The following is a 144,179-nucleotide window of genomic DNA, read 5'->3' as shown; positions in this document are numbered from 1 at the left end:
TGTAAGACCAGCGGGAAAAATAAAGGTGTATCTAGCTTACTGGCTTCTGTATATCTTGTTTCGTTTTCACTTTTAGTTTATTTTTATGTCACTTGAATATATACGGCCAACTCTTTCCCTGTACCTGTGTATTATGATGTTTTTGGGTCATCTACAGTCTGCCCTGTGGTGTGAGGGTTTCCTCGTCGGTCACTGGAGACCAATGGATGGCCTTTGGCTAACATTTTCATCCTGTTGGGGTTGATGTCTCTTTGACATAGTAATCAAGAGAACCAAGATTCTAGCGGAAATCAAAAGAATGTTATACAGGGACAAAGACCAGACATGTAAAACAGAAAAACACAAAAAATAACATAAAATAACTAAAATAATTCATACAAGGTTACAGAAGTAAATGAGCTAAAAACTGGGAGCACGTACCAGATGCATCGGTAGGGTAAGCGTCCTTTGATTTTCAAGAAACACCAACTGAATTGCTCATGAAAAGTCAAGTCCAGGAAGATTCAAGAAGAAAGGGAAACTATGACACGTTGAACAAATCAGTTTTAACCATATAAAGTCTCGTTATACTAGTGCGGCCGTTTCAAGTTTTAAGTGTTTTTTTATGTCCTGTATTAAAGATGTCTACTTTCTGTTTGTAGACTTTGCAATTCGATTAAAATACTAATTTGATTTTATTGTCGAAGGTCCATGTATTCACTTTATACGTTATTTTTTCGACATGGTTCTCTTTGAAAGAATGATGGCTTACTTTTAATAATTGACATGAAGCCGCAATTATCCCAGATTAAACCAGTTCTACATAAGCATTATTTCGTCATGAAATATCTTGCTAAGTAAAGTGTGAGTCAATTTATTTTCAAGATGCCATTTGAAGCCATTGAACAAATCTTACGCGCTGTTCCTTACGTTTTGAGCTTTTATTATAAAAAATTGTATTAGATCAATTTGCATACATTGTAGCCAACAAGAAAATGATAAGATACAAAAAGAACATACTGTTTTTATAATGACTGAAACTTAAAGAAGACTTGAAAGCTGTGTGAAGTAATAATTTAAGTATAGTTTTCTTGCTTAAACCTTTCAGGGAATAAACACATGGTTTATTATCTGGTGTAAATGGTTGCAAATTTTAGGACTTTTTGAAGAAAAATTTAAATACAGTTATCAGTCAATAAAAGTCTATATTAGTCATTATATTAGTCATTTGACTTTTTATCATTGATATTATATTCCATGTGCTTGAAATTCCTTTCGTAATATTTTAATGATTATAGAAGACGTCAGGGATACCCCGTTTTCCTCTTTGTATATTCGCTGTGAATTTATGATTATAAAAGAAATCGTATATGGTAGGCTTTTTAGGCAATTACATTTACTGTACATACCGTCAAGTAACACTTGTCTAATTGGATTATCGACTTTATACGCTAGCGCGCTTCATTGAAAATCTGCTACAGTCAACGCTTTTACATGCCGATGAAGCATAAAAAGATAAACATTCAATCATTTAATACAATTTGTTTCATAAAGAACCTGTTAGTTAAAATATAAACCCCCTCTTTTATAATGTACATGTTATCTATAACATATCCGGACAATGAATATCTTATATAATTAACATATCCACACAATACAAATAAGATCGCCGTTACAATTACCCCTGACAGTCAACATTGTCGTTTTTTCTCCCTGAGGGCTTATACCACTTGCATACTAATAAGGAGAAAACAATACGTCAAGATTTAAGTATATATGACTTGTTATATTCATTTAGCTCTCCACTATAGGGAACATCATAAAGGAAGAGGGAATCGACAATTTGTGCTGAGTCCTGGTTATATAAAAAAGAGTCATTACTTAGTCTGGACTAACATTGCACTACATCGCTTATCATTTCTGGAATAATGTGGAATTAAAAATCCAACACGATCGTTAATATATAAATATTTCCTTGAAAAAGAAAAAAAGCAACAGCATCATGCTATCGATTGGTTTGATTTTAGTTTCTCTTGTGAGTGTTTCTCATGGACAGTGGAGACAAGACATGTTTTCACAAGCCGAAAACAAACTTAGAAATATTGTACAAAATGGACAAATATTATTAGATTTTATTTATCAAGAGAGGCAAAAACATGGCGGAGGAAATATGACATCAGGATCCATGATGAGTCAAAATCTTGCATATTCTTCATTTATCAATGATGTTGAGGTGCGCCTTGCAGACATGGAGCAAGCTACAGGAGAACTGGTCAGAATAATGCGAACTTGCCCGGACGCACCCTTAGGTAAGTTCCCAATAAAACAAGGAATAGCAATATTGCATCGACTCAGATGACTTTGGTGTTCAACAGCAAATGAAAAAAAACCCCAAAAAACAAAACAAAACAAAACAAAACAAAACATAAAAAAGAAAACAAAAACAAAAACAAAACAAAAAACAAAAACAAAAAACATACATTGATATAACTGTGATTTACAATAGACCTATCAACCATAGCAATTATACTCTGAACACGTTTAATGCTTGTATGTTTACAACGGTATTCCATTAAAGGAAAATCACAACGTAATGAGAGGTACACATGTACTTTCAGACAATTATTCCAATATCAACAGTTCTTGTTTCCGACATTTACGTTCAGTGCATCATTTAGTTTCAGTAAAATTATGTTCACGACGTTTTTTCGTTGTATGCTGCATTGAGTGACTTGAAACTTCATGTTATACAAACAATTAATGGTGAACATATGACTTAAGAGAAATATAAGAATAAATGCGTTTTCATCTATAGACACATAATTTATCATATAATGGAACAACCAAACAATAAATGCTTCTTCATTGATCCTAGATAACAATCAATCATTCAACCCTTATAACATAGTAGTACCATTGGCTTGAAACGTTTGTAATGCCTTGTTACAAATGTCTGCTTTCTATTTTTTTTTCAAATCAATTTTCCTTTGGTGTATATTACTTATTTTTATTAACCGAGTTTATTAATTTTTCATAACATATTTCATTTTTATTTGTTCTTATTTATGCATTTTAGTATCATTTTATGTGCAAATACGAACAATGTCTATATTTTATTATTAATGACATAATTTAAGGATGTCACTCAATTTATGTCATATACAATAAATCAATACTCCGACAAACAGGATTTCTAATTTTTATTAAATGTGTGTCATAACAAAATAGCTGAATTTCTTTTTGTTTTCAATTATGTTGGATTTGTCTTCTATGATTAAATATCAAAACTTGAATTCGGATATTTATTCCGAGATGTGCCCATTAATACATTTCTGTGTTGATTAAAAAATAAACTTCACCATGTCGTTTCATTACGAATGCATGTCAGAATATTCTTAGAAATAATTTAATTATACGGACATATTAAAAACTGACATTAATTATACAGGACGACAAACAGGCTAGCATTAGCGCATTCTACAGCGTGAAATAAACGTAAGCATGTTCTGCACACATACAAAATACAAATAATAAGCATAGCATTTTAGCATTTATAGTAATATGTTTGTGTGTAACCTAAATAATTCTTTAACATGTAAAAACCTTAATTAAGATGTAGACATAAATCCGAAAGCACATTTTCTACCAATTCTTCACTTCATAAATAAATTGAAATATAGAGGTTCATTAAGCAATTAGACAGATTAAATTATTCACGAAACATAACATCGTGATGTGTTTCTTTAAACATGTACATGTATAATTACGAACATGTAGTGCCCACATGCCTCACAGTCATGCAATTACAAAGGCAGGTTGTTCTGATGTAAATAACGAGTCTTGTTTATCATTAATTTAAACATTATTTCCAAATGAAATGTCAAATATAAAACTTCAAGTCTCTAGTACATTGATGTTGGTAACACATGACAATTTGTTTTATAAATAGTCACCTCTAAACCGTAAGTCGTGACGAAATTAATTCAGTTAAAGTATGATCATGAAACATTGAAGAAGACTGTATATTATTATGAATTATTTCATTTGATACTATTATAGTAAGGCAATGAGTAAATAAGTACTTTGACTTTACTACTTTTGAAATCAGATTGTATTAATCCAATATATATAAAATAAGGAAGTAATACTAAAATGACAGTCATTGTAAGGAACTGGGACAAACATTAATTTGAAAATTCTATATTTGTGTGCGTTTCAATTGAAATTATAACTTATGTTCTAAAATAATGAGGGAAATCTCGTTTAATTCCCCGATTCTGATGGTACAAATTATCAAATTACACTGTCATAGTAGTAGGGTATTTCATACCGTGTTTCTCCCATTGCCTGATTCTTGCACAGTCTGACACTTACTGACATGATCATGCGGAAATCCTATACAAGCATTGATAAATGTCTTAGTTTAACACATGACACAGTTTTTCTAACAGATGTTCATTAGTACGTAAATGCTAATTTTTGTTTACTTACAAAAGAAAGCATGTGTTTTAGAACAACAGCTCATTGGTTTTTTGTAAATTTTGGGGCACGGGTTTTCCTGGCTTTAGACCATTATGGGCCATCCGATTTTATATAGGAGCCTATGGAAATATTCAGGATTTCAATGGGGTATTTGAAACAAAATATGGGCCCTTGCAAAAATTTCAATGCGCAGAAATCTCTTAATACTGTCATAAGGGAAAAGTAAACAGTTTATTTTGTGCCTTATCAAGGGGCCAAGCCAAATAAATGACCAGTTTAATTCTACCTGAACACATTTTCCCCTAAAATTGAAAAAAAGGCCCATCTCAGAATATTCCCTGTGGGGCGTTACACTTGTTCTTTTCAGGTTGGCATTTGCAACACATTTTATACTTTTTCTTCTCATGTCTTTGGGTTTTTAGTAGACAATGCCTCAAATAAAATTACCACAAATTATATTACAGTTCGAAATGGTAATTATTACCTTATGATCACACTAAATGGTAATTAAGATATACTTATCAGATTTTTATTGCTAAAAACAATTAGTCAATCACATAGAACAAACATTTGTGGTATTGTGTTTGTACGAGTTTTTTCTGTTATTAGTCATTGATACAACCATAAATTTATGAATTTCCCAATTCAACGCTGTAAACATGAATCGTTTTATAACCATGAGAAAATGATCAGAAAGGGTTAAACGGCTTTCCACCTGTGGTATGAGTGTTTCCTCGTCGTTGATTGAAAACCCATGGATGGCCTTTAGCTGACGTTTTTCATCCTGGTGGGGTTGTTGTCTCTTTTACATATTCACCATATCTATACTCGTTATATGTTAACTACAGTCTTCAAAAACCGGTAGGAGATTAAATATGTCAGTCAAAACCCCACTATAACCACCTACTTCAAATTTAGGAACAGTAACAGACAACATAATCTAGCCTTAGTTTGTCCTACGATAGTTACTGTTACGTGTTTGAGATTAAATTTATATAGAAAATCTAAGAAATGCAAGAAATTGATACTTTACAGAATTCTTTTTTTTTCTTTTTTCTTTGGTTAATTTATTTAACAGAAAAGACTATAGTTACGTAAAAATATAGCATGTAACAATAAAAAAAACTTTTGTACGGTCGGTTCTTCGCAGTGTCTGAATTTTATATAAATCGTTTCTTAAATTGCTGCTCTACCTTAACATCAGGCACAAGCTGATGATTAGTGATTCATGAATGTTTTAATCCCAAATACTAGTTATGTTTTGATTGGACGTTTTTCAGTACACTAGAGATACTAACACTTAAAATATGGTCACCTTCTACTAAAGAAAAAAGTACAAGGAACATTTCCCGCCAGAAATTTTACACTTTAATCAGTGAAAAGATATTGCACGATATATGCAAAATCAAGGAAACGAACATAGAAACATATGTAATAAATCTATTGGAATAGTTTCATTGATAATCGTGGGATGTGATGATAACCCATGCCTGGTTCTTAAAAACTCATTAGAGCAGGGATGTGAGGAGTACACGAATAAACAAAAGTTCGTGATTGGAATAATGAAACCATTCTCTACTATGCATGATAAAGTAAAACAAGAATTATACATTTATCAATCTAAATTAAGCAATTAATATTTTTCACAACAGTACACATACACAAATGTAATTTCTGAAATAGTGTAATTCTTTCGCACGAGTGGGCACTTTCTTATTGTTTTGGCAACTTAAATCCCGTGAGTATTTATCATGTCTAAAAAAAACTGAACAAACACATATCATGTATTCGAGTCTTACATTATTTAAAATAAGATTTCAAATTCTATCGCCAATAAACTTTTTTAGATCTTAGTCTCAATTATCTGGTTTGTAATTAAATGCAAAATTATAGATCATTATTGGATATCATAGTAAAATAATGTAATTTTATTTGCATCATTTAAGTGTCAGTCCCTGTAGAAATCAGACAGTAGGTGAAACATGGCATTAAAAAACCATCATTTTGACCATTTGCACCATCAGAATCAAGGAAAACAGAGACGATTTTCCATATCATACTGGACCACTGAGTTACAATTTCATAGAAATGCACTGAAATTGAGCATTTGAAAGACAGATAACTCTGTCAAAAACCTCATTTTTCTAACGTTCTATTAAGAAAGTTTTGAGTAAAGCCAGTGATGCAGAGATTAAATAGTATTATTTTCAAATTGAGAGAGTATCCTTGAGTGACATTCCATTGTCATATATGTGGGTTTATGACATGCACATTTCTGATTTTCCCCATTTTGTCTGATTCTTATTAACACTTACACATTAGTATCCATAAGAACAGAAAAGTGTAGTTAGACACAAAATCAACTATAATTTCGCTTAAACGAACAATTCTATGATAGCTTTTTGCCAAAAAGTTAGAATTGAAGACAAAAAGTTACTTATGTAATTACAGAGTTGTGTCCTGGTCCTGAATGATTTCTCATTAGTAATTATTATTTGTTATTGTTTTAAGATTGACGTCATAAGATAATGAATGATTATATCTCCACTGAAACATAATTTGTGCTCCTGTCCGTCTAACCGTCTCGGTGGTCTCAGGGTTCGTAGTGCTTTTTTCTGGAGTGGCGGGAGATTGTTGGGTCAATCAACAACCGAGTCAAACCAAAGACATTACATATGGAAATCACTGTCTTTCACGCTTAGCACGCGATACTTAAAGGATAGATTGACAAATGAATGTCTCGGAAGCAGAATAATGTGTCCGAGTGGGATGACATGATTACCTGCGGGCAACTGTGAGCTAACACAATTAAGATCTTGTTCAGTGTGTCAGACTAGTACAAAGCAGAGCTTGTTCGATTGGTCAATCGTTCTCGTCCTGAAATGCATAAAATATCTGCCACAGGACGTGAAGCAATAATCAATCAATCAATCATTCCTTGTCCTCCCGACCATTCTCTCGCACTGTTTTCGTAGTTTTCAATTCATTTGCATTGACAGAAACTTAGTTTACCTCATCGTTGGCTTAGCCGACAACAAATTCTCCTATGAAACTTTGGTTTGTATTTTGACCGTACACCTTAATTTAAGGTACGGGAATGTCACTAGGTGTCGTTGACATAAATATTTCTTGCTTTTACTGAGTACAACATTTTACATTATGCGTGGTTGAACTTGCCATCATAACTTTGTCGAAATCACGACTTTTATTTGAATTTAAGAGTAGTGGAATATTCTTTTATATAGTATGAACGCATTATTGTTCAGGGGGGTTTACAATATTCGTGAATTTCGTGTTCAAGCTAAACCACAGAATTTGATTCCCCCCCAAAAAGGATTATTTACTTTAAATTGTATACAAGATCATCAAAACCACTAATTCAAGAATCTACAAACTACAAACAACCTTTTTCCCTAACCACCAAAATTGATACCCACAAATATAAATATTTTCACGGTATTTTGTGATACATACTGTGTAATTTGTATAAGTAGTCGTCTTTATTATTAGTAAACTTAAACAGGGAAATTCAAATGTATTTTTTCTGACCAATGTCATCAGTGTGTAAAGGTAAAATCTTCTTAAAATAATATACCAAATGCTTAACGATAAAGAAAACGGCCTTTATTATACCTATGTATGTGTGTGTGTGTTGAATTACTTTTATTAAAAAAAGATTCCATGCGCCAATACCCTTAAACATAACATCGCTCTCAAGGTAATTAGTTATTTTTACATGTTTGTGTTGTTTTGGAGGACATACTAGGAACTTAAAATAGAACAACCCTTGACCAATCAAACTTTCATTAGGACTGTCATTAGTTCACCCATAGAAATTGAATATTCTTATCCATGCATTCCATTGACTTATTTGGGCTTGGTTTTAGATAAAACTTACCATGATACTTCGTTGAAATGGATGATTTAGCTCTAGTGTGAATAGTGTTAGATACGTGTCGTGGCAATTCAATAGTGTTTCTAGATTTTACTTGATTATACTCATTTGCAATATGCCTGGTGCCACTGGCGTGAGCAGAACATGCTTATCCTTTTTGGGGGTGTAACTCCAGCTTTGTTTTGGTTATATTCCTTATGATTTAATTTTTGTTTTCTTTATCTTTTGTTTTTATATGTATTTTTTTCTACTTTTTCCACTACATATTATATGTTGTTTGTCTCTGTTTCACGTGTTCACGTTTAGACCATGTTTTTGTATTTTTATGAATTGAATCATCCCCTGCTTACACTTCGATAGTTTTTGCCGAAAAAAAATCGAAACCCTAAAACACCTTAAACATTCCTAGTACTAAAAATTGTAGCTATATTACTGAAGCAGTTTGACATACTTTGAAAGAAATTATCGGTGCTGGTTTGACTTCTCGATAGTTTGGGTTATGAGTACTTCTTTTGTATACACTAGTGCACTTTAACTCTTGATCTTTAACTTTCCAAGTATTTTGTGAAAATGTTGTCGATGAGAGGTAACTGCTTGAATCACGTGTACAGAATTCGCAATTTTACGATTTTTATATATTTAGTAGTTTGTATTAGTAGCAATAACACGACATATACTATTTAATTCGTTATGCAAGTATAAAATGAACAATGTGTCATATACCTATTTAATGAATGAAAATTAACTAAGGGTAAAACGTAAAAGAAATTTTAGTTTTATTTTCATGTTAATTATACATTTCACGTTGTTAAATTAAATTCTTAGAACCGTGTGTCATGTGTTTAACCGCGATATTTAACCGTATAAAAATCTACAAATTTATTACTTTGACATTGTTGGAAATCATAAATAACCTATCATAAACAAGTAAATAATTTTAGATGACACAAATAATCTCATCATTGTCAGGTAATGGATATATCATTATTTCCTTATCAATTATAAATAAAATGCATCGTTGGTAAACTTCATACTACGACACTCCGTCACATTTGAATATAATATTACCATAAAAGATTAAAAGCCTTCTATATTTAAGGTTTAGTTCTCAAAGATCATTTTACCTACCTGAATAAATTCATGCATGTAATTGATTTTCATGGAAATGCATGTCACCATTGTCATTTTCATTAACTAATTTTATTTTTCTCAAAAGGAATGTACTGTCATTATTAAATAAATTGATCGATGACATACTTTATTTAGCAATTTTATTGCTAAGCCATTTCCAATAATCTAACACTATATATTTATTTTCTTTACCATTTATGTTTAAAACCGATTTAAAATGTAAAGGACAATAAGTAAATTTAAACACATCCCCAAACAATACTTAATAAAGCAGAATGTGAAATATATTTGCATTAGTTAGCATTATCGTAAAGTAAAAGAATAGACATCGGGATACGACAACAATGTAGCCTTGTAAATATGTTGCCCCAAATAATCAAGTCAATTAAAACATGCAAATAACTCCTTGAAAGTGTATGGTTGTATATTATTCTCCTGTTCAAAAAAATTCCAAATATTTAATTATTCACTAATATTGTGACCTTTGTATTTATCTTTCAGCTCCACCGTCACCAACAAATGTGATAGTAGAATCAACCACAACAGACAATGTTTCATCCATCGTTGTTAAGTGGGATCCACCATTTAATCCTCCAGAAAATATGCAATACAAAGTCTACTTCGTTCCTGTTGACATCAACGGAATGCAGACAGCAGGCGAAGTCGTCTTCAGAATATGTGACTCAACACAGACAATAGCCTCGATTACAGATCTATCGCCTCATTCGCGATATAGGATCCGCGTTGGCGCAGTCGCAGGATCAATTGCAGAAAGTACAAGCGTGCCACTGAATGTGAAAACACCAGATTTAAGTACGTACCCACCAAAATTGTTTTCATAGTATATAATTTCTTGGCGGATTAGCATTTATTGCGTAAAAGAGAATATATGTCTTGATAAATCTGTTTTAGAATATGGTTATTAAGAAATATTACTCAACTTGGCATTCTTTGAACCTTCATGTCTAGTTGTATTGTCATTAATTGCAACTATAACAAGAATTAAATGCTGCAAATATCAAGACTATGATATTTTGATTTAAATTAGTAAAATTTCTTCCTTCATTTGATTAAAATTAACAAAGGTATAGGGACATAACGCTATGAATATCAACTTTGTTGTTATAACATACAAGTTCTTCGTAACACAGTTTTTAAATATATTTATAAGGAAAAATAACAACACTTCGTTGCCTTAGTTCATAGTGATGATGTCATGATTGTGCCACAATTTTACGTCATTTATCAAAAACTGCTAAGATTGTAATTTTTTTTTCGGACATATTTACATCAAGAAAAGTATGTACACACCAAAGTGACAAAAAAGTACAAAATTTGACAGAATATCTGAATATAGCTAAACTTCAAGCAATTTTTCTGTCCTTTCAATGCAAGAATTATCAAAAGTCTTTTTTTTTTCTTATTTGTGATGCAGTCAAGTTTCTAAATTCACAAATAAATCATTCAACTCTTTATTTATTAATTTTCTGTAGAATTTTTGGCCAATAAGACTATCGCTCCTTCTCTTTACTATACAATCATTATATTGAAATGAAAAAAAGCATGCGAGAGAGTTTAGACCTATATTTTGACCTTTGAGTACTCCGAGTACGGTTTTACCTACTGACCATTGATTAGCCTAAAAATTCATATAAATTAGCCAAGCAAGATATTCGATAGTAAATCAATTTATGAGAAACCTTTTAGAATAATCATGATGACTTGTTTTTTTCCCTATCAATGTACTGATATTTGTGTGTATTATCACCATTAGCACTTACTGAGAATATTATTCGAATGTGAAAAATATCCTTAATGGAGTTTAACGAATGGTTAATTATGGACTGTTAATGTTTGTAAGCAATCATACAAATAACGACAAAAAAGTAGTTTTTAAAATTGGTTGGTGTGTTGTTTATTTTAACTATTTTTGATGTTTTCATTATTTTGATTACAGTTCCTTCTCGAGTGCAGAATGTTATGGTCAAGAGTTCTACACCAAATACCATCACACTAATGTGGAACCCACCATCAACCATGGGAGATCTCGTCTCATATGAGATTTACTATGAAGAAAATCCAATCAACAAGATGCACGTGACAGTTTCCCCGCCAGAGAACACGTTCACAATTAAGGACCTTTCTGAAGGAACTACCTATAAGTTTGAAGTTTCTGCAAAATCTGACAATGGTGAAGGGATAAGAAGTTTACCAATTGAAGGCGCTACTCAGAGATTCAGTAAATATTCTTCATACTCTTTTAAAAGATATTGTGTATTCATTGTAACATAGGTGCACATTATTAAATAATACTTTTTAAATATTTTGTTTTAGTAAAAAAAATATCGAATGCACGAATGACTTTTTAAAGCGAGAAAGTTTTCCTGAGACTTCTTATGGATGATTAATCTAAATATTCACTTTTTGCAAGATTTGATGAAAACAAATTAATAGATTTTGCTATCTGAAGTTATGAAAAAAGTATAGTTATCAAAAACGATCCAGACATAAAGTTTTATTGGTGGTCATTTGGAATATCGTGTTCAAGTGGATAATATTGTTTATTAAAAAGCTTAAATTGATAATAAAAAAAAAAAAAAAGGTCGAATTCTCTTCAAAGTATTTTTCCCTTTCAGTACCACGTGCCCCACAAAGTTTCACTGGAGTTGCACTTAATAAGACAGCAGTGAAAGTTACATGGACCCCACCACCCCCACAACCAGGGGATGGAATCATCCGTGGTTACCTTATCAACTACACTGACGTAAGATACACAGATGTGTCAGAACACAGAGTTGGTGCCGATGTATTTGAAACTGTCATTACCAAACTGACTCCAGCCCAAGTATACTACTTCAGAGCATTTGCATTCACCAAAAAATCTGTTGGCAGAGGAGGCCCAGTTATTGCCCTCGAAACCCTGGCTGATGGTAAATCAAGTTCAAATATACAAATAAAGTGTTTATTTATTATATATATATATATATATAGGTCTGAAAAATTCCCAACGCGGGACTCGAACTCGTACCGTTGTGACATCTATGGCAACACCGCCTGCACTAAGTCCAGCGCCCTAGACCACTCGGCCAGCTAGGCTATATAAAAAATATAGCTTTCGCTGGCCGGTCATTCCTCCTCGTAGGATTAATCTAGGGCCGTAACTTAGCACACGATGTATGGTAGTACGGGACAGTTCATTTTAGATGTTATTATGTAGGATAAAGGATCAAATTAATGATGCATGTCACAACATATCAATATTATATTTGATCCGATGGAGCAGTGTAGCGAATAGAGTCGTACCATTCTGAGACGTTTGTATAATGTTGATTTGTTGTGACATCAATCCCATGTAAGCATTTAAGTTACTTGGACTGATTTGATTCTGTTTTGAATGAATGCTTGATAGGCTTTGTTGAAATTGAATATGATACAATCGTATCTCTGATTTCCTTAGTTTTACCTCCTTAAAATAAACATCAGGTATAACATTTCGACTTACAGAAATACTAGCACAGAGACAGTATACCTCCCGCAAAGAAAGTGTTTGGTAATATAGAAAATTCACCCTCTTGACTGTCCACATCTTTCGTAATTCCAATTCCTCCGAAACCGCTCATGAGATTCTGATTAAATTTCATAGGAATAGAAGGGATCATATGTACGTTCAGATATGACTTTCTTATTTATGACGAGGGTATTTTCTTGTTGAGTATCCAACGGTAAGCAAAACAAAAATTGATACAATAATTGAGGTAAAGCTTTATATTAACATAAATATTCCTTTGTTCATATCAGCAATTTTGTAGTAATAGTATTATGAACTTTAAAAATAACAAAACAATGAATTCATTTTAAACGTTGAAAATCAAAACTGCTAAGATATTTTTTAATGATCAATCAGCCTACTTGAAATCTACTTAACTTCTTTTATTTTAGCACCATCTGAACCAAGACAGTTGCAGATCATGATCATCAGAGAGGAACCACCAAAAATAGGACTTACGTGGTTACCTCCTCTTCACACTTATGGAAACCTGCTCAACTACACTCTGATATGGGGTGTTCAAAATGGCGCCAACAGGACTGAATACATTAGTCCAACTCGTTTGGAATGGACGTCAGACTTCTTAGGTAAGCACAATTTAAGTATCTGAAATCGATGAACTTCTATATCATTGAGTACATAATATATTCCGTTGAATTTTCCACATAACTTGCTGCACATTAAATAGTATATTGTCTTAATTCTTTTCGAATAATGCATTTGTTTACATTTTTGATATCAAAATTTCTGATAATTTTTTCATCAATCCTAGTCTGTATAACGGCCGTATTTTTTATTGAGATCATTAGAACTATTTGTGTCAAAAGCAAAAATCATATTTTTGTTAAAAACATTTCTCAGTGATCACGGTCCCAATATACTCTTATGTTATGAACTTCCTTTCTCCAAAAGCGTAAATTAACAATTGATTCTTATATTACAGATGATGACACTACTCATGTGTTCCGATTGGCTGCAGTTAACAAGGTGGGACTTGGCGATGCAGCAATTACCACTTACAGAACGCCGAAGAAGGGTATACGTTTTGATTATTCATTAACAACAATATATTATGTCTTTCCTGGTTGATTGTTCATTAAAATAATTTTGTCTAGTACGTAAACTTATACATTTGTATCAAAATATCTTTGAAGACTTTTAAACATTAACTGCAACTGCTTTTTGCCGCAACTTTAAAAGGTCAAAATTTAAACAAAAAAACTTTATGTGTTTTCTCAGAAGTATGAAAATAAAGTATTATCAATAAGAAAATGAGTTCAAGTGAAATATGTCGAGAGATGTTAATTGCTGATGCTGTGAAGCTGTAAAGTCACCTCAATTGTATAAAACTGACCTTTAACCTGATGTTTTGTAGTACCTATCATACCACCAAATGTCAAGGTCAAGAGAGTTACCTTTGAAAACAATGGAACCACAATATTGAATGTCACTTGGGACAACCCAGTAGTTGCTGTCGATGGTTTCAGAATTCTGTACAGGAAATTCCAACTTGTGTATAGTGGAAGATGGGAACTTGTTGAAGTGTTTGAATCAAACAAAAAATTTGTCCGAATCAATCTTGTAGAACCTGACTATCCATACATTGTTGTTGTTCGAGGAATACCGAAAGGACAAATATTCAACCAATACAATATGGGCGGAGGTCAGCACATGAGTCGTCCGAACAGTCATATTGCACAGTCGTTTGGTGGTGCATCCCCGCCTATTTAGTCATGTAATGTAACTGTAATAGTGACTACGTTGTTAAATAGATATTACTGGATAAAAGAGGAGAAGTTTTTTTTAAGAAAACAATCATTTTTACAAACATGATTTTTTTTTTTACTTTCTACAACATTTAAGAACAGGCTAAGTTGTGTGAACAACTTACGATAAATGAAGTAAATGTGCATTGAAGTAACATGTAACATTTAATACGAAAAAGTAAACGAAAAGTCATTAGTGTTGACTTTAAAACATAGATCTTGACTGTGATCTAGCAAGAACCAATTGAATATGATGTAAATTATGTTTTAACGGTATATTCTGCATATAAAACATAAAGTTATGCCTTCTAGACTTGGAAAACTATATGTTCTTTTTTGTTTTAAACTAAATTTGAATAAATAAAGCGTTCTTTACAAATTAAAGTCTTGAACTACTTTTAAATAAATTACACCATACGTACATGGATGCGACACTTTTCATGATTTTAACTTATTGTTTTGCATTAAATCTAGAGTTTTTATGTTCTTTATGTATATCCATGTTTTCATGTTTTAATAAATAGTGATCTTTATGATTTGTCAGTTATGTACTTTTCCGTCTAAGAATCAGGCAAAATGTGTATAAGGTGTGGCACATGACAGAAAAAAAAACATTGAGATTTTATTGCATTAATCAAGTATTTATGCCCGATAACCTCCAGAAATAATCATCAAAATGTTTGTAAAATTTGCCTTTTAAAGATATTGATAGGTCAAATTTAGATGCAATGCACTATGGAAAAATGGCCGAAAAATGTTCCCGCACTTTTTATATAAGCAGTCAAAAAATATCTACGTCACAGATACTTCAGGATAAATTTTAATGACTTTCCAGTTGTTTTCTAGATGTATTGAATATAATTGAGGGAAAAAACACCAAATTGAGAAATATGATATGCCACCCATTGCCTGATTTTTACACAGAATGGTACTTAAAAACAGAAACGTGAGAACGACCTGTCTTCATCTACCACCCAAAACGTATAAAATATATAATACAATTATATAGCACCACAAACTATATAACAAGGACTACCACTATAAGGAAATAATGCATCGGTGATCAACACACTTGAAAAGTAAACCAGAAAGCCTTTAATACCATATTTAGGTAAACATCAGTTGGCTTTAAATACTTCGTGCAAAAACACATAAAAACCAAAATCACCATACAAGAAAAAAAAAGGAACGTATCCAAAAAATAAAATAACAAAAGAAAAAAACAAACAAGAGCAAAAACAAAAAAAGGCAAAAAAAAAAAAAAAAGAAAAAAAAAAGCGATAAATACAAACACACACAAAGCCAACGAAATATTACCATTGAATTTAAACTTACTGGTTTGTCATTAAAGAGACAAGAACATCCATATCTTCAGCTGTGCAAGTTATCCTTATCTCACCCATAAAGAGTTCCTGAACGATCATATCGTACTAATATCGAACATGTGTTTAAAAGTTCTAAAAAAAAAAACAACAAACAAACAAACAAACAGCCATTTTTTTCATGTAATATTGGGAAATCTCAGACAACCTTGGGTAAGATATATTAGTTCTACATCTCGACAGAGCCTCGTTAAAAAGCGCTTGAATCTTACCCTCAGGTTACTGAGATTTTCCTATCTTGCACTCGTACATATGTTAGATTCTTGATATCTGTTTTCTTTTTCTGGAAGCGTTGTCATTTTCTACATTTACATACAGTGACCTATCTATTATAACAGGACAAATTGTGAACCAAATATCTACTACGTGTTGCCCGCAACATCATAACACAGGGTGAATTCAGAAACATAAAAATCCTAGTGCATGGCCAACATGTTAAACAGGAAGCAGATAAGACATGTACACATAAAACACTAATACAATAAAGTCACTTAATAAATGATGATAAATAAACAAAACTGCACACACAACTGAAACATCCCTGAAAAGAAAAAAATACAGGGATGAAAAAAGTTTTATATATGCTCAATTAAAAGCGTTGCAATTTATCTTTCATTAGAAGGGTATTTCTTTATGAATATCAGAGGGGAGGTATCGTATGCATGTGAAAAACCACAGAATATAATTTGTCTTTTATTATGTCAAACTAAAATACTGTACCAAGCCACATAATACATATATGTATATATATTAAGATACAGCAGTCCTTTTTCAACTAAAATCTTAAGTGTAAAATTAGTCTTAAATGATGATTACATTACATTACATTACATTACATAACTTACACACTAATTTCATATGTTTTTGTGACATCGACAAGTTATCTGTATATTGAAAGAGCTATAGTTACATTATACCTAAAAATAAAATTATGTAGACTGAAAAAGCATCGTTTCTTCCGTTGGCTTTTTTTCTGCCTCTGTCATCGTCCGTGTATGGATTTGCTTTCGAAATTGATATCTGGATGTTGTATGTATCTATATTTCCTCAAATAACTGTAATAAAAATAGTTGGTTTTGACAATGTTTCAAGCCTTATTTTATTTTAAACAGGCTGTCGTTTTCATTGAACGAAATGTTAATTTTTGTAGTTGTACTAATCAAATGTTGTACTGTTTTATTTTTAAAAATAAAGCTGAGAACAAATAAAATTTACCACAGAAAACAAATGGTTCTGTTTGTCATCAGTTTTAATTACATTTTCGCAGTAAAAGATACCTGCAAATATTCACATTTGACGGAATCCTAAATATAAAAACTCCATCCATAGCAGGCGTTGAAAAGCTGGTGCCATTAATGAAAGGAAAGTTGACAATACGACGAGAAGACATCTCATTTTTCGTAAAGTTTAGTAATGGATTTGTCCTTTTATCGACCTCTATGAGTAGGTAAAGACATGATGCTTACTTCATATTTACAAGTTCTTTTGATGTGGATGAGTTTTAAGGATAAAACTTATGCTCATTATTTTTTATCAAATCGGCTATAAAATCAGCCTAAGCATTTATGCTCCATTGAAATTCCGATCGTCAGTTGAAAAACATGCCCACCACACTGCCAATCACTTCATTTTGAGCAGCGACATACATTGTCTCCCTCTAACTATGAAATACTCAGTATCACTTGACGGTGTCTTATAACATTGTGTAGAGACTTCACTTTATCACGTAATCACAGCAATCTTGCAATTTTTTAAACAATTTACAGAACTTACTGCACTGCATGATAACTGCTTTGAGTCCTATTTGATCATACTGTGAAAGTTCTTTAATTCGTGGATACCAATTTTAGATCAGGGAAGAAACATAAGTTCGTGGATTCTTCAATTCGTGGTTTTGAAATTTTCAGTACACTCATCAATGGGAATCTACTATTCGTTGGGAACCAAACTGCGTGGTTTGTCCTACCCACAAAAACCACGAAAATTGGTACCCCAAGAACAATGGTACTTTCACAGTATGTCATTTCGCTAGCTTTGCAACTATAAGGTATGAGCTTTATATTTTTATATATTTTTTGTCATTTTTATTGTTCTTGTTAGAACGTGTGTTTTCACATGGATTTGAAACTGTCTTTTACTGGCACGAAGGAATTTTTGCTTATATTTAAGAAATTGCATATTCGTCTGTTAGTGTTTAATTTAAAGTTTGTTTTCATTTTTGAAAAGATTGAAAATTCTTATTCTGACTGCAACTATGGTTTGATCTTTCAGTTGATTTCATAATCAAACTGTACATCTGTTATGTAAACTTTTATTTGTCATATGCTATATCTGCTTTCGAAAATGTCAACCACAAAAATAATGTTGTAAACTGACGAAAGATATTATCAGAATGTTTGTCCTCAGAAAGTCCTCATGCGATTAAGAAAATATGGAATACTTGAGGTGTGAAATGCGTAGATGTCCATAGAAGGGATCATGAAAAATTAACAATATTGCAAACTACAAAAGAATTAAAACTGGGATAACAAAAAGGCATAAAATGACTTAAGCCAGGAAAACAATTTAATGAAATAACAATTTGACAAAATAATTGATTAATCGTTTGTCTTATAGAAATATAATTTTCCATTTCCAAAATAAACTGCACGCGGCAAAATTGGGGTAAACCAACGTGAATACAATTTTTCGGGCTTGTTTCGATTCTTTTCATGTCCACAATGCTGTTTTTAGTAACTAATGACGAAATTTGATATACTTCACGTTAACACCCAATGGTTCAAAACACAGATATGAGAATTTGTATTAATTATTCGAGAAATTTATCGAAGAAAATGGCGTGCCAACTTTTCCTAGTGATCAACAAAATATTACTTTATTAATGGATATATCAAATAAATATATTGTGATACAGTTTAGTATAGATATAAGGCAATGCTATTTATTTTACTTGTTCATGTTGTTTTGAAATCCCTATTGGACCCGTTTACAAAATAAAATATACACGCGAATAATATATTCGTGTAATGCTCACTATGATAACATATTATTATCGCAGTCTATAGCGAACCGTCAGGAAATTGTTTATTATGAAATAGGAATTATTATGTGATGCTTTGTTTTGTTGAAAGAATATTTTTTGGACGCTTACCCTACCGGTGCACCTGGTCCATGCTTCTAGTTTTTAGTGGAGTCCGAGTTGCTCATTTGCTTTTGTTACTTTGTATGTATGATTTTAGTTACCGTATGTTCTTTGTTGTGTATGTCTGTTTTCCATGTCGGGTCTTTGTCCCTGGATTACATTCTTTTGATTACCTCTATAACCTTGGTTCCCTTGATTACTCTTTAAGCGATACGACGAATGTAGTAATACAAGCCACATTTCATTAATGCTTACATTGTGAGTAAAAATGGAATAAAAATATTAATTTCCATATTATTTGTTTACAAACATGTGCTTTAAGGACGGCTAGATAATTTTGATATCAGACCATGGACAATTTGATACACATAAGTGGTATACATATTTGACTAGTTCAAAGTCACTAGAAGTTTTGCCATGGCCACTGTCGAATTACAACCGGTTAAATGTTCCAAAGAAAACATATACAAAAGATTTTATTCATAATTTCTCGAAAAGATGATCTCGCAAAGAAACTTTTCAAACATAACGTTTTACATTAGTTTGTGTATATTACATACAATGACTTGAGACTGAAGTCTTTACCAATATCCCTATGATATTACAAGGAGAGAAAAAGAAACTAAAAACGCTACGCTGATGATAGGGACAGAAATTAAATGAAAAATTAAAAACGGAAGAGTTACCGACGGTCCATGTGTTGTTATAAGAGTTAGGAACTTATTTGCGTAAAGGATTGAATAAAATAAAATATAAAATACAAATTAAAATCAAAACCAGACGTACGACATACAGTTATCTTAAGGTGTTGATCTATCTCCGAAACTAAAGAAGTGTCTCTTTGTTCTTGAACTTGATAAACGAAGGGTACACAAGGACCTCCGTATCAGAAATTTTGAATTTGATAACTGTTAAAATCCCAAGGCATTTTTGTTTCATAAAAAATAAATAAAACAGTAAAAAGTTTCTAAGTTTTGCAGAAGACACATTAAAGCTGAATCTAGTGAGTTTTACTTTGTATCAGAAACTTAATCGCAGTATTGTTTTCTGAACAACACCGGTTGTCATCTTCGAGTCAAAGTGAATATATATGTGTTTTCTTCAACTTTTCAGAAAGGAGACTATATTATAAAACAAAGCAACACGATACACAGATCCAAAATCTCCTTGACACATTGGAGGGGGTTTCTAGTAAAAGCTTGGTTCATTGGTGCAATATTGAATGTTCCAGTGCATTTATAAAACTCATTAATAATGCACACTTTCAAAGACATGAAATATACTACATTTTTTTTGTATTTCCATTTGCCTATTAGTTTGGTTATTGTGTAATTGCCTTTTACAACTATAATATATTTTATTTTTTTGCGATATTGACAGAATCGCGCTTAATCGTTACGTTGAAAACTCAGTTTTCATGTTTAAAAACAATTAAATGAATCGCTTAAAGTAGTTTTAACAGGTAATTAATTAAAACAGTAAATTTTTATTCTTTATAAAAATATAAAGACATACAAAATTTAAATTGTATTGACCTCCGTCGTGTGTTTCACTGTGACCCCATTTCAAATATGCATCAATATTTGTATTTTTTAGTTAAGTTATTTGTTTTGTGATACGACACGAAACTAGCTTACTCTACATAGAGCTTTTTTTTTCATTCGGAACTATTCAGTCATTTGTATTGCAATAAATCTATAAATCCTGAAAAGTTCCACTGAATGTAACTTCCTGTCAACCTGAAATCAGCCTCTCTGTGCACTCTACATTGTATCTTAAATTCGTGAAACTTAATCATCTATCAGAACTAAAACCAACTATGTCAACGTAATCGGACTTACAATTTCTTGACTCACTAGATTAGGGAATAACAAACGACGCTTAAAATTACAGTGAGTTTTATCTATCTAATCTACGGAACTTTCCATTCAGTTACATGTAACTACAGATATGCCATGGCAGCGATTATACGATGAATAATATGATAAATAATTTCCTTTCTTACCAAACTACTAAAATAAAACATGAAATACATTACATTCTCAAAACTACATTCTTGCAGAAAAAATAAGTACACTTCACGAATGTATAAGTAGGTATAAATAATCACAGACATTAGGTATAGTATAGCCTTAAATGGTACAGTCTCTATAGTCAATTTCAATCTGCATAATAAAATTTCATAATGTATCACTGAATAATAAATGCATTTACTTTATTTCATTTACCCTTGTAAGATTTTCAATGGTGGATCCAATCCTCTTACTTTTTTTTAAAATTATCTTATTTAAAAGTTTGGCAAAAATAGCATTTGCTAATAAATGCCTTGTGTCCCATTTTTCTTGGCCCTTCAAAATATTTTGATCAACACCTTTTTTATTTTTTTAGTCTTAATGTCTCGTGTTTTTTGTCTGAAAAAAATTCCGTGATTCAAATAATTTCGAATGTTTCTTATAAAAATTTAGTATTAATTTTACTGTGTCGTAAAAACAAAAAAAGTCAAGATTTTCACTTTTACCTCTATACTGCCTTTATTTTGTATGCAAGATGATATGCGACAATTTAGGATAATAGTTCAATCTGTATACTTTTTAGTTATGTTTGCAATCGTCTACAATATTGATAAAATGATACGCTATAAAATGATTCTTCATGGTTAATTTCACAGTTAGCAAGTTTATTGCATAATACTAAATTCTCTAACTCCTGTTCTACTCTTTACTTGGATCATCTGTTCGCATAAGGCTTTTATATTGAAAACTATAGTATTACACAGTTTAGTTTCATATGGTATCTATATGATGTCATTTATCTAGTACCCTCGTCTTGCTCGTCGCTTTGGTGGACAAACATCACGTGGGTATGGCACTTCAAATAAGTACTGGAATCCATCTACAATAAAATAAAAAGTTTTCTTTTAGTTTCCAAAACCTATGGTAATATGAGGTAGAAATTAATTGTCAGCAACTTTTTTGTGAGAAGTGCTGTTAAATTTGACAACAAAAGTGTTTTAAAATATTTTGAGTTTTCAAATTGATTCCTAAACTTCACAAAAATCCATACAAACAACGTTTCATAGATGGATCTGCAAAATGTACCACCAAACCTCTTTCAAAACTTTTAACTTCTATACCCACAACAGTCAAAGAGGGTCTATAGTCCTACCATAACACTTGTTACTCCCGTTGTGGTATTAATTCAATGTGGATCCTGAAAAATTCGAAAGATCTTTTGGAGATAATCAGTTCAAGACTATTATCTGAATATAATAGCATTAAAAGCTATGATTTTTCAACACTGTATACCTCTATTCCCCATACTCAGTTAAAATCCCGACTTAAAAACATTATACATTGCTGTTTTTCCAAAAAAGATGGTACACCTAGATACAAATATATAGTTCTTGGTAGAGATTCCTCATACTTTATAAGAAATAATTCCAAATTATTCCAAATATACAGAGGAAGATGTTTACAAAATGCTGGAATTTTGAATTGACAACATATTTGTCCAATGTGGTGGACGTGTTTTTCAACAAACGGTCGGCATTCCAATGGGAACAAATTGTGCTCCTTTACTTGCTGACCTATTCCTTAACTCTTATGAGGCTGACTTTATAGCTGATCTGATCAGAAAGAAAGAATATCGTTTGGCTAGATCCTTCAATCTCAGTTTCCGCTATATAGATGACGTATTATCTTTAAACAATCCTAATTTCGGGGATTTGATACATCGCATCTACCCAAAAGAACTTGAGATAAAGGATACTACAGACACTGTGAAGTCAGCCTCATATCTTGACCTACACTTAGAAATCGATAGTAAAGGAAAACTATTGACCAAACTTTACGACAAACGTGATGACTTTTCATTCAGAATTGTCAACTTTCCTTTCATCTGTGGCAACATCCCTTCGGCTCCTGCGTATGGAGTGTTCATATCACAACTCATACGTTATGCCAGAGCTTGCCGAAACTACGCAGACTTTTTGTATCGCGCTAGAACTCTAACAAATAGGCTTCTGGAACAGGGTTATGTTGCTACAAGATTGAAGTCATCACTACAGAAGTTTTATGGTCGTTATCATGAACTCGTGTATCGTTATGGTGTATCCATCAGCACCATGAAAACTGATTTATTCAACGGGCCATAGTTTTCCTTCCCTCGTTTGTCTACCCCTGACTTGACTTTTTTTGAGCAACTCGGCGGGTGTTTCTAGAAAAGCAGAGGACGCTTACCCTACCGGTCCACCTGGTCCATGCTCCCAGTTTTTAGTGGAGTCCGAGTTGTTCATTTACTTTTGTTACTTTGTATGTATTATTTTATTTACTTTATGTTCTTTGTTGTGTATGTCTGTTTTCCATGTCTGGTCTTTGTCCTTTGATTACATTCTTTTGATTACCGCTATAACCTTGGTTCCCTTGATTACTCTTCTACGCATATTTGTTTTTTTTTCATCTACGTGGATTATTGTGTTATGTATATTTCCTCTTATTAAAGCCCTTATTAAAGTGAACATTATATAATTTAAAGTTTAAATTATACTTTGTCAAGTGCCAATATATACTCACATGACTTATCGCCTTACTATATGAGACATTCTACTAGACATTATTTACTTACACCAAACATCCCCATACGCTACAGGACACACCGTAAACTGAGTACTATATTCGTAGAACAAGACATCTCCCTAAAAATAACCTATAGTCTAATTCATCTGAACTCAATCAAATAAAGCTAATAACACGAGGTTTTAATTCAATTCTGCCCTTTCCCTTTTCAACTGCTCAAGAAGAACTTTGAAACATGGACCGTGGCTGACCTTTTGTATGGGTCATTTCAAGATGCTTTAGCATTGCAGTAAGGATTTACTGTAAACGTGTTATACTTCGCAGTTGCTAATTTGGGCGGATTTTTTCAAGTGAAAATATTCGGTTGTATCAATTTTCACGCTTTAAAAAATTATTGTTGTACTGTGGTACAAGCAAAATCAAGAACGATAACTTTTGCAAAGTGCCTATTTCATGTATAATTTAAATAATGTTTATGTCGAAAGCGCAACAACAAAATGAAGTAATGAGACTGGTTAAGTGATCAGTAACTGTTTTTGAACAAGGAATAAAACTGAATTAGGTGGGTTTTTGATATGCATGAATCACCTCCTGTCTGATTCTTATAAAGACTGATTCTAACAACATAACACCAACCACATTCCATATGTAGTTGCCCTTGAAATGCTATTGTTTATTACGCTCAGGTAAACACAACAGCTTTACAGTTTCCATGGACACCAAAATAAAGATAAAGTAATCAAAACGACAGATAAACATAAACTGGTTTATATAAGTTGGATATCATCAACTATTAAATTAAAATAGTGCTAATAGTTTTAATGGCAGTTAATTAAACTCAAATGACATTGGCATAGTCGTAGCTCCGTTCTATTTTATGTATCATTCATTATTTAGTCGTTAAATGAAGATGAAGAATCATGATAATTTAACTGACATTATTTTGAGAATCTTGATATTATGGCAAATCTCCGTAAGTAATGGCATATAAGATGTTTTAAACGAAAGTGCTTGTGTTAATATATTATTAGCAGTTACTTACATAGAAACATTTTTGTCAATGAAATAAACACCACAATGGCTTGTGAAGGGGGCATTATCGATAAAGGGACTGCCCTTATTTAACATTTATAATACATTTTCAATAAATGCCAATGGTTCCTTGAGCTTTGCAGAGGTAAAAGAAAATAAATGTGTTAAGACGATAAAATACAGCTTTTAGCGAGTGCAGGTATGAAATTTGTAATGTTTCTTGTATTAAAATTACATTGGAAACGGGAATGAAAAATTGAGTATCTTCAAAATGAGTCTCCAAATTTTGACACACACACCCCAAAAAAAAATATAATTGTGTAGAGAGCACTATAAACACATTTATAAGTATGTAAATTTCGGTGAATTCGGGTACCCGTTCTTTGCACTTGGGTTAATCTTTTTCCAGTTATTCATCAACTAAGTCTCTTACCTGTTGTAACTTAATTCTTATCTTTGCAAACGGAAAAGCCAATTCGCCACCGTAAGATTTTTCTGTTAGCTGAATAAAATAATTAGTGGGTTATTGACAAAACTTAATACCAATAATGTGAATTTTAAATACACGATACAGGGAACCTGTCTACAGCGAACCCCTTTTATACTTACAAAATGGTTTGGTATAGACGGTGTTTGGTTCAATTAACTTAAATTAATATAACTTAACTTGATGTACAACGTGTCAGTTCGGATTATTCAGGGTTCGGTTCAAAAAAGCTTTTCACTGTGCATTCAAATTATGCTATTGGTACAAATCTGACCCGTATGACCTATACATCGACAATTGTCTTTTCTAATTCCATCGAAATATAAAAAAATATCGGCCAAATAAGGAAGGAAGGAAGGAAGAAAGGAGTAGAAAGAAAAAAGAAACACACACACAAACAGATGCGTCATAATAACATAGTTCAGTATTAACTTAATTCAAGTACATGGACGAAACGTGACCATGTGTCATGTAAATACACATTAAGTACGTTTTTTTAGTTAAACAACAAGCTCAATGGAACCGTTTTCGGCAACCCTTAAATTTATGCATGTCATTATTTTGTAATTAACTTAAAAGATTATTTTTGGTCAATTGATGATTTTACCACGATAATAGTAATACCACATTGCAGAATCGAATCCCCTATTATAAATGCTACACCAGTTATTTGTTCAGAGAAAGAGCAGACCTTTATCAGAGAAAGGACAGAATATTCAAGATCCGGGGACGGGGACTATAGCAGGAAAGGTGACCCAAGTTGTTTAGTACTTCGCAAAAATGAATATGTTCAGTAGTCGTGCTTTACTTAACAGGGAATGAATTTGAAACTAAAATCTGCAAAGATGACTTAAACACTAATCTGTTACATACTTTATCCTATACTTACCCCAACTATAAACGACCCAACCGGAGGAAGTGGTCTTTTCTGAAATAAGACATACATGTACTTAATCCTACATTGACTATTTTTAATTATACGAGACTTTACTTGTAAATGTTTGTTCAACACCAATAAGAAATAAAAAAAACCCTCAATTTACTTAAAAGTGGTACTTAATCAACATTTACTTTTATGTTAGTGGAAATACATGGATCCTACCATATGATGTTTAAGGTCTACTAGTAGTAGTGTATATATGTAGAGTCACGGTGACATGTATGTCTCTTTCGGATTGTACTTACTGTATAAGCTTCTTAACGCATTAGCATTTATTTGTCCATATTTGCTATATGAAGCCAATGTAAAGCTACACGATAAATTGTAGTTTTAACCCCGACAAATTAGTTTAAATGCACATTTAGTATATTTTTGTCGGATTTTGTTCTTAAAGTTATTGTGATGTACGTAAATCATATTTTAGAAAGGAAATCATATATCCAGTCCTGTGTGATGTTTTGTTTGATGCTCAAGTGTATTCCCCGACTATTTAGGTGATAATTACGCACATTAACAGTCATACGACAATTAATTACATAGCGTTAAATCATTCACATCTTTCAGACATAGCAAGATACTTGAAATCTTTGAGGAAAATGTTTTTGCATTTAAAGCAATTTTCAAACATCAATTTATTTAATAACTACCTGTTTCTTATTGATTAGTCCATCTAGACCAACATTCATGATCTAACAAAAAGATTAAAAATATACTATTTATATAAGCAAAGTGTATTGAAGTATATGCAGACGTAAACAATGTAAGAGTAATCAAGGGAACCAAGGTTATAGCGGTAATCAAAAGAATGTAATCCAGGGACAAAGACCAGACATGGAAAACAGGCATTCACAACAAAGAACATAAAGTAACTAAAATCATACATACAAAGTAACAAAAGTAAATGAGCAACTCAGACTCCACTAAAAACTAGGAGCATGGACAAGGTGCACCGGTAGGGTAAGCGTCCTAATGTTAATTGTAAATGTTGCCATTAGCGACTTTTCAATGAACTTCCCAGAAAAATGTTTTTGGTTCGCTTATTCAGATCTTGATATGACGTTAATATATATTTCGTAAACAACATGAGAAACGCGATATTTATTTCCATTTGACAACTTCAAAACTTGATGATATAATACGAAATACTAAACGATTTGTTCGACATAAACATACAGGTATTGAAGGAATTTGCACTAAGGCAATAAGGGGTTTCATCCAAAGAAGACAAAATAGTCTCGATTTGGTAACTTTCTTAATGAATTTCTTAACAAAATCACCAACTTGCTTAAAAAGGGCATTTATTGTTACACAAGTTGCACTAGTTTTACTAAAGGGAATCGTGACTCATTTACAGGTGACAACTGTCAAATTTTGAGAAATCTTAACAGAAAATGTTGAAAGTCTTCATCTTTTTGCTGCTATTGATTATAGTATTGATTTCTGATATTGTTTTAAAAGATATGCATTTCAGAATTTTCAGAATTGACTTAATTATAAAGTGCAGGAAAATATAAAATATATGTTTTTCTTACACCTGTAAGTATTATAAAACACGTGAAAAACAGATCTTCGTGATATATTTACGAAATATATTTAAAGCAGTATCATATTGAACTTACATGTTTCACATAGTCTTTTGTTTAAGAACAATTGTTAATCAGCTATTCAATTTTCAGAAATTGATCAAATCCAAGAGGACTTTATAAATCACAAATGTGTTACAGTGTAATGAATTAGACTAACTTCTGAAACAATCACTAATAAATTATTTTCAGTCTTTGAAATTATTTTCACTAGTTGTCACAATATAAATAAAATTATGTTTCAAGATATCTCGCATACAGAGTCACCTTCCATAGGAACTTTGTATTTAGAACTACATAAAAAACGATGTAGAACAAGTTAATTATTTGTGTGTTTAAGTATCATATTTAGACCGGAAAGTCACTGTTCAGTGTTTTTTTACACCATGAATAAGATCTGCCTTATTTACTTGGACTGGTACTTAAGCATAAACTATTAGATTTACTTATATGTAATTATCACAAATGTAGATGCGTTTCCTTTTTTCGTTTTGTGTTTGTATTTAAATCTTGTATGATTAAAAGTTTTTAGATATAACTTACATTAAATTTTGAATTCCTTGGTTGTGAGTTACTGATATCTAAACTATGTAGTTTCTTCTCCAGTCTGGGAACCCATCTCCAGTTAGTCTTATCGTAAATGCCTGTACTATAAATTAAGATAAAGCAGATTTTGTTTATCGTTGGCCTAAAGTTGCTTCATTGTAGTTAGAGGGATCTCGTTGCATTTCCCGTCTTGAAAAAATACGTCTGGTAGCTACATTATAGTATCTAGATTATAAGCGGATTTACTCACTTGCAATGTGACGATCGGTGATAGAGCTGGGTATTCTTATCCTTCCGTAGCACTTTATGACAGTACCATTTTTATATTAATGTTGCTAGTGCTTTATTTTTCTGAGTGATTTCTTGTTTTTCTTATGTTCAGTGTTTATGTGTAATTGTAGTTTATTATGTAGTCTCCTTTTCGAGTGTAAGTCGTTTCTGTTTCCTGTTGTCACGTTTAGGCCATGTACCTTCTTGTATCTGAATTGTCCTATTATTGACGCTTCGGTATTTTGTTGCCGATATTTGGGTCCAAAATGACGAACATTTCGGTAGAAGAAGAAAACGTTCGACTCGTAATTCAACTACTACCTGACAAAGTTTCATTTTGTTCTAGAAAGAAAGGACAAGTACAATTTTGATACGATAATTTAACCAGTTTATTTTGCCAGCGACCTACATTCGATAATTTTGAAAGCAAGAAATCTCGTACATATTTATCGCTGTGAGTAAGTCCCCGTACATCGCAAAACTAATAGAAGAAGAATCGATTTGATAATCTGAAGTGCGAAAATAAATTTTTGCCAAAAGAAAAAAAAAAAAAAAAAAAAAAAAATGCTTTACATCATAAGGTTTTACTTAGCGTGGTCTTTGCATATATCATTTTGCTGATAACTGTTAATGACGATAAATAAATTGTAACAATAATAACATCTTAGAGACTTTACTAATGCAAATATAATATAGCAATATGTAATTGAATTCATGGATTCAATTTTGGAAACGTCTAAATATTTTAGCGCTAACAACACAAAGCATGTGAACTTAAACTCCAATACTGTGAAAGTACTATTATTCGTGGAGTACCAATTTTCATGGTTTTCGTGGGAAGGCCAAACCACAAAATTTAGTTACCAATGTAAAGAAGATTTCCATTGATGTGTATACTGAAAACCTCGAATTCAAGAATCCTAGAAAATTGGTACCCACAAATAAAAGTACTTTCACAGTAATATACCACATCATACTGGATCTTAAAATATGTGGCTGTTTGAAAGTTTGGGAAACTTACGTCTGTCTTGGATGACTATACTGATCTCCACTTATAAGATCGAGAAGCTACAAAAATATTTATAGTTATTGGTTAGATAACTACCACCATACATTTAGTGGACCCTTAGAATAATATTGAATTGTTTTTAAAGTTGTTCCTTTACTTTTGCAGTGGCTTTAATCATCCGTGTATCATGTACAAAGCAATATTTAATTTGTTCAACGTGTTTTATTTTTCCTTTCCTCTTTCGTCCACCCAGGACTTGACTTTTCATGAACAACTCGGCGGGTGTTTCTAGAAAAGTAGAGGACGCTTACTCTACCGGTATAAGTGGTCCATGCTCAAAGTTTTTAGTGAGTCCAAGTTGCTTATTTACTTTTGTTACTTTGTATGTATTTTGGTTATTTCATGCTTTGTAGTGTTTGTCTGTTTTCCATGTCAGATCTTTGTCCCTGATTTACCTTCTTTTGATTACGAATAGAATCGAAATTCCCTTGATTACTCTTTAAAAGCAATTACTTTTCGTGTGAATTACAAGTCAATTACTGTGAAAGTACTTATATTCGTGGGTATCAATTTTCGTGATATAAGGGAAAAGAGCAAAGTCGTACATTCTTTAATTCGTGGTTTTGGTCATCCTGTCGCACTATTTAAAGAAAATGACTATTTTCGTTCAAAATCATATTTCGTGGTTTACTTTAACCACGATGCCATGAAAATTGGTACTCCACGAACAAAAGCACACTCACAGTCAATTAAGTAAGTGTCGAATTCATTCATTTACAAATAATTATAAAGAAATTTGGTATACAAAAAAAGTGAACGAAAAGAGGGGAGATCAGATCGCCTTCATTTAGACTTAAATTGACAGTAAACAGACTTGGCTAAAACATTAACTCGGACGCCGAATGGGCTTGTCAGTAGACTCTCATGGAGCGATCATCTAATGTGAAGGTATAACTTTGTGAGATGAGCCATGGCTACAAATAATATGCTACTCACCGTTTCATGGCCCATATATTTAAGGGCTTTAACTGTCTTATTATCGATGAACTCATGAAAATAAACAATGAGTGGTTTTCTTTTGATGACCTCAGCTTTAATATTAGACTTCATGTACCACATTTTATCTCTCAGTGGGAAAAACAAACATTTCTCTTTAGATGTTTTCTGAGAAAAAAAAAGACCAATATATATATATATTTCGTGGAATTTGTTTTTCATCTAAAAATATTTCTAGAAAACAGAAAACATTTTGTGCTCTAATATTAGATCATAAAAGGTTAAAAACAAAATCATTTTACATTTAAAAACACGAAATTCAAATCTTCATTTTATGTTCATTTACTTTTCTTTTAGTGTACTTGTAATTTTGGTTATTTCATTTTGTGTGTGTGTGTGTGTCTATTTTCTGTGTCTATTCGTCATTCTTTGGTTATATTTGTTTCAAATGTCTATTGAATTACTATTTGAATCTTGGTTCCCTTGATTTCAAATTCATTCATATCTCAACACATGATTTTTGCATACAACATGGGCAATATGTTAATGTTCATGCATGCCTAATATGCGATCTACAAACTTCTACTTCGATCTTAGTTTTTGTGAATTTATAAGTATAAAGGCGCAATTTTACCACTTCAATATTTTCGTTGCAAACTTTATTATAAAGCCTCAAGCTTTTTGTTGATGGTACAGGTCTTTCCATTTCCTCTGGTTCCTGTTTGTTCACGATAGTTTTGTAATACTCAAAGTTTCGTTTTGCATTTCTGTTTGTCGGGTCTATAGTAAAAGTAAAAACAATGTATGTAATAGTTAATTGTCAATAATCATTGTACATGACGATGAATAACGATTTCTTGTATTACTGTGGGTTCTAGCCAGTGTTGTAATGTACTCAAGTAAGCCAAAAGTGTGCGAGATAACACTGATACAATATTACAAGAAGCAATGCACTTCCGTAGTTCAGAGGTTACATTAATTGCTTTTTCATGAAACTGTCGGCTTTTATTGGGCTGTGTTGTTTTAATTATCTTCAGTTTTTACATGTAATTTCATTTTCTTCTGTCATGTGAATCGTCTTTTCTTCTTACTTCCACGTTTTGATCATGCCTTTGAATTATTTTGTCTTTGATTTCCTCTTGTTCTAATGCTACAGTATTGGTGTCTGTATTCACAAAGTATTATGCCGGTGTGTAAATAGATATACTGCACCTGTCAAGTTTATGACGGTTGGTACTTGTCAAATCACTCACCCAATGATATTATTTTCTCGGTTGTATCAATGGCCTTTCTGACATGGTTCATCTGAAGCCAAATTGATATATATTTAGTATAAAAGAATGGAAATAAAATCGGGCCCAAGTGCCACAAATCTTTAAAGTGTTACTCTGAAAAAATTCTTGACTTTTTGTGATATCATCAACGTCAAGGACTTTTGATTGTTAGAGTTACCATAGAAGTTAAGAATATTCTTAGTTAAAGACCTTTTTAAAGTTTTGGGGCGCCCAGGCCTAAATATCAGAATATATAATACAAAAATGCTTTGTCATTTCCACTCAGGCAATAAGCAACTGCTTAATTGCATTCAAAAACTTAGTCCTATTGACCTTTTTTTTAAATGGATGTATTGGCAAAAAAAATCGTGTTAAGAAACAAATGAATACAAGTAAGAGCGGACAGAAATTGGCGACACATTTTATACATGTGAAATAAAATCCTCTTTTGGCTTTTTAGCCTAATCTACAGACCTACAATTTGTTCCATTCAACCATTTCTTGTAGGATCTATCAACAGACCATTAAATCTTCTGTTAAAATTTACATTCTGATTATATTAGCCAATCATATTTCAGCTAATAGGATTGTGAAAGCATTATTGGAAGGTAAAAATACCGTGAGGATTCCAAAAAGGTCATCTGAACAGAAAGTGAAATGGAACGTTGTTACACCATACAGTGACTGGATCGAACAACTAGAATGTCGTCTAATTTAATCAGATTGTTAGAAACATATACACAGTACCTTAAAGTAAGCCGATGCCAACATACTAAGTATCGTCTCTAATGAGTGGTCTTCGTCAGTTTTTCTCATCGACCTTTCTTCCATCTGATTGGCCACATAGCTTAACCACGTGGCTGTATAATAAAATTGTTCATCGTCGTAAACAGCTCGGGCGATGTCCACTACGTCTCCAAAGGTCAGGGGTTGTTGCGGTGTTGCCTCATTTATCTCCCCTTCCATTAAATCTCTGACAGTGAGGTTAAAGGATTTTTCCAAATAAATCATTGAGGCTGCAATCCTGCCAAACTGTCTCCTTGTTGGGATGTTGTCGTCCATGTTCTGTAGCTTTACTCTCAAATCTAGTCGAGTGCACAAACATTACTTGGAGTAAAATTTCTTTAAGAAGATACAACTATGCTTTTTCACTTAAAGTTGGATTATTGATAAATATTTTTTTCTTATGTTTGTCGCTTTCAATGAATTGATTGATTGACTATAGTTAAAAATACAACTTCCTACGGGGCTTATTTTATGCTTTTCAGGACGAGAACCTTTGACTAATCAAACAGTCCCTTTTTGTACTCGTCCAACTATGCGACATAATAATAATTACTTATTTGTCGATCATTATCATAACACACCTTGACTTCTCTCCTGTGAGTAGTATCAATCATAACGCCAAATAAGCCATAAACTATGATTTGTGATTTTTTTCCCTGTTTAAGAGTCAAAACTGACTATATGTGCAACATATTGGGACGGCGTAGTGAACTTGATTTATATAGAAACTAAGTAACATACTCAAGAAATACTTACTCTTGACACATGTATCTGTTTTTATTATTTGTTCTGTTATTTTCTTCCATCTCTTCGCTAGCCGTTTTGAAAGATGGAAGGTATTTATTGGATGAAGTAAGTACGGCTGGATATTTTCGGAGTATTCACCATGAATGTTTTTTGTTTCGTCTATGATGCTGTATTGGAAAAAAAGAAGTTTAGATAATTGCGAATTTAAGTTAATACTTATACGTTAACTCTTGTTATCTTCTCAAAACCTCATTTCATGACGTTCGTCCACGCCCTTCCCGTTTAGCTAACGTTTCATACCATATATTGAAGGTCAACAGGTCAAAAACTAAAGGTCGTGTTGTTTTGGTGTGAACATGCTAATTTTTGTGATTTTCCTGATTCATAATCAGATGTGGTGTTTGAAAAGACCATCTTTCAATCTCCGCATTACTGGATTTGCTCAGAAATTTCCCAATAGAATGTTAGAAAAATGATGTTTCTGACAGAGTTATCTGCCCTTGAAATGTTCTTTTTCAATGCAATTATAACTTACATGTAATTTATCAAGATGACATAAAAAATGATAATGTCTTTTTTTTCTCTATGATTATAATGGTGCAAATAGTTAATTTAAACTTTCAAAATAGTGGATTTTACTTACACTATACTTCACCCACTGCCTGATTCTTACAGGGACTTACCCTTATAAATCACGTGATAAGGAACTTGTATACATGTTAACATACTATAAACAAAGTCTTCACAAGTTATTACGTAAGATACATGATATCGCCCAACAATGTTGTTTTAACACGACCAAAACAGTCCAGATGTGATAAGTTTGGTTTTGGACAGATCGATTAGAATATGCAGGGAGAACCGATGCTTACTGTATCTTGGGTGTAATAAAACGCTCGTACAGTGCATCGTGTGTTCATCGTTCGTTTAAAGGCACGAAGCCAAAAAAAGATGTATCAACGCCCGATAACGTCTTTTATGTTGAAAAAACATTTTTTTTAAGAATGCAAAAGGCAACATTTCTCCCTATCAATGTACTAGTATATTATTACATGTTGATAGACGCATCATATTACGATTTCGATTTTCCCAATTTTTAGCCGGTTAAAGAATCAAAATATTTTGTTTTGTCCTTTAACATTGAACTTATTGATATGAAATGTGAATATATAGGGCGAAAAGCATACCTGTTAATGCTTCTACATTAAGGGGGAGATTACCACAAATTTAATGAAAGATTTCTACCACATAAAAATGTATGATACGTGGGAGGTCTTTGGTTGAAATTACTTTAATTTCTGTGAAAAATGATAAAAGTTTAATTTTTAGATAAAAAATGTTTTTACGTAAAAATTTCCCACATGACACAGTGGCAAAGGTGAGAATCTCCTACGTAAACTGTTCGGAAGGTTAACAAATATGCAATATGATGCTCTTTGCATTTTCTGAAGAAAAACAAAGATTGTCAAAATAGATAAAAGACGCATTATTATATATATTTTACATATGGTAATCATCAATTTTGACTAACGTCTTTGATTATTTTGTAAACGTTGAAGTTTTGCTGAAATTGTCGAAAAATTAACAATTGTTTTTGTTCACGATCCTTAAATCGCTCCGTTCACGACAAAGCTGCAATACTTGATAACTATAATCGATCTATTCACGGTCAAAAAACCCGCTTGACTGTGTGACAGGGTGATCAGTTAATCAATGATCCAGATTAGACAAATTTCTTTATACTTAAATCAATCGCATCACAAAATTGGGCCATATATAATGCCATACCATTAAATCGTTAACTAACAGTGAGTCAAAATGCTTGGACATAGAATGGTGCTTGGGGAATCCCTATGGTTGGATCTCTTACCCTTTAAAATAATATTATTTTCGTTCAGAAAAATGCAAAAATAGGCAAATAATAGCCTGAATTTCCCTTTAACATCCATGGTGACAAAATACATAACCTAGAGAGAGACTAGTATACACACGCATATGCATGTGGTGAAAAAAATTGTTACTTTCAACTGAGTATTCAATCATTATACAGATACTGATTATTGATATGAGAGCTTTGGATGTTTAAAATACAGTTGGGTATCTACATAATGAGTCGTTCATAACACACTTATTTTAGTTTCACTTAATATTTAGGTCCAAACGGTTGTAGAAATATGGAGTTTGAATGTTCAAATCATTGTGTTGATTTAATTAGAAGTATTTTATGGTGATACGTGTGTTTATTCATTAGTTTCATCTTTTTCCAAGTGATTGCTGAGCAGTAAATTGTAATATTTTCGATTTTATTTGAAAAAAAAATTAGTCGAAATGAGGCACTCCCAAATCTGAGTCACCCTTTTCGTGGTTATATACTATAGTGGGGCTACATATTTGACAGTGGAACCAAGCCCCTATGCATCGTGTGCAACACATACCCAATAATTTGTTTTGTGTTCAGAATGAACTCTCGAATGAAATGGTAATATCACAGTCATGTGTACTCGAAAGGGGGTTCAACATATATAACCCAGATCAATGAACTTGTCCAATACAGCATATGTAACCTTTATTTGCCCAATACATGATGGAGTGCATTATTATTTGGTCGACTTATTCACATGTAAGGGCTTGCTCCAGCTATCTAATATGAACCCCGTGTTTATACAGTGGTTACAGATTTGATTGTGGCCGCGAACCAAGCTCATGTGACTTATTTTTGAGAAACTCGCTAGCTACTTTTTATACCGGTGGCCTCAAGAATGGGTTGGAATACAAAAGTAATGAACTTACTGTGAAATATTGAGAATATTATGAACATCCTCTCCGTGAATAATTTTCTCCTGTTGAACAATTAAATCTACAAGAGAGATAAGCTCCTCTTCGATAAAATAGTATTTCTCAAAATTAACATAAGTGGTATAAAGTTCAGAATTCACGCTTTGAAGCAAAATATACAAAATAAAGACAAATATCCGCATTTTATCTAGATGATTTAGCGGTGGGGATAAAATTTGTAAAATGAATGATTTTTTTATTTTCTTGATCAATTGACTGCAACAGCTGTTCCAGTATCGATGTATTTGTATAGGACTATATTGCCCCATTGTTCGGATCAATATAATTATAGAAGATTCAATCTTTAAATTGATGGATCCACGTACGAAATCCAACGTACACATAAAAGGGATGATGTGGAAATATTTGTGTGCGTATGTTGTACATAAAAATACAAATATGAAGATTTAATGCATTCAAATGCGTTAAATTTTCACATTTAAGTTGTATATAAATATCTGTTATAGACTTATTTATAAACTCATCATGTTATTTATTATAAAGAAGATTTTAAATATTTTACAATAAAAAAATCTTTGATCGATCGTTCTGATTCTTTATATATGTGACATTAACATATGGTCCTTACCTTTTATCAACAATTGCAGTCCAACTCCAACAAACACTCCGCGAAATATTAAAAAGAAATAAAATTAATATTATTAAAAAACACTGATTCTTCTAAATGAAATGGTCAGTATCACTGAAAACATGGATCTTTCTGCATATAAATATGACTATAGCATCAGTTTCTGTCAGAATCGGGCAGTGGGTGGAACGTTGTATGGAAAAACCCACCATTTTGAAAGTTTAATTTGACTAATCAATGAAAAGAGACAAGATTTCCCATAAAATTTTGGTAAATTGAGTCATAATTTCAATGAAATGCACTGAAAATGAACATTTTAAGGGCAGATAACTCTGTCTAAGACCTCATTTTCTAACATTCTATTGAATAAATTCTGAGCAAATCAAGTGATGCAAAATTCCAAAAACTGTCTTTTCAAATAGAGAAAGCATCCTTGAGTGAAATTATACTGTCAGATCAGTGGTTTTTGTACAAGCACGTTTCTCGTTTTGCCATTTCTTACAAAAACTTATATTTACGGTTGATCACACGTATTTTATGCAACTTGCAAAATCATACATACGCATGTATTTTCAATGAGCAAAAAGTGTTTGAAATGATGTAAAAATGTTTTAAATTATTTAAGGAGGTAGACCTATGGTAAGGGATATAACTCTTGAAATCAGTGATATGTTTGTATCAATTTCAATTCTCCAAAGCCTCTCAAGCTTTCTTTTGAAGCGGAATAATATCAATCCAAGTTAAATAGATGCTTACATAATATTGATATAAAATGCTGAATACAAACGTTCCAATGCGTTTTTAAGAGTTGTGCCCCCTACCCTAGGTCTACCTCCTTAAAATGATTTCTTGGCATATAACTACACATGGTAAAATTACAAACTTTTAATTTTAAAAAGCTTCTTTTAAAGGGGGAAATATAAAGGGTGGGAAAGGCAATGAGAATTTTTGTTTATGTATTTTTTTTTATATATAAAGTACAGGAAAATAAGTTCGGTGACCCCATTTTTTTGTATACTAGTAAGAAAGAATATCAGTTAATTATCTTTTAAGATCCGTGACCAGTGTTTTTAATTAAAATTTTTACAGAATGTTTGTTTAATGTCATCTTCGAGAAAAATTAGGAAAACCTATATACTTAAAATATAAGGTATGATCTACCTTAAGATTCATCACCACCTTTTGAGTCCATAATTGGTCCATATTATAATTTCATGTTTTTGTTCATGCTTTTTTTACTATTTGTGAAGTATATAAATAATAGATATGATATGATTGCCAGTAGAATCAATCAAATACCATGCAAGGAACAATAAGACCTCCATAGGTCACTACATAGTCTTCGATGATGGGCAAAACCTATACCATAAAGCAGTCATGCAATTACAATGAATGCACCTCTTATTTGGTTTCTGGGAAGTGGAGGGGTGTCATCAAGAAAGCATAACTTGCTCACAGTTTTACACGAATAATTAATAACAGACGAAATTGTTTTCTTTTTATAAGTCAAAAATCTAATTGTTTGTTTCCTGCAATATACTAATAGTACTACCTGTACATGTATTTATCATAATTCATATTAAGAAAGAACATAACTTTTCTTAAAATTTTATTACAAATGGGGATAAAATAGAAACTTCTGTTATAAATGAATAGAAAATACACAAAAATACCTATATTTAACAATAGTTAACAATTAGTAAACAAGTAAACAAATACCAAAGATAAATACAAGTCAAAACAATGCCACTTATAGGGAACTACCATATGATTTAAGGGGGAGAGGTTAAATTTGAATGGGGGTTGTAATTCTCTAGGATGCCATTAACATTTTGGTGGCAAGGAATTTTCTGGATTGGATCACAGAACTTTTAAAAAGGTGGAAGTCGCAGACCAGACAATTAAAGAAGGAGGGTTTCATGCTATAATATCTTAATTTTGGGCCAAATTTTGCACAAAATTAATAAACTTTTCGAACAAGTTCAAAACACCCTCCTACAAAATCTTCCTCTGGATCTACATGCTACACACTCAACTAAGAAATGGAAGAGAAGAAAAGAAGTTTCTTTCTCCATTACCTTTACCAAGATCACAAATTTATTCCCTTCCAAATTAGAAAACATGATTTTCATTCAAAAATTTTAGCCATACCCCCTAAAAATCAAATATATATTTCCTTAATGAATTATTTGAGCAAAAATGGAAACATAGAATTAAAAACCTACCACATAGTCAAAAAAGAATCCAGATTCCAAAGTAAATTATAGGCTGCTCTATCAAAATTTTTATGAAAAATAAGTACAGCATGAAAATTACTTTTATTCAGTTTCAAAGGATCCTACAGTGAACCCTATCCAAATTCTCTTTAAGGAGGTAGATCTAGGGTAGGGGAGACAACTTTAGAAATCAGTGATATGTTTGTATCATTTTCAATTCACCAAAGCCTATCAAGCTTTCAGAATGAAATCAATCCATGTTTCTTTGATGCTTATATGAGATTGATGTAAATTGCTGAATACAAGCGTTCCAATTTTTAAGAGTTGTGTCCCTTACCCTAAGTCTACCTACTTAAATTTTATAATTTGTTTAGTTTAGACAGGTGGTTGGTTTACCAAGGTTTAAAAACATTTTAAATGTGATTATGGTTCCTCAAAAAGCATGTGGCCTAAGAAAGGTTTTCAGACTTTTCAGGGTTCAGTTTAGACAAGTTTCATTGCGCATGTATTAACAATCAAGGTACTGTTAGCGTATTAATATCAGTGGTTGCTTATTTGCGTGAATTAAAAACGTTTGGTTAAGACAGGTTTTACTGTACATGTATTAAATAGCAGTCTTTGTAAGAATCATGCAGAATCTGAAAAATGTGATGTACCCCCAAAAAGGCTACATATTTGTATTTTTGTAATTCAGTTGTTTTATGGGTCTATAATATGAAATATGTAATTATTCATTCATATCTGCCTGCTCTTAGGAGATAATCAACATTGAAAATCCAATAGATTCATTTACAGAGTTATCTCCCTCACTTCTGAATTCTACAGTGCATTCTATACAATTTTTATCTCCTATGAGCACAGGTTATATGAAAAACCAAATGTTAATTTCTGTTTACTAAAGCATTTTAAACAAGAAATAAAAAATAAAAATAAGTAGGCTTTCCAACCATGTATCACATTTTGCATGATTCTTAGCTGGAGTGCTACTTAAACGGACATATTAGCAAGTATAAATTTTTTGCATTTTCAAAAATGATTAGCTTTATATTGTGTTAAACAATCAATTTCGCTGAAACTTTTTTTTGCAATTTTCTCCCCTTGGCAAAAATAGCAAAAATTAATATGTTTACAGTATAAATTAAGTAAAACAAACCAGTCCAGAAAAAAAGGGATTGCACTTTCACTTTACAAGGTTGTACAATACTCTTTCTAAGAGTTGACTTTTTCATTCAAACTCACAATCATGGACTTTCAATTTACGATACATATATCATTAGGGTCTACCATACAAGTATATAATTATAACAAAAGACACAATTTACAATATTGCCATGATCTACATTTGCATGCGATTGTGAGGGAAGCAAAGTCCAAAAGGGGAGAAAAAGGAGGGCAGGTGTTTGACTGAGCATTCTACAGTACACACCAAGAACCAACAATAAGATAATAACAAAAAACTTTCAACATTAAAGGGGATACTAATAAAAACACCAGTATAAAATGTAATAACAGTGAAGCTTCACTGAAAATGTCATTCTTTAGTTTTGTGCCAGGGGAGATAATTTGATCAGAATGTATTGTGAAAAAGTACAATTTTAACTATAATTGAAACAATGCCTTTCCTATATTACCATGTAATGGATTTGTAAAATGCATGTTATCACCAAATTTGGTAACAAAATAAATTAGACCAGATAATGATCTTTAATACCACTTTTTATCATTTCCAATATTGAACACTGGTATATCTAGAGATGGCCAGCCACCTCTGTATTCTATGAAAGCTTTAAAATAAGCATCCTTATATTAAGGAGGTAGACCTAGGGTAAGGGACATAACTCTTAAAAATCATTGGAATGTTTGTATTCAGCATTTTACATCAATCATGTAAACATCTAATTAACTTGGATTCATATTATTCTGCTTCAAACAAAGGCTTGAGAGGCTTTGGTGAAACTGAGTATGATGCAAACAAATCACTGATTTCATGAGTTATGTCCCTTACCCTAGGTCTACCTCCTTAAACTGTACACAATTTGAAAATATCTATAAAGTAACCTACTATATAGCAGGAAATTTGTGAGGCTCTAATTTTTACTGTAATCACAAGGTTTGAGAAATCATAAAAAAAAATTACAAATATAATTCCAGATATATTTTACATTCAACATCTGTTCCATTAAATCTGAAGACATAAAAAATAAACAGCCCAAAATATTTAATACCCCTATTCATAGAGCGAACCGTGAAATTTGGCACGCATTGAAATTACTCACTATAAGGTATTTAACTTACTCCCATACAATACCATACTTTTAATTGGTATGGTTTAAAAATTTTATTAGCAAGTGTTAACAGTTAGAAAATATGAACAATAAGTAAGCGTTAACAAATCAGAATAATTCCAAATGTACACAATTCACACCACTAGCCCATTCCAAGTTAATCTTTCGGTTCTCAAGCAATTTTACATGGGGAAAAAAATTTTAAAAAAGGATACTAAGGCATTTCTTTTCACTGTTCAATTGATCCAAAATATGATTTTTTTACACTGATGTCAACGGCCAGAAAAAAAATAAGTGAAAGGTATTTTTTGTCTTGATATACCAAAAGAAATGGTAGCCATGCAAATTCAAATGATATAAGAAAGGGGCTAAAAACCCAAAAAATGACATTAACATGGTCTTACTGAATTAGCAGGTTTAAACAGTTAGTAATATTAATAAGTACACTATATTCACCATACCCAGAAAATCTTTAATTGGCACATATAAAGCAATATAAATTTGGGAAAATATTTATGGCACGAAAATTTCCCAAAAATTGCAGCCGCAATTGAGCACAAAAAATGGTAACTTGAAACTGATCATCAATTTGTCTTCAAGACATTTGAGCAGCTATTACAGTGACTTCTATTTTCAAAATCCGGATCTGAAATAGCGGAATTCAGCTAAAAGGTGGAAAAAATCATCCCTGCAAATAATAAAATTGAAACACAAAATAATCAAACTTGACCTATATTTTTTTGGTCAACACAATGGTGCAAAAGTTTGACTTTATTTGTAGCACACGCATCCACAGTGGACAACAATTTGGAGCATAGGTGACCACAGTGGGCAACTATTTGATATGGAGGTTGGGGCAGGTGCTTGGAATTATTCTTCAGATCAAAATAATCATTTTACCAATATCTTTAAGATTAGAATGTTTTTTTTTTAGCTTTCAAGATAAAAATGGTTTTTTTTTTCAGCTTTCAAGATTAAAATGTTTTATTTTAAATTCTTCCAAGCACCACACCTTTATCCTGAAATTAAATGTGATGGATGAACAAGTAGACATGAGGTTCTCTACATAACATGCACTCTTCAAATGAGGATACAAAAAGATATGGCAGACAGTCAGACAAATCAGATGGGCAATTATAAAAACCTGTCACTATTTTACCTAAATGCATCATGAAAATTACAGTTTACTGGTAAATGTGCACTAGCTATTAGTTACTTTTTGAGTATTTAATTTGAACATTCCATTATAAAAACTATACAAGAAGAAGAAATGCTGAATCTATCACTTATAATAATCACAGACCGAAATGGGCAAAGCTAAGCTTGGCATTCCCAATATTAGTACATTTGGCACTGAAACACATATGTTCCGGATTAAAAAATGACAATAAATAATGGCTAAGTATGTACCAACTTCTGTCAGAATCCATTTGAAAATTTAGACTCTACAGGATCTTACAGGTGCCAGATGGATTTTGGCCTGGCTTTAATTTTCTTGACTAGGAATGATCATTACGCAACAGGACTTGCCTTAATTAGAAATGGGCATCCTCTTCATTATTTACATTACAGATAGTTACTTATGGTTCACATATCTAAATACACTGAGTCATTTATAGTTCACATATGTAATTACACAGTTGTTTATAGTTTACACATGTAACTACACATATTTGTTTGTCATTGACAATGTAACTACACATAACTGTTTGTGGTTGACACATGTAACTACACATAATAGTTTGTGGTCTACATATGTAACTACAAAAAGCTATTTGATGGTTCACATATGTACTACACAGTTGTTTACAGTTCACATACTTAAGTAGCTCTCCAGCTAAGAATCATGCAAAATGTGACTGATGGTTGGAAAGTCAACATATTTTTATTTTTGCCATTTTGTTTAAAATGTTATATTTAACAGGAATTAACATGTGGTTTTTCATATAACCCATGCTCTCGGGAGATAAAATTTATGTAGAATGTACTGTAGAATTCAAAATTAAATTTTGAGATAACTCTATAAATGACACTTAAATACAATAGAAACTGTTGGATTTTCTATGTAGATTATCTCCTAAGAGCAGATAGATTGGAATGAATAATTATTCATTTCAACACAAAGACCTAAAAAACAACTTAATAATAAAAATAAAAATGTGTAGCCTTTTTTAGGTGTTTCACATTAAACAGAATTTGCATGGTTCTTACAAAGACTTCTATTTACCTACACAGAGTTAGTTATGGTTTATACATGTAACTAAAATTGTTTACTGCTAACACATGTAACTACACAGTTATTCACACCATGAAGTATATTTATGCCTCACATATGTACTTATAACTAGAATTGTTTATAGTTTACATATGTAGTTTACATATATATAAGGCAGATTTCATTTTTGCTAGTGTTACATGGACAGAAAATTCAATTTTATGTCCCTCAAAATAAAAAAAGATATATATGATCACTTTTCTTGCTTTTTCCTCAGTTTACAGCTGACTAAAAGATTCATATGTATGAAGACAATTTTCTGGGGTCAAAATTTGTTTGTCTTAAAGTTAAATTGCTTCAAAACATACCACCATGTAAAAATTCCATGTCGGCACCATGAAGTATATTTAGTAAGAACTGAATACATGAAATAAATTTCATTGAAGACTAGGTATATCAATGAAGTAAATATAACTATTTTTTTTTCATGTTGCATTCAAAAGTTGGAAAAAAAGAAATGAATTAAACGGAGACAGAAAAAAAGGTCAAAAGCTATTTTTTTTCTTCTAAAATGCAAATTAAAGACTTTGGTATTTCGTCCAGGTAACATTAGCAAGAATGAAATCTGCCATAAATACATATACCATAGTTGCTTACACATTTTAAAGATCTGAATATTATCCAATTCCTGATTGGCAAAAATTTTAAAATAATATACACAAAAAGGAAATGCTGATTTAAGAAGTGAAAAAAAAATGAGGCAATTTGATTGTTCAAACAAACAAATAAATAAATACATAAATAAATAAAAATGACTGATTGTATGCACAATAAAAAAAATGTATCAATACAAAAAAAGAACAAGAAATAGATGTTAACAAGATATGCATCTGATTAAGAAGAAAAAAAGATAAGTTTCTTGATTGCATCTACTGCCCCCTTCTTTTAGATATTTGGATTAATAAATAGGCAACTTGAACTATCAACTTTTGTACATGCAAATGAAAATAAAATAACCGTTAAATGTTGTTACATAATTGAAAACTATGTAATCCAAACCTTGATCAAACTGGGGACCAGTTCAAACCAGATTTCTTCTGAAGTTCCTTCACATTAATTTCAATACATTTTGACATTGTTTAAATCAAACACCTTCCTAAACCAAACAATTCATTCAGTCCAAAAGAGGTTTGGTTTAGACAGGTTTCACTGATAAAAACAAGAAATTGGAACATGACCTTTAACACCAAACACCTTCCTAAACTAAACAATTCATTCAGTCCAACAGAGGTTTAGTTTAGACAGGTTTCACTGATAACAACAAGAAATTGGAACATGATCTTTAACAACAAATACCTTCCTAAACTAAACAATTCATTCAGTCCCAAAGAGATTTGGTCTAGACAGGTTTCACTGATAAAAACAATAAACTCAAACATCATGAGAATGTGACCTTTAACCTATGTTCCTCAGATCCTGATTACATAGATATAATAAATGCATGATTTAGGAAAAATGGTCATTACCCTTTGCCCTTAAAATACCAAAAAAAAAAAAAACATTATTCAAATCACATCAGAAAATAAGTTCAAACACACATTAATAATAATATTGCCATTTGCAAAGTGTCAATTTAACTTGAAGAGACAAAAAAACATATAAACAGACACATAATTTTGTGAAATATTAAAATAAGACATAATATGTAAAGTACAAAATATTTTAACAATCCTTTTTATTATGATTTGGTCTCAAACTTTTTTTCACATTATTTAAAATGTTAACTACATGTATATATAATTATTGTTGTTAAATAAAATTTTGTGTACTGAGAATTTGTTTTTCCTACCATCTTCATGCTTGCTAATAATGGCAAAGGCAAAAGAGGATCCATAAAAGCATCCCATCGCCCCTGTTCCTTTATCTAAATCGTCCTTATTTCTTTGCTCATTGTCCCTGTTCCTTTATCCATGATAATAAGCATCATACCACAATTCACCAGACTTCTTCAATGAGCTGGAAATAATTCATTAAAGTTAATCATACATGACTCAGCGTTTTTCTCAAAAATTTGTGTAGGCATGGTGTTATTTATGTATTTTGAGAGAACTAAAATGTCACATAAAGTTAAATTGGAGGCACCCCACCTTGACATGAGGGCAATATATTTCCTTAAACCTATGATAAAGAGCATTTACCCTACTAGTGTTCTATTGTTCAAGTATTGTAAATGAATGCCAAAAACAACAAGAAGATGAATGTTCTTTTGTTCAAGTATTGCAAATGAATGCCAAAAACAATAAGAAGATGAATGTTCTTTTGTTCAAGTATTGCAAATGAATGCAAAAACAACAAGAAGATGAAATCATGGTACAGCTCCATGTTAAATTGTTCTAATTAGTTCAATTAATTCATGGATTTGTGGTACCAACAATTCATGTTTTTGGCCAAATGTAGGACTTTTATGTACACGTCCACATAAAATTCAGACACTGGCAAATGTAGAGGTGATTTGTGGTGTAGAAAAACCCATCAAACAGTTGTTGCTTTTTTGGTCTACGTATATCATAGTTTTAAGTAACAATACATGCAACAGTCCTTTCTGTAAGCAGATCTGCACTTCTGAGAAAACCATAAATTGATTTCCCACCAAAATCAACCAAGAACAATAACTCTTGCAAAAAGCTAATTTCATGTACAATCTGTATATAATTTTTATCTCTAAAGTGCAAGAACCAAATGACAAACTAAGACCTAAATATCACAATAAGGGCAAGGAAACTCTCAGCGTCAGTTCATGCAAAACTTGACCAAGTATCTAGATTGACAAATTTTCTTCTTACTATCCCTGTAATATATTCATACAGAGAGTTTGACTGAAATTCACCTGACAAAATATTTATTACAAATTTTGTGTAATATTCATATCTCTGAAGCAATTGTTGCACCTTCATATTCTTAAACTAAATTTAATGTTTTTTGTGATATCAATAAAGTTCAGACTAAAATTATTTCATGAATTTTAATATAATGACAGCAGTTACAACTCAGTCACATTTTTGCAGTAATAAATATATTGCATTAATTTCTATATCTATCATATTATACCCACCTAATGACGCTGCCAAATGCACCAAGTAAGGGAAGATTAATGTACTCGATGTTGTGCTTCTTACAGAGTGATTTCACTAGTGGCGCCACCTTGTAAAGGTTATGGCGAGGCATTGTTGGGAACAAGCTAGAAGATGGAAAAATTCAAGTTAATGACATGAGGGTACAGAAATTACATTTGTATGTAAAAAAGAACTGTCTAGCAATACATGATACTAAAACCATAAGTGCTTATAATTTTCAAAATTCTCTGCTTATATTTCTTTAAAAGTATGGTATAAAATTAACTTTCCCACGACAGAAATTGATTTAAAAAACTTACATGTGTAAATTTAACAAAGCTAAATTACACAGTGCACCCTGTACATCTAAATCTTGAATCATATATGAATTCATCCATGTCCTTTTCTGTTTATCATTTGTTTCAACAGCTTAAATGAATTTCAAAATCAATTATACATACAAATGTACAATTAAATAGGGAGAGGGGTTAGGGTCAGTCAAATTATACAAAGTTATACTTTTTGTATAAAATTTCTACACCTAATCAAAAATTAAGTCTTCCACGTTAATCATGCTGAAATTCACAAAATCACAAAAGATCATATTTAACAGACCATTCAAAACATACTAGTTTCTCAAGCCATTTTTGAAGTAAATCACTGAAGGAAGCATTTCTTTTTATCTTTTTACTGGTCCCCAAAAGTAAAATGGGTGCTTTTTAAAATTACATTGTTTATAATCAGAAAAACCACGAGAGAGGTGTTTTTTATTCATTGTTATGGCGATAAAAGGGGGTAATAAAAATTAAATCAGTCTCATAAGAGACAAGGAAGTGCCTAAACCAAGGGAGTACATGTAATTTCACTTGGCCTTATATGCAAATATTATGATGGTATGACTGAAAACTAACATGATAGAAACAGTTTCTAAGAATGTTACTTACTGATGCTCAATCTGGAAATTTAGATGTCCAGTGAACCAGTCGTTGAAAAGACCCTGCTCAACATTACATGTAGATACCAGTTGAGATGTAAACCAGTCATCACCTCTGTCAAGGTCAACCTTCATTGGAATGTGACTCATCTGTGTTACCCAGGTAAACCAATGGCTCTCAATAAATCTGATAAAAATTGGATGACTTTTTTCATTAACGATTGTTGGTTTGATTTTAAACAAATTAATTCCACACTGACAAATGTAACGAAATAATTAGAAAACTCAGAATTTATAACAATATTTATATATTTCTACTAAAGTGAATAATATAACTTGATGGAGCAAGTGTAATTGTACAAGTTAAAGTTTCTTTTTCAATTTAAAATTTCAGTATTCACAAGTGGGACCTTCTGCATAATGACAAATTGAGATCCCTTTCAGAGCATTTTGCAAAAGAATTTTCATCATGCACATGTTTATACGATGCCCAATCTATAGATAAAGTGTCATCAAGTTCCATTCAATAGTTTAGTAAGAAATGCACTTAAAAGGTACATGGATGTTGGAAGAGATTCATACTTATCCCATATTCAGCTGTGTATCAACTGTCAATATCTTAAAATTATCTAGATTTCCATAATATCATACTCACCTAATGAACATGTAAAACCCAAATGTGCCCCATCCACCAAAATACTGTGTGTACAGATAGAAGTATCGGAAAAAGAAGGTCACAGTCATAAACAGATCCTGAAAAACAAGGTCATGAAGGTTGGCAGGTGTAACTGAAAGGTGACAAAGTCTTAAGCCAGGGACACCTGATAACAAACTGGTACTTTTGAAATGGAAAAATGATTTTTGATGTCTTGAACTGTTATGTGAGTTTCTATTTTACCAAGGTGCCAAAAAACTCAAGAATGTTCGACCTTGACTGAAGTAAGTTCTGAATATAGTAACTAGGTTAGGTCTTAAAAAAAATTGTTATGTTTCCTGTCACCATGACAACCCTCTACCTAAACGTTTTTATTTGTAAATTTGAAAAAAAAATTGAAGCCTGCTGACTGTCTTATAGAAAAAAAAGAAAAAAAAGCCAAAGATCTTTTTTTCTATCCTAGATGAAAAAAAAAGAGTTAGAAATACTGGTTGTTTATACATAGAATTGATTATAAACACACATATGAGTATGCTCCTCGCAATGGACTAAGTCTATTACAGGTTTAACCTTTGTGGATTTGGTTTTTATTGTCCTTTCTGAGTTTGGTGCCACACTTTATTTCATTTCAAAATTAAAAAAAAATAAAATAGAAATTTACAAAAAATCCCTACCTACTGACCCTACAAAACTTTAGATGGATGAACGGAAACACAACATTATTTTTTTTTCTGCCTACACAAAACTTCATTCTTTATTACATTGAATTTCAAAGTTCAATTTATAGAGAAACTTAATATGATGAAACATGTCTAAACTGAACCTTGAATAATCCTAAAACCTATCTAAACCGAGCCTTGAATAATCCTAAAAACTGTCTATACCGAGCCTTGAATAATCCTAAAACCTATCTAAACCGAACCTTGAATAATCCTAAAACCTGTTTATACCGAGCCTTGAATAATCCTAAAATCTGTCTAAACCAAACCTTGAATAATCCTAAAACCTATCTAAACTGAATCTTTAATAATCCTAAAACCTATCTAAACTGAATCTTGAATAATCTTAAAACCTGTCTATACCACACACTTTTGCATCAATTAAAATAGTTTTTTCAAAAAGGGGTCTGTTTAGACAGGTTTCACAGTATCTGATCACTTACTTCTATTTTATACTGCATATGCAAATGATACATTGCTTACTGTACAGAAAATAATTTTGGTGGGTGCCAAATTTCACAATTTGTTCTTTTTGAAAAAGGGTATTAAATTTTCACAGTCTTTATTTCTTTTCATTTCAGATCTAATAGAATAAAAATTACTTGAAAAATATCTGGACTCAAATTTAGAGAGGTTTCACTTTAATGAATATAGCAAAAATTAAAACCTTGCGAAACTAATGTAAAAGTATTTTAATTCGTGGATACCAATTTTCTTGGATTAGGGAAGAAACACAAGTTTGTGAATTCTTGAATTAATGTTTTGAGGTATTCAGTATACACATCAATAAGTCTCTCTGTTCGTTGGGAACCAAATTTCGTGGTTTGGCCTACTCACAAAAACGACAACAAATGGTACCCCACGAACAATTGTACTTTCACAGTATATTCTTTTGCTCGGACCATATTTATCTTAATACTCACCAACCAATCTCTTCTTTTAAAGACAAACAAAATATTCTCGTAATGGAAATAAAGTGGTAATAACAGAGGAGGCATAGCTGAAAAATAAAACCAATCATATATAGAAAAAATCCGCCTATTTCATAAAGATTGTTCTAAAATGTAGTATTTGGGATTTGTACTAATACTGGGACTAACTGGCCATTCTTATCTTGGATTTTTTTGTTTTACACATTTATGATGTGAGGGTATAATGACTTCAGTCATAAATACTATAACTGCATAAAAACCCAAATACTTATTTGATCTTATATCAAAATGCCTTCGTGCACTATATAATATCATGATTATACACAAAATATATTAGATTTTTTCAATCCTTGTTTAAAGCCCACATAAGTGCCTTCCACAAATAATTTTTGTGAAAGGAGCATGTTTCTGGTGATTTTTCATTGCTGTAATCTAATTTTGTTGATTTCAGATGTTTATCCACTATTTCTTGAGTTGTCTGCTGTGCCTGCAGCATAATACTTGGTAAGAAATAAATGAATTTGCCTATTGTGAAGGAGTATCATCTTCTGTTACCATGGATTTTATTAGTTTAGTAGTTAGGGCCTTTCATAGCTTACTTGAAGGTGTGTTTACTCTTATTCAATACCTTTTGGTGATCACTGTAAGTATTTACCATTTTTATGGGAGTTATATAATGGTGCATTTGTTGCGATTCACCGTATCTGTTCCTTTTTCTATTCTTTGCAATATTCTTACCCTTCTAGTCTGCCCGAATTCCCAGGCAAAAAAACCACTGTCCCAGAAGTGTAACTGGTAGGCAATTGATACTTACTTAAGAAGAAATATTTATGTTGATAATTATATGGCATAACCCCTTTCTTCTTCTTGCCCCAAGTGACAGGTATTTTGTCCCCAAGAAGGAATAGGTAAGCAATGTCTATATCTGGGTCCTTCTTTGCTATATTAGGTTTCGCATGATGTTGAAAATGGCGGAAGTTCCACCAATGTGATGAGGCACCCTGTAAGAATAATGAAATAAATTGTTTGTAATATCACATCCTGGTAAAAGACCACAATTAACATGAGTAATTCCCCAGGATTTTCATTGTACATGTATATGAATACAGTTCCAACTTTGGTAGTAGGAACCTTCCTAATTTGTTCACATTTTAGTGGAAACTAATTTACTGAAGTTTTGCCTCTAATTGGTAGAAAATAGGTCAAAATTCAAGAGGTTTTTTTTTATTTCACAATTCTGACTACAAGTTGTGATTTGTTTCAGTGGAAGAAGGTTAAAATTTACATGTAGGACTTTTAACTCAGTTCATTTGTCATGTTTACCCCATCTCCTGGACATATAAATTAATTTCTGACAATGAAGGTACATTTTTCTGAAATTAATATATACATGTAAAATCTTGCTTGTAGGTATCTTTAGAACAGAGAAGTTTTATTCTGGTTTCAGTCAGGAATATTTTTAATCTGCTCAAAAGTGTATATTGAAATGCATTTGAAAATTAATTGTGGTCTCTTGCCAGGTACACATCTACCATTGCTCTATGAGAGTCTACCTATGAGTTTGGTATTTATAAAGGGCAGTAACTCCTGAAAATAACTTGAACTATAAATAGGATCATCACCAATTAAATACTTTATCTCATTTAAGAAAACTGATGTTAAGTAGGTATTAGGTTATTGAACAGAACCATTTTATGGTTGATAGATACCCAGACACTTGTGGCTTTGAGCTGACATTGGTCTATAGTATTTTTTTACATATGAAACTGCATGATGTTTTGTTCTATTTGGTTCTAATGAAATCTTGAAATTAAATTTTCACATTTCTTCACTTTGGACTGTTTGAAATAAGGGCTTTTCTGCATGCTTGTCAAAGAAAAAATACACATAATGTATATGTATTTTTTGTTTGACAACTACTCCTGAGATCTAGTTGTCCTTACTACACTGTATTACACTGTAGTAAGGACAATTAGATCTCAGAAGTAGTTTGGATTTCTTTGAAATGTAAAAATATCAAAATTTTATCCCACAGCAAATATGGAGAGATAAATTTCGTTTAATTTGATGGCATAATTTACAATAACTATGGTACCTAGTATACTGAGCAACCTTTAGCAAATGCAAATCTTATACTAAATCAGGGGAAAATATTGAACTCAAAATTACCTTTATATGGCCTATAACTATGTGATGGAGGAATTTATTGAGTTTATGACTATGAAACACAGAATTATGTCCATAGTCATGCTGCGACCATCCTGCCTGTGCCTGAAAGTAAAAAATTGCATGAGTCCACATGATTAGACCTGAATGAATCAATATAACAAATCCAAATTAAGATAGTAACAGACTAATTACAAAATCGGATTCAATTAGGGCTTAATTATCAAAAGGTGAAATGTATGTATCAATCATATGGGATTTTGTTGTAAAAAAATCGAACGCCCAATTATTTTTTTTTTCAATAGCATTAGCTGTTGGGATTCTGCAAAGCCTTTTCCAAATAGTGTATACTATGCATGCATGTATTTAAAAAAATAATAAACTTCTGTAAAATCAACTTATCATTTTACCTCAATACCTGGCTTAAGATCAATTACCTGAGCTGTTGCCAAAAGCAAAGCTGCAGCAAGGAATGAGAAGATGCTTGGTCCATAGTAAGACACAAGACAATAGGCAAACACTTCTAATATGATGATATGGGCTAGATGTAATGAGAAAAACCAAGGGTTGGTCTTAAGCAGACCACTGTCTTCTACATGCTTCCGTAATTCTCTAAAATCTTTCTTCAGTTCTGTCAGACTCTGAAAGACAGGAAAATAACAAGGAGTTTACAAATATTTGATTGGACATGTGAATATAATTTAAAGCTTAACCTGGAAGGAAAACTGAGCAAAAACTTCTCCCACTTGTCTTTGGCAGGGAAGTTTTTGCTTAAAATAACAAAAATAACAATTTCAATATTTTTCAAACAGAATTTACTAAAACTTCCCCTTGTCATCAATGTCTAAATTACATGTAATCCCTGATAATTTAAATAAAAACATTTAAATTTGAACAAAATGTCTTGGTTAAAAAGAATATTTGTCAAAATGGAACCATGTATTTAGTACCATACGACTTACATCTTCAGGGTTTCCAAGATCCCCAACATAAAGAGCTTTCATGAACTTCTGGACATATTCCTTGTCATTGTGGAAGGCCCGCCAAGCATCCTTAAAATAGATAACAAATAAAAATATGTTAAATAAAATGAGCTAGACTTTCTCAAAGTATGAAAGATCATATGAAAATGCATTGAGGTATAGAAAGACAGTTTATAAATACAAAATGTAAATGTATGCAGATGAAGGTTATATGATTGGACTTCTATCTGACATGACCTCCAATGGTATTAAAAATGTAAGCTAGAAGATCTCAGGAGTCCCAGGGTTCTCCATGACCCAAACATTGTGCAATTACGTGTATAAAGTCTTATGTTATAGGATTAAACATCAGCCATACAATTTTGAGGTCTTGTTGCTTGGACCAAAATATTGTTTCCAAGTAATACATAAAATAAAAACCAATTAATTGACAAATTATATATATGAAAGTATAATAATATATTTAAATAAGATTTTATAATAAAATGAGGAATGTGAAACCTCAAACAAATATGAAGAAATATAAGAATTCAAATACCCAAGTCCTTTCATAATTTTTGTCAGCCCTGTTAATATTAACTTCCAAAATGGTTATGATGTACAGTACCTGAACTGATCCATGCAACAAAAATTGTGAATAGTCATCGATTACTGATCAGTTTCCAATTAGCCATTGATCCGTCAAACCGATCGGTTGAACCAGTGGCAGTGTCAATTTTACACATATTTACATAATGCAAAAGAATTAAATATAATTTTGTAAATTTACTTGACATAAGCTCTATTTTTAACAGATTATTTGTCATTTTACATAACAAAACTGCAATCAGATTGGTCACCGGTTATCAATCCGTCAGCGATCAATCAGTCAGCAGTCATCTATCTGTCAAATTGTTGCGCAGATCCGTTCAAAGACTGTACCAATTATATGCTCTCTACTACGACTCCAGTTAGGTACGCTTCAAGTTCTTAATAAAAAAAAAATTCTGAATAGAAAATGCGTAAATTAATTTATTTGTTCTCACCGTTGCATCCTCGCCACTGAAATGACCCAAGATTTTTGCCCCTCCTGGATGCTTCTTCGCCCAAGTTGTGATGTTGTAAACTTTATTTTCGATGAGTAACCATCTGTCATCTGGTTTGTTGTGTTTCTTAAGCTCTTCATATGAAATAAATCGCGTTTTATTAGCAGAATACATCGCTTTCTGCTCTTTATCAGCCCCCATTGTTAACCGCACACAGCTGGTCCGATCACCGGTGTCGAGGTCGCCTGGGTGTTTATGACATTTCGATATAGCTTAAGACCTAAATTCAACTATAAAAGACAACGCGTAGTAATGCAAATCAAATAACTCACATACTTAACATTCACGACAAAAGTATTATCAACACATCAGATTATGAAATATTAGATAAACATCATACAAATGCATTTTTTCCTGATGCAATAGGTATAGTTTCGCTTTTTACCCTTTGACATTAAAGACGCTCTTCCAAGGAAACGCAAGTCACCTGATCGCAATTCTGTTTCCCGATCGGCCAAATACTGATGACTCAGTGGCATTCGAAAAAGAACTGTATCGAAAATTGAAATTGCGTCCCATGTGTTATTTCCTGAATGAAATGTAGAAAATTGTAAATAAAACGAACAAAATTTTACTGCGTCGGTAATTTTTTTTAAAGATAGTGTTTGTTTCACTTAAGTTCAATCTTTTCATTAATATTTCGTCTTCGTTCATGAATAAAAAATGATATTAGTTGAAAAGTGGTGAATTTTGCAACACAATACTTTCCATACTTTTTTTTTAGTAATCTTGTCTATTTCGTACTCGATGAACCACTCCGAATCCAGTCCACTTGAACTGAAGTAACTGATTATTTTTAATGTTCGTACTTTTGATGGTACTGTCATCCTTTACTATGTTCTGAGTTAGCTTTCAGTAACTGTGAGCGTTCTTTAATATGTTCTGAGCTAGCATCAGTAACTGTGAGTGTTCTTTAATATGTTCTGAGCTAGCTTTCAGTAACCGCGATCGAACATATCTTTAGGTAGATATCTCATTTCGTGTATATGGCGCCCGGTATGTAGAGGTAAATCCACGACAGCATTAGATGTTTGTTGTGTTATTGAGTGAATTTATGGTGTGCGTGTGTTTCTTGTTTCGGTTAATTTTTGGCCTACATTAAAGGGGTGTTTAAGGCCTTATAAAACTAGTTTGAACCCATCGCAGAATTTACGCGCCTGTCCTTAATGTGTTTTTGTGTCGTTTTATCATATCTTTCAGTTTGGTTTTGAAGAATCGCCATCGTTCTGTTACCAGGGCCATGATTTTATTACTTTCGTTGACGGGACCTTCCAGAAAAGTGTGTCTACACTTGTTGAAGAACTGGCCTAGGTTAAATTATAAAACTAGAAGACCTGTTTATCACAGGATTCCCGCCTCATTTGTTAGAAGTGATTTTTTTATTTTATTAAGAAATAAAATGTGTCTGTAAGACACTAATAATGCCCCCGCTCGCTAGATTTGCCAAATTAGGAACATGCTTATTTTTGTATGAAGACATGGTTTGCAGATTCAGAAATCCTTCAAAGGCTTATGTTACTCATGGTCTGAGGATCAATTTCGGGATCGGAAATTCCTAAATATATGTATATCTACATATTGTATCCTGGCCACATAGTGTCATGAAATTCTGTTTGGTAGCTAGTGTCAGACTAGTTGCGATAAGAAAAAGGGGACCGATGGACGTATTAATGGACACATAAAACATGTTAATACAAATCCCTAACTTTGTTGATTGGGATATATTTCTGACAAAAATAACAGTCTAACTATCACCCAGTTCCGTAATATTTCATGAAAATCAAGATTTTTTGGCCCTGCACACCTTCATCATGTGTAGAAATATCCGGTAAAAAATTTAGATGTAGTTCAAAAACTGTACGAGGAGATAACCGGACAAGCCATGATCCATATATTTCTGAGTAAAATGACAACGTGTAACTATTCCCAATTTCCGTAATATTTCACGAAAATCAAAATCCTTTGACCCAGCAGACCTTCATCATGTGTTGAAATATCCTGTGAAATATTTCAGATTTAGTTCAAAACCTGTATGAGGAGGTAGCCTGACAAGCCATATAACCCTAGTTCTGAGTAAAATGACTAGGTGTAACTATCACCAATCTCGGTAATATTTCATGAAAATCAAAATCCTTTGGCCCTGCACACCTCCACCATGTGTAGAAATATCCTGTAAAATATTTTAAATGTAGTTCAAAAACTGTACGAGAGGATAGCAGGACAAGCTATGATCATGTGTAATCCAGACGGCCGGACGGACGAACGGACGGACAGGGGTAAATTAATATGCCCCCGACAGATTGTCGCGGGGGCATAAAAAATCTTAAATTGAGGATTTTCTCAAATATTTCCTCAACTGATTGTTCGACCAGTCAGATTGCCTGAAATTGGATATATTAGGAAAATCTCAGCTTGAGACTTTTTTTTATGAAACCGGACCTCTGTCCCTGGTGATCTCTGAAAGTATCCCCGTTTTGGATTTAGGTTATACGGCTGGTGAACTTGTTGTGCTTCACAATATCCCTTCTTTTTTTTATCATATAATTGTTCATTGAAGATGTTCTCTATTAATAATCCTAAAAGGGAGAATGGCTTCCTTTCATTTATCCACCAAAACTAGAAATAAAAGAGACTACCAACACAGCTTCATTTTAAGACCTTTACGGATTAGTATTCGATGTCAGTAGTAGTCTCAGTGCAAACAAGATGATCACAGCAAATGAGTAGACCTGATAGCAAGCATGCATCGAAACAACCAGCTGTATGATTGGATGGAAACCAAATAAATGAGAAAATTCTATCAGCAAGATTTTACTAAAGATATGTCAAGATGACTGTAGTGGTTTGTTACTCCCCTACTGAAGATGCTGATGATGACAAACTTTTTTTACGATCAGCTGCAGAAAGTCAAAGATAAGACACCAGCCCGTCGATTTCACAAAAAAGTCGAGATGATCGTAAGTAATGACGTCACAACCTAAAATAGTATTGTGATGTCATAATTTACGATCAATTTCACACTTATGACTTTTTGTTAAATAAACTCCTGCGGTCCTTTTCACATACAATCTTCAGTGTAAAATTAGTCGTAAGTTATGATGTCATAATAGATTTAAGTATTGTGACGTCACAACTTACGACTAATTTTACTCTTACGAGTAATATTACAAATATTACAAATATATGTGAGTTATCATTAGATATTTGATAATCTTTTTTACTTACACCAGGGAGAATTTTAAAATCGTATTTTTTTAAACAATGAAAAAAAAAAATAAAGGGCAAAAAAGAAAATAGAAAAAAATAAATAAATACAACAAAAAAAAAAAAGATGAATATTAACATTATATCGTTGTAGTGTAATATTCTTTATCTTAATTTTGCGGTCATTATATGTCACACTGATTTCAAGCTCTTTAGTAACGCTGACCAGTTTATTTACAGTTTCCATGACGGAGAAAAACATTCCGTTTATATAACTATTTTTTGTATTTTATGTAATAAACAGTCGTAAAATGAAAGTATACACAATCAATTTAAATCATCTTGTTTTCAGAAGTTTTCTTTTTTATTGACATAATACAAAAAGACCAAGGGTGAAGACATGAACAGGAATAATTTGGTACTCAGACATACCAGACTCTTCACAATAAAGGTAAAAAAGACCTTGGCAATTAATGAGGTCAAAAGGTCGTACTTGAGCGTGCTAGGCAACGGATTTCACACTTTGTAATCTTTCGATTTACTTTCAATAATTGATAATTTGTAACATTGCCAGGTACATATTTAGACCGTATCTGTATTCTCTAAGACTAGTGATCTAGAACTTTGCAAATACAACTCAACTTGCTTCGTTATTTTTGGTTTATTTCCCGCCATATTTTTTTTTCTGTGAGTGAGGATGGCAGCATCAGGCATAGCTGAACACAATGAAGCCAGAAGGAGACAAATGAGAGCGGACAGATTTGCATACATCCAAACTGATTATTTAAAGGTAGGCAGTGGGCATGCAGTTGCATTTTATTTGTCAATACTTCAATAATTTTGAAGCTACATGATTGGGCGTCAAATTTACAATAAAAATATGTTTTGTTAACGTTATGTCGATTTTAAAACTCTACAGAGCTTATGCTTCTTGTTTGATATATCAATTTTAAATATAGTTTACTTGACTTGACTTGTTCTGTTCTGTATACAGAGAACGATTGAAGACTGATTGACAATTGCAATCCAGCTAGAAAAACCACATAAAGAGTATGAACACATTAGTTTAATCAACCCTTCGATTACAGAGTATTCATTGAACCCACATTTTGTCTATGTTGTACTGCTATTTATAATATACAGTAATTTTGTACACTACACAGTAAATTAAATTTTATTGATGAATTTAGTTTTCTATTGTTACAGTGTTTAGATAGGACTTTTACTTACTCAAAAACTCACTTTTGATACCAGAAATACTTTCAATTTCAGACTATTCTATAATTTGTACAGTTGCATTAGTGCACATGTGACAACCTTGATACATGTGTATCATTGGGGGGTGGGGGCTTCTTAATATCTTCCCAATGACATTATAACAAATATTTTAACTGCACTCAATGTTAGGGAAAAACCTTTAAACCACCATTGATTATCAATAATCCATATTGGAGGGATATAAATATTTGATTAATCCTTTAACAAGTTGGGAAAATTAGGTAGTCCATTATTTAAATGTAAATAAGTCTTAGGTGTGATCAATAATCCTCAATTAAGAACCATTCACATTAAGCATTTTTAGATATAAATTATTCTTTTTTTTTAACTTGTGTGGACTTAAAGCTGTACATGTACATGCATTCAGTTTTACATACCTAAACAAAGACACACATGTACTTGATAAAATGTGTGAAGACCCTATAGGTCTCACTAACCACTTCTAAAGTTTCCATTACTTTACATGTTAAAAAAGTAATTTTCAAAGTCTCACTGTGAATTCCCAGGACAAATGACATCTTAAAGTTGCATACCGTTGTGAAGCTTGGAAAACAAGGCTTCCAAAATCATTATGCTAATGGTACGATGATAGTAGAAATTCTTCACAAAATTTACTTGAATAAATAATACTGAAGATCCACATTTTTACCTGTTCTGCTAACTGACAGCATGGAGGCAAATTACTCACACATGTAAACAATATTCATACACTTTTGTAGTTAATTACATATATGATCTTAAAGTACACATTCTCAGCTTCATTTTGACTACTTTTAATCATAATACACACAAATAATGCACTTACAATGCATATGTCTAGGTTCAGTGTGTTTTTGGTACTACATAGGGGGGGTGGCCATTTGACCCGGAAGTGGTTAGTGAGACCTTAAAAACATTTTATGAGTTTTTATGTTTTTCTTTTTTTACATTTTATGAAAGCTTGTGGTATTGTGAGTCTAATAAGACCAAAACTATCAAAATCAGACATAGGACTACAAAGAAATGGTCATTTTTATGTCATTCCCCTCAGTGATATTTTCCCTAAATTACTAAAAAAATACGATGTTAACTAACTTGTCACACCAAAGTGATACATATGATAATTCAAGAAGTTGTAATAGCAAATATCATTTATCATTATGAAAAAAGAACAGATTTCAACAATTTATATCATACCTATTTTATTACTGTGTGATTCTAAGTCTGTGCTGTGTGACTATTTCAGTACTTTGAATATCCCAAGCAGTGACGATGTGTATTTCATGGATGACGTCAATTTATGAGTCACTGTTACTGATAATCTTGTTGCTATGTTGTTTTTTAAAATACCATGCACAATGCACCTCTTAAAATATAGCCAGATTACCAATATCACTATACTGATTTTATGGGAAAATGGAATTAATGACCAGGAAAGGCAATTTTCCTCAAATTATGCATTTCTCTGAAATATGCCATAATTTAATTTATGATCTCACTAACCACTTCTAAAGTTTCCATTACTTTACATGTTAAAAAAGTAATTTTCAAAGTCTCACTGTGAATTCCCAGGACAAATGACATCTTAAAGTTGCATACCGTTGCGAAGCTTGGAAATCAAGGCTTCCAAAATCATTATGCTAATGGTACGATGATAGTAGAAATTCTTCACAAAATTTACTTGAATAAATAATACTGAAGATCCACATTTTTACCTGTTCTGCTAACTGACAGCATGGAGGCAAATTACTCACACATGTAAACAATATTCATACACTTTTGTAGTTAATTACATATATGATTTTAAAGTACACATTCTCAGCTTCATTTTGACTACTTTTAATCATAATACACACAAATAATGCACTTACAATGCATATGTCTAGGTTCAGTGTGTTTTTGGTACTACATAGGGGGATGGCCATTTGACCCGGAAGTGGTTAGTGAGACCATAACTGCTTCATTGATGTGTGCAAGGGCTTATCTTTGTCATTAATACACGATACCTAAATGAACGCTAAATGCACACCAAATGCACGATAAACTAACGCTTCTATTGTGCGTTTAGATGAACGCTCCAAGCGCTTCTTGCATTTAAACGAACGTAAAACGATGTGTAAATGCATGAATGATAAGGACTACATGTAGTGAACGTCTCAAGGAGTGTAGCATGAGAGAGTAACACATGATGTAGAAGCAAGTAAATGGAAATCTACTATAAAAATTTATTACAATAGAAATATTTGTAGTAGAAACGCACATGTACATATATATCATATTTTTGTTTTACTTTCAATATTATCATAGGAAATGCTAAGCTACATGAAGTTTATTTTTTAAGGTTACTTTTTCCTTTAATTCTAGGATACCTTAGCCAACAATGAAAATTCTTACAATACAAAGGGGGATAACACATATGATTTACAAGTGGAACATTACCGTAAATGTGGAAGTCCTCCTGATGAACCAGCTGGCCATGACCCTCAATCTATTGACAGGCAAGTGAAAATAATGTTAGAAAGCTTTAATTGATGGTGGTAAGCTTTTAATGGTAAGAAATTCAGAATAGTGTGTTTTCTTTGCCATATTGGCTCAAAAGAAAATTTTATGTGCTTTTGGTACAATGTACTCATCTGAATTTTACAATCTGACCCTATTACATGTAAAATAGATTATAAAGCTTATTTTTACACCACATTACATCACTATATGTTGTAGGTTTTACTTTTGTATCACATTCCAGCTAAAATGTCCCATTACTTATTTTCCTTAGATTGGCCCATTGATTAATCCAGTATTGTTTAAATATGGCTTAGTCTTAAATTTTTAGTTTTTGTCAATCACTGGAATGCCTGTCTAAAGCAAACAAATTTAAGTGTAAAAGATTCATAGTATCATGAAATTAAACATGTGGATTTGATTCTGTTATTCAAACATATTTTTTTTCATTTAAGAGGGAATTCTGCTATTTTTTTTGGATACTTTTTTCACCTCTTTTTAATTGCAATTTAATTTGTGTGCTACAGTGTATATTGTCCATACCATTTGTTCTTGCCAAAATGAACTTTAAGTCCCTTTGTTTAAGTGTGTCAAAAAATAATATTGTGTCCACCTTTGCCCATGAGAACAAAGTTCGACAAGCAGTTGGAGTAACAAGTTACTTTTGCGAAGCTCGTTATCCATTCAGAAATTTACAACTAAAACTTTTGTTTTTGTATTCAAAATGTCTGATTGCAGTTTTCTGTTTATTTGACAGTTGAGTAACATCTTGTTTGGTTATTATTTGTAGGAAAAGAAGAGAGGAAGCTAGACAACAACAGTTATATGAGTATTCAGCAAAATTGAAAAATAGATACAGCGTAAGTTATCTCCCTTGAATTTATGTACTATATTGAAATTAATGGCCATCAATTATCAATAACTGAGATAGCAGGGAACAGGTAGCCCTGAAGGGGTTCTTTTTGTATTTGGTGAAAGAGCAACTTTCAGAGCTACATGTATGGGCTTGCAGCTATTACTTGAAAAAGTATAATATTATCTACATTTTTCATAAATATAGCTTACATATATTATTTTATACATGTACTTTGAACAAAGATTCATATTCCTAATAAAATATACATGTTTTGTATATGGTTATAGGGAACTATAGGTCTCGTTTTCTTGTAGGATATGTTAGTTTTTCATAAAGTCTTTTAAAACAATTGCTTGGTTTCATGTTGTGTCATGATCTAACCATTTTTTTTTCAGTCTAAAGATTATGTTAGCCAGTGGTAGGAAAGATGGGTCATGTCACAGCAGAGAATATCAACATGATTGGTTGGGATAATCAAAAGACATTTATACAAGAAATTTCTTACTGCACTTTTGTATATGTAACCACATTTGCACATTCTGAAAATGTTTATGATTAAATGATTATTATTAAAGAAACAAATGGTATGGGTTATTTCACAAATTCTCTCTAATTCTAACAACTGATCTACCCTTTTTTATAGGTGATTTGTTTTTTATTCTTTTCTTATTATTAATGCATTTGACTTTACTATGCTTTGAGAAAATTGAGAATTGCATATCAACATTTTTTATAAATATATAAATATTTTCATATTTTTACACAGAGGCGGTGTCTCGTCAAATTTTACATTTTTTTTTTCGACAAGAATTTTTTGGAGTTTACAATACATTTGGATAAAAGCAAATTTTATTCCTATAAAATACATTTATAAGAATGTATTTCATAACAATTTCCATTTGATAAAAAGATAGAAAGCACTGAGTCACTAACATCATTTTCTTTTATAATAATAAAATATGATTGATTTCCAAGGAAAAATGTGGAATATTGAAATCACTTTATTTTGTTCAAAAAAATTAGTCATTGCAAGAGCCTCGCTCAGTGAATAACCTGTGATGGCACACATTTTTTAATCATGATTTACAATCAGTATTATAGGCATTCTACACCAGTATTAGATAAATGTTATAGCTATTTATTTTTAAGAATATGAATAGGGGAAAACGTCACAATAAATGGGAGTTCATTTGGAAAATTTGGATTGGTAATAGTCATCCATTAAAATTAGGAATCATTGATATTTTATGTAGCACTGTCCACTTGTTCAAGAATTTAAAAAACAGTCTACAAGAAAGCTTTTTTTTTTATTAGTTAGACACAAATTTTAGTAACATGGTAATTCAAATATCAAATTGGTCTTAATTTTTGTACATGTATTTGAACATTGACTGTCTTATAATTATTGGACTGTAATAAATAATAAAAAAATACGCAAATAAAGTTTCATTTAATTTGGCTGAAATTGAATATGTAGGTTGGGTAAATGTGGTATTTACATTTTTTTTGAAAGGGGAGGGCGATATTCACAACATCTCATGTATTCATATTGTTCTAAGTGTACATTTTGGTCAATGTTTGTTATGTAATTGTTTCTATTTTAAGTCTGTGATTGTGTGATCTTTTTGTTTGTCATATTTATATTGAAGTCTTTCTTAATGTTATTATTTTTTATATTTCTTTTTTATTAGAGATCATAGACCTAGGTTGCAGTATGGTTGGTATTGCTCCAACTGTATCAATTTCAAAAATCAGCAAAACAGTACCAATATTTTGCATATTATGTACATCAAATATAGTATTTTATTGTTTGGTCGTACCAATAAAATATTCCTTCTTTCCCCAGTGAGATACAAAATATGTATTGAAAAAAAAAAAATGAGTATTTAGTAACACCACAAGATTTATCTCCCTTGTTAGAAATGTAAGATGTTGCTCGATTGCCTGCATTGTTTTTTAGGGGCAAAACCAGGAAATGAAAACACTGCAAAAATTTTCAGATTTAGTGTGCATTAAATTTATGAATCTTAAGAGTTATATTTGAACATACATCTACATGCACAGTCTACTATTCTTCTAAAGTGAATAAAATACTTGTAGATTTATCATTCAAAGATTTCATAGAAAATGCTGTTTTTCCCCCTTCATTATTGATTTCAACATACTGTTACACATTGCCCCATTAAATCAAGGTGAATTATGAATTGTGTGGGTTGTATTTTAATGATTTATAAATTTATAGGTCATCTGTATTGTTATTTTTAGCCACTTTTAGGTAATGATTTTTTCCTTCTAATTATTGAATGATTGAGTTTGTATTTTTCTGTATTATTTATTCTGATGTGTACCTGTAAGTAGAATATATGCAATAATTCTTGCTTGCTAAACTTGCTCAAGTTTTGCCTAATTAAATCCTTTCCAATTGCGCAATTGTTTTTATTAATTTAAACCGATTTTCAGTCCACAGGCCCTTTGGACAAAGATTTATTTATTTATTTTTTTTTTTTTTTGGGGGGGGGGAGGTGTGATGTTCTTTATGTGCTGTTAATGTTATGCCCTGATTTTTTGTTTTCGAAGAACTAAAAATCCCCTTAAAAATTCTGTCCCCAAGGGTTGTGTAGAAGTCCACTGAAATTACTAAAGCTACCGCCAGCAGTTAAATTCTGGTGTTATGAAAAAAAAAGCTTAAGCAAAAAAAAAAAAAAAATTTCAGGAAATTTTTCAACTTGCTATATTGGATATAAAAACATTCTTTAAACATGTTAAAAGTATTTTTTAGATTTTATTGCAACAACTTTTGCACAGGTCAGTACTTTAAAAATATTTATTTAAGTTTCAGTAAATTGACTTGCAGCTTTATGTTCAAAATTATCAGCAAACTTTTCCCTGGTTTTATCCATTTGATTTCAAATAACAGTATTGCTTCATCATTCATACTCGGTCCATTGCCATGTAACATGTAACAAATAAAATGGTACTCATTAACTCTACACTCAACTTTCTGTTCAGTCTGCAACAGCTCATACAATGATAGAGAATAGTCTCATTTTTCATGACTGAGGCAGAGTTCAAAATGCTTCTTTTCATCATTCACTCCTTAAGTTCAGGTAACCAGGTACATCAGGATTTTTGTTTGTCTGACTCCTTTGCTTTGGCAGATCTGGCATATTGCTAAGTGAAGTTAAGGATACAACAGAAACATTTATGCAGAAATACCGTATGGTTATGTAAAACTTTGCAGTTATGAAGTTAAAGGGTATACAACATATTTTTCAGGGGATCCTAAGTGGTGCACCAAGTTCTTAAGCCCAGAGTAATATTTTGCCAAATGTATTTTTGTGCTTTCAGACAACAGCTAAGATACACCAAATTTAGCACCATGGAAAATTACCTGCTATACAGTATATGCAATACATGTAACGAGATTCTATAAACAAACACTTAAAGAGGTAGACCTAGGGTAAGGGACACAACTCTTACAAATCATTGGAACGTTTGTATTCAGCATTTTACATCAATCAAATGTAAGCGCCTAATAAACCTGGATTCATTTTATTCTGTTTCAAACGTAATCTTGATAGGCCTTGTTGAAATTGAATATGATACAAACATATCTCTGACTTCACAAGTTATGTCCCTTACCCTAGGTCTATCTCCTAAAATATCTTATGAAAATCTTAGTTTGTGTAATAAATTGAGTGCTTCAACCACAAAATATATACTTTGAAAAGAAATAAAATTCAACATTACAAAAAATGGTTGCATCAGACTTAACAAATATTTAGGTCTGATTTTGTTGATTTAGAATTTATAGCAAAATGATTCTAAACATTGTTGCTCATGAAGTACTAGATATCTTCAATTTCAATGATGATGCAAAAAAAAAAATGGGTTTACCCACTGAAAATTTCCTTAAAAAATAACACAATTATCTATATACCAAAAACTTAAGAGTCTTGTCCCTGCAAATTCTCATTTTTGGTGTGACGCCACACTTTAATTTGATTGGTTAATTGAAGGAACCCTGCTGAGATAGAAAATTCTGTTATTTTCCAACCGTAAATATCTTCCAATATAGAAATTAATATTTAAAACGCTTTGGATTATCTGTTCAAAAGATCATTGAAGATTTTTTTCTAAATGAAGAAGACAGCTGTGACAGATTTTGATTAAGATTTCGGGGTTCTACATAAATTAACCAAAGGCACCTCTGAAGTGTCACCTCACTACACCTCCTAGACCTGGAGGTGCCCGGGGTTCGGAAAAGACAATATCACAATAGAATGAATTGCTGCTCTTAAAACAAGGATACAACAGCTATAGGTTTTTCATGGAAGACATAACCATTGGTAGCATTGAGGGCTTGTTCTGCTGACTCTTCTGTCGGGAAGGTAATAAAACACTGTCCTTTCATTCTCCCTTCTCTCATCAATCTGATATCAAACCTAGTAAAGGGAAAATCATAATAAAAGTTAAAATCTAAATTTACAACAAAATGAATCAAGAGGCTTTTATTTTTCCTGGTTTTAAGTGATCCATCAAAGTCCCCTAGAGTTTATCTATAAATAACATTTTTTTCTCAGCACATCTATATACATATTATTTAAGAAATAATTCGTGGAGGGGATAGATTTGTACTCATTTTAACATGGGTATAGCATTTATATTCAATTATATAACACCAAGGGACAGCGATGTGTTAAATGAGAATATAAATGCCAAACCCATGTTAAAATAAGTACAAATCTACCCCCTTCACGAATCAATTCTTTTCTAATATGACAAATACGGTAATTTTTGTGACAAAAATTTCCCTAGGCGTAGCCAAAATAACGGCTGTTCTGTTTAACCTCCCCCATATGGAAGTTGGATTAAATTTATATATTTATGTCATCGTATTTGTTAAATATTTGTATTTATATAATTGATTTCAATTAGATAACCTCTCAGCCATTAAATCATCGTGTAACGTTTTTAAATGAGTGTTTTGTCAGCGAAATAAAAGAAACAGTACGCAAGTGCTAAAGGTGGGGTTGTACCGACATATACTGTTTGACGATATGAAGACGTCGTATTAGAAATGTAAATATTTGCATTTTAGAATTCATGTATAGTGTGCATAATTTCTTAACTAATAAAAACTTCTCCAAATTCATTTTAAAAACTACATGAATGTACAATGCTGCCTTATAGTGAGTACCTCTGTGATTGAAATTTTTTCACAACCGGTAAATATGCCAGGATTAGTGGCAGTGCAAAAATCAAAAGCTTACTAAAAATATACTGCCTAAGTGGATCCATAAAAAAAAATCAAGGAATGAAATTTAAAATCACTTAATTTCAAGACGGTATCCATGCGAAAAACAGGCAGTGGTTGGCACATAGCAAATTTTGTTCTCAAACATAATTGATGAGCAATAAATTACCAGTATATAGAAAGCATTGAAACTCATTGCATAAGAGAGATTACTCTTCAATGTAAAATTTGGTGGATTTATTAGGAAACTTTAAAAATCATTTTCCTGAGCCATTAATTATTGATTTAAAAATTCTTAATACTGTTTGACCAATAGATGATATTAATATTACATTGGAAGAAAAATTTCAGTGGGAAAAAATATTATGTAGTACCACCCATATTTTTACATGGACAGCCTCTTACCGGTAGTTCCTTTTTCATGAAAACAAAATGACAACTGCTATAAAGTATAATAGCCCAGATTTTATTACAGTAAATGAAAAGTTAGGTCACCTTTATTTCAATGCCAATAAATTACAGCAAGTTGCAGTCTTAAAATTCTGCATAAATCATTTCACATTTTAAAGTAGCCTAATGTCTCAACAATATTATATACTTTCTCTTTGCATTCTTTGTTTCCTTTCTTTTTTAAATTTCATTGATGATGTCAACTGAAATTTGACAGGAAATATTGAACATAAAAATTTCAAAGTATTGTTCTTTTTAAGGCTCTTCTTTGTAAGAACCAGGCAGTGGGTGGATCATAGTGAAAAAAAAAAACCAAACAAACAAACAAACACTCAAGTCGTTTCATGAAATCTTATTCAAAATGCTTTCTGAAATACAGAAATGGTATTCCTTTCATTTTTAAGGGTCAGAAATTTGAGGTATGAATTATATGAAATGCATTGCAGTTTTATCATCAAAGGGAGATAACTCAATATCCCCTTTCATTCTATTGTAACTTGCACTACTGCATTCTTTCAAAATTTTAAGGTCTCAGTCTTGTATTCTTTGCCCTATAGGCTTCTATAGTAAACGTTAATTTTTCATGATTTTTTTTTTAAATAGACCAGGAGTTTCAATCTAATTTTTGACCACATTTTTCCACTAAGGGAATATCAAAAATAATTTCTAGGTCTATTTTAGAAAAAAAAGGCACGAACTTTGGTACACCAGAACAGGTCAAACTAAAAACAGACTTCTTCTACTTTCAATTTTATTTTGAGTTCATAAAATAAACCCCTTTACTGAAGCATTATTTTTCATGAAAAAACTGTTTTTCCTCAAAAACAAGTTTTTTGTGTCATAGCTTGATATTTACACTGTACTTTTGATGAAAAATGATGATCATTTGTCAAGAAACAAAAAAAAGAAAGGCAAAAAGAAAGCACACTATATTTTTTAGCCTCCATGTTTTGATGTACACTGCTCAGGAATATGTAATACAAGACTGATACCTTAAAAGGAAGGACCAGTCAATGTGTCTTCAATAGACCATAAACTATCTGCCAACATTGTAATATTCACTTGTTTTTTCTGAGCATTATTAATTATTTTTTTTCAGTTTAGCCTGATGCACAAAAGTAATAAGTGAATTAGATAAAGTGGAAGCCAGTGCTGTGTTTGAGAATGTACAACAACCACAGTCTAAGAAGATTGAATTGAGAATACCTGATGCAATAACACAGGAAAATACAGAACAGATAAAAGATCAAGGTATATATACATTTAAATACTTTTGTTCTATAGATAGCATACTCACATATCTTTTTCTGTCTCTGATTCCCAATTGATAAAATTACCATAAATATTAACTAAGTCCTGCAAAATGAATATTCATTAGAATACTAAATTACTCATTATTACTTGTGAAATTTTGAAATTTTCTACCTTAGGTCATGTAATAATGTCTAACATGTGGTTGCTACTTTAAGGAAGTAGAACTAAGGTAAAAGACACAATTCCTGAAAATCATTGCAGCGTTTGCATTCAGTATTTTACATCATTCACATGTAAGCATCAAAGTAACTTGGATTGATTTCACTCTGTTTCAAATGAAAGTTTGATAAATTTTTGGTGAAACTGAATATGATACAAACATGTCACTGACTTCAAGAGTAGTGTCCCTTACCCTAAGTCTACCTCCTTAATTTGCACTGAAAGTATTAGTGGCAGACAAGGGTGAAGAGATAAATTTTCACAATCCCATTTTATAAAAAAAAATCAATAATTATCAAATACAGCATTGTAAATACAATATACAAACAAACAGAGATAAGTATGTAAACAATCAAAACCAAGATGTCTCCAGCCTTGGTGGTCTCAGGGTAGCGTGCTTGCCTTAAGTATGGGCAGTTGTGGGTTCAATCATGGCCAAGTCAGACGAAGGACTCTAAAATTGGTAGTCACTGCTTGTTCACCAAGCATATGGTAATTAAGGGGATAGAGTGACGGCAGGTTGGTTCAGTTCAGAGTCAGAATAATGTTTTTGAGTGGGGTGGCATGCCTACCTGCAGACTGTTGCCTCTGTGAGCTAGCGAAATATAATCTGGCTCAGCATATTGAACTAGTACAAAGCAAAGCAAGTTAGATTTGTAAATTGTTCTTTTCCTGAAATTCTTGAAATAACATTTTAAACCATAATCAATCAATTTCAGAATATAGTCACTAGTATACCTTGCTCATTTATACTGTTTGCAAAAGACAAGAAGGCAAACATTGCATTATGGTAGTTAATAGGTCCCCTCATTTACATATTTTGTATCATGATGGCCAATCAAAGGTCTTTTACAAAGGAAGACACTGAAAGAAGAAATAATTTCAAATCAACAGGTCTGGCTACACTGTTACTTTAAGCTGAGAAAGTTAAGTTTCCTGGGCTTTGACACAGCTTAAGGAATATGTGAATTTTCCAACGTTGAAGCCTTAAAATAATCCCCTACAAACTAAACCAGGCAATTAGGGTAGTGTTAAACAATGAAAAAAATCATCATTTACTACAAATATTGACATTTCATACCTGTTCATCAACATTTTTGTGTACATTTTTGAGATATAGTCTTTTTGTTCTTTCACCAGAATCATATCTTTTGAACACAGGATATTTCTTCCAATCTGAAAATCAATTAAAGAAATATTTTTACCTGATTTTTCCCTATATTTATAGTAAATAACCCTCCCCCTTCAGTAGTTATCAAGCAAAAAACATGCAGACGTTGATTTGTGAGCCAAAAGATCACATTTCTTTTTAAAATATGTTGTTTAGAATGCTAAATAATATAAAGTTTCACCATGAGTTCAAAGGACTATTTTCTATACTCTAATTTTAAAGGGAGACAAATCCATTACAATTATAATTTAGTCAAATTTCGTCAACATTAAAATATTGCAATAGCTTCCACATTTGTAATAAAAAGACATTACAGGGGTTCAATTTACTTTAAAAAAAGAAAGGTCCTTGACTTTCCTAAGTTTTAAATCAAAGGTTCACTTGAAGAAAATAAAAAATCCTCAATAAAGTGTCAATTAAAAGAATTGATAGGTTAATGACTAAGGAAATACAATTTCAAATTTCCTTGGACCACACTTAAAATAATGCTTGTTTCCTCTTGTCTGACCCTAAATCCCAGATTTAGGTAAGTATGTAGGTAGGGAAAATATTTTGTCAACAAAGTTTATCCGATTCTGTAAAAAACCATCATCAAAGAAGTGAAAAATGTTGCTTCGAAAATAAGAAAAATCTTGTCAAAGAACGGCAGTAAAATTATTTGGATTGGGCCAAATTTTATATGTAGGTAGGGTAAGGGCTATTCCATAAAAAGGTATGCCCTTGCGGGCAGAGCACTTTATATTTAGGGGTACAACAAACACATTAAAATCAAGATGCAGTACATTTGTCTTGTGAGAAAAATTCAATGTGTTCTGGCCTACCAGAGACATTTTTTTCACATAGCCCTATTGGGAAACAAACACAATTTATATTTTGGCCTTGGTCAGAAATTGAGGGTCCTGGACCTCCAATCACCATCAATTTGAACCATTTATAGGCATTACCATGTTTGCTTATTCTATTATTCAAAATTTCTTCTGTAGAAAGGAACTGTTTTTGGTCTACAATGTACGGGAGATCTGAGTCCTTCATCTCAATCACCGTTGATACCTAAATTAGCATATAAGAATGACATTAACTATATAGATACCTGTAACAGTAATTTATCTAATATTCCCAGTGTGATTATTATATAGATAGCAGTGTTTTATCAAATGTTCCCAGTGTAATAAATTTCGTTAATTCAAAATGTGAAATAAATTCGGTAATTTCACTCTTGCGCTTTCTCCTGCCAAAACGACACAACTTCAAAATCAATCCGCCAATCACAGAATTCAAATTTCATATTGAAAATATTGATAAATTATGAAGAAAATCTACATAATACATAGGATATTCAATTAGTTACCATGTTTGTTTGTTTGTTTGTTGGGGTTTAATGTCCGAGCAGCAATATTTCAGCTATATTCAGACAATGAACATGAAATGGATGATATAATGAACATGAAATAAAAAAAAAAGGATGGGTCACAAGGATAATAGGGTCGACAAATTTTGATTGCCACTGGAAAAAGGGGGGATGGGTAAAATCGGGCAATTTAGCCTCCTGTGGCGGAGCGCAAAGGTTCCTACTCCTATTGAATACCACAGCAGGGTTCTTTTAACGTGCGAGGAACGTGGCATCTTTCCCAACACGGTGCACCACTATGGTTTGCGGTCAGGCTTTCCGTATTATAGCCTGACAACCCCAGCATGTAACATGCCAGGGGTACCCCATTCCACCTCCTGGGGCACACATCCCAGTTGCTCTGTGGGCAGAGTGCCTAGCCCCCGGCTAGGTTTCTGAGCACTATTTAGTCGCCTTATACGACAAGCTTAGCACTGCTGCAGGCCTATTCTTTTATCACCCGGACCTAATTGGTTATTGTGAATAACCAAAATATTATCACTCGTGCCAAGAACGCTTGGGTATTTAACTTGTTCGTAGAACAAGTTCTGCTCACTCATTAAATCTAGGCATTCACAACTCAAAATTTTGCTAGTTTTACTTACAAATACAACTACATGTAGAACTTTACCCTGCAACCACAGTGTTATGCCATTTCCACACTCAAGATGGTTAATTTTTTTTAAATTTCAAAATGTGAGGCTTGAAAGTTGAAAATTAAACTATTGACAGTGTAGATATGTAGTTTGACATGAAATGTTTTGTAAGCTTCTGAAGTAAATTTCACAAAAAGTCGTGAGTGTAAAATTTGTCTTAGACATGATGTCACTATGCTATTTCCTGTTGTTATGGTATCACTCACAAACTTATTAGATTTATGACTTTTTGTGAAATCTAATGCAAATTCCAAAAATTTTTGTCCTTTTATGTATAACTTATTCTTTGCTACTACCAAAATGTGCAAAATGTCATAGGCAAATGAACTTTTTTGATGACATTTATACCAATCATCTACTGAGTCTCTAGTGGTCAGAAGACGTGAAAATTGAGTAGAATTAAGATATACGATATTCGTTACTACTTCCAGTTAAGTAAATTAATAGGCTCTCTGTGAAAACATAAGGTAATGGCTTGAGATAGCAACTGATAAAATGTTTATAACACAGTGAAACCTCTCCAAACTGGTCCCTAAAAAACTGGTCTTCCCTTCAAACTAGCTGTTTTAAAAAATCCCAGTCGATATACCTTAAAACCTGTGAGTTTAGTCTTCAATAGACCGGCCACCCCCCAAAAAACCGTACATCGGCCGGTTTTTCATAGTATTACATACATAATTCAAGTAAAAACAACCTCTCAATTCCAGCCAACCAGTTGTGGTTCACCTGTAATAAATGTGTCGGCAAAACAGTAAATGATTATGTAACTAATTATTCATTCACTGACCAGTTTACATTTCATCAGTGAACAGATGCTGATTGTACTGGACGTCATTTAAACAAACAGTTTAATCCACACATCACCTTTTGTCACTGAATGAGTGTTAATTGGTGTGTAACACACATCAGGCAATCGGGGTCACTTAATAGTGTGATTTAATGTGATCTGTACCCAAGACAAAACAAAGAACAGGTGAAATTGTTACTTTTGTTGAAAGGTAGTTTAATAAAACAGAACGAATGATTAATTACCATCAATAGCCTTTTGATCTTTAATACATATTCTTTCTAAACTATGAACATTATTTTTCAGCAGTACTGTTTGATTTTTATCAAACCATTTACAAATGATGCATGCTTTAAAATGAAATAACAAGGCCTAGTTTTTAATTGGCATCAAACATGTCTCGACCAGCAAACTGACAATGTATAGGGTTATAAAACACATAAAGGGGAACAACTCTTACGATGCATTGCTATTTTTCATAAAACCGGCCACCCCTATAAACAGGCCATTTTTTCTTGTCCCAGCAGTGGATGGTTTGAAGAAGTTTCACTATACATGTAAAAAAATAAGCAATAACCTTTATTTAAAAAAAAACAAAAAAACATACCTTTGCTGAAGGTTCAATTTTTCCAAACCCTCCCTCAGTTGGTTTGTCCTCTTCACCAGTTTTATCCTGCTTGTCTTCAGTACGCTCTATATGCATGATAAGAAAAACAAAACTTAATTAACTCTAAAGCACTTAGTTTAAGGTAAACTTTCAATTTATTCTCCACAAAATCAGTCTCAACATTCCCAATCTTTCCACTTAAATCATGATCTGTATTCCAAATTGAATCATTCCCTTTTCAAAATAACCTTTATTTCAGTTCCATACTGTATCATCTCATCACAATGAAGATATGTCCTTGAAAAATTAATAGGTTTCCAGATTTTAAGTGCTGGAATCTGTAAGAATCGGGCAAAATAATGAATCATGCTCAGACAAAAGCATGCTGAATTTGACGATCTGGGCACATAGTTTATGGTCTATTGAAGAAGAATTGGCATATTGCTTACCTTAGAAATTTCAGAGGATGCAGAAAAATGAATTCAAAGTTACAATAATTTACTGTTATTTGCAACTTTTGGGTATGAATAACCAGTTTAAGCATGCTCAATACAGTGAATGAACAAATTATATATGTGACTATGCATAGATTTGCAGATAACAGAATCACAAAAGAATTTACAGTCATGAAGAATGCCTAGATTTAACAAGTCAGCATTCCTGGCATGAGTGATTCTAGTTTGGCATATCTGGTTATTTATGATAACCAATTGATTATCCTGTTTACGTGTATATAGGTTTGGTTAATAATTCATTGCAATTTTGAACATAAATTGAAAATTTTGTGATCTGCGAATTGATATTCATTTGATAAAAAAGTCGTAAATATTAAAATTTGTCTTAAAATATGATGTCACTATGCTATCTTCTATTATGTTATCACTCACGACTAATTAAAGACTGATGACTAATATTATGGTACAATAATAACAATAACAAGTCTATAAATGACTGATATTCATGTTGTGATGATTTGGTGGGAGAGAGTTTGAGAGAGATATTACCATAATTATTTCACAATGTGAAATATTGAATTTTTTTTACACAGAGAACGTTCAATAAGTCACTGCTATCTATAGAATGAAAGTATTTAAATGTATTAACCTTGATCTTTTATCTGTTCTGTATTTTCTTGTGTTATTGCATCAGGTATTCTCAATTCAATCTTCTTAGAGTGTGGTTGTTGTACATTCTCAAACACAGCACTGGCTTCCAGAACAGGTTGAGTAGGATAGGGAGGGATCTGAATGTTCTGAAGGAGTCGAGGTTTCTTGCTTGGCAGCTTGGGAGTTTTTCTCATCCGTCTTTTTGGTCTATGTTTTTCTTCAGTATTTGCTCTAAGTAAAGTCATTCATGTGCTCAATGAAAAATGATAAGTTCGAAATCAAGCTATGTACAGTTATAGAGAAAACAGGATCGTCATTTGGGTGCTTGTTTTTATCAGTTCTTGTCCCAGTGGTCAGTTTGAAACTGAGCTACAGGTACATACAGTCAGTGAACACAGATTTTACCAATTACATGTAAGATATAAGACACATACCATTTTCTTCTAGGGGGTAGGGGATTGAATTTTGAGTTAGAAATTTTTTTTTCTGCAAGCGCATTATTTTTTTTAAACAGCAGTAGAAGTTAAAATTCATATTTGAAAGTAATGGAGGGAATATTAAATCATGATATTTTTTTCTGTCCATAGCTGAGTAAAAATCCTAGCCACCCCCCCCCACCCCAGTATAAAAATGGTCAGTGCCTTATACAATTATCTTACTAAAAGATTTCTCTAACTGCCCACTCCAGCATTATTTAACCCTACCCAGTTTTGTTCATGAACAAATCATTGTTTCCAAAAGGAATCTAAGAATCTTAGGAATCTAACAGCTACATGAAGTTCTATACATGTATATATCACTAGATTGTGGTAACAATTCGTGGATCAGGTAGTTAAAATGTGTGTGTGCATAAATAATCCAAATCTTGTAAGTGGGAATAGAACAATACATGTTTATGGAGGTGTAATACATACTTTTGAGATTCTCCTTCACTTTCTATTTCTGATTCCTCAGTACTTGAGACTTCCATTTCCTGTGTTTCAACGTTATCTGGCTCATTAATGACAGGAGTTTCCTGCATTGGCTAAAAATACAAACTTTCAACATCAAAATCAGTCACATTAATTGCAAGGGTTTCCTGCATAGGCTAAAAAAAAAAGGGGAACTTCTATCATCAACATCAGACTCACTAATTAAACCTGCATTTCCTACAAAAATAAAACTTTACAATGAACTCATAAAACATAAACATTAGGCTATTCATGTAAACAATAACAACAACAAAAACCCTGCATAAACTATACGGCCCTCCACCATGTCCCTAGGAACTATGTGTTAAAATTTCATAAATGGGATTAGCTTAACATAAGTCATCGTAAACCAAGTTAACAGATGCCAAACACTACAATGATAGGGTGATTACATTATATGACAAAAACAATGTTTGTGGTCGTATAGAAAAATACAGATGATTAAAAATATGAGATGTTAGTGGAAATCAACTGGGTTCTAGATTTTCTTGGTAACTGTCAAGTTTCATCAAAATCTGTAGAATTTGGTATTGATTCAATAGTGCACATCAAGCAACTTTAGTCTCACTTACCACTTCCAGGTCAAATGGCCACCCCTATATGTGGCACCAAGAACACACTGAACCTAGATCTATGGATTGTTAGTGCATAATCTGTTGATCAAAAGTAGTCAAAATAAAGCTGAAAATGTGTACTTTAAACTCATATTTGTAATTAACTACAAATGTGTATAAATTTGTTTACATGTATGAACAATTTGCCTCTATACTATCAGTTAGTAGAAAAAAGGTAAAAATGTGTATTTTCAGTATTATTTATTCACGTAAATTCTGTGAAAAAACTTCTTCGATCATTATACTATTAGTATCATGATTTTGAAAGCAAGGATTTGTACCATTAGTACATCATTTGTCCTGGCAATTCACAGTGAAACTTTGAAAATTACTATTTTAGCATGTAGAGTAGTAGAAACCTTAGAAGTGGATAGTGAGACCAATGACGTGAGAAAAGTAAGAACTAAAAGATAGACATATGGTAGCATTGCTATATCCCTTCACAACTTCTTTGGTGAGGGGATAACCATTTACCACTACACTAATAGGATAAACTTTTGCACACTATACTTGTAATATACATACTATTGGGGGATTGGGGGTAACAGCACCAAATGGAGCAGGTAAGTTCATCTTGTTCATTAAATGTAATACCTGATAAAATAAAAATATAACAATTAAATCCTCAAATTATTCCATGTAATTTTTTTTTTGAAAATTCAGGAAATTGTTGTTTGAATTAATTATTGCAGATTTGTACATATACATTAAAATGCTAATTTAATTTTTCTGATAACCACACTTAATTCTGCTGATTCATATTAACATTCAAATTAATTGAATGAAGTGACAAGATTTTCTCAAGACTGTACTTTCTTTCAATATAAATAAGAAATATAGCCTGCAGTTTATTTTTCTGCATCTCACTTGTGCATGTAACCTGTAATCTTGATATATAACACTTTATTAACTGATGACTTAAAATACAATGTAAATTGCCCCTTTAATACAACAGGAGGTTTTAGCAACCATAATTTATACAGGGCAATTGCCCTGTATTAATTTAATACAGGGCACATGCCCTGAATTAATTCTGGCCCTGTATAAAAAAAAAAGGAAAGTAATCCGTTTTCCCTTTTTTGTGGCGCTACCATTAATGGAGGAGTTATCAATTTAAACATTTTCCGTGCTGGTGGGAAAAGACCAAATGATGACAATATATAAACAGCAACCTGAAAAGTTGTTGAACTCAATTTAATTTGTTACTCTTAGCAAATTCACAGGAGTTCTTGTTCTCAAGTTCTTCAAATGAAGAAATTTAAATACATGTATTTTAACAATGAACGTTAATTGTAATATGTTAATTGTTATTGTTCAGATTTATTTGTTCGAAAAAAATCTGATTTACCATGTAGATTTGTCCTTTGTTTTTTTTTTCAGTCAATTCCTTGACAATTTTAAAAAAAAAATGTCTTTTTTTCATACATTTAATTGATCTACATGTATGTTTCATAAAGGGATCACTTTATGGCTAAGTTCTATATGTGAAAAAAAAAACACATTAACACACAAAAAATCAAAACTGTATAATGATCTACACATTAATAAAATTCGTGGGAAAAGCTAAAGAATGCATTAAAAACCTAATTTGAGAAGGTATCAGCAAACTTGGTATATTAATATAGATCTATATAGAAAAGAACAGTTGGGGTGAATAAATGCATCAAGAGATCTGGAGTGTTACAGTCTTCACTAGGAAATATGTCATACTGAGCTGTATTTAAAGGTTTGTACAGATAACTCCTGTTATTTTAAGTCATCAGTTAATAAAGGGATCATAAAATGGTTATTTTCATATTAATCCTGTATTATGTCCTCGTACAGTCGTATTGGGTTGAGATCACTTGTATTGGCCCGAGGCGAAGCCAATAATACAGGATTAATATGAAAATAACCATTTAATAACCCTATATTATTGACTAACCTTCCAATATTAGACAAAATATGATTAAAACTGCCAATACAATACAAAATACGAAAGTGGGCCAATACAGAATTTAGTTGTCAAATACAGCTTTTATCCATCCAATACGACATATTGGCTTGGTTAAACTACATATTGAATTATTTAGTCAATAAAAGGATAATTACGTATGGTTTTCCATATTGGCCGAGTTATTGGTCTCGCCAATATGGAAAACCTTACGCAATAATATTTAAGTATTGTGGGTTATTTTGTCAGGTGTAAAATTTAGCAATTATGAGACAAAAAGGTGCATTTAAAATTTTGATGGATGCTTATGACAGGTGCACTATGTACATGTACATAAGCCCATAGTATATGTTTAGATGGATTTATTAGTGCATTTTTAGACAGACTGCTAAAATACACAAGAATTAGCATCCCACAAACATTACTTGCTATACACAGTATCAGTCTAAATATGGTTTTGTGTACAAATGCACTTACTTGCACGTAAAACTTAGGACAAGCAGCTAAGGCATTGGCTATATTCGTCAATATGCTGACTGTTGGTGGAGGATATAAATAGCACAGCTTTGGATTCCGTGGGTAATCAATACTAAATAAAAATCCGAGAAAAATTCTTACTTTCATGAATTTTAATTGCCACAATTTCTGTTAAAACAATATATTCATTGGTACACGTATTAATTTTCATGGTATAGGAAACTGATTAGTTTAGTTTCATAGTAACACAATATGCCATAATTCTTTACCATGCTTATTAATACTGAAATATCCAGGCGATGAACATGAAATGGATGATAAAATGAAACATTAAATGAAAAAAGGGATGGGACACAAGGATAATAGGGCTAACAAATTTTGATTGACACTAGAAAAAGGGAGGGATGGGCAATTTAGCCTCCTGTGGTGGAGTGCAAAGGTTCCTACTCCAATCGAATACCACAGCAGGGTTCTTTAACGTGCGAGGAACATGGCATCTTTCCCAACACAGTGCACCACTATGGTTTGTGGTCAGGTTTTCTGTCTTATAGTCTGACAACCCCAGTATGTAACATGAACTTGAATTACCTCCACTTTTTAAACACCGAGTCCTCAGAGGGCAAATTCTGAACATGGACATGAACTTTTTCTTTCTTATCTGGTCCTGTTTTTGGTTTGGGATCTTCTAATAAGGAGGGGAACAGTTTGTGCTCTGTTTCTCTGGCATACTCGACAACAAGCCTATGTCCAAGAAGCTCGAACTGGTGCAGTCTTTTCATTGCCTGAAAGTTGAATAATACCAAAGTTAAAGAATGTTTAATGATAAAAAATAAGGAAGCCCTAATGAAATGACAATCTGTTAAAATAGAAAGCAGATCTTGCATTCTTATACCAAAATATGTATTACAGTACCTAAAGGATGGCTTCACAATTTCCAAATTTTTTAAGATAGTCACTCCATTTTTTTCTTAGTTACACTTTTTAATGCGAAAATGTGTTACTACAAATCTCAATCAATCTAAAATTCTATACATACTTAGTATTAAAAAGTTTAGGCAACTTTGGTTTAGTGGTTAAGGGAATTCCATTTAAAATAGTTTCCCTCCAAAAACTTTAAAAGATGTGATGGATGGACAGACAGATGGACCCAAGGATATCTACATATATATACCCATGACTTTCCAAAAGTAATTTCACAGTACTCAATTATATATCAAGTAATTCCCTCACTAAACTTCTTCCTCTTAGAAAAAATGTTGTGATGAAATGCAGCTGGATTTAAGAACATCTTTTTAAAAACCTTTAAGATACATGTAACATAAAAGACTCATTTTTACCTTTGTGGCAGTTTCATTATTTGCAAAATGGGCAAATGCAGTGTGTTTCTGAAAAGAAAAAAATAGTTAATTACCTCTGAGAAGGCTCATTCAGTACTTCTGAAGGTTAAATGTAAAACTCCTAAAAACATTCTATTAGTGATCAAACAAATTTTTATGTGAAAGTGCTGCATTTATTTTCCTCACATACATGTATGTACTGGTACTTATTGGCCTGCTAAGATATCAGAACAAAATGACCTCATGCAGGTCTTTAGCCACAAATTGTAAAGAAATTTTATGGGGGTAAGTGAAAATAATGAATTTTAGTAACTAATTTGTTTAAAGACAACAGAATTGACTGGTTTATAAAGAATCATCTTTCAACTGTTGTTTAATGCCAAAAAAAAAACATCTTTACACAGAGTTTACTGGTCTTAATATGGAGTTTAGTTGGTCTTAATACAGAAATTCAACTTCTAGTAGACAAAGTTAAATCCTTATTAACTTTAGACCAGTAAATTCTGTATAAAGACCAGGCGCGGATCCAAGGACTGGCATACCGGGCGTACGCCCTCTCTAAATTGGTAAGAAAAAAATTTTTTACCACAAGTTTCACCCCATAATATTTTTTTGCCTTGCTTTGCATGGCATTTAATTCAATTAACGCCCCCTAAACTCAAATCCTGGATCAGCCCCTGAAGACAACTGAAATTCATATAAAGACCAGTATTTTTTTTCTGCAAAAAACGACAGTTGAAAGATGATTTTCTATACAGTATTTAAACTTATTAATTAATAAATGTGTCATAAAATTGGTATTTTCATGTTAATCCTGTATAAAGTATTTGTACAGTGGAATTGGGTTTCGGTTACCTGTAATATGAAAATACCTATTTAATAACACTATAATCGTCTATACTACAAACAGAGAGCAAATACCTGGTTCTGCTTGTATGAGAATAATAAAACGGCAATCATTGCTAAGTACAAAATGTATGTGCAGTCACTTGAAAGCTGTTTTCTTTAAATTTAACGTATATGTTCCTATTGTACATAAACAACTGTCTGTGGTTTTCTCATAGACTGTATGTATTAATGTACAGATGACTTGTTTAAAATTTTAATAAATTGAAACATTTTTGAAACTTGAATTCCTCAAGTAATTACATGTATCTATCTGTTGCACATTTAAAAAAAATATACATGAACCACCTAACCCACCAATTTTGTGTGTTCATAGCCAAATGACTTTAAAACCCTTAAACAAAAATAATTCTCTCACTCTTTTTGAGTTAATCAAGTTACTGAATGACCTACATGATCTGTGTAAGGACAAACAGTACTATACCATATGATACATCTAAAATCTGGCTTTTGAAATTAAAAAAAAATAGAAAAATACCATTGGTCCAGTTGAACCCATTATTCTAACTTTCTGTGCTCCAAAAAACTTCAGGAATTCTTCTCTGTCATCAGCAGTTAACTCAGATGGTAGATGTCTTACAAACAATATGTTTTCAACTGTACCCATGTTTGAACAGCTGAAATATAAAAAACAGTATAAACGTAACAAGCCCTATTTCTGAATAAAATACAAATTGAATTAACTCAGCAAGGATTTTTTTTTATTCCTGGTGACTAAGCTAAAAAAATGTTGTTGTTATTTAGCATAAATTTTATATTGAAATTCTACAAAAAGAAATTACGAGTCCACCTATATTCTAATAATTGGTACATCCTCGGCAAATCCCAGCAATGCTCAGAATCAACGTTGATCCTGAGATTGGCTGAGAAACTGCAATTGATATTCCAACTGACTAAATTTTCAGAAAGTGAAATTGTGAACGAGCACAAACTCCTTGCTACCTCTTTACTAGCTGAACCTAGTAGTAAGGTCCTACTATGTACTGGCTTTCCAAACTTCAAAATTAAATCACCTTATAAAAATACATTTATTTGCTCTTAGTCTTCATTCATCAACCAGACTTTCTATTTCACTAGTGCGCACCATACCATAATAATTCTAAGGATAAATTTTTGTAACCCAGCTTCTGCAAACAGTGCTTGATAAATTACCTGCCCATGTGGAATCCTTCAAATCTGTTCAAAATTTTGATTTTTCTACCCTATACACTACACTTCCACATAATCTTGCAAATCTGATCGAAATGATCCTTTGATAAATCTAAATGCCTAAATGTTTATTGACTAAGATTTGTTACCACCCCCAATAAAATCATCTCTCAAATTTAGTATACTAGTCTTCGTACTAGATATCGAAAGTTCATTGACTATTTTAATCTGGAATTAAAATGTATCATATTCAGATTTATCCAAAGTCTTATAAATCTCACTTGAAAAAAATAACTGGATATCCAAACAAGAACACAAATTTTTATACAAAATTATATTGAAGATTTCTTGCAAACTACATCGTAAACAAAACAATCCCAGCAGAATAAATAGTACACAACATATCATTAGGAAAAATGCAAGAACAGAAGTGTTATCTAATCTTGACTAAGCACACTAGTTATTGACTGGCCACAATGTATGGTAGATTATAAATTATGCATTTATGAGGTAGCTTGTACCGCCAATATTGACCTTTTGGTTTACTAATCAAAAATACTTTCTAGCTATCATTACATGGAACTGGAAGTTCATTCAAAAGGTTTCCTGGTTACATAATCTATACATTTAAACCCACTGTGGTTGATAAACATGCATGACTTTCATATAATTGATGAAAATTGGCTAAAATTAGCATAAAAATACAATCTGCAAAATTCAAAATTATAGCTTCATGTAATCCTCAATGCCTACCTTGACAGACACACTTAGATCATTAACATTTTTTTTTATGTTTTCTTTCATGTAATTAAAACTGCATTTTAACAGCATGATAAGTGGAGGAAAACAGGGTGTCCTAATAAAACGCAAAATTTTACAATTATTACCACAATACATTTGAACAACAGTTTTTATTTAAAAGTAGAATGATTTACCTGAAAAATGAAACCACATATAGCCGTATTATATTGCGGTGCGTCGAACTTCAGTATTTGAAGACTTTTTAAACCTCTGTTATCCTACTAATATCGGTTCTTTTATTTCCTCTGACCGAACGGGTATTATTCTTGCCATGCCAATATAGCTTCATTCCCATTAGTGGAAACTTTTAAACATGAATATTTTACCTTTCGAAAACTTAAACACTCTATATTTCAAGTAGAGAGATCTAGAGCTGCCTGGCAGTGCAGTTTCCACTTGGGTCTACTTTCACTTAGAAATGTATGCGCCACATCAACCCAGATAAGATATGCTTATAAAATGGGTCTTACTAAAAAACATCCGGACACGTCCGAGAGCGCCCTTGACAATGATAAGCGTCCGAGGAGAAACATAAAGCACCCGGGTTGTATTTATGTGTTAGAATGACAGAGAGTGATCACGGGAACCAAAAATGTTATGTAATAGTTGCGGAGAAATGATATTTGCTATGACAGAAAATATTCATAAAGGGTGATTCATGCATTTCTTAATACCAAACAGTTTTTATTGTAAATCTTTCTGTAGGCCCCATAGAAACTGTATAAGGAAATATAAGTGCTAATAAAAGTAGTCCAAAGAACTGCAGATGTTGGTAGCATGTTCCACGGTATGATGGTATATGGATAATATGAAAATTTATAAGTGTTCTTTCTTTTTGTGAATTTGTTTGTAATGGTAGAGATGTTTATTTCTGGTTCTATTGTCAGATGGTACAAGTAGATTTGTTTGATATATTGCCAGTTGAAGGTGAATAATCTTATAAAATACTACAAGTCTCGTCTGAATACACATAAGCTGTAATGTTGGCCATTGCAGATGTTCTAGCATGTCTGAAACAGAACTGGTGTTATCTGTTACAAGTGAACCGAGCTGCTCTGCTTTGGACCGTCTCTATTTGGTTGATTTGTTTCTTTAGTATGTGGGTCCCAAACGCAGGCGCTGTATTCAAGCTTGGGTCGTAATAGTGACATATATGCTCTTTCTTTTACTGTTTTCTATGGTATTTTGAGATTGCGTCTGAAGAAATTTAAATTTAATTTAACTTGATGATGTTATCATCTGCAAAGAGTCGTAATGCACTGTGTTGTAAGTATTCTGGGAAGTCATTAATATATATTAGGAATAATATAGGGCCAGGCACAGTGCTCTGCGGTACTCCTGATGTTACCGCAATATTTTTTTCTGATTGTTCACCATCAAGCATAGCTGTTTGTGTGCAATCATGTAGGAAATCACCAGTCCATTTTAAAGTATTGTCTTCTATACCATAAATGTTTAAGCTTATATAATAGACTGTTGTGAGGGACTTTGTCAAATACTTTGGCAGAGTCAATCACAGTGACATCAGTCTATGTTTTGGTCATTTTCTTATGCAAGATCTTGTAGGAATGAGATTAATTGAGTTTCACAAGAGCGTTTGGATTGAAAACCATGTTGTAAATCATATAGTATATTGTTCGTTTCAAGATGTTCTATTACTTGGCTAGCTATGACATGTTCCATTACTTTACAGAGTATACATGTAAGGGATATTGGGCGGTAGATTATAACATCATGTTTGTATATCTTTTTTGAATGCTGGATAGACGTTTGCATGTTTCCAGTCTGTAGGTATGGTGTGAGTTTTTATTGATTTTTGGTTTACAAATATATTTTTTTGTTTCTTTAAGTATTCGGCCACATATCTGATCTGGTCTGACTGCAGTGATTTTTTCATCTGTTTGTATCTGCTTTTCAATCTTGAAATTGTTTTAGATTTCCTATGTAAACGTTTTGTTTTATTGATCTTTAGTCTTTAGATCTTAGTTGGTCTGTAACCACTGACAATTTCTTTTTGTGGGTTATTTTCTTTTTTGGTCCATGCTTTTGATGAGATTTTCTTTGAAAAGTGACCACAACTCATTAACACTACTGTTTTCATATTTGGTTTTTATTTTTTCTGTTATTTCTTTAATGTCGACGTATTTAATGATGTTACAACAGTTAGCTTTATGAAATTGATGTATGTTTCCTAGAGGTTTCTTTAATCTTTTCAGAGATATTGAGCATTCAGTGAATACAATGTATCATATGAAGATGTTTCATTGTCTAGCCAAGATTCTGTACCGATTATTATATGTGGTTTTACAGAATGTAATATTTCCTTTACTTCTGCCTTTTTGTTTTTAATTGACTGAAAATTTATGTTCAGAAGTCGTAGTGGTGTGTTTTTTTGGGTCATTTTGCCTAGTTTTGCTTTTTAGGTGAGGAGGCTGCCTTTGGTTCACCAGGACTCATACATGTACATGAGTGATCACTAAGTGAAATGTATTGGTTTGATGTTTCTGTAGTCGACATACTTAATACCGACGAAGAAAAATTTGGCATCCCACACTTAACGCAGGCCCATGAGATATTAGATGAGTCCATGCATGCATACAGTTAAGAATTTACTCTTTGACTGTTAATGTGGAACCAAGTATTGCAGGAGTCGCAACACAGAGCTTTTTTTTCCACGTTACAGCTTTTCTGCATGACCCACAGGGCCATCTTTGTGTACGTGGACCTGGATTTATCTCTCTATCTCCCGGTATAAGGATGAGATATATAAATAAATATTTATTTGTTGGTTGTATGTTTCTGTATTTTAGTTTTACTGTTTTTAATTACCTTCTTATGGTTTGGTTTTCTTGCAATATTTTTCCAACTGTAACTGTAATAAAACTACGCACAGGATCTTTTTTATATTTCTTCAGGCGCTTTTGATTGTTCCGGGCGCTTTTGAACGTGTCTGGGCGTTTTTAGTATAACCGTATTTAATCAAGCGCAACTGAGATCACGATACGGATTGTCAAATTGAAAGTAAAACTTTTGCCCAGCATCATGAAATTGGTAATTCAAATCTATTCCTTTAGTAAATTCATTCATCAATGGGTTTATTAATCCCACATTAAGTGATTTTAACCTCATAGACGTCCCGAAAGTTCGGTCTCTTGTAAATTTCCAATTTCGTTTAATGTAAAATCATATCGAGGATACTTTTTCTCCCAAAAATTGGAATACTTCTCAACTGATTTTATATGATTTCTTATCATTATCATATCTTATTTTTTTTCACATATACACTCGTTGCTTTTGAGCTTACATTGTGGTCGCTATTATTGAAAAGAATTATGTTGAAATTTGAATTAGAGCCTCACGAAAATTTCCCACTAATGGCACTATATAGCTCTTTACAGTCTTTGAATAAAATAATTGAATTTCAACATCAAGATTTGCTTGCAGGGATACGAATTACCAGTTGCTCAGTAGCCCATGGCTACTTGATTTTGAGCTGGGCTTTCAAACTTCTGAGTAAAATTTAGCTGAACATACAGAAAAAATTAAAACAAAAATATGGTCTGGGCTACCAGCTCATTTTTCATAATATTTACCCCAGGTTTGAATTACATAGGAGTCTCTCACATTAGGCCGTGACAATGTGAGAGAATTACCCACATGAACTGTTCCAAAGGTCAACAGGTATTACATGTGTATGAGGAAACCAATGTGTAAAGGCTAAAGCATACAAAATAATTGAACTAATTGAATTATCATGATTATATTATGGCTTTTAATGAATGGAAAGAAATTAGGAATTTAGAGCCCAGCTGACTGCATTTGTATATGCATGTACATGTAGTTTCACTTGATTTGTCTTTCTTATTTCAGTCATGTTTATCCAGTAACCCAAGCAAGCCATGTTTCATACTTTATTTCAAAGGAGTGACAGTTATGTTGGATTGTGGGTTAGATGTCAAAGAACTCCTTAAGTTCTTACCTCTTCCTGTTGTTGAAAGGTGAATTCTTTTAATACCGTAATATTACTGAAAAAGAGCTTGAGTTCGTGGAGTATTTATTCTTTACATGTAGTTTTCGACAATACTAAAATGACTACTAAAATGAAATGTAAATGTATGCACTAATCCTTACTATGTAACCTTATACATGCACATGCAGTCTTCTGGAAATATGCCAGGTAATGGAGGAGGCAATGGTAGGAAAATGTTGAGTTTTTCTCACAAATGCTTCTGTCATGTCTGTATGACCAAATGTCTTATCAGAATCTAGTCATTGTATTCTTCTTTCGCAGTTTTTGAAATTGGGACCAGCCCAACATCCAAAGCTGGTAAAAATAGTGGCAGGCTTGCAGGAATTTTGTTTCTATGCCAATATATCCGATATAAAATTCTTTTCTGATTAAGGGTAGGGGCTTGTTGTCTGAAATTAAGATGGCAGAGACTGGTTTTGTACAATGAGTTATGGTTTGGTCATGTAAAATTCTGTTGATAGCAGACAGGACCAAATTCCTATATAAAAATTGAAATTTTTCTAGTAGATTGTACTGGTTTGGTACAGGATATAAGGTTTGTTCTGTGTGTATTTATTGCAGTACCAAGTTATCAAGTTTACAGAATTGGACACCACCAAATATTAAGGAAGGTTTAGATGTGAGTATACACAGACTGGCAGGTTTGACACTTATATTTAAGCAATAAGCGCTTTAGCAGAAACAAAAAAAATAACTTTTAGCAGAAACACAAAAAATAACTAGATGTACACTAAATTTTGTATTGTAATATTTCATAATGTTGGGCCTAAAGTAAAAATATAAGAATTGGAGATGTGGTACCATTGTCAACATGTTTGTTTACTTTTCCCCTACCTACAGTGGTCCAGTGCTCATAAAAAAGACCCTAAACAACTTTTTATATTTGCTTTATAAAGAAAGATTTCATTTTATTTCTCCTTTTTATCAAAGTCTCTAGTCACATTTTATTGAAATACTGAGTACCGTGAATAAAGCATTAAATAGATCCCCACCTAAAACCACCAGCCACAGGCTTTAAAATTTAACAATAAAAATGTCCACTTATCTTTTGTCTTGGTTGAGATGTAAATGATATTCATTTTAGGAAGAAGAATTGAAAGAATGTGGAGCCAATGTGTTTATCAATGGATGTCTAGAATTTCTTTGTCCAGAGGTTAGTGTTTCAGTATATGGACATTATATGTACCTTGTGTTGGTATTTGGAAAACTGCTATTAAATTGATTTGGTGATGTTACCTTATACATTTTATTTAGAGTAGTGTGTATTTCTGTAACCAGTATTGAATTGTATGCTATTTTATTTGTCCTATATTTCAAAACTTAAGTGTGGAATAAACATGTGATCATCATTTTTGAAAATATTTAATCTTTTTGGGCCTAAAATAGGCCTTAATGACTCTGCTCCTATGACTACTTTGTGGAGTACATAAATGTACTTGAATTTGTGGATCTTTTTCAAAGGAGCCCTCATCTGCTGATGGAAACATTTATATTTCATTATGAATTTGAATTCCTTGTGTGACCAAACCACACAAATGACAAATGAATTGGTACATAACAAATAGCAGTTCTCCCACTTAACAACGTAGACCTAGGATAAAGGAAATAACAAATCATTGGAATATTTGTATAAAGCATTTTACATCAATCTCATCTAAGCATCAATGAAACTTGGATTTATTTCATTCTATTTCAAAAGAAAGTATGATAAGCTTTAGTGAAATTGAATATGATGCAAACGTATCACTGATTTCAAGAGTTGTGTCCCTTACCAAGGTCTACCTCCTTAAATATATTTTTACATTAACAGGTAGGAATGGCTGATTTGTCGCAGATTGATGCTATACTGGTGTCCAACCACAATGTAATGCTTGCCTTACCTTATATCACAGAATACACAGGGTTCAAAGGTCAAGTGTATTGTACAGAGCCTACATTACAAATGGGAAGGTAACTTGGAGATGAATTTTTATACATTTTTATATCCCCATATATAGGAAGGGTATGTTTCAGTGATGAGGATTCAAATTTTTGTAGAATGAACTATTTCAATACCCTGCCACACAAAAATATTGTAGTTGCAAGTTGCATCTCTCACCGTCTGTCCACCCCAAAAGCTTACAGATAATAAGTTAAGAAGATATCAAAGGATCTTTTTCAAACTTCGTATAGTTATTGTAGTTTAATATTGTTAAATACAGATCATGTACACATTTAGCTTTGATCAGAATATTTACAAAAAAGTTACAGCCATTTTAAGTTGTTTTTACCCCAAATGGTTCTGGTAAATTTGAGTTTTTTTTAATATCAAAGAATTGTGAAAGTTAATATTTTTTTGGTATTATGGAGTCTAGATAAAGTTTGAATTTCATTTTTGTTGGATTAGAATTGTCTTTCTTGGAATATAATTACAATATATAATATTATATTACTATTATAATATTTTTTTTTATTAATTGGAGTTGATCTTAATTGGAATACTGGAAAAAAGGTGAAATATGTTCATTTGAGATAATGGATTGAATTGAAGTATGATCTGTAGCTCCTATACATATATATGTGGCCATGGATATTAAATACAACACAATTTGGCTGTGGCAGGATATCATTTAATGTCCCCTTAGATGCCCCATTTCTGTTAATTACTTCCAGAATTTCAGTTGGTCATTCTTTAACATTTTTAGTAAAAAATTCTTATTTTAATGGGGTATTTTCAGCTGGAATTGAATAAAAGACATAGGCCCCTCAAATCCCAATTACTGATGTTTGTCAAACTTATGTATCATATGTAAAGATGCATGAAGAAATATAACTCTTTTCAGATGATGAGAAGGGGAGATGATTTAATTATGGTTTAAATAGTGTTATATTAGAGTCTGCTCAGAATCCTTTGTTTCTTACATTGCAGAGTGATATAAACTTTAATATGGAATCAAATTTCGAGGTTTCAAAAAAATGATTAGCATTGTATAGTGTTTAAAAGCAATTTCACAGGTACTGTTTTTTGCAATTATATGTCCACAGCGAAAATAGTGAAAATTAATGCAACACAAAAATTGATACTTTACAGTATTTTATTGTCACCAAGATGGACCAAGAAGTTTGTCCATCTGTCAGAGATTCTTTGCAGATGTTGCAACTCCTTTTGCTGATTGATGGCCTTGTAATTGCGCCCCAAATCATTAGACACCATCCTTTGTTGTCTTTTGAAACATTACTTTATTTTACAATATTTTTCAGACAGTATATGGAAGAATTGGTGACATACATGGACAGATGTCCTAAAACTGCAATGAGAGAACATTGGAAAGAACCTCCTATTTTAGAGTAAGTTTCAAAAACGTGCATAGTCTCACAATGTTAATTAAGTGACAGTCCCTGTAAGAATCGGGTAGTAGGTGAAATATGGTCTGAAAAATACCGATCATTTTGAAATTTTAATTTGAATATTTGCACTATCAGAATCAAGGTAAACTGACAAGATTTTCCATATTATGTTGGACCAGAGTTATAATTTTATTAAAATGCACTGAAAATGAACATTTCAAGGACAGATATCTGTTTCAAAAACCTCAATTTTCTAACATTCTATTGAAAATTTTTTAAGCAAAGCCAATGATGCAGAGATCAAATAATGGTCTTTTCATATAGGAAAGTATCTTTGAGTGATATTTCATTGTTAGATCGGTGGGGTTTTGACATGCATGTTTCTGATTTTTCCCATTTTGCCTGATTCTTACAAATACTTACACTTAAAATTGTATTTTTTGTAGGATCTGTCTAACATGTAAGTTATGCATACTACTTAAGTTGCAGTTAAAAAAAAGAATAGGATCAAATCTTTAAAATTCTGTGTCAGTTTAAAAAAAAAAGATTGGACTTAAAAGGGGGTGTGCCTTAATTTGATTCAAGGTGTCTGTAATCCTGATTTGTTTCAAAGTATATTTTTGTTTAAAGTATGAATCTCTAGCTATATATCAGGGCTTTCAAATGGTCTGGAAAAATAATCTTAGTGTATGTTTTATAAAACATAATTTACATAATAATATCTACATTTTTTTCAGTGCACTTCCATCTTTTCTGAAGGAAGCAGTGCAGCCATTGGCCTGGAGAAAATGTTACACCATGCATGACGTTAAGTCATGTGTGTCCAAAGTGCAGAAAGTTGGTTTTAATGAAAAAAGGGTAAAAAAAATATTACAAAGAAATTTGAAAAGGCATTTCTAGTCAGGTTTTGCAATGATCTACAAGCACCACACCTGCAATGACTTGATTTCTTCAGTCAGACTGAGAAATTAACATTAGGTAGTGATTATTCCATGTTAAATGTTTTGGAGCAGATTTGTGCCAAGCATTCTTTCATAGGATATGGTGAATTGGGATCACTTAGCAGTCATGGTGAAATTCGTCATACTGTCAGACATGGCTGGTACTTTTAGCCGCTGGTCCGGTAAAATTTGTGTGATTTCCGGACCAGAAGTCCGGTATGTTTTTTTATTTGACATACCTCAACCGGAACTTGCGGTTTAAAGATGGCATCCGAATCGAAGCAAATTTAAATTGGATCAGCGAAATGATTTTGGTCTGGCAGATAATTGTTAGGTCCAGCAGATTTGATAGGTTGCCAGACCAAATGTCCAACAGGTTGAAAAATGATTTTCGCCAGGTCTGTTTAGGTTTTATCTAAATATATACTTTCAGAAGTGATTTTTGCCACAGTAAATTTGCAGAAATTCATTTTGAATCAAGCAGGTTTTTTATCTGCACTCTATTGTATGTTGTACATATATTTTTTAACTCAGGTATATATTTCCCCTTAAGGATAAGGGACAGAACTCATACAAATTATTGGAACGTTTTTATTCAGCATTTATATCCATCTTATGTAAGCATCAAAGTAACTTGGACTGATTTCATTCTGTTTCAAATGAAAGTTTGATAGGCTTTTTATGAAGTATCGCTGATTTGAAGAGTTATGTCCCTTACCATAGGTCTACCTCCTTAAATCAGGCACAAATACATGTTGGAATTCAATACATTAAAAATGGTTGTTTTTCGATCAATAATCAGTCTTCTATTTACAGAGCCTATTTGGTGCTTTGTCTATCAGTTCCTGTAGTTCTGGGTATGCTATTGGTAGTTGTAACTGGGTTATATCATCTGAGTATGAAAAGGTATGACTTTATTATGTGTGTTAGTAGCCATATTTTAGGAAGGAATGGGTCCATTTTGTAGTAAATTTTGCCTTATTTTTCTTAGAGCGGAAAATGCAGTAAAGACCAAAGAAAAAACAGATTCATGATTCTCCAGCTCTCTTTGTCTCTTCAATTGATGTCTCATTCCCCGTTTTAATTGTCATACTGTGCATATACAGGTACTCCCTTATCATATGTGAGCATTAGTACATGTATTGTTAAAGCCTTATCAAAATACTGTTTTGTTTGCAAGTGTCATCTAAAGCATGAGTCTGTCTAAAAATCAGGCAGGGGGTGATTCATCATATCTGCATATAATCAATGAAACTGAAACAACTCTTCCTGTGTTCATTTCCTTGGATCTGCCATATATCTTGACATAATTTTTGACTGGTTAAAGTGTAAAAATTCAGGTGGGAAAATTTCCTGTAGCTTTCTAAAGAAGAACGTAACCAAACTTTTAAGTGTTTTGAAAATATGTCCCATGACCGACTTTCATTTGTGCTCTTAATTTTTGAATACAGTATTTTAAGGCCTACTGAAGGATTTCTAATTCAAAGATTTTTGGGAAAAAGATATGTCTGAATCACCAATCATAAGCCTCTGTCTGGTTTGAAGGCAGAGTTGCACTTTGATGAATAAAGCACCCCACTCACCATTTTTCTTTGCTATGAACAATGTGAAAAAAATATAGAGGGGGTGATAAAAGAGATAACAATCCCACCATTCTCATTCATGTTCCTGAATTGTGGCTTAACAACTGAAAACTTTTCTTTGAATAGCTGAAATGATGTGTTACATGCTTGATAGTTTTGATATACAATGTATTATCTCAAAACTATAGAAAATTGTGCTATAATTCTTGCATAGTGCTTGTATAACATGTATCTTCATAGGGCTTACATGCTTTTCTTGCGTCTTTATATAAACACTTTCAAAATTACAGCAGAGAAGTTATATTTTAGGTGGGATTTAAGTGGGCATGTACTCTTTCCCTCGATATTTGCTTCCTTGCTACATTTTTTTAATTGTTTGGTGACATGAAACAGAGGTATAATGCATGTTTCAACTTACTCAATGCCCATGTAAAAATAATAGTTTTCTATTTACAGTGACAAGATCTATTGTTTTAATTTTCAGATCTGTTATATATCTGGGACATCAACACTCACTACACATCCAAAGGTATGAGGTTACATTATACCTTACTATAAAGATGAGTTGATTGAATATACTGTGAAATCTATCTATACTAAATCCTGAGTAAACTGGTAACCTGTGTAAATCAGACATTATCTGAAGCCGTTTCTTATCAATGCAGCATTTCTTAATGTGTGTTAGGTCTACAATTTTTGTTTTAGACAGACTTCACCCTATTTACATTAAAGTTACTGGATAGAACATAGAGTGAGCCTTTGTTCCTAAGATCTAGATGAAGAAGGGTTATTTAGGAAATTTCATGGGCCATTATTGCATTGCAATGAACTTTGAATGGTCCATTTGAACACCTGTTTTTGTTCCATTCAGTAAAGTACATGGGCCATTCCAGAAGTTAAAGGGGCTATGGCCCTAAATCCCCTTCTGATGTGATATCTGATTTATTATTCATATTCCTATACTACCACTCATAGGAGAAATTACAATAATTTTAACTTGTCTGTCCTATTGTGCCTGTACTAGCAATTTCATTCACATTTTTCTCAGTTGCTTTTGGCAAAATGGGTTCTTATTTGACAAGAATTTTTAAAACATTTCCAGCATTTCCAGGACCCCAACTTCTTATTTAAAAATGTCAAAAAGTAAAACACAAGTTTTAAGTTTTATTTCTCAGCTACAATAATATGTATTAAACATGCTTTATATAACAAATGCAAATTTAGAACCCTGTTTTATTTGTTCTTGTAGCCAGTGGACCAGGCAGCTTTACGTAACAGTGATGTGTTGATTGTAAGTTGTCTGACACAGACACCATCTTGTAACCCTGATGCTATGATTGGAGAATTCTGTGTTAATGCAGGTAATTATTTCATTGTGAATATAAAAAAGTAGACCTAGGTCAAGGAAATTAACTCAGTGATATGTGTGTATCATGTTCAGTTTTACCAAAGCTTATCAAGCATTCATTTGATACAGAATGAAATCAATATCTTTCATAATTGTACCACTAGTTTGTAAGAGTTGTACCCCTTACGGATGTTTGCTGGTCATGTTCTGCCATTTTTGTCAGATTTTCAGACTCCTCTTGTTTTATCCTTTTCATAACATTGGTATTTTTTGCCCAGTGACCCCCACTATTTTTATGAAATCCTTTCTATGGAGTTTTGAATAGATAAAACCTATGTAAACAAAACCTATACAAATCAATAGAAATCCTTTTCCTGCCAAATTTCAAATGCTTATATTTCAAAAACTAGCACACTGACCCTCAATTTTTGCTACTTATATTGTTCTAGTGCCAAAGATCTTAAAAAAAAAATTACAAACCTTTAAAATTCTTCTATTTTAAAGCAGAAGAGCAACCATCCTTAAACTAGGTCTATACCTCCTTAAATTATAAGAATAATTTGGTGAATGTTTTTGAAAAAGCAAAGCATGCTTAATATCCTACCAATTACTTTGACCTACATTATGTGGTCCAAGTCTATTTCATTGAGTTTGAACTTTTTTAATTAAAGTAATAGTGGTTTGATACTTCAAAAATTCTTAAACTGTTTGCACTGGCCTGAGTTTCATAAAACACCTTAAAGTGAGGTTTTCCTCAAATCCTTCAGTTTTTCCTCAAATCTCTTCAGCTTTAATTAAATTTTTAAAAATACACAAATTAAGAGGCCAAAAAGGGTCCTTACCAAACTTTCTCCTTCCAGTTGAGGGAGAATGAGGTTTCTTTGCTCACTTAAGGCCAAATACTTTACTTTGCTTGTTTCCTGCTACCAGATTGTTTTTTCTACTTTGACATCAACCTTAAAGCTATTATGAGGAAAAGTTATTCTTTAATGAAAAATACAAAACAACTTAAGGAGTTGATATTAGATATTAGATATATGTGCATTGTGACCCAGTATACGACTTGTATGCATGCAATTTAATAGATTTTAAAAGGAGTGTTTGAATATCAATGTAAAAAATTGTCATTGTCAACTGTGGATTTGACTGTTGAAAATAACATTATTGACTCCTCTTATGTATTTCCAGGAAATTCAATTTACATCCTCCAAATCAATAATTGGATTCAATGACTGTGTATTTGCTCCTCTCTATGGATTGCTATTACCTTCATATGAACAATTGGTTCCAAATAACCGTTTACCAGCTTCCCTTATGGATCACCAGTAAATTTAATCCATGACTGTGTAATCCATGATCGACAATGACAGATATTCAGATCTTATATTGAACTTAAATCTGTTTCAGCTGTTACTTTGAAGAATGGAGGAAATGTACTGGTTCCCTGTTATCCCTCTGGTATAACCTATGACCTATTTGAATGTTTGAGTGGACATTTGGATAGTTGTGGTCTCAGTCAGGTTCCCATGTATTTTGTTTCTCCAGTTTCTGACAGTGCTCTGGCGTACTCAAATATATTTGCTGAATGGTAAGGTTAAAATAGAGAGAAAAAATTTTTTTTTCAAAAGTTCAATGATTTTTCTGATGGAGGTGGGTTAACATGGGTTATTTCATACCCAGTGATATGAAGCCAGAGATTGAATATGTTTATACTGTAATTACATGTACAAAATAGACTAAAATATTTTAATTCCTAAGTAAAACAAAAAACTGAATTGTTTTAATTATAAAGTAAAAAAAAACATAGGTCTTTTATCACTACATATAGAGAGAATATAGAGAGAATATATGTCTCTCTTGAAATTTTTTTGTGGGTTGTTCAGGATGATGTGTAGCTTTATTGGATTAAAGTAACTATCACTTATAATAAAATATGTTCAAAGAAAATTAAAATTTCAACTACCCTGATACTTGTACATTCATTTGTTCAAAGTAATTAAAATAAAAGAGGAAAGTTTTTTGTTTTCTCATTTACAGATAGTTAGTAAACCTGTTGTCTAGATTAACTTTTTGCTTATATTTTTTTGTCTTTGGTTTCCAGGCTTTCTGCATCAAAACAGTCAAGAGTATACTTACCAGAGGCACCTTTTCCACATGCCGAGGTTCGTAGCTGTCTGAATTAAATGTGCAATTTGTAACACTTCAGGAATTAATTCTGCTATTTTGTGCTGTCTGCTGCTTTTCAAATCCATACTTTCACCTGATACTTCTTTATTTGTACCCCGCCGCTATGGGGAAGGGGGCATAGAAATACTAGTCTCCATGCATGAGGATTGTCAAATGTTGTGGCCACACTTTCAGAGGAACCCCTGAACAGATTCTGTTGAAACTTTGAAGGATTGTTAGTCACCATATGTAGTTAATTATATTGAGCAGCCATTTTTACAAGAGTTACTTAATTTTGTTGAATTTGTACATACTATATTATAGGAAAGTCTTGTTGCTCAACTGGTTTTGTTCATATTGTGTAGGATTGTTAGTCATCATATTTAGTTGATCATATTATGCAGCTATTTTGATTTGACAAATATAGGAGTTATGGAACTTTTGCACTTAATTTTTCAGAGTTCGCGAAAATCACCGGTCCTGCCGGTGCTGACAGGTAAACTTTGGGTAGGATCAGCATTTCAACCTCTTGTGCTGGTCCCATGATTGACAGCTGTTAAAAAGATTTTGTGAAGTCTAATTACATGGGACCAGCAAATTTTCAGTGGGACTGACAAAATATTTGCCTTTGTCAGTCCTATGTCCAACAGCAGAAAAAAAGTTTCTCTGAACTCTAATTTTTTTGGGGGTGGTGAGGGACATACGGCTACGTAAAGCAATCTTGTTTTTTACGAGGGAGGGATATTTTTACTTCTGATTTTCCCATTTTTATTTTTCAATTAAAATTAAACCTGTCTGTAAAACTTGAAGCAAAAACCCATGGAAATTGTTTACTTATCATTTGGAATATACATGTACTTGTACTCAATCAAATATCAAACATTAATTCAAAATCCAAAGAACGTATGAAAGTTTTTGGCCAAGCATTGAGATTGTTCCCTATTTATATAGCTATAAGTTCTTTCATAAGTTTGAGTTGATTTCAAATACCTGATTTAAATACCTTATAGTTTTGCCCAAAGCTTACTCGCTAGTTCAACTATAAAATCAAGGTCAATTGGGCTTAGTCAGGTTTTCACCTAATTTTATATTGAATTGATTAATCTGTGTTTTTACTACATGTATATATCTATACCACCTGATTCTTAGAATCTATTTCTTTGATGTTTTACCCCAAAAATGAGTTGCTGAAGTTAAAGTATGCCAATTCAGATTTTATGTCTTGAAATTTCTTCAAGTATCCTCATTCAATACCCTTCTATGTATCTTTCTTTTGAGTTACCAGGTCTTAGATAACAATTATTAAAGGAAATATTTTCAATATACTGCACATTTGTTCTTGGCAATGTGAATTGAAGTGGCTCTTTAATTTTTTTTCAGCTTGTTACTATTGGCAGATTAAAAAATTGTAAAAGTATTCATGGTGAGTAAAAATATCAGTACTTTTATGTAGGTTAAAGAATAGTTGCATATGTTTATGAGCATTAATTGTTCTAGGTTGTTAAAAAAAAGGCGGTTCCAGACCATTTTTTTTTCATTTTTGCCCAAATTATGCAGGAAGATTACAAAATTTTCCAACAAAAGTGGGGTTCCAAACCCTGCAGAAATCTTGTAGAATTGCCGCTGTTACAAAATGACCAAAATTTAATTTTTCTTTATGTGTCAATTATCCAATCAACTAACTAAGGAAGTTCATCAGGTGATTGTCATCTCTACTGCAATTGTTTTATTTCAGGAACCAAAATGTGTTGACAGTATATTTATTGATGATATACAGGCATTGACAGTGTATAATACTTTGGTTCCGTCTATTTTCATACACTTGCATGAACTATTTGTTTGTCATAGCATATGTCACTATCGGGAAGAATTATAGCATATGTCACAAGTGGGGGCCACTAGTGGGGAAGAATCATAGCGTATGTCTGGTCAATTTGTCCCATGTCCAATATGTCCAAACCTTTTTGTCCCATTTTTCTTGCCAATTCGTCCCAGTTTTGGACAATTTGTCCCAAATCATTTATCCTTGAATTTGAATAATTTTATTTTTAAATATATGAAATAAAATGATAGATGAATTTGTATAAAACACCTTGATTAGTTTCATAAAGGCATTAGCAATTAATTATTACAAGTTGACTCATTTATAGCACCACATATATAAACTGTTTGTTTATTGTCCTACACTGACTTGTCAAGATGTCCACACAGCTATATCAACATGTGTTAATTGTCACTCCAGCATGTGTCCTTTAACTACATTTTATGTATTCTATGTATGTAAATTATTCCAAAATCCTGAAACAAAAACCATTTCTAAAATTATAGGACAAATTGACCTGAGTCGAAATGGAATTGGGACAAATTGACCTGTATCCCATATGTCACTATTGGAGCCACTAATGAGGAAGAAATGTTATAAACGTATCGTATAAAAATTAAACTTAATTTGTAAAATGATCAGAATTTCTGTGTAAAGACAACAACAGTATATTGACTAGAAATAAACACAATATTCAAATTGGCATGAATCGAATAAAAACATTTGATGCCGCCATATGTTTTAGCCAGATTCTAATCCTCATCTGTATATTGTTTTAATTTCTAGTCAGTCAATTGTCTTTATAATAAAGGGGTGGCATATTCTATTCCTGGAAGTAAATTAAGTTACTCTCTGTAACAATGGATAACCATGGGGTTATTAACAGGCTTTATGAAAATAAGGGACAAAAATACAATTTTCTGTTAGAAGGAGAAGAAATGATTGTTTTTATTAGAATAATTGATTGTGGGTTAAAATTTTAGTGATGTTCATTTAATTTTTTTCTGAAGGAAATGTCAAAATTCAATTAAAAGCTTGAAAAAGCTAATGAAATTCAAAATAATGATGACCCTTAGACAGCCTTAGTGCCTGGGTTTTCTTCCCTGTTAGGTAGGGTTGTTGTCTGATACATTCCTTGTTTCCAAATCATCCTCAATCTTTTTTCTCTGCAAGTTTTTAAATATTTTTTTTTCTTTGTAGATGGTTTAAGTGAAGATTTCAAGTCCCCATGTGTAGTATTTACTGGACATCCCTCATTGAGGATGGGAGATGTCGTTCATTTTATTGAGCTATGGGGAAACTCCTCTTCAAATACTATCATTTTTACAGGTGAGTAAAGTAATAGCATTAGCAAAGCAAGGTCAGATCCAGATTTTGTATACCCTGCGCTAGAGGAGGGGGTATACAGCTTTACCTGGTAGAAACAGGCTTTCAGTCACACGGTTTCATATTTAGGTTGAAGAAAAATGACTTTGTCTCTCATAATTATAACTTGATTTGATACAAATAGCTTTGTCCCTCTGAAACAGAACCAGGTTAAAAAAACCAGCTCTGTTCTTGAAATCCAATAAAAATTAAATCAATATTGTAAATATTGAAAACGGATGTAAAATTAGTTACCTCCCTTCATCAGTATTATGTTTCAAATGTCTTGAGAAAGTACCCTTTAACCTTTATACCTTTAAGTTTGTAAAAAAGAGTATAAAAATTATATTTAGATGCTACAATTCTAAGTAATTGACAGTTAGTAATGTTGATTGATATATTTGCAATTTGAAAACTACTTAAAGACAATAAGCATTGTATAAGATAAATGTATTATATAGGTGATGTCCCTTTCTAACTGTACAAGTCATTATGCGAAAATTTAGCAATATACTAAATTAAAAAGCAAAAATTATCTTTTGTTTAATGCATGAGTTATTACTCATGTTAAAAGATTTCAAAGTAGGTGCCCTAACATTTAAGTAGCTGTCATTGTACGAATCATGCAAAATCTGGAAAATGTGATACACCCCAAAAAAGGTTACATATTTTTATTTTTGTAATTAAGTTGTTTTATGGGTCTTTACTATGAAATATGTAATTATTCATTCAAATCTGCCTGCTCTTAGGAGATAATCCACATTGAAAACCAGTAGATTCTATTGTATTTGAGCCACATTTACAGAGTTATCTCCCTTAATTTTGAAATCTACAGTGCATTCTATATATTTTTTATCTCCTAAGAGCACGGGTTATATGAAATACCACATGTTAATTTCTGTTTAGTATGACATTTTAAACAAAATACCAAAAATAAAAATATGTAGGCTTACCCATGAATCACATTTTGCATGATCCTTAGATTGAGTGCTACTTAAAAGGTGCATCAGTTTATTTAATAAATTGTGGTCAAAAAGACCTTTGCATATGTAAGTTGCATTTTTTTTAACCTGTTTTGATTACCATATCACCAGGTCACAATGTGTTACATTGGTCAAATCAAGTAGTTTAAAAAAAAAAAACAAAAACAAAAAGACAAGTCTAAAGTTTATTTCTTCATGAGACAACTGTAAATAATGTGGTACAGTAAATAATCCAGACATAAAAAAAAATCAAATAAGAACAAAAAGAAAAATGGAGGCAAAATTAATTTTCTTCATGGAAAAAAATAGAATTATTAATTCACTTGTGTTAACAATACAATACCATATATTTATGGTATACACTGTAGATTTTTTAATTAATGCCATTTAATTTAAATTTTTTGTCCCCCGTGTTGGTTGTAAGGGTACATGGAAATGCTGGGCATCCGTCCGTCCATCCATCAGCATTTTCCTCACTTTTTTGTAATGCTCTACCAATCCTTTTATTATGTAGCCTTATTGTGAAGTGTTACAGATTAAGTTCGGCTTTTGCTTACATGTGAATGATTTTTGTGGAAGTTATGGCCCTTGGACTTAAAAAATTTCAGTGAATTTACAGTTTCCTGCACTTTTTTTTGTTATGCTTTTACCAATAGATTTTATCTTTTGTATGTAGTCTTACTATGAGAAGTTACAGATTAAATTTGACTATAGTTATGGTAAAATGATTTTTATGGAAGTTACTTCCCTTGGACATGGAAAATTTCAGTGAATTTATAGTTTTCCGCAGTTTTTTTAACATGGGGGACATTGGAACATGATTTTTGTCATCCTAGTGGGGTTATTGTCTCTTTAACATATTCACCATATCCATTCTCTAGGGGTATCTTACTGGTGCATCTGGTCCATGCTCCCAGTTTTTAGTCATTTACTTATGTTACTTTGTATGTATTATTTTTTGTTATTTTTTGTTCTTTGTTGTGTGTGTCTGTTTTCCATGTCTGGTCTTTGTTCCTGGATTGCATTCTTTTGATTTCTGCTAGAATCTTGGTTCCCTTGAATACTCTTTATAAAAAAAAAAAAAAAAAAAAGAATTAGCACAATTATACATTGAACATTGAACTACATTTTTTTCATGTTTGATATTAAAAAAAAAATTAATATAAAAATATTGCCGTTAAAATTAGCTCTTCTACTATAAAAAGATAGCTATCAAATACACATTTTTATTAGGCCTAGGTTTTTTTTCAGAATTTAGTATTTAAGACCAACATATTTTTCTTTATAGTTAGTGTTACCACTTTTCTGTATATGAAGTGCCATTTATTTCCAAAATGGAAACATGAAATGCACAATAAACTGATATCTTTTTAGCCCTTAAAGTTCTAAGAAACATTCTATGTTACAGCAAGGAAGCACTTACTTTGTATAAAACTTTAAAATAATAGCGCTCAAGACTTATAGTTATCTCCCTTTACCTGTGTTATGTTTCAAATAAGTTGAGAAAGTGCCCTTTCATCGTTTTTACCTTTAAATTTGAAAAAAGGTACAGAAATTATTTTTAGGTGCTACACATTTAATTATATGACAAGCATTAATGGTGGTAAAAAACATTTGCATAATGAATCTTATTTTAAGACAATACACATTGTAAAAGAAAATTGTATTAAATTGGTGATGTTCCTTCTTCTCTATACAACTCATCATGTTGAAATTTAGCTATATACCAAATTTTAAAGCTTAATTTATCTTTCCTTCTAACATGAGTTCCACTCATGTTAAAATAGTAATTTGTAGGAACTAAGATTCAAGTCTTTTGGTTTGATGTCACTGTAAGACATGTTAGTAGCATTCTTTGGTTTCCTTCATTTTGATAACCATATTTTTAGGTCACAATGTGTTACATTGGTCAAATCCAGCAGTTTTAAAAAAATGGGTTAAATTTGATTTTTTATCATGAGACCGCTGGACTTATTGAAAAAAATGTGCTACAGTGTCAAATCCAGACATAAAAAATCTAATGAGAACAAACAGGAAAATTGAGGCAAAATTAATTTTCTTAATGGGAAATATAGAATTATAATTCATATGTGTTAAAAATTAGCACAATTTTTATTCTTTGGAAGTATATCTTCATGTTTTGATGTTAAAAAAAAATGAAAATAACACTGTTAAAAATTAGCAAATGAGTTAGTCTACCATTAGCAAATCAATTGAAGTTCAGAACTTCATACATCTTTTATCTATGACTGCAAGTGGAAGAACATTCACCAGTAAAAAAACAAATCTTTTTATTTACACTTTCAGTGTTTAGTGCTGTGTTGTTTTCATTGTGCTTCAAGTAACAGAAACTGAATACTTCTCATAGATAGTTGTTTATCTTAGATTACAATCTTGATGGTTAAAGAAGATATTCACACAATTAGATTCTATATAATGCGTCTTGATCATGTGTTCAAAATTTGACTGTTAGTTGTTTGTACTTAAAAAAAAACAAACAAAAAAACCCTGGCTCCCAGAACCCTATCAAATCTTTTGAATGAATTGATCTTCTCTTTTAAGTATATATATCACTTTGAAGTACAGATACTGAACCCCCAAACCCCCCCCCCAAAAAAAAAAAATAAAAAATGAATAAATGCATGGAGTAACCTCCCTTTTCATGTAGGTTTGAAATACAAATAACCCCAAAAAAACTATTCTTGTATATGCTTGGCCTAAACTTAAATACTGTAGTTCAGTATAATTATTTCAAATGGCATAAAATACAGAATGTAACAAACATTAATGCCATTTAATTTATTTACTATATAAACCTTTCAATCATATTACACTGAAAAAAAAATCAATTTGGTATTTTGATTTTGTTTCCAATGGGAGTTTTACATATGCCACTTTATTCTCTTAATATTTAGATCAGAGCATGACTTTGTATTTGTTAATAGCTAGTCCTCTATATAATAGTCCAGATAATCATGATAATCATAACAATTTAGGCGGTTTTAGGTTGAAACTTTAATTTCTTGCTAATTTTACCACGAAAGATATCTATATTGCACCCACTCTAGAGGAATATTTCAAAAATTTAACCTCAAAAAAAATGTTGCCTTGCTCCGCTCGCTGAAATTTTAACTTTGCGCCCCCCTCCAAGCAAAATATTAATTATCCTCCCATGAGGACATAGTTATTTGGACTATTTTTATAGTAGAAATATAATGTTGCAGATATAAGGATGTAGAAAGCAAATATTTACCCATTATTATTATTTTTTTTTCTTCATATTTTAGGATAAAAAAAACCAACATAATTTTCAATATTGTAAGCATTACCATATTTCTATATATGAAATATCATATTTTCCAAAGTGGTGACATGAAATTCACAATTAACTTATATCTGTTCAGGGACATAATATGGCACTGACTTTGTAAAAAGTCTTTCAAATTTATTTTAAAAAAATGGAGCCAGCACTTTACAGTATAACCTTAACTGTCTACAAGTTCTATGTAAGTGAACAAAGTGTATGTTTAAAGAAATAATTCTGTCTTTTAAATATCAGTGAATTGATATACTCGTCTGAAAATAGCTGAAATATTGCTGCTCGGACGTTAAACCCCAACAAATAAACAAAACCAAATCATCAGTAAGGATGAAATTTAATTATCTCCCCTTACTAGAATTTTTAAATTACAAATAATCTCAAAATATTTGATTTTATGTTGAAAACCTACTATTGAATAAAAATATACTATAAAATTGTTTTTAGTTGCTATGAATTATAGAAGTATCCCAAAAATTGATGCAATCAAATGTATTTGCAATATAGATCATGCTATAAAACTTCAAACATTGTAAAGGATGAATTTGATAGATTAGCATAGTTTTTTCTTTTCTGGACACTTTTACTCAAGTTAAAATAATTTATGGAGTGTTGCATGAGCTGAAAAGACTCATGTTTTAAACTTGTTATAATGGAAATTGTGATGGACTTTATTCAGTGAAGCGTTGGTATTGTTACAATGTTGGTTACAAGTGAGTATGGTGACAGTGTTGGTTATAAAAGCAGCAACTTGGTCAGAATCCGAAAACAATCTATAAAATTTAATTTTTAATCAATTCTATTACATGTACTAGTCCAAATTGGATTTTATCCAAGAGGACAAATGGATTGGCCTACCGGTTTTTGTAAATGAATATTTTGGCCTTGAAAATTTTAGGACAAATATTCTGGCCCCACCAGAATATTTGTCCTATAATATAATGAAAAAAAAATCTGGCCTCCATATTGTACTGCACAGTATAATGAAATTAAATAATATAGTCATTGTAGCATTTGAAAATAAATATTCTGCCCAAACCAATACTGCTAGTCCCCTTTCAGATTCAAATGGTTGTCCTCTATATAAGCAAAATATTACTTGTATTGTGAACTGTAAACACTGCCTTTATTGCTTGCAAATGAACAATATTAAGTTGACTTGTATATCAAATATTGGGTAGCACCATTATGTACAGTAACAGTGGCGATTCCTGGGGGAGGGCCTTTTTTGTTGGAAAATTTGTCATTTTCATTTTGTAAAATTGATAAATTGATAAAAAATGGCAAATAATGTCCTGGCACCCCCTTTTCTGAGGGACTTCAGCTTTTTAAAGGTCTGAATATGGTCCTGTGGTAACTGTAATGTAAATAAAAATACTAGGAAATAGAATTTGTGAAAAAATAAAGATTTCAGCCACTGACAAACATATCAATATCCTCATTAAAAATAAAATTAAGAAGAAGGGTTACAGTATCAGAGAAAATTTGGACTAGCAGATATTAAAAAGTTAAGAAGATTGTTTACTTTTGGCCATGTTTTTTTTTAAATCTATTTAGAAGATTATAGCCTAATATGTAGAATGTATCATGCTTGGTTAAAATTTGTTTAGAAGAATATAGATACAATGTATCAAAAATATGTACTTTAAAAGAAAATAAAATGAAAGATCCATATAAAGACACAACTATTTTGTTGTACCTGTGTATAATGTTGTTTTGGGACCAGCTGCAGCCTGCCCTGTGGTGTGAGGGTTTCTTCATTCATTGAAGACCAGTGGGTGGCCTTGAGCTGACTTTTTTTCATCCCGGTGGGGTTGTTGTCTCTTTGACATATTCACCATACCTATTCTTTTTATATGCTATATGACTGTAATAATATTGTGATAATATTGCCCATATTTCTTAGCTGTCCCTGCATTCATCGTTTTTTTTTTATATCGGGTATGTAAGTCTCGTCATCTGAAACCATGATTTCACAAGAATGGGTCTTAGTCTACCATTCAAAAGCAAAGAGATTTGTCATTTAGAGAGAGTTGAGTTCCGTGTTAAGGGCAAAAGTCTTTCAGTGTAAAAAATACCAATCAAAAATGACTAATATCTATTTCTACATGATAAATGTAGTAAGAAAAAACATACACAAGAAGATTTTGCATTGTTACACAGTGTTTCAAGTAATAGTAGTAAATCATAAAATGCAGATCGGTCTTTGGTTTTCAATACGTTCTACATCAGAAATTCTGGTAAAGAAAATGAAACTAAACGAGACATTCATACCCTATTTTGATATTGATATGCAGTCTTAAATTGACCCTGCAGTGCTCCTCTTTTTATTTTGATATTGATATGTTGGGTAATCTTGGCAGCAGGTTGGAGGAAATTCGGGTTCAAATGAAATAATAATTTATTAACCTAAATGGATTTTTTTTTCATGGAAATGTTGATGCAAATAATGGGTTATTTCATATGCAATGCCATTTAATTAAATCAGGTCTAAATTACATATATAAGATTATTTTTAAAAATATTTATTGTTCCATAAAGGTGCCAGTGAGTGGAATGTAAACACATACACAACATACACAACACATTTTTAAAGGGTGGGGTATGTCTGGATCTGACCCTGATTTTATACTTCTTCCCTATATAAGCAGTAAAAAATATCTACATCACTGATACTGCCGTTGATTTTATAATAAATACCTTATTTTCCTTCTGCCTCTTCAGTTTACTTATTCCAATAACATAAATAAAACTCTGACACAGTTTATTTTTGACTGAACTCGGAAGCCTAGTCTCAACAATATGCATATATTTTATATGCAAGCTTCACATATAGTTACCTCCCTTATCTACAGTTTTTAAGTTAAAAAATAACCTTTTAAGTTAATTTTGAATATAGTTGGCCTAGGCTTATATATAATAAAGCACTACAAAATTATTTTCAGTTGAACAAAATAAGTTGAACACCAAAGGATAAAGTCTTTTTAATTTGTTAGCTATGCAAGTCATATTAGAACACTGGTAGTTTTCCAAAGGATTACTTAATCCTGGCAATTATATAGTACCCAATTTATCAACTTTTAGTCAAGTTATGAATTTATGACACTTTCATGAGTCTTAATGACCTCATGTTCATGTTACTTAGAATAATGGGTGATGTATTGCATGAGTGGCAGGGTGATGAGTGTTGTGTATTTGTTTACTGTAGTCTGAATTTGTTCAGGTCAAATCTGCTTGGTAAAATTCAACCTATGTTATGTTTTACTATAATGCCAGTAGATACAAGTGGTAACAAATATTAAGAGAGGGTTTTTTTTCTGAATTCGAGACTGGGAAGTGTCTGTCTGTTTTAGAAGGGTGGAATGTACTAACTGATTTTTTTAGGGACACTAACTGCGAACTCCTTTTTATACGAAGACAATCTGACTTAAATATGCCGTAGCACATTTGCAGTTATAAAGAAATATAGATGGTTGCCAAATTTTGCCATGTTTAGTTTAAATCAATGATTTTTTACTCTATTATAAAAATCCCTGAATGATATCTTTTTAGATGAACCATGAAAAAATATTTTATTTTAAAGTAGAACCAAATAGAAAAATGAACAAATATGATGAAATGCAACAAATGCACCAGCTTATATAACCTAAATACAAAATACTTTCATCTCCAGACCTAACCCCATAGTAAGCTCTGAAAGGCCTTGACAATAAAAGTAATAAAATCCATTAATGTATAACAGACAAATGACACTTCTTTACAATCAAACTTAACCATCATTACATCTCCTGACTGTGGACCTGGCGCATAAATCATTTGGTTTTTAGGTACCATTCTGGGTAAGAATCGGGCAATGGGTCGCAAATCATATTTCTCCATTTGGATTTTTTTGCCTCAAATATACTAAACACATTTAGAAAAACAACCAGATAGTTAATCAAATTTATCCTGAAGCATCAGTGATGTAGATATTTTTTAACTGCTTATGTAGGGAATTAGTATGGGAAAGTTTTCCCGCCATTTTTCAATAGTGCATTTCAACTAAATAAGACCTATCAAGATCTTAAATACAAACACTTTAGTGGTTTTTTCTGGAGGTTATAAGGTAATAATTTATCTTTGGATGTAACATACTTTGTGATTGGATAAAAAATTTGTCCATCATCTCATAGATCAAATTTTGTAATGTGACCGTGACTTCATCAACCTTTTTTGCTGATTCACGCCTTAATTTTGATACTAAAATTAAATCATAAAGATTAACTGTTATATTTTTTCAGTCTATTTGAAGTAACCTCAATGCTCATAGTGCACACTTAAAAATAACCTGTTACACAAGTTATTTAGTGTGCACCACATGATTAACAACTCCAATTATCATTGTTTTACCACAGGATGGCCATTTATGTGACATTGTTTTACCCCAAGCAAATTAGAAATAATTACATAAATGGTCAGCCCGTGGTAAACAGTGATAAAATGAGGTTCTGTGATTTATTTCGATTCTGATAGGACTAGTTTCTTCACAGTTTTGAACAGACGAAGTCTACCAGGTATATGTTGCCCGAAATGTTGGTCATGTGTTTATCACTTTATTACCAGGGCTGTGGTGTAAAGAGCTCTGAAGCATGTCATATTAGAATTGAGGTTATTACCTCATAGATTAAAAAAAATATGATAGTCATTCCTTAATAAATAATTGGATAATGCAATAAAATCTTTGTGGTATTTTTTCTTCATGTGCCACAGGCTATGCACAATTTGCCTTATTCTTAGGCAGAGAAGTACTTAAAGGCCTGAAACATCCCCTTTTAAGTGAACTGACACTCAATAATGCACCTTTTTATGGCCTAGTTTTGGTCCTAAGATATTTAAAATATTAAGATACATGAAAATTTTTTTTCACATGTGTAGTTACCTCCCTTTTCTACAGTTTACAACCTATCGCAAAAACAGTTCTTGTTTATAAATGTTATATTCTTTAATATAGAAAGACTAAAAAAAAATATTTTCAATTGCAATAAAATGAAGTATTGTTTTAGATAATGATTTTAATAAATCTATTTGCTATGTAAACTAAATTTCAATACTGACAGCAATAAAAAGGATGTGTTTAGTAGGTCAACAGTGACACGATTTCTTCATAACTTTTATTCAAGTTATTAAATTTATGATCCTGCCATGAGCATTATCATGTTCATGTAATTGAAGGAAATGTTTCTAAGAAGGGATAACCATAAGCTAAAAGAATGAAAATTATTGGAAGGGATAGCCTGTGGTGAAACAATGATGAAATCTAAATCAAATCCAACAGGACTTGTTTGAATTAGTCTGATTTTGTGAAAGAGTAATCATGGGAACCAAGATTCTAGCAGAAATCAAAAGCATGTAATTCAAGGACAAAGACCTGACATGGAAAACAGTTTGTATTGTTTTAAAGTTCCTGTTATCACTTGTATTATCCTAGTGTTTCCAAGTCAGCCATATTGAAATTGCTTTGTGATTTAAGAAGTAAATCATGGAAACTCCATTTTATCAATGTTTTACCACAGGCTGGCCATTTAGTTGCAATATTTTATGAAGAGTGATAGGAAGTGGTTAAATAATGACATAAATGGCCAGCCAGTGGTAAAACAGTGATAAAATGGAGTTATTGTTAATTATTTCAATTTTAAAAGGACTAGTTTCGTCATATTTTTTTTTTTTATAAGATTCAGCCTATGTGTTGCACAAAAGAGTGAATGTATTGGGAGCAAAATTCTGTTGTGATGCTGGTAGAGTTGGGTTAAACTGACAATACATGAACCGGTCGGTGCAACAAAAATTGCTACCAGTCATCGATCAACAATCAGTTTCCAATCAGTCATCGAGCTGTCAAACCAATCCAGAAAACCGGTTATCGTATCATGTGACCACAGAGCGGGCAATATATTTTTCAGATTCTGTTGTTTTATTGGTCAATTTTACACATATAAACATAATGCAGTAGATTTAAACATCAATTAATTCTTTTATTTTCCATTTATTTTATTTTCAACAGATCATCCGTCATTTTACATAACAAAATGGTGATCAGATCAGTTATAGGTAATCGATTTGTCAGCGATCAATCAGTCAGTGGTCATCGATCTGTCAAATTGTTGCATAGATTGGTTCATGGACTGTATCTATAATGTCCGAAATACGGCTGTTATTCGCCTATGCATATAGGTCATATGTTTATCAACCTTTTAACACGACAAGGGTTTTAAAAGATTTTTGAAGCCGTTGTATAAGAACGACCTTTAAAGCATGTCTTATTGGAATGTGACATAAAATCACATAGGTTTCATTGGACTCTAATTCATTTCAATTCAGTATTTTATTGGAAAGAGCACTTGTAAAAACATTTAACACGTAATTAATCTCAATTTATATAATTATACACCAGACATTGAATAGCTACATGTATATAATCATGAGGTCAGCCATGATAATTTTTATCAGTTCAATGATTATTGACGAGACAGTGGAATGGTCCCCGTTTTTAAATGCTTCATTTATGAATCAGATGTTTTTGTAATTTTTAAAAAAAATTGGGATTTAAGATAACTGATATTGATTCATTCGTAATATTATCTTGGATTTCATAATTATATAATAAATAATGATAATGATGGCAGTTAAACAAGAAATGGAATTCATCCTCCACTGGTCAACACAGAATTTACAAAAATGTTTCATTTGGTTGAGTTTTTTGTTTGGAGTATTATAACCAGTCAATTAGGTGTTTTATAGTTAAGAATTGGAAAATTGTAAATGTTTAGTGATCTCACTACCATTGAGTTAGTTTCCCCACACAACTCATTTCGATAGCCAGACATGAGGTACTGCCCCAGTTGTCTCGATTATAGTATATCTACTTGTCTCAATTGGTAATGAACGAGCACTAATTCTTATTTTAGTCAATATGTGTAATGTAATCATCTTGTAAGCTGTTGACACTTCATGAACCTTATGATCGTGTGTAAATTGGCCCATAGCTCAGCTAGGTCAAAATTTAAAAATGATCTTTACACATACATGCCAATGCTCAGGGTTTCACTCTGATCCTCATGGTTTTTTGTCTTCTTACAGGGTTCAGGTTTGACAAAAATATTCTAGGGGTTTTCTCACTTTGCCCTGGACCCACTAATGACCTTGAGAGTATTCAGACCCCTCGATGATTCAACAGGGTTTTTCATCATTTATATGCTGACAAGTTTGTTTACAATTTTATTTTTAATAAATCCCAGTCGAAGTTGAGATTATCACATCCCAGTAATACTGTGGACTAATTGACTTCATTATTAGACAGCATGGTACCAAATTTGTTCATAAAAAATCAAAAATAAATGTTGCCCAAAGAGAACTTACCATGTAGAAGATTTAAGGAGAGTGCTCTGTTTTATAAACAAATGTACACAAGTAGGGCAGATAAGAGCTAAGGATAGCCTAGAACCCCCCTCCCTCTTCCTGATTTTAATATAAATTTTAGCTTGAGAATCCCCCCCCCTCTTTAATATATTTTTTTTAAATCCACCCCTACATTTTTCTCTATATCTTGGGGTTAATGGATTACTGAAAAATATAATCACTTTTGTAGTTAATATAAATTTACCAGTTTTGCATGATTTACAATGAATAATTTGCCTCATAATTATTGTTTAGCATTTTTAAGCATCCTGTACATGTTAAATGGACTAATTCTTTTCCATCACTGAACTTTTTCTGAAGGGTTTCAAATTTGAATGGTTTCAAATTAAAGATGCTCCTAAGGACCCCCAACTTCTGACCTAGGACTTTTGAAATATCATATATATATAAGTCCTGGACCTTCACGACTTTTGGTTATCCTCAAGTGGTTGATTTCAAATTTGGTTAAGTCGAAGACCTTTCATTCTTGAAGATACCCTGTTTTGTGTAGTCATGAAGATACCCTGTTTTGTGTAGTCATGAAGATACCATGTTTTGTGTAGTCATGAAGATATCCTGTTTTGTGTATGTGCTTTCTTAGCTTTATGTTGTTAATGATGGTGTGTTAAATGTGTTTATATACGGTCCTGGAACTGCTGACAGATTGATCACTGACTGATCAATAACCAATGACCGGTGACCAATCTGATTGCAGCTTTGTTATGTAAAATGACACATGATCTGTTAAAAATAAAACAAATGTGAAATAAAAGTATAAACTGATGTTTAAATCCATTACATTATATAAATTTGTGTAAAATTGACAAAGAAAACAATGAAAACCGTAAAATACAGTGACCGGTTTAATGGATTGGTTTGACTGATCAAAAACAGATCAGTGATCAATGACAGATTGTAATTTTCATTGCACAGATTGGTTCAGGTTCAGTACTACTATATTGACAACAACACTGTGGTGAATGTTGAGAAGATAATGTATTTTTATTTTGCATCAAACTGTTTTTTTTTTTTTAAAATGATGTCTTTTTATACTAAAACTTGTGCATTTCCAGAGCCAGATTTTCCATTTGTGGAAGCATTAGCACCATACCAGCCATTACAGATGAGGGTAAGTTAGCCTATCTTTTAGATACTTTTCTATATATTGCTGAAGCCTAAGGTCAAGAAAAATATTTGTCTGTTTAAGGTTACATTAGAGGAAAAAAATAGGGTTGGTAGGTACAATAATTCTATTTTTTCAAAATTATTTATATATATCTTTATGGCTGGATTTCTGGACTAATATAGTGCCTTACTAAAATATGATTGTTTAGCAACATTTAATAATAGATTTTAATGGAATTTGTTATGGTAGTTGTGTAACCTTAAACAGACAAGGTTTTTTCTCTGGCTTAAATAAATAAGATACTGTCAATAACCTACTTATTTTTTATTTGTTTTTTGCCAATTTCTTGGACAAGAAAAAAAAAGCCACAATCAGTGGCAGATCAGATGTGAGGGACACGGACTGGTTGGAACAGCCCATCTTTGCTGGAAATTTTTTTAAAAATCAAATTTCAAATTGGTATTACTGGTCATTGTTGTAGGGTTCCTATTTCCCGTTGCCTGGGGCAAGTGAAATTTGGGTCTGGGAAAGTTAAGTACTTAGTTACACTTTCCTGTGGCAAGTTGAACTTCATATGCTGTAAGGATTTGTTTTGTTAGAAAAGCAATCATTGACTGTGGGAAAGTCAATTTTATATGGATTTTTCCCAAGGAAACCTCAATTTCTGAAAAATCCTAGAACACTACTGGTAAATGAAAATTATGTCTTCTACAGATAATTCTAGGTAAAGAAGGATAACTCACCATCTTTTCTATGCTTAATATTTTAATTCTAGGTTTGTTACAGTCCAATAGATACTTGCCTTAGTTTTGCCCAGGCTAACAAACTCATCAAGGATCTGAAGCCTTTACATCTTGTTGCAGCAGAGAGTTATACACAGCCACCTGTAACCATGCCTCATAAAACAGAATTTGTCATTAATTGGGTAAGGCTTTGAAATAGATTTATTGCTGATTTAATGTTGGACCTGCACATTTTTGGACTTTAAATTTGTCTGTTCGTCTGATTATCATTGCAATTATCTTGCATCCCAATGGATGGATTGATATCAGATTTGATGTGTGGCTTTATAGATGAAATGTATGTTGTAAGCAATTTTGGTTGCTTTTAGATATCAACTTTCCCCATGAGTTTGGATATGCTCAGCAGAAAACAATGCATGCATCTTCAAGTTGTACATCTTTATCAAAGAGTAATCAAGGGAACCAAGGTTATAGCGGTAATCAAAAGAATGTAATCCAGGGACTAAGACCAGACATGGAAAACAGACATACACAACAAAGAACATAAGTAACTAAAATCATACATACAAAGTAACAAAAGTAAATGAGCAACTCGGACTCCACTAAAAACTGGGAGCATGGACCAGGTGCACTGGTAGGGTAAGCGTCCTCTGCTTTTCTAGAAACATATCAATCATTTATCAATCCATTCATCCATCCATCATTCAATCAATTCAAACAACCAACCAACCATAAAGCCATTTATCTATAATATTATTGAAATGCAGTCAAAGTCACAGCATGAATTTTTGCTAAGGTACGTTTTGAGTAAACTGCCACACCTTATTATACCCCCTTCCTTTTCTTTTCTTCCTTCCTTCCTTCCGTCTTTCCTTCCGTAAATCTTAGTGTACCCATCTCTTATCCATTACTCCTCCTACGCCAATAATAGGAATATGATTTAAATGAAAAGAACAAAATCTTCATTGTATATTCCCATATTGTGCACCTCTTATTTTAGATATAGAATTACATGGTCATTTATGCGCAGTCGAACCTTGTTAAGTCCAAGTTGAAGGGACCATGCAAAAATGTTCAAGTTATCCGAGGTTCGACTAATCCGAGGTCGAGGATAAACCGGAAATACTAGTGGTTTGGTCCATGATTGTTTCTGTATTTACATCATTTGTTGTGCTTGTACATGTACATGTACTTCACTTTACATGGTACTTCGTAATGTCATGTGTTTCATATTGGAAGATATTTTTTTGTATGTTTTTGTATATCATGTTTGAAATACTGAACGGCACCAAGTGTTTTAGTGAATTTTTAAAAAAAAAATATTCTATATCAAAAACGTCATAGTTCATAACATGCTGCATTGTTTGATTCACAATCAGGAGTATCATCAAACCACATGCTTTACAATATTACCATAAAATTTCAAATTCACTAGCAAAACAAATGTAGTTGTTGAAATACCCTTACTATCATCTGTTTGATGTTTCATTATATAGTCAGATACCATTACAATTCATCTGTATTGTTTTCTTTTTTAATTTCAAAATATCAAAATATCTGATATTACTGTTAGTGTAAATTCCGTCATGTTACTAATAATTTAATAATTTGTTTCTTTTAAAAACACGCGCAATTTTTAATTAATTAAATAAACAAATCAAACTATAAAGAGTGTCAACAAATTAATTTTAAAAGCCATGCTAATTGTTGTTAAAACACACTTCGATCATGGTTTGTAATAAAGCAATTAGTTTTCCGACTAATTAGTTGACTTTCGAGACATCAGGGTTAATTAACCGTGAAGTCCTTTCGAGGGGACTGATTGATTACCTCGAGCTATCCGAGAGTTTGAGTCATCCAAGGTAAAATTGTATTGGAGTAAGGGAAGTTTTGCTGGTACTTTGTAATTAGTTAGAGTTATCTGAGATTTCGACTAATCAGAGTTCAACACATCAAGGTTCGACTGTATATGAGTACATGGTATATCTAGTACTGGTTGCTTTCCTGTCCACTGAATGGAATTAAATAAAACTTTCACAGAATCTTTATTCCATAATCCCATTGTGTACCTCCTATGTTAGTTTGGGTTTCACAGTAGAAAAACATAGACTTCTTCATTTATGAAATTGGAGTATAGGAATATACATTTACCTGTCACTCCTTCTGCACCACTGAATGGAATTTAATGAAACTTTCACAGAATTAAACATTCCCATTGTGTACAAAATTACATTTTGATTTAATTTCAAATCAATTTGCTGGTTTCACATTAGCAAAATATGGACTTTATCACTTATAAATACGAGGATATTGGGGTACCTATCTCTTATTTGTTACTCCTTGTAATCCGTTGAATTGAATTGAATTTAATGAAACTTTTAAAGAATATTTACTTCATTTTCCCATTGTGTACCCCTATTTTATAATTTAAACTGAGTTTCACATTGCAAAATCTTGACTTTAACATTTATGTATTGAGGACATAGGAGGTACTAATTTCCTACTGATATATCCTTCCACATTTTTTTATGGAATTTCATGAACTTTCATGGAATCTGAATTACATAATGTGTTGTGTACCTCCTATTTAGATTTGAATGTCAAAATCTGCTTGTTATCAAATGTTTGTTTGTTTGTTTGTTGGGGTTTAACGTCCGAGCAGCAATATTTCAGCTATATTCAGACGATGAACATGAAATGGATGATAAAATGAACATGAAATGAAAAAAAAAAAAGGATGGGACACAAGGACAATAGGGTCGACAAATTTTGATTGCCACTGGAAAAAGGGGGGGATGGGTAAGGTCGGGCAATTTAGCCTCCTGTGGCGGAGCGCAAAGGTTCCTACTCCTATCGAATACCACAGCAGGGTTCTTTAACGTGGGAGGAACGTGGCGTCTTTCCCAACACGGTGCACCACTATGGTTTGCGGTCAGGTTTTCCGTATTATAGCCTGACAACCCCAGCATGTAACACGCCAGGGGTGCCCCATTCCACCACCTGGGGCACACATCCCAGTTGCTCTGTGGGCAGAGCGCCTAGCCCCCGGCTAGGTTTCTGAGCACTGTTTAGTCGCCTTATACGACAAGCTTAGCGCTGCTGCAGGCCTATTCTTTTAACACCCGGACCTGCACGGGGTTTGTTATCAAATGAGGGAGTAGGGGTATACTAGTTTATTTTTAACTTTTCCACAATTTTCATTCTGAACAGATTTATTCTATTCTAATACTCAGTTAAATTCAGAACTGTATCATGCTTGAATGGTGTGCCCATAATTGCCCTTACTGTGTCATTTTAAACTGCATTCTATGAAGCACTAAATTTTGTTTTGCAGGAGCCACCTCCATTAACATACAAGAGAGGAGAAGTGATTACATTACCTATAAAGAGGCAATTTGAAACTATTGAATTAACCCCAGAGGTATGACTAAATTACTTCATGAAACAATTAACATTTTCGAAACCATTAACTTGTGTGACACTTTAATTATATCCCTTGCTTAAAAGCTTGGCAGTATATAGTGTTCACTCATCACATTTTCATATCCAAATCTATTTATAAACTGCTTGAAGTCAAACTTAAAGGGATTTTGTAATGCCATAATGCACTTAAGTAGCTGTCTTTGTCAGAATCATGCAAAATCTGAAAAATGTGATACACCCCAAAAAAGGCTACATATTTTTATTTTTGTAATTAGGTTGTATATTATGAAATGAGTAATTATTCATTCCTATCTGTCTGCTCTTAGGAGATAATCAACATTGAAAATCCAGTAGATTCTATTGTATTTTAGTGTCATTTACAGAGTTATCTCCCTTAATTTTGAAATCTACAGTGCATTATATATATTTTTTATCTCCTAGCACAGGTTTTATGAAAAACCAAATGTTAATTTCTGTTTACTAAAGCATTTTACACAAAATATCAAAAATAAAAATATGTAGGCTTTCCAACTACGTATCACATTTTGCATGATTCTTAGCTGAAGTGCTACTTAATATTTTGTTTTTGATTGGAATGTATTTTGGGGTTTCCAGTAAAAATGTACCATTTACTTGGATAGATGGTATAGGTTCCAGGCTTGTCCTGTTTGTATTTACAACTTCCGATTATATAAGCAGTTTGATAGAGTTTATTCATTGCACCTAGCCAAAGAACTTCTGATAAAGGATAATACAGACACTGTGAAGTCAGCCTCATATCTTGGCCTACACTTAGAGATTGATGATAAAGGAAAACTGTTGACCGAACTATACAATAATCGTAATGACTTTTCATTCCATGTTTTCAATGTTGTCAACTTTCCTTTCATCTGTGGCAACATCCTTTCAGCACATGCGTATGGAGTTACATTACAACTCATACATTATGCCAGAGCTTGCCTTTACTACACAGACTTTTTGTATCACACTGAACTCTTACAATTAGACTTCTAGAACAGTGTTTTGTTGCTACAAGACTGATGTCATCACTACAGAAGTTTTATAGTTTTCAACATGAACTCATGGATCATTATGTTGTATCATTTGCACCATAAAAACTGATTTGCTCAACTTATAGTTTTCTTTTCCTCTTTTGTCTACCCTGCACTTGACTTTTTATGACCAACTCGACAGTAGTTTATAGGAAAACAGAGGATGCTTACCCTACCAGTACACCTGGTCCATGCTCCCAGTTTTTAGTGGAGGTCTACCAGTACTTGCTCATTTACTTTTGTTACTTTGTATGTGTTATTTTAGTTACTTTTGGTTCTATGTTGTGTGTGTCTGTTTTCCATGTCTGGTCTTTGTCCCTGGACTATATTCTTTTGATTTCCCCTAGAATCTTGGTTCCCTAGAATACCCATAAATTTGGTAGTCAATATGTATAGTTCCTTACAATCACAGTAGAAATTTTAGTAGCTCACACCATAAGTAAGTGGGCCACTGCTGATTTCAAACCCTAGTACCACAAAGTGCCTTAAAACTAATGAAAGGGGGTTAGTATTGGAGGTTGCTACTGAAAACATTAAGGAATTAGGGGCTGAAATGGGCCATTTCAAATCTTGCAAACTCTTATGTTGTGTCAAATACTAGTATCCTGTCTCAATAAAAAATAAAAAGCTGTATCAAGTTTGAATGGTGTGTCCATTATTTCTCCTGCTGTTCAGGGTTCAACCTATTGAAAAGTATTAAGCTGCACCATGCAAAGCATTTTATTTACTTTAATTTATTTTGCAGCTTGCAGCATCATTAGAACCTCAGGAAGTAAGAACTGGTTATAATATCTCTATGGTGACTGGAACTTTGTGTTGTCATGACAACAAATATGTACTTAATGTGAGTGGAGCCATTACATTCACTTTTGATGTTTCATGGCATGTAAAATAGTTGTTCATTGAAGCTTCAGTGAAATAATATGTGACAGGGCAATGCTTTTACATGCCAGTGAGGGATAAAAAATGAACATTTAATTTTTATAATTACATTTGATATGTTTCTTTCAACTGTATCAAAGTGATCATGATGGTGAACAAGGTTCAAGGATTTTTATTGCATAGAAAATAGGCAATACACTGCGATCACTTAAAGAAGTCCAGGAAATGTGGGCATGGCTTTTATGAATAGCCAAAAATGTATTTCATCCACTAATGAAACTTCATTTTTACAACAGATTTTCCAATGAGATAAGCGTTTTACAATGGTATGCATGGTGTAGTAAATGTAATTAAAATGAAATGGAATTTCCACTTTTTAAAAAAGCTAAGTATGCACTGTATTTTTCTGAATATTTCAAAATCTTGATATATGAGGGTATTTTTTATTAACAGGTCAATATTCTGTGGAAAATGTGCATAAACTTATGTTTTGTTTTAAACAGTCTCTGAACCAATCTGTGCAACTATTTGACTGATCGATTACCTGACTGACTGATTGATCACTGATGGATCGATAACCAATGACCTGTGACTCATCTGTTCTCTGTTTCGTTTTGGACAGATGATTGGTTCATGTCAATTTTATAATTTCCATTTGAACAAATCCAATATAAAACTATATTAAATTCATCTTGAAATTCAAGCCTCTTTTTGTATTTTGTGAAAATTTAACAAATGTAAAATAAAAGATAATTGATATTTAAATCTATTGCATTTTGTAAATATGTGTGAAAATTGGCAAACGAAAGAACAAAATCTGTTAAATAGATGTACTGATCAGTGGTTATGTGATGCAGTCATTGGTTTAATAGATTGGTTGGACATATTGATGACTGGTCCGACACAGATTGGTTATCAAAGACAGATCACAGTTGTAGTTGCACAGATACTGTATAAATCTTTTCTGCTGGCTCCTGAAAATCAGATCTGGATATAGTTTCTTATGTTTCTGTTTTGTCTTTTTTATTAATCTTATTTCTTTTCTTTCATAATGAATATTATTAAGGGTAAGTGTTTGTAAGAATCAGGCAAATTTGGAAAAATCAGAAACATGCATGTCTATACCCCACCGATCTGACAATGTAATATCACTCATGGATACGTTCTCTTTTTGAAAAGACCATTATTTTTTCAATAGAATCTTAGGAGAATGAGGTTTTTGACAGAATTATCTGCTCTTGAAATGTTCATTTTATGAGCGTTTCAATGAAATTGTAATTCATTGAGCCAGTATGATATGGAAAATCTTGTCTATTTTCCTTGATTCTGATTGTGCCAATAGTCAAATTACACTATTAAAATGATGGTTTTTTTCATACCATGTTTCACCTACTGTCTGATTCTTACAGGGACTAAAACTAAATTTGTTTAACTTTTCCAGAAATTACCAGATGACAAACCACCAGGAAAGAAAAGAAAAGCTGATGATACATTTATACGACAGCGACAAAAATCTTATCTCTGGGGAAATGTAAATATACAGTCATTTGTGGACACATTGAATAAGGTAATGTAAATCTGAGCCTTGTTTTTTTTTTTTTAAATTATGGAGGTATATCTAAGGTAAGGGATGTAACTCTTGAAATCAGTGATATGTTTGTATCATATTCAATTTCACCAAAGTCTATCAAGCTTTCATTTGAAACAGAATGAAAATCAGTCTCAGTTATTTTGATGCTTATATGAAATTGATACAAAATTTTAATACAAACATTCCAACGGTTTGTAAGAGTTGTGTCCCTTACCATTGGTCTACCTCCTTAAATAAAGATTTTATTCAAATCCCTCATCAACTCCAAGTGTAGCAGGATTCTATTTCCGTACTTAAAGGTAGATTTCTCATACACCACGGATAATCTTATTTAGTATTTTTGCAAAATCATATACTTTTTTCAATGTCAGAGCTATTACTGATGTTATGATGTAGGGACTTTATATTTAAATCGTTATAAAGAGTAATCATTGGAACCAAAATTCTGGAAGAAATCAAAAGGATGTAATCCAGGGACAAAGAGCAGACATGGAAAACAGACTAAAAATCTCTATTTCGTCAACAAAAATTGCTGCCACTCAGAAGAACAGAAACGATATTGGTATGTCCCATCCACCCACAGTACGTAGTTGTTAACAAAGAAGACCTTAAAGTTTTTGACTTTAAAGCAACCTTTATTGTTGTCATTCTTTGGCATTCTGTTTTTTTTTATTTTTTATACCATTTGTTGAAATCACCATGATTCGTGATAATGATCATGATTCCAGTGATTTTGTTCTTTGTTTAAAACCCTAAATTTAACAGCCGCAATCCTTTATTTTGGGGAAATTCTTGCCGTATTTTTAACAAATTGTGAAAATATGGTACGGTGGATAGAAACATGTCATATGCAGATCCAGAATCAATACCCAAATGACAAATACATGCTCCCAATATTTATTAGGTTACGACTTGCCCAAAATAAACATTCCCCAGAAGTAAACAAAGTACCGGGCTGAGAAATCACATCTCGAGGAACATTTCACCAGCTTCTTTACCCGGGTTTCAAAAAATATCCCTGACAATTGGGAATTTTCCTCTCGTTGGGAAAAATATTTTTCAACATTGTGGGAAAAGTCTCCAGGGGAAACAGCCAATATTTGGCTGCATTAAAAGGGTTACAAAATCACTGATTCTTGATAATATCAAAGTTGCTCTATCAAAACTTCCTTGCATTTTTTTTTCATTTTTTTTCAAATTTGTGATTAGAAACTGCAAATGATAAAATAAATGCAATAAAATGCATATGATAATGGAATGTTTTCATTGCAGCAAGGATTTGTGGATATCAAAGTAGAAGATACTGGTGAGAATGAAACTATCATAGATCTTGTGAGTATGGGTGATAAATTAAGGAACTTGTGAGTATGGGTGATAATTGAATAGTTCTGCTAAGTATGTAGATACATTGTAGGTCTGGTGGGTATTGGTGATACATTTTAGATCTGGTGAGTATGGGTGATATTGACTTCAACATTTTAAATTTCACAGTAAGATTTAATGTTAAGTAGTACTCCAGCTAAGAATCATGCAAAATGTGATACATGGTTGGAAAGCCTACATATTTTTATTTTTGATATTTTGTTTAAAATGCTTTAGTAAACAAAAATTAACATTTGGTTTTTCATATAACCCGTGCTCTTAGGAGATAAAAATTGTATAGAATGCACTGTAGAATTCGAAAGTAAGGGAGATAACTTGGTAAATGACACTCAAATACAATAGAATCTATTGGATTTTCAATTTTGATTAACTCCTAAGAGCAGGCGGATTTGAATGAATAATTACACATTTCATAGTATGAACCCATAAAACAACTTAATTACAAAAATAAAGATATGTAGCCTTTTTTGGAGTATATCACATTTTCCAGATTTTGCATGATTCTTACAAAGACAGCTACTTAAATTCTCATTATGAAGCACTTGTACTAGGTCAGTCATATTATTTGGTATGTATTCACTCAAGTATTACTGTATCACAATTCTGTGCCTGTTTCATGTGTAACCCCCTGCAGTCATGGTCTACTGACTGAAATTTCTTTTTAAGATTTTATTGTTAAGTTTTCTGATTAGATGAGTTAAACATCAATCTCATGTACTTGGTAAACTGTATTTTGAGAATAGTCACATTAGCATCACTTTTTCATAGTTCTATATCTCTTTCATGCATATGCCCCCACAGTAACAGTCTATTGACTTCAATTTTATGTTTCTGAAACATCACTTTGTTACTGTTCCATATATGCAAACTATAAACTATACCTGAGGAATTTGTCCACTTAGGTGATATCAAATGGTTTATAGATTTTATGATTTGTCAATGATATATAAAATTAGTAACAATGTCACCATCAATCAAGTTTCAAATAACAGTTTCAATCTGCGATAGGTATGACATATCTCCTTGATAACAGTTAATTAATTTCCCACCATGACTAAGGAGATTTACTTAAGGATTGAATGCTTCAATTTTAGCACATGTGTACGTAGGTCATGTGAGCTATTACCATCACTTGACAATTTTTCCAGACATCATCTCCTCTGAAAGTACTGTATGGATTTGGATGAAACTTCGCATGATTTTTCCTTTGGGTATCCTGCACGAAGTTTAGGCTTCGATTTTTGTTCTGTTGAAAAACATGGTCAAAAAATAGAACATAAGGATCAAAGAACAGTTGTTTGCATATTTCTTCAATGTTGGAGTAATTGTCCTTTTTGGACGCTTTTTTGCTGTTTTTGATATTATTATTTTCAAAAATCTCCTCCTAAAAATTACTGTACAGATTTCAATGAAAGTTGGTATGATTGTCCCTTAGGGTATTCTGCATAAAATGACCATTTTGATCCGTAAAAAAACATGGCCACCATTACTAAAAATAGAACAGATGTCAAACTACAGTTTTGAGTGTATATCTTCAAAACTGTTAGGTTTACCCGACTTTAATTTTGACTAGGTAAAAGTGTTTTGCTTGATGAGATCTGTCTGTGGTCAAATTTCGGTGAAAGTCTGTTGACCTATCTTGGAGTAATTGCCCTTGGTGGAGTTAATTGCCCTTTTGGATGTTTTTTGTTGCTATTTTTGATGTTTTGACTTTAGAAAAATTTTTTCCTGATACTATATAGAATTCGATCAAAGTTGGCATGATTGTTTCTGAGGGTATCCTGCTAGGATGTGTTTAAACACACAATAAACAAATACTCTCAGATTGCATTTAAACACACTATAAACAAACGCTCTTAGCATGCGTTTTAACTCATGATACACATACATAGTATGTGTTTAAAGGTACAGATATACAAACGATGAAATATAATTATATTAACAAATATTAATTAAGAAAGTAAAAACCGTAAATATAACTAATGAAAATACAAAAAAATAATAGCAGAAAATATGAAAATAACAGTTGAATAAAGAAAGTAATGAATGATAAATAATGCATGAATGCTGAAATGGGAAATGTGAACTTTTCAAAGAGTTTAGGCCGGAACAGCGAATACATATAGGAAGTATTGCAGAGAAATTGAGTTTTTTTTATTATCTTAAATTATTTAAACATGTTGAATTGATTTAACTTCTATTTTGCAGCCAAACGATGACACTTTGATACAGATAGAACCAGACAATACTCATATTATATGTAATGGAGAAGAAGCTGTCAGGGTCAAGATACGGGACGCTTTGTTAAAATCATTAAAGAAAATATAAATAAATTGTTATGTAATGTTTATTTCATCTTAGCTTAGAGTACTGGGCATATAAATAATCTCTGGCGTCGAATTCACAAAAAGTCATAAGGGTAAAGTTGATCGTAAGTAATGACGTTTCAATCTGAAATAGCATTGTGACGTTATAATTTAGAACCAATATCACACTTACGACTTTTTGTGAATTCGATGCTTTGGTCTTTTTTTCTGCCCTTACTCCCTTCATTCATTGTGTCATTTCACGTCAAGTTTTAATCTGACTTTCAGAATAGTTTCACTTCATTTGTATTGCAGCCTTTTACAGATTTCTTTATGGTATGGATGTTGCCAATCATTGAAAACCGTGTGGTGACCTGTAGATGTTTCATTGGTTGGCTTTTGGTGGATGACTGTCTCATTGGCAATCAGTTTTATATTTGGATTAGGTCACTTCTAGTTTTGGACATTTCTTAGGCCCTGAACAATGTATTATTAGGTCAACAGCTGACACAATTGCCATCAATTGGTATCTTTTATTGTTGCAGGTGATGTACATGTCTGGTAACTCCCTCCTTATATTTACTGACACTAATCTCCCATGCATCCCTTTATTGTTATTTCTGTTGTTTCGTACTCTTTGTTGTGTATGTCAGTTTTCCCTCTTTCGTCTTATCCATCATTAAGCATCACTACAGAAGCTTTATGGTTGTCATCATTAAATTGTGGATCAGTGTGGTGTATCTATTTGCACTATGAGAACAGGTTTTTCCAATGTGTCATAGTTTTCCTGTTTCTTTTGTCTACCCTGGACTTGACTCTTTATGAAAAACTCGGTGGGTGTTTCTAGAAAAGCAGAGGGCGCTTACCCTACCAGTTCACCTGGTCCATGCTCTCAGTTTTTAGTGGAGTCCGAGTTGCGCATTTACTCTTGTTGCTTTGTACGTTATTTTATGTTCTTTACTTTTTGATTTCTGTATCTTTTTTCCATGTCTGGTCTTTGTCCATGGATTACATTCTTTTGATTTCCGCTAGAATCTTGATTACTCTTATAATGTCACTAATCTTGGGACTCAGTACTGCTCCATTAACCATTCCTATTTCTTCATCCTGCGTTAAAAACTTTATTTTAGCGACTGTGAGATTTTTTGTCGTCCAAATCGATGCCGTAAGCGAATTTATGTACAACAATAATACTAAATATAAGAAAGGAATGCTAATTTATTTATAGAAAAATCAAGGTTAGTTTGCCGTACCTTATCACAATATTTTCTTCAGTTTTTTTTTCGAGTTGTCATTTATTTTTATGACCTTGAATTAAAATTTGATGAATTCAGGAATGGCTTTGTTTATTGTCATTGATGTTGATGGTAATATTTAAAATTGAAATGTATACGCCATGTACATGTACTAGATATAGATTTTCAGCAGTGAAAGATGATGTTCTGATCATGGAAGAATTTGAAATGAAAATATATACTTAAGTTATAATGGCTTGGCTTATATTGAAAACATGTTTCAATTTATACTTAGAAAAACGTTTACGTTTGCAAAATATATAACAACGATACATACTAAAAAGATCTGGTGTCTAGTTGAATTAGTTTTATATAGGCAGTAATCAGTAAGTCAAAAGTGCTTGTTCGGTACTTGTTGAATAATGGTTACAACAAAATTACCGAACAAGAATCCGATCCATAATTAAGTCAAGTTCAAAACAAATCTGGCAAAGTAGATAATACACCACCGAAGCAGCTTGTCCCACAATGTTCCTGACTTAATACAGGCATTTCAAATGAAATGGTAAGTAAAATCTAGGTCTTACAGTGTGCTAAACCTGCCTTTTCCATTGAGGCGTGAATATACCGGTGGTGATCGCATTTACATGCTATTGCGTCATAATCAGAAATTCAGCAGCCATATCAGCACAAATTGAAGAACAATTAACAAAAAAAATCATTATTTAAGAAGAAACTGAGTATGATTATGACGAACTGCGGTGCGATAAAATGAATCGTTTTATGACTTAAACATTTTCACTGCCACACTTTTATTCAGTTTCAAACCATATCTTAATAAACTTGAATATCCTATTTGTATATATTGTATATTCCCTACCGCCTGCCAATCATCACCCCGCTGGTCATCATCCGCCTTGCCACTTATTTCCAGAACGGTAATATCATTTCACTGGGTCAGGTGATACCACAGGAGAATGAACGTGTTTCTAAAAAAATAAAAATAACACACCATTATGTTCACCGTAAATTTGAAAAGATGTTGTACATCGTTTCTTTACAGTAAAACAATCCATGAACCACAAATATTTATAGTGTAATATATGATTTTAGTAATCAAAATTTGTATAATATTTCTTTTTGACATAATTTTCCTTGATAAAGTTGTTAGCATTAAATATCTTTTTATAATTCTATCTATATTTTCATATTCATATGCACCTCAGAGAAATTATTCATGTATCCAAAATAGCCAAAGAGTAATCAAGGGAACCAAGATTCTAGCGGAAATCAAAAGAATGTAATCTAAGGACAAATACCAGACATGGAAAACACACACACACAAGAACAAAGAACATAAAATAACCAAAATAATATTGTAATTATTAATACTATCAATATAATAGTCAAATAATTATTTTAATGTGACAAATGTCGGAGATCGTAGGTTAGATAATTTACAGTCATAAAAACAAATTTAAAATGGTTAGTTTCTGCTTCTCTGTTAAAAGCGCGGCAAATAGAGAAGAGAGGGGCGACTAGTTTGCTCGGATTACCAAAAGACAAAATGTGTCCACCTAAACACACAAAAACGTTGTGTTGGACATTTTGTGTCCTCAACAGTAAATTTACTTTGATGTTTTTAGACAACGTACTTTTGTGTTGTGTTAGACAAATTGTGTTTTAATAGACATGTTAAGGGTTGATATGGTCAAAATATGACTAAGTAAAACGAAACGAGCGTTTAAGTAGCCATCATTTGTTTTCATCAGTTATATTATGACTGCATAGTCACTACAGTCATTTTTTTCAGCCAGCAGTGATCGTTAGCATATCCGCCTAGGTCCTGTTGGTTTTCTAACAACGAAGTCATTGTACAAATCAAAACAGTATATGATAATTTTATCACACTTTCACGCCCTAAGTGACTTCTTCTTATCATCGTATCTTAAGATATTTCTCTTGTCTCTTTGCAGTGGAATTTTAAACCTCATCAAGCAACTTATCTCAAAATAAAAGAGGAAAAAGAAACTTAATTTGTAACTTTATTGATAAGAAACAAACATTGAAGACGTTTTCTAATGAATATTTCATTGTCCGTCTGTAAGCTTCAACTTTATCTATTTACTTAATTTTGGTATGAAATTGATACGGATATAACCGTCGTTGCAGGAAAGTAAAACCGACAAAACAGTTGTTAACTTAAAATACCGTGATTTTGCAAATAGAAAACATAACTGAAGGTAAAGGTTAATATTGTTATATATTGTTTTTTTGTTGTTGTACATGTATGTTGTTGCCTCATAGAAAATCTTGTGTGTGCCGCAGCATTTGTATGCTTAAGTCCGGTAGGCGTGTATATAATATGTACTGGCTTGAATTCTATATTCCTGTATGAATTATTTATTATGTACATTAATTGTCCATACATGTTAGTTCATAACACAGCAAAAATTACAAAAAAACAAAAAAAAAAAAAGGAAAAAAAACCACATATGCTGGTTATAGCATAGTCCAAATACACCCTAAATCTATATGGATAATTACATTGCGGAAAACAGAAATATTGTACAATGGAAGTAGCTTTAATATTTTCCTTCTTATTTCTCTTTACTTTGTACGCTAAAAGCTTGAATTAATACAGAAGTATTATTAAACCCGGCTTTAAATTCTCCAACTATCATCAAATTTAGAATAAAAATCTTCTGTCCATTTGGAAATCTTAATTCCGTATCGAAATGCATTGTACCTAAGCTGTATATAGCTTAAACTGGGATAACGTTGTACGTTTGACCTCAGTGAAAGAAGTGAACGTTACGCTGCTTTTATAGGTGCAGATATGTGCTTGCATACGCTGGCACTGGATGACTTGAACAACAAATATCTGCCCTAAAACTCAACTAACCCTGACACTTGATAAAACAAAATAATCAGATTAAAATTCTGAATTAGACTATAGATAAGGTATTCCCTATCCTACAAGAATCAATGACATCTTATGTGTGGTAGTATCTGGTATGGATTACAATTCCAAGACAAGCAAAACTGACTGTAACTTTCATTACAAGAGTATAAGCTAGGATCTCAGAAATAAACAACATGTTCAAATACATACTGTCCAATTACGTAAAACAATATTAGGTCACAAGAAAGTCAACATAGTTTATATGTGAGTGTCTAGTTTACCCGCAACGCGGCATGATTAACTGACCCATTCAATTCACAAATATTTGACATTTATTTGGCCTACGGATATAATACATTTCCTTTGACTTGTTCATTACTTGTTTTTCACCAAAGTATTTTTTCTTGCATACATTCGTATTTGACTGGACATTTTTGTTGTTGTATAGATTATTGATTTTTAATAATATATTCTTTGGATTCCCTTAAGTACATATAATGTAAAGTCATATTGTGTCCAAACACATTCCTCCCTTTCTCAAAACTAAAAAGTTTAATCAATGATGTCTAACCACTGTCCTATCACATATGGGAGGTTCAACCCCAAATAATAAATGAATCCACCGAAACATTAATCGGGAATTTTAACAAAATATCATCCAATATTATCATTAATATGAAATTGGAGAGAAAAACAATAAGGTAAAAATGTCTGCCACACATTTTAAAAAAAAATGACTTGTACGAGAAAATTGGGAAATGCTGAAGATAGCTAATGACAACAATGGCGGCATAATATGAATGTGAAGCAGCACTTGCTTGAGAAATATTTTGTAAAATTATGGCCTAAATACTTCGTTAAAGGGAAAGTTTCATGACCAGAAAAGTAAAAAGAAGCTGAGTAAAACAGACTAGAAATTGGTGACCTAAAATATGAACTATCATTATATACAGTAGTGTTGAATGTGAAAGTAGCTTCCATATAATACATAAATTATGAAAAATAAATATCATGGTCCCATAATGTATTGAAATGGGACTTGCGCCAAAATGAAAGCTAAACTTTGGTTTTAGCATTAAAATATATATCACTTAATTTTCAAGAATCTAAGCTTTTCGCCCCAGTTTTGGTAAAATTGTGAATGGTATATTCCAAAAATACCGCCAAAATCGCATGTTAACATCTACACACAAACAAATATAGTGGATGGTAATTACTCTCTCAATACTTATAAATCTATAAACATATATATATTTCTATCTCTCATGCAGAAATTTTCACTGGTGCATTTCTAATATGTGCCACTTACAGTTCTGTACATATGCTGGAAAGAAGAATAAAAAACTCCGTCCACAGACAGATAGTACTTTTTTCAATGGGTGTTATATTGTTAATTTTATGTGACGACCACTGTGGCGCCATGTTTATCAGTATCATCTGCATCATCATTCACTCTTACCTTTGAAAGTGTTCGAATTTTTCACGTTTTGAAAATTTGAAATAAATATATCGATATTTTCCGAACGAATGAGCAAAAAACTTCATAATAAAAACATATAAAAAATGACGTATAAAGGTATCGCTTTGTCTTGATCGATAGATCATATCTACGTGCACAGCTGAACACTCAGATATTGTAGAAACCTCGATCTTAGAAATGTGTAATATAGTGACACGATTATATAAATATATCTGCACTCTCGAAATTTATCCATGAAATGTTGAATATGTAAGTAACTTAAGTGCGATTTACTTGTATTATCAAATGTCAAAATGATTTTGTCTTAGTTACTTTAGAACTGAAGTTGTTCCAGTTAAATTGAGTAAAGAATTTATATTTTCTGTTTAAAAAGACGGCAGTTTCATTTCCATTTACTAAATATTGAAGTTGTGTTTCAGCGTATACATACAAACAACGGAAATCACTTGTATTTTGGCACAGACTAATTGTACAATACATTGTTTCAGATCTTTTGTATTTTTAAAATCAAACCAAAACAATACAAAACCACTAATCTGTTCATTTTATTAAAAACACGAAATGTGTATAAGTAGGACAACAATCAATGGTCGGTAAACGTGTGTCAAACTTATTATACACGTTTTATGATCTATAAAAATCAATTAGTAAAATGCATAGAAATAATTCTATAAAGAAACAAGGACCTTACATTTTGCAGATTTGTATCATAAAATCTTCATAGATGTTGCAAAAATATCTAAAGTGGGGGTTGTGGCAATTTCCTATTGGGATCTTAAAAAGAGCACCACATTTGGAGACTTTATTTGTTGTACCAAGTATAATTTTCCAACCAAGCAAAAAGACAATCAAAACGCAAAAAAAGTTTATCTGGAAATATCAATTTAATACCTTTAAGATTTTTTATTTTACAATGATTTTGAAAAGCACATTAGCATATGAAGTGAATAAAAGTTCTCCTTTTTTTCAGTCCATTCTTGTATTCGTTAAATATACTTATATCCGAAAAGAACAGTCCTGTCTAAGAAACGTTGTGATTTTTATGTTAACCATAATTAAAACTGTGCTGAATCTATATAATTGAAGATGCTGGAAGGAGAAGTAATTCCAAAAAATATGAAGAGTCATAAATGGTGCAACATACTTATAATTATAGGGTCTGTTTCTTGTTTGTTTTTGGTAAGCCTTACAGATCGCCCAAGTCAGATTCATCGAGTGATTTTAAAACCACTGAAACATATAAATTACAAATCAGAATGGTCCTTTTTAAACGTCAGTTCAGTTTATACAAATGACTTCAACCAGGATCCCATATATTGGACGCAAAGTGAAGGGATTTATACTACGGACATAAACAAAACACCAACCGAGGCGGGCAAAAGTTCACGCATTGAGCATTTGGCATTTCTCGGAGACTCCACAATGTTAAGAATTTTTAACACCTATCAAAGTCGACAATATAACTGCACAGCCTTGAAATTGTCTGGTCGATGTGATTTAGATGCTTATTTAGGAGTTCGTCGTCGTATTAAATGGAACAAGCCATCAGACTTTAAAGGTCCGGTACTTTAAGGCCTTGAAAACCCGTATTGCACCGATTGTGCTGGCTGCAACAGTGTTTTGATGGCTTGTAGAAATGTTTCCATCGAATATTTGTTGATTGAATTCGCACGCGACGTTGAAATACAATCGTTAACGACTAATACAACTCAGGAATCAGTTTCCTATTACCTTTTGCTGAATCCAAAGAGCCAATGTATAGTGAATTGTGGATTACATGACATGAACATTCGTAATATAACCGACGAACTATACGTCACTTACGTTTCAGATTATTTGAAGAGTCTTCGATTTGGATGTAAACGTATAATTTGGTTATCTACAACAGCAGTAAAAGGGGAGCCGGATCAACCACAAATCAATACAAGAATCAACAAGTGGAATATAGGGGTGAAAGCAATGATCAGGAACACAATTAAAAATGCATATTTTTTAGACATTTTTCAGCTATGAAACAACTTTTCTATTCACGTAGACAACGTGCATTTAAACAATGAACTCTACCAGAAAGTAACTGACATTGTCACATCAGCTCTTCATTAATTATCATTTACTAAGCTCATAAAAACATATTCTTTGATCTCGATAGCGCATTCCATGCTTTTTTTTTTGGTGCGATCTGGCATTCGTTTTCGTTGGTTCAAGCTTTGACTAAATGTTTGTAGAGGAGGAGGCTTATAATTTTTACAGTTTGTGACAGATATTCAATTTCAAAAAATATTTTTGATGTATTATACAGAACCATGCAACTATAATTGGGATCCGTCACCGATCCCTCAAACCGATTCGTAAATTTATATATATATATACAACGTCTCAGAATGTGACGACTCTATTCGTTACACTGCTTCATCGGATCAAATTGATACAGGGAAGATATGTAAACGTATAGAAAGGTCTGAAAAATTTCCAACGATGTTAGAACTGTCAAATTTGCGATACAAATTTTTGGTCGTTCTCTCCGCGGGACTCGAACTCGTACCGCTATGACATCTATGGCAACATCGCCTGCACAAAGTCCAGCGCCCTAGACCACTCGGCCAGCTAGACTATATAAAACATACTTTTCGCTGGCCGGGTCATTCCTCCTCGTAGGATTAATCTAGGGCTGTAACTTAGTACACGATGTATGATAGTACGGAACAGTTCATTTAGATGTTAATATGTAGGATACAGGATCAAATTAATGATGCATGTCACAACAAATCAATATTATACAAACGTTTCAGAATGTGACGACTCTATTTGCTACACTGCTCCATCGGATCAAATTGATACAGGGAAGATATATAAACGTGTAGAAAGGTCTGAAAAATTCCCAACGATGTTAGAACTGTCAAATTTGCGATGCAAATTTTTGGTCTTTTCTTCCGCGGGACTCGAACTCGTACTGCTGTGACATCTATGCCAAAACCGCTTGCACAAAGTCCAGCGCCCTGAACCACTCGGCCAGGTAGGCTATATAAAAAATATAGCTTTCACTGGCCGGTTCATTCCTCCTCGTAGGATTAATCTAGGGCTGTAACGATGTATGGTATTACGGGACAGTTCATTTAGATGTTATTATGTAGGATAGAGGATCCTCTCTCCTACATAATAACACCTAGATGAACAGTGTTGGCGGAAAAGGAATCAATGTAGACCTGACTGTACCGCCAGCCACCTCCGACGACGATGGTAGACAGGGTGTTGAATGTGTTCATTTTAAGAGAAAACATATTATGTACACTATGTGATGTTAATGATGTAGGTGATGAATATCATGGTATGATGACATGTTCCTTTTTTTCTAGAGTATCGAAAAAAGTTTATCCGTAGAAAATTTTATAGTAGGCCAACTGTTTGACGGTCACGGTCGCTTGGTCTAATTACCTTTAGTTGTCTTCAGTCATAAATTGGTCACGGTAACATGGGAAATTAACCCTGACCAGGTGTCAACACAATTGTTTACTTAGAGAAAACATCTGTTGCTGATAAACTTTGAATACACAAAACTTAGATAAAATAAAAAATCGCAAATTGCAACATTGGCGAAGCCCAGTGCAACCCCTGAATCAGTATTATCCATGTTGCAGCAAAGATAGTTTGTTTTGTTTGTTTGTTAGCATTTGTTTTGTTTTTATCATATTTTTTGGGTTTTGTTTTACGTTTTGTCGTCAACTCATGTAACATGAGGGTGTACTGTTTTACCCTTGTCCGTGTTACCATAACAATTTTTCCACCATAGTTTTCTTAGCTATTAGATATTCACAGTGGCTTGAAATTTAACACATTCTTCCTGTAGGTACAGTCATATGTATGTTGTATGGTGGGATCTATTTTGGAAATAAATCAACAATACCTTACTGCTTACCAAGGACTTTGTTTATTTTCCTCATATCCTGATTGAAATGGGGGTATCACTGGTGTGTAATCACTCACAAATTTCTTGTTCTTTTAACAATATTTTTGTTGATATAGTGAAACATGTCTAAGTCCCTTGAAACAGAAAATTGACATTGGACAAAACCCAAAATCACTTACCATGTATGTTCCATCGATACAAAGCACATATGGCAGCAATAACACAATCCTTACATGTAGCTGACATTTAAAGGGAAACTTAAAACTGCATTAACTGTCATTTTCGTAATTTTTTGTTTTTGTCGAAATATGCCTAAACTTTGAATTATTTCTTATCAATTGTACTTTTCCTGTACAATTTTATTTGATATCCACAAATAAAATGCTTTAAATACATGAACTAGCTGTCTATATATTTATTGTCTTGCAAGACAAAAATTCGACCTAGATAAATTCGTATGCATTTAACTTCTGGTGACCTTAATCCGCGCATGTGATATAATGGTCGCTTCTTTAGTAACACATCTGATTGCAAAGCGAAAGTGGTTATTCAATGGCAAGAAAGACCGACGGACTTAAACCGTAAAAGAAATCGATCTCTGATTTAACAAAAAACATTGTTTTCACACTATTCTGTAGGTATTATCTACATTTATTGCTTCAGTTGGATTACTACAAACTTATTGTATTGAATTAGCAATATTCAGTAGAATCAGAACTAAACAAATTTGGCAGTAATGCAGCTTTAGTTTCCTTAGAATAGGAACACATGAATCTTTTGAGACACCCTTGATCGGCAAAATAATTCGTTACCTCTTGCTTTATGCACAGTTTTTACTACAGAACGTTTTTGCAAATGCAATTAAATTCTTATCTTGTTTTGTTCTTATCATACACATAACATATAGCTACATGTATTTCAAGGTTAGGTTGTAAAGGAAACTCAATATGCAATATATGCAGGCAGAAACCTACCGCGACGAGAACAGTAAAAGACGCGCTCTTGTTTAGCTAGGCGGAAAAGTGAATCATGTTGTTTATTGCCGTTGCTAATGATCTTAAAAGTTACTTTTAGACAAAACAAATTATCATTTTCAATTGAGATGATGAATATAATTATTAAACTAGAGGAATATCGGTATCGTTATTGTTAATTCGCTTTTGTATTGTTTCAGATCTCCATCATTTCTGATGTCAATATAAAGATATGAAAAAAACAGTGTTATACTCATTTATGATGGAGATATCTTACTACCACGCCTGAGGACTTACGTACAGAACACTTTCAGCCATAAACATGCCTGTAGTTCAGTGCCCGGTACCAGATTGCGAGTATGAGACAGCCGATCTCGATGCCGTTGTCATTGCAGCTTTACTCAAAGCTCAAGCAACAGTACACTCCGCAAACGCTGGCGGCAACATATCAGCAAAAGTTGAAAATGTCAGAAGTCCAACAACTGTTTCTGCAGCGGGTTCTAACGAAGATTGGACTTATTTCCTTTCTCGGTGGATAGACCATGTTGAATTCACTAAAATACAAGGCAAAGACCTCGTCATTCAGCTTCTTGAGTGTTGCGATGAATCTTTGCGTCGAGACCTCACAGGATCTAATGGTGGTTCACTTGTCGATAAACCTGAACAAGACGTCCTTACAACCACGCGTATACTAGCAGTGAGGGAAGAAAATACGATGGTTGCACGTGTAGCTCTCCATGACATGACATGACATCAGTTTGATCATTTGGTGCAATACCTCGAGGTCAGGCGAGGGTATGTAAATTCACAATGACATGCCCAGAATGTGATCGTGATGTTGACTACACTGAAGCCATTTTACGAGACGTACTTACTCGTGGACTAAGTGACCCAGACATACAAATAGAGCTCTTGGGGGATAAAAACCAGGATATGACGCTTGAACCAGTCTTTAAATTTGTCCAAGCAAAGGAATCTGCAAACGCTCACCATCACGTCTTCTTGATACTCTGGGGGCAGAAGCCACCTTGAGCACATATCGCAGGAAGTTCGCGTAATCAATGTATATAATGTACCAATAACGGTTACTTATTACATGAGTGTATGTATTTTACAAACAAATCACGTTTATGTGTTGCACTTAACATTAAAATATCAATTTCTTAGCATCGTTTCTTTCATTTTTTAGCCCTTCCTTATAACATCAATTATTTGTTTTTCGTGATTTTTCTGCTTTTGCTAACTTCTTTATTTTAATTCGCTCTTAACAGAGGATTGGCAATCCATATTTGGTGTTGTTTATGATAATCAAACCCTAATTTTTGTTTTTTGAATATTTCTATTGCGGGCATTGTAGAAAAACGTTTTACACTTAAGTAGCAGTCTTTCTACAAATTAGACAGAAGGTGAATCATGCATGTCAAAAACCCACGAATTCGGTTTTATTTCATGTTCAGAGACAGTTACTGATCCAACAGCCAGTCTGTGTTTTTCATTTGGTTGTTGTGCTTTTGAGAACAAAATTATATAGCCAGTACATGAAATTGGCACTTTGCAAGAGTTCTCATTCTTGATTTGGCTACATTTGTTAGATTTTAGTGGGAGACGAATGCATGATTTCCTAAAAAGTGCAGATCTAAATGCAGAAAAGTTTATAGTATTATGAAAGTATAGCATATATAGACTGGAAATCGTTTGCTTTTTTTGTTTTTGTTTTTGTTTTTTTGTTTTTGTTTTTTCTTTTCTTTTTCTCACTATGAATCACTTTACCATTGGCAGTGTCTGAATTTCATATGGGCTGATCCTTAAAACATGGCGGACGTATTCCTCTCCACTCAACGTCGCATGCACTAAAATTACGTCAAATAACCATGCGGACATTTTGTTTACAAATCGCAAAATTATGTATATATGAGATACATTTCTGCAAAATTTCATAATTTAGGGTTTCAAAAATTGTATTGCAATGCATATTTCATTTTTTGTATCTGTTATGGGTGTGTAACTACATTCATTAAAGATATCTAAAGCATGACATACATTAAGACCACGCTCGAATTGGTTGAAATATAGAGGTGGACATTTTCTTTAGAATTCGTAAAAATGGTAGAGTTTTTGTCATGCAGTTAATATTTCCCTGGTTTTTCTTGTCCTCGGTTCTATATTAGATGCGAATTTATAATATTTTCATTTCTTCTTTTTCTGTGTATAAAATTCAGGTTTTCCGTTCGTTTATTGCTAAATTTTCCGATGATGTTCAGCATCTACACCAATAACTCTGTCTGGAAAGTGATCAAACAGAATTAAAAACAACGTACACTAACATATGAGAAATGCACTGACTTTTGCTTCGCTTCCTGTGAAATTAGGGTATACATCGCGCATTTCGTTTTTTTTTTTGGTTAGAACACTATACCCGTTCTGTATGTAATATTAAGGTTACCGGTCTACAGTCATTTTCAACGATTTTGGTTAACTAAGCAATATCAAGTCCATTTGTAGCAGTGAAAACAAACACAAAAAGTGTGCTTTACTTTTTTTTTGCTGAATTGCATGAAGTAGGTAGACCTAGGCTAAGGGACTTAATCTTGAGAGACCTAGGCTAAGAAACATGAGTCCGAAAGACCTAGACAAAGGGACATAATTTTAAAAGGCCTAGGCTCAGGGACGTAACTCTTGATAGACCTACCTTAAGACACCTAACGGATGAAAGAACTAGCCTAAGGGACATAATTATTGAAAGACCTACGCTAGAGGACACGACTCTAGACCGTTCCTAAAGGACAAAATTCTTGAAAGACTTAAGCCATGGGGCATACATCTTGAAAGATCTATGCTAAGATTTCACAGTATAAGTAACTGTACTGTATCAAACATCGACATATTAGTCTGTCAAATGTGTCCAGTTCATACCCGATATTTTAAACCAGTAGTATCCGATCAGCCTGATCAGGGAACATGCGCAATTAAGTTTTATAAGGACATATGAGCGATACTTAAACAAACAGCTGTGTGTAAAATAAAAACAAATGCATATGTGGTTATCTAGGAAACTATATGCAGACGACTTTCAGAGTTAATTATTGTTTGCTACATAAAGATTGAAAAATGAATTATGCCTCTCCAATTTTATTAATCTAGATATGCTTTAACTAGTTTAAACCATATTTCTGACCACATGTTATATGCCTTTCTTTATAGCACTTTTATATCTACTTGTCGCCTTGGATTTTTAGCATCTTGCACAGTTTTTGTTGATGTTGCTTCCATATTCACGTGTTCATTCCAATCTAAGATAGCTAGATTAGTCCTTAGTACATAAACCTGCGTGGAAAAGTGTATCCTTTTGTCATGATACTGCAATATAGCATTGTTGAAGCTTTCAACGTAATAACTGTCCATGCAGTGAATATAATCTACAGGTGATTTATACACTTGAGTGTTCATCAACGCTCATCCAGTAACATTTCTGCCTTTGGATCAGAAATCACATCTTTTGATGGCTCATACTTCAGTTCTGATAATTCACTGCAGTGTTCATGATTAATTCTATAATGTTCTACAATATTCAGTATACTTAATTTAAGTTTTGTAGGATCTTGATTACAATTTTTCATTGCCCAATAAACGTGAGTCTTGATACTGGCACTATTATCTGCTAACTCAGGATGCCAAGTTTGCCTCTCTTTGTACTTTGGCCCTGTGCAAATTTATTTAATTTCCTTTGCAATGTTTTTGTTGAATGTCAAGTATCATTTGTAGATTTAGTATCCATTCCATTGCTCCTTATGAATTTGTTCACACTTGTATTTCTGTCATGACAATGAACACGGATTTTCACTTCATACTCATCATGTAAATTGTTATAATACTCGTGTATTTTTCTGTTCCAGGAAGTCGCAAATTTGACAATTTTTATACTGTCGATGACAGAAACTGTTTCATTAACCGTGGTGAAGTGATACCCATCTTTAAAAGTAACCTTTCGAGGCAGGAGGATACGCCTTAGAGTGCATCGCCTCACTTTTTATTTATTGAATAATGCAGAACCTTTAAACTCTTCAATGCATGTGAGCCACTTGTGTCATGAGAAGCTGTGCATTAATATTGAACATTTAAGCTATGAACCTAATGCCATTAATTGTCAGAGAAATTTATGTTATGAAGAAAATAAATGTTTTGGGCATCAAGGCTACAAGCACTGTATTATATGAATAATATAAGGCAAGTATGCTAAAAGACAGAATGTAACTATTTGTTTTTTTTTATTTTGGTTTTATTGCGAAGTTGTAAAGTTCAGTTGATACCGATGGTGTATTGTACATAGAGTTCTCTAAGAGCTTTCGATTGACTTGGTGTAATTTCCTGAAGTATCGCTCCTATCGATAAAGTTCACTTTTTTGTCGTTCTTTATGGAAAATGTTTCTAGTATCAATATTGATCATGTGATCATAAAATGGACTGTCTTCACAGTAAAATATTCCAATTTCTTTTGCTATTATTAATGTTGAATGGCCTGTGCCATGTGTATCGGAGTGAACTGCTGAATGGCACATAGCTCCAAAATTTCGACTCCATGTCACTCGTTTTGTGATATAAGTCATAAGGCGGTTATGCATGCTTTCGGATTTGTTTGTATTTGTTAGTCCGTATAGTTCATGCAAATTAGCATGTGAAAAATCCTTGCTAAGATGGGCGGTAATTTTATTAATATCCGTCTGACATAAATTTAAATATTTACCGCAAGTTAAAAATGTTGGTCGAAAAGACTCCTTGTATGCTTGACATACAATGGACAATATTCCACACATACTATGGTTGTTGGTAAAACAATTGATAATATTTCTTATACATATTGAAGAAAATTTTACGAATTCTGACTCTTGTTTACATTTTCTTTTAATGCGTCCTAATTCCTTCTGTATCCGATTACGAAATGCTAAAGCTAGTTGTTTTATATACTGTGAACTTTCTAAAACAAATTTGTTTGATGATGTTTCTAATTTCATGAAATGTATATGTTTTTGAAATGTTCTCATTTTATGTAAAAAGCAAGTTAAATGGCAGACTGGTTTTCTGTTAAATTTACAGACTTTGTTGATTTGATTACAAGCATCGCTTGTGACCATGTCAACTGATACAATTCCAATCTTCTCAATTTTATCTAAATTACGTTGTAGCTTATATCCCTCTGATGAGGCCACAGTTTTTTTGGTCCGGATAGTTTTTTCGGCAGTCGGCCTTTGTACAGTTTTTAACTTTGTGACTGCATAATGTGTTGACATAATCCAATGAGAGGGTTAATTTTTTGGTTGTTATATTTTCTATCATTGCCGAGAAGGCTTGTGTTCCTGCGTCGTATCCAAGACGGGGCCGAGAAGGCTTGTGTTCCTGCGTCGTATCCAAGACCGGGCCGGTTATTATAACTAGCATCTGTCTCAACTGAAATTGAGCTTGAATTTGATGATTTTAATGCATTTATTTCCTTTACAATCTTTTGGTTTTCAACCATTGATTCTTCATTAATTTTTATCATTATATCTGAAATTTTGTTGACTTTCCTTTGTAACATAGTTATTGAAGGTGGTTTTATAGACAAAAGCGATAATATAAACTGTATATCAGTCATTCCTATTTTGGTTTTTAAACATGCCAGAACTAGGGTATCATTTAAACTACCGGATGGATATCCATGGTTGGAATCTGTATTTGATCTGTCAAAAAGGTCAACCGGTGTTGATTTGAACATGCAATATTTGCATTGTATATATGCTGATATGCAAATTCCAAGATGGGATTTTTAAAAATATTTCTATTACTGGTTTCATGCAACTGGTCTTCGTATGTTGAACTATAAAATTATTGAATAAATCACTAATCTTAGAGAATTTTACAATACCATATTCATGTGTATCAAATGTTTCCTTTTGTCTTTTAGTTTTTTCTTGTTTTTTTAGGTTGTTGCTGATACGGACGGAGTTTGAACGGAATTACAGTCGATCTTTTATCTGTATGGACTAAATTGGTTGTATGTGATGGAAGACGTGTTTTGAGCTGTGGAAAATCTGTGCATTGGAAATCTTCCTGTTCATCTGTTTGAGAAAACTTCAACTTTTTTGAAGGTTGGTTGTTACTTGTATAAAAATAGCTTCTTTTCCTTGAACCAGGTTTTCTAAATTTTGTAAAGTCGTAAGAAATTCTTGATCTGGGCATCCTTGCATCCACTGTGTTTCTAACGTCATGCATTATGACGTCATAATTGTGGCATTTAGCAGAAATGCATTATTTTTTTATAATTATATTATTGGTCAGTTAATTTTATTCATATTTAACAATGTTTTAACAAGGCAAACGCAGGAATAAAATACCATGTTTTTTTTTTCTTTCGCAAAAGTCTGATTGTTAAAAAAAAATAATAATAATACTATTCTGTAGTAATAAGAGTTATTTGCCCTTTGACCACTATCATTGCTTAAGGTTAAGTAGCATGACAGAGTATATATATATGTTGGTCAATGTTGGTACTGAATGATTAATTATGATATAGAATAAATTTAGCTTATTATTAGGTCCATTTTTTATTTCGTATAAGAAATTTTCTCAAAATGGCATTTTTTCTATATTTTTGCAAAATATGCACTTTTTTATACTTGTAATGACCATGCCACCATGTCTGATCAAATACAATTAAAATAAGTATTTGGAATAAAGCTTTTGTTTTATCAAAAAATAAAAAAAAAAACAGTTGAATACCCTTATAGAATTTAGTAACGTTTGTAAATTATTTGACGTTACAATCTTAACTTTCTTCAACAACATCATACTTTTAAAAATGGTATTGAGTTGGAATGCAGCCTTGTACAATCAAGTTTGATGGCTTGTTTTATTCGGAATGAGCTATACTTTATGAAAATGCAAAAAGAGACACTTTGTAAGGTACACCAAAACCTTAAGGTCTCACTTACCACTTCCGGGTCAATTGGCCACCCCCCTATGTAGTACCAAAAACAAAGTAATTGTAAGTCTATTTATTATGAGTGTTTTATTTCATTCTATTAATAGATATTGCTATCAAATTAAAGCGAGAGTCTATATTTAGAATATATGCATTATATTTAACTAGTGCGTATGAATACTGCTGACATGACACTGTAAGTTGCCCCATGCTGCCATTTTTTGTGAATGAAAACATGTGGTTTTCTGAGTATTTTGTATTCAAGGTAATTTGGTGAAAAATTTAGACTATGATCGTACCATTTATACACCAGTAAGAATATTCTCTTTTTTAAAGCTTCGTATTGGTATGCCAAATTAAGGTACCATTTGTCCTGCGAATTCACAGTGAAACTTCGAAAATGTCAACTTTAACATGTAAAGTAATGGGAACGTCAGAAGTGGTTAGTGAGACCATAAACGTCACCAGCTGAAATTCACTATAACTGAATTTATTGCAAATTTTAAGGCACTTCTGGATTTTTTGTGTTAATATATTCCCATTCGAATGACTGGCAAGGTAGTAAGTTTGTGTAGAAGTTTAGTTCTACTCCAAAAGTATTAAATTATTTAAAAAAATCTACAATTGTATGCTTAGTTTGTGCTGTTTGTAAAGCATTTTACACAGTAAGGGTCAGGCAGATCCCATTTTTTTTTTGCCTTTGTTTTTTTTTAAGTATTGTATTTGTCATGTTACTCCATTCTTACATAAAATATTACAGAGTTTCCAGTTATATAATACTATCTTGTAGCCATGAGTGTCATTTTTAACGACAAAATTAGTTCTGAAGAACAGTCATTTCTTTTCAGTAAATTTGACAATTTTATACTGTCGATGACAGAAACTGTTTCATTTACCGTGGTGAAGTGATGGGAGGATACCCATCTTTAAAAGTAACCTTCGAGTGCATTGTCTCACTTTTTATATACTGTGAAACATCGAAAATGTCAACTTTAACGTGTAAAGTAATGGAAATGTCCTCATAGATGCAAATTTATAATATTTTCATTTCTTCTTTTTCTGTGTATAATAATGCAAGTTTACCGTTCGTTTATTGCTAAATTTTACGATGATGTTCAGCGTCTACACCAATAACTCTGTCTGGAAAGTGATCAAACAGAATTAAAAACAACGTACACTAACATATGAGAAATGCACTGACTTTTGCGTCGCTTCCTGTGAAATTAGGGTATATATCGCGCATTTCGTTTTTGTTAGAACACGATACGCGTTCTGTATGTAATATTTAGGTTACGCGTCAACAGTCATTTTCATGGATTTTGGTGACAGTTTTGTGTCAGAATCCAATTTAAGTATTGTAATGTGCCGTTGTTAAGTATAGAAATGTTAATCTATGCAAAATATCAAATATTTTGATATATGATAATCCTACTATGGTTTAGGTACCAGTATCGTATTGCATATCCCTGAGCAGGTGTACGTCAAAACATGGATGCTATAAAAATATAGTGCATTTTCTTTTTGCCTCTCTACAAACTAATATTTTGTCAAAAGATATGAACAATGACTTATAAAATAGAGCAAACATCACACTGTGAGATGAAGAACTTTTTTAAAAGAAAATCTAACATAATATCATAAAAATGTTCCACTGAAAAGGTTGGTTTGGTGAGTGCAAAACGAAAGTGAAAGTAGGGAAAATGGCTATTTATAGTTTGAGACTACTTTTCTGTCCGATCTTCGTGGACTCACCCTATTTTCTTTGCGGGAAATTATTTTTTCACATGTCCTTAGAAATGCTACATAAGTGAAAGTTTTATTGAATCAATTAACATATTTTTTTTAAAATCCTAAAAATATGCACTTCACTATAGAAGTCTATGGGAAAATTAATACGATACTGAGACCTTTACTGTTGAGGACTCGCGCAAAATAAAAAAAAACAAAAGAAAAAATAAACAATATCAAGTCTATTTGTAGAAGTGAAAAAAAATGTGCTCTACTTTTTTTCCTAAATTGCAGATAGGTAGATCTATGCTAAGGGATATAATCTTGGGAAACTTAGGCTAAGAAACATGAGTCTGAAAGACCTAGAAAAAGGGAGGTAATTTTAAAAAGCCTAGGCTATAGGACATAACTCTTCACAATCCAAGGCCAAGTGACATAACTCTTGATAGACCTACCTTAAGACACATAACTTATAAAGATCTAGTCTAAAGAACATAATTATTGAAAGACCTACGCTATAGGACACGACTCTAGACCGTTCCTAAAGGACAAAATTCTTGAAAGACATAGGCCATGGGGCATACATCTTGAAAGATCTAGTCTAATATTTCACAGTATAAGTATACTATCTCAAGACCTCCGCTGTAAGTCGTACCGTTTGATAGTTTCGAGTTCAAATTAATAATGTATACACACAACATGTAAAACTTTCTAAGAGCAACTCGGTGGGTGTTTCTAGAAAACAGAGGACGCTCACCCTACCAGTGCACCTGGTCAATGCTCCCATTTATAGTGGAGTCCGAGTTGCTCATTTACTTTTGTCACTTTATATGTATTATTTTATTTATTATATATTCTTTATTCCTTTTGTCAGTATTTCATGCCTGGTCTTAGTACTTGGATTACATTCTTTAGATTTCCGCTAGAACCTTGATGCCCTTTATTACTCTTTATTTATCCGAACTCTAAATACCTCTCTAC

General features: G+C 32.2%; 6 protein-coding genes across 9 annotated transcripts; 3 read left to right on the top strand and 3 right to left on the bottom strand.

Moving 5' to 3' along the window:
* Window positions 1-1,783: 1,783 nt before the first annotated feature.
* On the top strand, window positions 1,784-15,333 carry LOC148599719 (fibronectin type III domain-containing protein 2-like). The gene is made up of 7 exons (XM_088558602.1): window positions 1,784-2,288; window positions 9,989-10,300; window positions 11,445-11,726; window positions 12,124-12,417; window positions 13,427-13,621; window positions 13,978-14,070; window positions 14,410-15,333. The coding sequence occupies exons 1-7, from the start codon at window positions 1,982-1,984 to the stop codon at window positions 14,763-14,765; spliced, it is 1,839 nt and encodes a 612-aa protein (XP_088414728.1). The 5' UTR covers window positions 1,784-1,981; the 3' UTR covers window positions 14,766-15,333.
* A 5,872-nt stretch (window positions 15,334-21,205) lies between these two features.
* LOC148599718 (prolyl 4-hydroxylase subunit alpha-1-like) lies at window positions 21,206-36,593 on the bottom strand. 2 transcript variants are annotated; one of them, XM_088558434.1, is made up of 13 exons: window positions 36,359-36,593; window positions 33,578-33,735; window positions 32,783-33,120; window positions 32,015-32,066; window positions 31,396-31,541; window positions 30,762-30,929; window positions 29,778-29,824; window positions 28,484-28,589; window positions 27,005-27,046; window positions 26,307-26,345; window positions 25,364-25,432; window positions 23,948-24,017; window positions 21,206-22,216 (listed from the first exon to the last, which is right to left on the bottom strand). In XM_088558434.1, exons 1-13 carry the CDS (start codon window positions 36,544-36,546, stop codon window positions 22,137-22,139), a joined length of 1,503 nt encoding a protein of 500 aa, XP_088414560.1. In that variant the 5' UTR covers window positions 36,547-36,593; the 3' UTR covers window positions 21,206-22,136. The 2 variants fall into 2 exon arrangements, with proteins under 2 accessions (XP_088414560.1, XP_088414561.1); XM_088558435.1 differs by lacking the exon at window positions 25,364-25,432.
* A 6,116-nt stretch (window positions 36,594-42,709) lies between these two features.
* LOC148599717 (acyl-CoA 6-desaturase-like) lies at window positions 42,710-54,486 on the bottom strand. The gene is made up of 10 exons (XM_088557751.1): window positions 54,236-54,486; window positions 53,190-53,279; window positions 52,665-52,868; window positions 52,231-52,332; window positions 50,876-51,062; window positions 50,053-50,129; window positions 48,411-48,508; window positions 47,766-47,942; window positions 46,821-46,946; window positions 42,710-45,724 (listed from the first exon to the last, which is right to left on the bottom strand). The coding sequence occupies exons 1-10, from the start codon at window positions 54,434-54,436 to the stop codon at window positions 45,673-45,675; spliced, it is 1,314 nt and encodes a 437-aa protein (XP_088413877.1). The 5' UTR covers window positions 54,437-54,486; the 3' UTR covers window positions 42,710-45,672.
* Window positions 54,487-58,047: 3,561 nt separating this feature from the next.
* On the top strand, window positions 58,048-64,536 carry LOC148599716 (uncharacterized). The gene is made up of 4 exons (XM_088557549.1): window positions 58,048-58,289; window positions 61,121-61,254; window positions 62,046-62,115; window positions 62,507-64,536. Exons 1-4 carry the CDS (start codon window positions 58,197-58,199, stop codon window positions 62,531-62,533), a joined length of 324 nt encoding a protein of 107 aa, XP_088413675.1. The 5' UTR covers window positions 58,048-58,196; the 3' UTR covers window positions 62,534-64,536.
* Window positions 64,537-64,869: 333 nt separating this feature from the next.
* LOC148599715 (RNA-binding region-containing protein 3-like) lies at window positions 64,870-83,654 on the bottom strand. Of its 2 annotated transcripts, none has more exons than XM_088557547.1 (14): window positions 83,520-83,654; window positions 81,722-81,860; window positions 80,338-80,385; window positions 79,589-79,782; window positions 79,001-79,112; window positions 77,116-77,184; window positions 75,920-76,029; window positions 75,004-75,236; window positions 73,900-73,985; window positions 71,407-71,512; window positions 70,373-70,467; window positions 69,116-69,174; window positions 66,424-66,556; window positions 64,870-65,282 (listed from the first exon to the last, which is right to left on the bottom strand). In XM_088557547.1, the coding sequence occupies exons 2-14, from the start codon at window positions 81,848-81,850 to the stop codon at window positions 65,232-65,234; spliced, it is 1,425 nt and encodes a 474-aa protein (XP_088413673.1). In that variant the 5' UTR covers window positions 81,851-81,860; window positions 83,520-83,654; the 3' UTR covers window positions 64,870-65,231. The 2 variants fall into 2 exon arrangements, with proteins under 2 accessions (XP_088413673.1, XP_088413674.1); XM_088557548.1 differs by lacking the exon at window positions 83,520-83,654 and adding an exon at window positions 83,328-83,467 and having other exon boundaries at window positions 65,084-65,282.
* Window positions 83,655-86,187: 2,533 nt separating this feature from the next.
* LOC148599714 (integrator complex subunit 9-like) lies at window positions 86,188-124,044 on the top strand. 2 transcript variants are annotated; one of them, XM_088557906.1, is made up of 21 exons: window positions 86,188-86,244; window positions 87,064-87,191; window positions 87,785-87,842; window positions 88,308-88,376; window positions 89,034-89,173; window positions 90,464-90,550; window positions 91,288-91,408; window positions 92,308-92,397; window positions 93,559-93,603; window positions 94,324-94,435; window positions 95,830-96,010; window positions 96,524-96,584; window positions 97,969-98,011; window positions 99,611-99,739; window positions 112,585-112,640; window positions 113,413-113,562; window positions 116,715-116,801; window positions 118,601-118,699; window positions 120,179-120,304; window positions 121,601-121,660; window positions 123,920-124,044. In XM_088557906.1, exons 1-21 carry the CDS (start codon window positions 86,236-86,238, stop codon window positions 124,037-124,039), a joined length of 1,971 nt encoding a protein of 656 aa, XP_088414032.1. In that variant the 5' UTR covers window positions 86,188-86,235; the 3' UTR covers window positions 124,040-124,044. The 2 variants fall into 2 exon arrangements, 1 of the variants encoding a protein (XP_088414032.1); XR_015917827.1 differs by lacking the exons at window positions 121,601-121,660; window positions 123,920-124,044 and adding an exon at window positions 119,034-119,126.
* Window positions 124,045-144,179: the final 20,135 nt, after the last annotated feature.

This window comes from Perna viridis, chromosome 13 (assembly GCF_037379345.1).
Source record: "Perna viridis isolate PV_CMFRI_1.1 ecotype Kerala chromosome 13, ASM3737934v1, whole genome shotgun sequence".
Taxonomy (NCBI): domain Eukaryota; kingdom Metazoa; phylum Mollusca; class Bivalvia; order Mytilida; family Mytilidae; genus Perna; species Perna viridis.
The sequence above is the reverse complement of the archived record's forward strand: the minus strand, read 5'-3'. Positions and strand labels throughout refer to the sequence as shown.

Bases quoted from the DNA above. Each gene is read 5' to 3' on its own strand.
- LOC148599719 (XM_088558602.1), top strand. From the start codon at position 1,982: ATGCTATCGATTGGTTTGATTTTAGTTTCTCTTGTGAGTGTTTCTCAT. The intron at 12,418-13,426 runs GTAAATCAAGTT...CTTTTATTTTAG, and splicing joins CCTCGAAACCCTGGCTGATG to CACCATCTGAACCAAGACAG. The intron at 14,071-14,409 runs GTATACGTTTTG...GATGTTTTGTAG, and splicing joins TTACAGAACGCCGAAGAAGG to TACCTATCATACCACCAAAT.
- LOC148599718 (XM_088558434.1), bottom strand. From the start codon at position 36,546: ATGCGGATATTTGTCTTTATTTTGTATATTTTGCTTCAAAGCGTGAAT. The intron at 30,930-31,395 runs GTAAAATTGCGC...TTTTTTTCTCAG, and splicing joins GCAACGAAAATATTGAAGTG to AAAACATCTAAAGAGAAATG. The intron at 28,590-29,777 runs GTAAGTTTCCCA...CTTAATTTATAG, and splicing joins TATAGTCATCCAAGACAGAC to TACAGGCATTTACGATAAGA.
- LOC148599717 (XM_088557751.1), bottom strand. From the start codon at position 54,436: ATGGGGGCTGATAAAGAGCAGAAAGCGATGTATTCTGCTAATAAAACG. The intron at 52,869-53,189 runs GTAAGTCGTATG...CCTGTCTTTCAG, and splicing joins ATCTTGGAAACCCTGAAGAT to AGTCTGACAGAACTGAAGAA. The intron at 50,130-50,875 runs GTAAGTATCAAT...TTTATTTTTCAG, and splicing joins ACATAAATATTTCTTCTTAA to CTATGCCTCCTCTGTTATTA.
- LOC148599716 (XM_088557549.1), top strand. From the start codon at position 58,197: ATGGCAGCATCAGGCATAGCTGAACACAATGAAGCCAGAAGGAGACAA. The intron at 61,255-62,045 runs GCAAGTGAAAAT...TATTATTTGTAG, and splicing joins GACCCTCAATCTATTGACAG to GAAAAGAAGAGAGGAAGCTA. The intron at 62,116-62,506 runs GTAAGTTATCTC...TTTTTTTTTCAG, and splicing joins AATTGAAAAATAGATACAGC to TCTAAAGATTATGTTAGCCA.
- LOC148599715 (XM_088557547.1), bottom strand. From the start codon at position 81,850: ATGGGTACAGTTGAAAACATATTGTTTGTAAGACATCTACCATCTGAG. The intron at 77,185-79,000 runs GTAAGTGCATTT...TTATTTTATCAG, and splicing joins GTCCTAAGTTTTACGTGCAA to GTATTACATTTAATGAACAA. The intron at 76,030-77,115 runs GTATGTATATTA...TTGTATTTTTAG, and splicing joins TTACCCCCAATCCCCCAATA to CCAATGCAGGAAACTCCTGT.
- LOC148599714 (XM_088557906.1), top strand. The intron at 87,192-87,784 runs GTGAATTCTTTT...TATTTATTGCAG, and splicing joins CCTCTTCCTGTTGTTGAAAG to TACCAAGTTATCAAGTTTAC. The intron at 90,551-91,287 runs GTAAGTTTCAAA...CATTTTTTTCAG, and splicing joins AAAGAACCTCCTATTTTAGA to TGCACTTCCATCTTTTCTGA.